Source organism: Molothrus ater, chromosome 7, assembly GCF_012460135.2.
Source record: "Molothrus ater isolate BHLD 08-10-18 breed brown headed cowbird chromosome 7, BPBGC_Mater_1.1, whole genome shotgun sequence".
Classification (NCBI taxonomy): Eukaryota; Metazoa; Chordata; class Aves; order Passeriformes; family Icteridae; genus Molothrus; species Molothrus ater.
In genome coordinates, this window is record NC_050484.2 from 26,848,746 (window position 1) to 26,976,212 (window position 127,467).

Genomic DNA, 127,467 nt, shown 5'->3' on the forward strand with positions numbered 1-127,467 from the left:
TGCCAGCAGCAGCCTGACACACAGAATGGCCTTCCCACCATTCCAGCAGCACCCTGGGCTGGTCCCCAGCACATCTCTGGCTAAGAACTGCAGATTATTGCTGCCTAGAGTTAGACATTTCAACAATCTGGGAGTTAGATGGAAAAGTCAGGAGAAAAGGACGTATTTGAACAGCATCTTGGACAATGAAGTAGTCTGGTCCAAGAGGATTTGCAGATATTCCTGGAAAACATATAATGGAGATCACATTCCCTGTACTCCTGTTACCTGCTCGCCCAGCTTTCAGCTGCAGCACCCTGCCCAGGGCAGGGATATGCACAGCACCTCACACAGCACAGCCCACCCCAGCTGGCTGCATCACACTGCAAAGTGGGAGCCAAACTCCTCAGCACTCAACACAGGAATTTGCTGGAGCTCCCCTCTGCCTCACTGGTTAGTTGGAGAGGACAGCATGTCACCCCTCAGAGCCATGCCTAAATCTTCCCTTGCACCATGAGCCATTTGCAGACAGGTTTTAACCTCCTGCTCCCCAGGGCTGCAGCCATTTCCAAAGCCAGGTATGCAAGCAAACAGGCTTGGTACTGGCAAGAGCAAGTGTCACTTGCCCAGCCTGCTCTCCTCCTTCACCTGGTTCATGAGCAAGTACCTGCACTTGGACTGTGATGGCAGCACACTCCTTATGCAGCCTGGGCATCCCACAGCACATCCGACAGGCACAATAAGTAGCAGGAAAACATAAAACTGCATCTTTAATTTTGAGCAGCCTAACCTTGCCACATTCACCAGTATCTTTGCCTTGAGAGGTGAGCATTGCCTGCATCATTCCTTCCTTCCTTCCCTCTGTCTTGCAGCCAATTCCGCTTTTCTCCCTCACCCTCCCTACCCCCCATTCTTCTTTTACTTCCAGTATTTCTTGTGCTAGGAAATTGTGAACACTCTTAAACCCTGTTCCCTCCTCCAAAACAGAGAAATTGTAATAAATGAGTGTAAATTAGCAGGCTTGGCTAGCACCTAAGTTTCTCAAAAGAGTAATACATACATGAGTGTTCAGCAAACCAGCTCCACAAAGTCACTCATAACTGAAAGGCAGAGCACTTGCAAGTCATGCCTTGAAACCACAGCCCAAACACTCCCAGCATCCCTGTAAAAACAGCTTGGAGCCTATCCTAAAACCAGTGGCCAGGAGGTTTGTGTTTGTCCAAGATGAACAAACAAATTACTGGAGAAATGAGAAATAAAAATCAGTGCAGGGACTGGGGCATAACTCATGACACAGCACATCTGTCCACTTGCTACGGAAACTATGTTTGGCAAGTATCAGGTGTCTGAATTTCTGCTTACGTACATCTCCCTGGACAGCAGTGTATTAATAACACAGGCAGCCTAAAAACAGAAGCTATCACCAAGAAAAGCTGCCTTCTGCTAAGAGCTCCTTGCTGTAGCCTGGGTATTGTTGTGTTTTCCTCAAACAACGCAGAATTTTGCTTCCTTGCTGTTCAGAGTTGCCATCTAAGCTGATCTCAATTGAAGGAAGATGAACAAACAAAAGGAAGGGAAAGGAAAATTACAGCAGGAAGCAACCCTTATTGTGAGCAGTTTTCTTGAACGTCTTCCCATCAAGGCTCACACTGCTATGTGACTCTGGAGAGCCAGCAGCAGCCAGGGGTTTAGCTTAAAGGCACAAACCTTTCCAAGAGACCTCCAGAAGCCAAAATCTCTCATGCAGGGGACATGCAGGAGCTCATGCAGCCAGACAGGACAGCCCTGGCACTGCAAGCAGCATGAGAAGCTGAGTGAAACATGGAAGAAAGCAGCAAGTGAACACAGGCAGGGGCAGAACACTGGGCACAGAGAGGAGCACAGCAACAGAAGCAGAGTGGGAAGAAACCAACTCCACGTTCAAAATGCAGGCCAAGGCATTGGAATGGGAAGCACAGGAATGGAGATGCTCAGGCTTTAGGGAATGTGGAACTGCACCAGAGAAGTTAGTCTGGATAAACTAAGTTTTCTAAAGAGCAGCTTTAACTCGGCAGCCTAGGAAGAAGCACTTGTGGCAGCAACACAGAAATGGGCATTTTTGGTTAAGATCAGTATCAGGCTTCTCATGTATCCTCAAGCCGTGTTAGAGACGAGAGTCACACCAGTGCAGGCACTCACTGGCGGGAGAGGCTTTCCTCACACGCGTTGTTTCCCAGGAAGCCTCGTGCTGCGGCACGGCCACACAGCTGAGCCGTGCTGCCCCCCGGTGTCAGCAGATTCAGCTCCCAGCAGGAGGAACGCAGCCACATTTCTAGCTCATCCTGACTCAACAGCCATCTTTATGTGCCCGACACAAAGTCAGGAACAGGGATTTCAAAAGAAAACCGTCTATTCTGGGCAGATGCATTTTGCTTCTTTTCTGCTGCTCTCTGCTGTATGATGTCAAGGTAGAAGTTTTTCAGAGGTGCACATCAGATACAGATAAGCAATTTCTGCTAACCACTGTGGTGGTCATGTATCTCAAACCTCAACTCAGTGCCTATTTCTCACAGGTTTGGGGTACAAGCATTACCTGTTTCCCATCAAACAAGGCACAGGGAAGGAAGCCTGAAGATGTTCCATTGAAAGGCAAGGAACACTTCCATTGAAAGGCAAGGACTGTCCGTGAGCACTGGGCTGGTGAAGAGATTCCCGTGGCCTGCCCAAGGTGACAAGCATTTGATACAAAGACGCAGTCATCTAAGTGGCTTCCTCAAGAAAGGAGAATGATCTAATCAGAGTCATCTAGACAATGTCATTATGATCTCAGGATTATTCCAGTGATCAGGCCAGATAGATCAGAATCAGCAAGGCCAATGGTTTAGATTAATCTTTCTCTGCCAGGACTTCAATTAAAGTAGCTAAGAAATTAGTGCCAGACACCTACCTAGCTGGTTATTATCACCTGGGCTTTCCTCTAAAATCACCTGCTAAGCCTGACCAGAAGCCAACAGCATTAGAGTGTTTAAGACAACAAAAGATGAAGGCTAAATATCTGTACAGAACCCAATCTGGGATTTCTACGCATCTCAGACTTGCATTAAAATCCAAATTCTAACTGCACAAACTGCCTGTTCAAGCAGGACTAGATATCTGCTATCTGCAATGACAAGCTAGTTGGAACAAGAATGAATCTTAATGCATTACAAAAAGCTACACTCAATTCTCTGAACTCATATGACTGCTGACAAAAACATGCCTTTACACTCCTGGTTATTACGATATTTCAATGTGCTTATCACCTCCTGAAGCAGAAGACACTGTTGGTTTCATGCAAGCAGTGAAACTAAAATGCAGTGACAAAGGACAACAGAACTGCCAGTAGAACTCAGACTGCTCTGATTATTGGTGCATCTTCTCGAGAGCCTCCATCGGTGCAAATACATGAGAACTTTCACAAAACACAGACATTCAGTTAAACAGAAAAACCATTACCAAGACCAAAGAAAGTTGAAAAATGGTAATTTCTTTAATAACCTATAATTAATTATAAATTTAAGACACAGTTGCTTGCATTAGCAAACTCTGAATGGACAGCCTCACATTTTCTTTCCAAACAGTGAGCTCTAGACACAAGAGTTATAAAATTAACTGAAGATTCTGGACTACTGTTGCTGTGTCACAGCACGGGCACTTGTGAGCACAAAGTCAAGGATATCTTCATATGTCCCTTGATGGCTAAACCACAGGGACAGGATTTGTGAACAGAGTCCTTGCCTAAGAAAGCCTGAAACAGTCTAGGCAGGATGAACCAAGCCAGGGCAGGAGACCCAGTAGAAGCTCCACCTCGAAAGTTTTTAAAGTTGAGAAAAATATGGCTACAGGCATAAAAATTTTAAGTCTGTTTCTGTTTCTTCAGGTTTGGCCTTTGCCTTGGCTGCTTCTTTGGTCTCTGCACAGCGTTCTTACCGCTGGCAGAGGGAAGCCTGAGAGTTACTTCATCGTCCTCTGTGTCATCATCCATCCGAGCAGCTTTCCGGCGCTCGAGCACTGCTGGAGTACACACTGGAGTAGGATCCTGAAGAGATCAGAAAAAATGGATTCACAGCAAAGCCATCTGCCAGAAAAAGCTGTCCCTGCCCCTGTGGTACCACAAGACACCTCAGTCCAGCTCTCCTTCAGAAAATTGTTTACATTTTATAACTAGCTACTTTTGTAGACATTATTTCTTTGGACACAAGCGTCACCTTCAAAGAAGTGTATGTGAAAGGCAAATGGAAATTAATTCACATTTTTTAACATGTTGTTATGCACATTTGCTTTCTAAACTTGGTATTTCCTGACTCAAAGCATCACTAAAGTCAAGTGGAACATAATCAGGACAACGAGGCAGGGGTTAAGGGAGTATATTTGAGACTGGCATACAGAAATGCCACATTCAACTTAACAACAGAGCTGAAACATCCCGACTTTATTACATCAGTTATCCCTCAGAACTCAGTTGACAGAATGTATTAGTTATCCTGTCTTCCTCACAACCAGCCATGCCCCAATTATCACAAGTAAATCCAGTAATAATAAAAATCCCCAAACAAACACTCACTCCCCCAGCTCACAACAATGATGAAACAGAACAGAAATGTTAACGTCTTACAGACTTTTTAGACTGCCAATATCCCAAATCTCAGTCCTGATGACCTGAACTTCCCTTTCATCCTACTGCTACTTTTACCTGGCATTTGTTTCCAAAACACCAAATACTGTGCCTGGAGAGCACAGGGTAGGAGGGACAGTGCAGACGGAAATGGGGACAGACAGCACTAGACTGTATCAACAATTCAACTCCCTTTTTATCAAAACAGGCAGGCATTGAAACATGGTCCAACAGAAGGACTCCACCAAGGAGATCATGTCATCCCAGGGTAAAGCACAGGTGCAGGGGGTGTACAGGTGCCCCAGCACCCTGCAGTACCACAGCCTCAAGGGAGTGCTGAACAGCAGAGGCTGACAGCACTGAGGGACAGGCACTGCTGGTTACAGCGTGCTGAGCAGAAGCCTTTGCTGCTCAATACTCTCACAGGAAAAGGAACCATGAAGATTCTGTCATGCTCCTCAGTTCAAGAGTGTAAACACATCTCAAAGGAGCTACTTCTAGCACAAACATCTCTCAGGCAAACAATGTTATGGGTTTTTGTGTGTTGAAATCAGTATTAAGGTGCTAGCAGAAGACTTCAAACATCTGCTCCAATGTGAATGGTGGTACTGGTCAGCACCAGGACTGGTCTGTCTTACCTGGCTACTCAAAGAAACGTTCAGTTTTGACTTCTTGGATGTTTTAACTTTCTTTCTCTTTTTGGAAAGCGCCTGTGCAGCCTAGGAAGAAAGACAGATCAGGTGGATCACTACGCATTTGTGTGAAGACACAGTCACTTAACAGTTCATAGATTTGTTTGATAACGACAAAGTCTTTGTTACAGCAAATAGGTTTAGAATAATAAACTGACTGACACAGAGGCGATCTGGTTTGAACAAAACCACCAAAAGCAATACAAGAAAATGTGCTACTCTGCATTTTTAGAACATTCCATGTTAAACAGCATTAACTGCTCACAAGTCAAGTACTTGACGGAAGCACTCTGCAGAGGAGGAACATACAAGGGCTGTGGATGGAAGTTCTGGCCTTGGGACCTGCCTTCAAGCCCCCACTCTGCCAAAGCCCCTCTGCTCTTTGGTGATCTGTGCTCCAGTATTAAACCACAGAATATCCAACTGCTTGTACCAACAGAACAAAAGGAACATCTGCCCTTTGCTGTTACCTATTACTTCTCTACAAGTACACACGCAGGCACATGGAGTGCAGCCCAGCAACAGCACTGAATTCCTGGCGCTTCCATACAGTTCCTAACACAAGTGAGCCTCCCTGGGGCTCCGTCTCTTTTGCCAGTTCCACATAAAACACATCATTTCCATGCATTCAGCACAATCTAGAAACACATCTTGCTTAACAACCTCACTGAAGCAATGCCAAACTTACAAATCCTGGGAAGTCATAGTCCAGCCCCTTCTCAGCCAGCTTCTTCCGTAAGAGCCTCTCCTTCCGCAGCAGGCGCTGGGTCATCCTGGCCTTCTCCAGCAGGGAGCGGACGCGGTTGTAGCGCCGCACGGCCGGCTGGGAGGGCTGCCGAAAGATCCTGTCACAGCCTTTGAACAGGCTCTCATGGACCTTCTCGGGAGGCACGAACTGACCTGCACCAAGCACAGCACATGGGTTACAGCAGGGCTCCCCTTCCTGCCAAGGGCACTCACACAGCACAGCCCACGGCCACAACACCGCGCTGCTCAGCGAGTCAGGAACAAGAAACAGTCACTACACCCTCAGCCAGCCAGAGAAATGGGTGGGTGTGTAGGGGGATACAATATAAGAAAATAAAGATAGTGTAATAGTAATCTCACCCCTAAGGAGTTGCAGCTGGGCCAATTATTAAAGATTAGGAACAGGCCTGACTTTAACAGGCCACAGCTGTAACCAATGAGAAGAAGATGCTATAGAAGAGTGGGGAGGCTGGTTGAGAAGGGAACTGGAGTCAGTTGGCTACTTTGGGAAGAAGAAGAGTCAGTGCTCTGAGGAGCTGCCCATGAGAAACACCAGGAAGGTATGAAACTTTTATGATAAGGAGACAGCAATACGGAACTCTTGTGATAAGATGACAACGTGGGTGGGTGGATGGATAAAATGCTTTAACAGTTTCATCCAAAAAGAGCAGACAAAATTGTTTTACAACATGTCAACTTATAATCCTTTACAAACAAAGTTTTACTGTTACCATGACTGAGAAACTCCGAGATTTCAACAATCTTTTACTCAAAACCTCCTTTTGTCCAACCTTACAGACACAACTGCAGCAGTTACAAATGCCAAGGAGTTTCCATGTGAAAGGAACTATCCCTACAGCAACCCCAACTTTGTCCTGAGATTTCATGTTACACAATCACTAGGAGCAACATCAGCCCAGAGGAAAAACCAGCACTAGTGACCAAAAGCCTGCTGAGCATGTTCTTTACATGTAATGAAAATCTTTACAGATGATGAAAAGGCCAGCCCCATAGAAAATACTTCTGGGACAAAACTTCATTAAAAAACCCCTAAGAGTCTATGCTTGGTTGAAAATAATAACTGAAATAACCACAAGTTTCCTTTGCATGCTAGAGGACATAAAACTGCACCTTATACTTACACTTCAGCAGTCTCTCAGAGAACAGGTAGTTATTCATTGTGTCTGCAACAATCTTGGCCACATCATCAGACTCAAACTCCATAAATGCGTAGCCTTTGCTGGCTCCAGTCTGTGAGTGACAAGTGAGAAACATCAAACAGTGCTTTGGTACCTGAAGGGCTCTATTAAAATTATTTTATTCTCGAAAGTCATAGCCCGTTCTCAGCAAATGATAACCAATGTCACAAAGGTCACTAAAATTGTGAAAAACACAATTTAGACCTAAAAGACAAATTTAGTGCTAAATTGGCATGACGTTATTTGTAAAATACATATTTGCACACAAAATAAACTGCTCACAGGTATCTACTTGCTAAAAAACCCAGAGCTGGCCTGCACTGCTACTGTTCCATGCTTATACAGTAATCTTAAAATGTAACAGCAAACCCAGAAGTGAGAAAAAAACAGATTTATCAAACACAACAAGTAAGTTAAAACAGAATTGTGGCACTTCAGTTGTACCTTGAACTGGTGCATTCTGGTATTTCCCACTGGAGTGAATTTACTCACGGAAAAAAGGACCACAGGAGCCGTGTGCCAGCCGCCGCCTCGCAGTCGGGGACAGACCCGGGCCCTGCCGCTCCCACGAGGGGCTCCCGAGGGCCCCAGGGCGCAGCGGCCTCTGCGCGTTCCGAGGGCCATCGCTGGGCACGGGGGGAGCTCCAGCGGTCACGGAGACCGCCGGCCCGGCCTCAGGCGCTCGGCCACATCACGGCACGCCGGGCCGCTACTCACCTTCTTACTCCGGGAGAGCCGCAGCCGCGTCACCGTGCCGAACTGCCCGAAGTACTCGCGGAGCTGCGGCTCGCAGAGGCCCCGCGGGAGATGCCCCACGAACACCACGCCGGGCGTCAGCTCCTCCTGCGAGCACAGAGACCGCGTCAGCCCGGGCCGGGACTCGCCAGGCACGGGCCCCCTGCCCCGCCGGGCCGCCCCGCTCACCTTGGCCGTCCGCTTGGTGCGGGCCCGCTGCACTTTCTGCTGGAACTGGCGCTGCAGCCGCGGCTCCAGCGCCAGGAGCGGCGCCGCCTTCACGGCCGTGGCAGACGCGGGCACCTCCGCCGCCATGCTGCCTCCGCGCGGCCGCCGGAAGTGCGTCACTGCCCTCGCGCCGGCGCCGCGCGGCCAGACGCCGTCTCCCGGCAACGGGGCGGACGGGCCCTAGCGCGGCCACACCAGGGCCCGGCCCCGCCGCACCGGGAGGGCGGCCTGGGACACGGACGCCGCTGGGGGGGGCAATCTTCCGCCCTGGGAGCGGCCAGCTGCCCCCCCGGAGCGATCAGCACTCTCTGGGTGCCCTCCTAGTCGCTACCGGGCCATTCCTGGCTGCTCCGGCGGCTCAGGCGGTGCGCGGGGCAGGCCGGGGAGGCGCTGCAGGCGGTGCGGGGGCAGGCGCGCGCCGGCGGCGCGGAAGGCCCCGTGGGCGGGAAGCGGCGGCACCATGTCGGTGAGCGAGATGTTCGCGGCGCTGCAGGGAGCGCTCGGCCAGGACCAGGACATCCGAGAGGTGCCGGGGCGGGCGGGACGGGACGGGGTGGTGCCGGTGCTGGTGCCGTGGCCGTGGCTCGGCTGACGGCGCGCTGTGCCCGCAGGAGATCCGGAAGGTGGTGCAGGCGCTGGAGCAGACGGCGCGGGAGATCCTGACGCTGCTGCAGGGCGTGCACCAGGGGCCCGGCTTCCAGCACAGTGAGTCCCGCGTCGCCGCCCCGGGCAGCGGAGAACAGCCGGGGGCGGGAGTGCCCCTCGGAGCACGCAGGTGCCCTGTCCCGGGGCCCCTTCTGCAGGGTCCAGTCTTTCCCGGGCCTTCACCGTGGGTTTCCCGGAGGCTGCGGGAAGAGGAGAGCGCAGCTGGGAGGTTTCAAGCCAGACAAGCAGTAAAGCTGCCGTTCAGCGTTATGGACAGCGTTCTGTCCCTTTCTCCCCTCCCTAGTGGGGTGCTTTTCTGTCTCGGTGCAGAGCAGTGTGTTCTTTTCCGGGTGATCATGTCCTGGGCCGCTGAGTTGGCTCTTAGGTCTCCCTGTTTGCACATAGATTGTGTTATCATCACTTGTTGGGCCCTTGATCAGTCTCATCTCTTCATCCCACACCCCAAAAAGCTGTGGTCCTGAGCACTGAAAGGGTATTCAGGATGGGCTGGGATGAGGGGAACACACTTCCATCTGGTTTGTACAAACACATTCTCTCTGTGTGTATAAAATCCCCTAACTCAGCAAAATGTAAAAAGAATTTCCAAGGGCTGAAAGAGCAGGACCTGCCCTTGTTGTCTGCTTGAGTGACAGCAGGAACTGTTCTGCAGTTTTGGAGGTTTGGGTTGTCATCAGCCTGGTTCCAGGCTTCTCAGGTGTTGGACAGAATGTTTCTGGGCCAGCCCATTTCCTCCAGGCCACAAGAGCAGCTCTGCAGGCCTAGGTGTCAGATCTGCTCTTTCTGCCCCCTCATTTCTCAGCTTACTGGTGACACTACTGGAATAAGCTTAAATGTGTCCCTTAAGAGCTGGATTCTTGCCAGTCAGTTAATGTCTTGTAAGAAGAAGCAACCATTCTGACTTTGCTGGAAACTTGAGAGGAATTTGTGCAGGCCACCCTGTGAAGGGAAACAGAACCAGCCTCCCCAGGTGCTGAGTTACTCCCTTGCAGAGCTGACAGGTTGTTTTCAGCCTGATGAGGTTCCCCAGCACGCTGGGGGCTGGGGCTGGAGGCCTGGGCTTCCTCTGGCCTCAGAGAGGGTCTGTGCTCAGCAATGAGCACCACCTGAGGTTTGAGCTGTGCAGGCAAGTGCAAGTTCCATCTGCTGGGAAACTGGCAGTGCTGGAAATCAGAGCTGCTGAGTGGTTATTTGCACAAGCTCAGTTCGCTAACCTGAGAAAATCCATGGTCATTCTGGGGGGAACAACTTCAGAATTGTTGTCAAGCATTTAATTGTAGAGGCCCATGTTCAACTCAGTGTATTTTCACTTGATGTTTAATTCCTGGAGAGAGCTGGTCCTGGAACTTGAGGAGTCTGAGAAGAGATTTGGAATAGTTAAAGAAAAAAAAAAGGACAAAACCAACTAAAAAATGGAAAACTAAAAAAAAAATCAAACAAAAAAACCCACAAACAAATAAACAATCAGACAAAAAACCCAAAGCCTCATCTTATAATTCTTGCACAAATAATGCTTAATAGGTCAAGAGTTAACCTGTGATAGCAGACCTGTGAATTTGTCATTAAAATTCAGCTCTGTTAGTAAAACCTTGGGATAGTTGGGAGTTTGATGGAGGACAGCTTCCCATACCAGCCAGTGGCTTTTAAAATGTCATCTCCCAGAGGCTTCCTTGGCTGCTTGTCCCAGCTGGAGCTGGAGAGCTGCTGGGAAGGCTGGGCAGGGCAGTGTGTGCTGTATCTGCTGTGGCCTGGTGGCAGGCAGGGTGACAGGCAGGGCCAACACAGCCCCAGAGACAACTCTGTCCTTGCTCTTGCAGCTGCAGAACATCAGTTTGAATCTGGGGTAGTGTGTGTGTGTCACTGGGCATTGTCTGAGCCTTTACAGTAAGGATTGTTTCTTTTTGTCACAGGTGCCTCTGCAGAACCCAAACCTGAATGTGTTCCTTACTCTTCCCCCATCCGCACGATGCTCACATGACTGAGGCAGCCCTGTAGCTCTCAGTGAGCTTCACACAGCTCTTTCATCCTGGCTGCCACATGGAGCACTCCCACATTCTGCTTCCTGAAGCTTTCATTTTTTCCATGTCATTCTTGTCTCTTTTATTTTTTTAAACAGAAACAATGTGTAATTAACAGAAGTTTTATGATCACATTTGAGTGACTCCTCGTAGGTGTTGTTTGCTAAAAACCATCACAGCTTTCAGATGCAGCTTTTGTGAATAATCCTGGCTTCTGCACATGAAGATGCAGGAGGACCTGTCAGGTTGATTTTGTCCTTCCTTGGGCTGTGACCCGGCTGTATGAGGGGGCTGCAGGGAGGCCGCTGGCACTGCAGGCACAGCGGGGCTGTAACTCTGTCAGCGAACGGGAGGTGGCAGTGGCTGCTGCAGGAACAGGAGATCATTCCTCTGCAGAGCTGTAACACACACTGGGTAGGCTGCAACCCAGGCTCTGCAAATACATCGTAAAAAGCAGGAAATGCAGTTTCCTGAAGGGATGTTGCACTTCATGTAGCCAAATTCTGATGGATTAGAAAAAAAATTAGGATAAGATTTTAATATAGAGAAAGAAAAGTTTCTTTTCCTTTGACTGTGAGAGTTGCCTGGCAGCAGTGCTTGGTATGTGCTTCCTTTGAGGCCAGCTGCTGTGTGCAGTGCTGTTCCACTGCTTGGGATCTGGCTGTTGCTGGGACATCTTGGCTCAAGTTCAAAACAAAGGCCCAGAGCAGATCAGAAAGCCTGGAATTCCAGAGTCTTTCTGCTTTACCTCTATGGCTCATGGTGTCACCAGGAATACTTCTCAGACTGATTCCAAGTGTCCGTAGCCTATCTTGAACAAGAAAGAAGTGTAAACAGTGCTGTCTACACAGGGAAACTGTTTACAAACCTCTGCTGCCTGTCAAATACCCATTTCCTGAGTGTATTCATTCCCCAAATGCTGTGCTGTTTCTTTTTCAGTTCCAAAGAAGTGTCAGAAGGCTCGTGAGCACTTTGGTACAGTGAGGACACAGATGGAGTCTCTGAAGACCAAGTTTCCTGCTGATCAGTATTACAGGTGTGCAGGATCACACACAGCCAGACACAGATATATATGGGAATTGCTTGGCATTTGGCATCAGGGCTTTGGAATAATAATGTAAAGGTTGATGGGCTGAATGCTTCTTTCTCTTTGAAAAGTAAATCGTGGTAGACAAGTGTGAGGTTTTTATCAGCATAGATAAAAAATGCTTTTGCTCAACTTTAACTTTTCACCAAAAATGCTCAGTATTGAATTATTTTTCTAGGAATCTTCTTTAAAAAGAAAAAGGGAAGCTTAAGAAGTTGGAGCTGCCCTTGTATCTGGGAGCAGGGCATTTGCTGCTCCATTAATTTCAGTTAAGTTGTTCAGTTTGGGGCGTTCCTGGAAGCAGAGCTCTAAATCTGTCATGAAATGGCTGTTTGGTTCTGCAGACACTAAATGAAGTTGTCACCTCTGTGTTCTGTTGCTGCCAGAAGGGGACAGTGCCTGGCAAGAACATTTCAAAGAACAAGAATCTTGTCAGCTCAGATCTGCTGAGGGAAAGCTCTGGCTGTCTGTGGGCAACACAGCCTGGAAAAGTGTGGGAGCTGAGGAGGTGTGTGAGAGGGGTGAGCAAATGCCAGTATCTGGTGTGGTAACCTGGGTGAGGAGTTCTGGAGTACCAAGGAGATGTCTTTTAGCTGGTGTCATTTTGATAAACCAAAAATACTGCAAAGTGCTTGTGTTAAGGCAGAAAACACAACACACAGAGAATGTGTGCTTGTTGCCTAACACTCCAGTAATAAACATTAATTATTTTTACCTGGACCTGGTGTTACTCCTGCAGGTTTCATGAGCACTGGAGGTTTGTGCTGCAGCGGCTGGTGTTCCTGGCAGCATTTGTAGTCTACTTGGAGTCAGAAACATTAGTGACCCGGGAAGCTGTTGCAGAAATACTTGGGAGTAAGTTAATGCTGTAACTGAAGAGAAAAAGCTTGTGGCCTTAGACACTGTAGCTTTCAGAGGTACAGGGAAACAGCAGAACTTAATTTCTTCCTGAGAAATCAGTTCCAGAGTTTATCTGGTATTTGATTTCATTATATCAACAACAAATTCTCAGAAGACGGAAATTGGCAAACCTAATGTTAACCAAAGTACTTAGTTATTAATAAGTTCTTCATCAATGAAAGTCATTCATTCAAAGTGTGTAAATGCACCAAAAGCATAACACAAAAATGAGAGCTTGTTTCTCTAACTTCTTGCTTTTGGTATTGAAAAAGTGTGTAAAACAGATTAAATTCTTGCCATAAAAGAACTGTATCTTCACAGAGCAAAAGATTTGGAAAAAATAAGGAAAATACATCCTGTATATAGATGTAAATCTAGTTACTCTGTTGGATGTACAAGATGCTGAATCAAGAACAGAGGGGCTGTAATTACATCACATACAGGAAAAGGCTGACTTTTATTTTGTAATAGTATTTCATAAATTTGATATTTCAAATTAGCACCAGTAAACAAATGCAATTTAAGGTGGCTGGGTTTGCTCATGCTCAGCACCACCTCATCACTGCTCTGTTTTTGTCTCAGTTGAAGCTGATCGAGAACGGGGCTTTCACCTGGACATTGAAGATTATCTTTCTGGTGTATTAACTCTGGCCAGTGAGCTGGTAAGAAAGATATGCATGCATGTGTTTGGTTTGAAACTGACCTTGAAAACAGTAGTAATGTGTTTTTTAGCTTTATCGAGTTGGTCCTGGCAGTTATGATACACAATACCTTGATCTGAACTTATTCAGAGGCAAGATGCTTCTCTGCGTGTTCCTCAGTGATACTTCTAAGATTTAAACTTAAATTTTGATTTGATTGAAAATCCAGAACAATGCTCAACAGAAAGGTAGATCTAAGTACAAATAAGCTGACTGCCAGGACCACAAGTGCATCGTTTGGTACAGTAACTGGTGGGGACTGTGATGTGATGTGATGTGGGTGCTGTGCTCTCTGGTGTCTCCTCTGGCAGGCCAGGCTGGCAGTGAACAGTGTCACAGCTGGGGACTATTCTCGCCCTCTCCGCATCTCAACCTTTATCAACGAGCTGGATTCTGGCTTCCGCCTCCTCAACCTGAAGAACGACTCCCTGAGGAAGCGCTACGATGGCCTGAAATATGATGTCAAGAAAATTGAGGAAGTGGTTTATGACTTGTCCATCAGAGGACTCAATAAGGAGGCGACAGTTGGTGCAGGTGGAGAGAAGTGAAGGATGCTCCTGGAACAGCATCATCGATTACCTCAGATGGTTGCCAATTTAGGAAGTACCTAGAGAAACCTTCCTACAGTAGTTTAGAAGAACTGCAGCTCAAAGCTGCTCTCTATTTTCTTACAAAAGGTGTAGTACAGGTGTTAGATGTTTTGTAAAATCATGTCTAGATTAGGACAGGAGACTGTTTCCAGTGGAATTCCTCTGTCAAACACACGGTGCTGTTCTCTGCACAGCAGCAATAGCAGTCAGTAACTCCTATGAGCTGAGATTCCCATTACTTCTGTAGTGTTGCTTCCCTGCTGTCAGGGAAGTGCTGTGGCTATCTCTGCTCACACAGCACTCAGCTCAGTGCAGACACGTGGGATCTTTAAAGAAACACAGTGTGTAAATACTGACTTTTTTTTTTAAGACACTTTTTTTTTCTTTTTGTTTCTTAAATTTTCACCTATGTAAGTTGAACAAATTTGTATAACTGTTTATGAACCAGATCTCTTTTTTTTAATGGTTTCTCATAATGTACACCCTGTAATTGAGAAATTAGTGAAAATACTCCTGAGAATTCCTCTATTGGAACTGGTGTCTTGCACCCCAGTATCTCTGTCTCTCTCTCTCTGTCTCATATGTTTTTTCTTTCCAGCATCATTTCAGTTACCAGGGAGAGCAAGGTTTTCTTAGATACCTGCTTTCTCTGTCTGGTATTTGTTTTATTGGCATGAGTAAATGCAGAGTTTTAATGATGATTTGCCTTGAGAACTCAGTGTAACCAATTTGTATGTTTAATTTCCAAGTTTTCTGAATAGAGAAGTGTAAACTGACAAACTGCAGCTGGTGTCTGAGTTCTAACAACCTGTACAGGCCACAACTGTACCTGTATCCTGGGATTAAAAACAAAAAACACCACAAGACTCTAGTTTGTGTAGTAAAATGTTTGTACCTATCTCCAGAAATTAGGAGGTTACTGCTTTCAGGTAAGTATGTGATGTTTGCAAACACCAACAGCCTCTTTCACATGTGTAAGTGGACAGACTCATGCCTCCCCATGTGTTTGTTCTCTTGTCCTAAATGACTTTGAGTTTTGCCTTTCTCCTACTTCTAGTGGTGCAGGAGGGTTAAGGAGAACAGCTGACTTAGGAGGAGGAGGAATACTTCAGAGGATGAATGGGAATGGTCAAGTTTATGCAGAGTTTGTTTGCATTTCGGTTTCTTAGTGAAGATTTTCCACTGAGTTAGGGGGTTGTTTTGTTTTTTGGAAGAAAATCGTTTCTTGGTTATTTTGGCCAATAAAAGCTGTTCTTTGATTATGGCCACTTGGTACCTCTGCCTGTCTGTTCATCTGCTGTTATTTGCTTCCCTTGCTGGGAACCTGTTCTGGAATACCAGCATTTCAGTTCATCCTTCAGCTGTCCTTGGACAATAATGGAGTTCCTCCCCTTGGCTGTAGTTGTTCAGTAGCACACTTCTAAACACTGCCAAGTGCAAAGTCAAGCTGCAAACAGGTTTCATAGGCTTTTTAATTTTTTTTTTTTAACTTTGAGCAATTTCACCAAGTAAAACAGGAGAGCTGTGGAGTTTATCCTTACCCACCCAAGAGGCAGTAAGACTATTTTAAGTGCATCTCATAATCTTTCATGTTTGTCCTCATCCTTTGTATCTTGTCACTTAACACAGGGAGATGGCAATATTCTCCCTTTCACAGCTGAAGAAAATGAGGGTGTAACTTCCTGAGCCCTGTGGCAATGTAACAGCTTTCACAGTATTTGTTTTTGCCCTGTGCCAGTGTTTGCTCATTTCCTGACTTAACGCTGTGGCAGTGGGAGGGAGGAAGGAGCTTAAGCCAGTTTTACTGCCCAAACCAGAGATGGGGGGTGAACCAACACCCTAAGGCTGTGCAGACACAGCTGTGCACTTCAAGGTCACACAGGAAATTTGTGGGAGCAGGAGAATAGAGAAGGGTTACCTGAGCATCAGTTTGGTGTGCCTTTGGTTAGAGGACTCCTGGCATGTGGGACTGGGATGTGAGGCCATGTGGCAGGGCAGCTGCTGGTTAAGGCTTTGCACTGACTTGCGTCCCAGGTGCTCCAGTTGCCTTTGGTCATGTAGCAGGTCTGCTTCCTGACACAGGATGCTGTGTGCCTAACAGAGCTGTTCACTAGATCCCACATCTGCCAGCTCTTGCTGCTGGGCTCTGAGAGCTGGTGGAGATTAAGCAGTGCTGTGCCACACGTGCAGGTGCCATGGGAGGGACAACTGGAAGAGCAAGGTAATTACTTGGGGCTTACAGAGGTGCAAGGTGTGGGATCCTTCTGTCTAAGGCTCTGTGAAGAGCAAGTGCCCAAGAAAGAAACACTCAGTGATGTCTTCTTGGAGGGTGTTTAGCAAACAGCTCCTTCTTTCCTGTTTTTAAGTCTTGGGGAGAGCCTGCCATCATCCTCTGGAAAAGCACTGTTTGCAAGAAGCAGGCTACACAGCTCATTCCCAGCGTGGGTCTGGAGAAGGAAAAAAAAACCACTAACTTTCCCTAGGCAGCAGCAGGGGAAGATGGGGATGCTTTTGTAGCTTCCTCTGCACTGCCGTAGCCTGTAGGACCTTGTGACCTTGACAAGGAATCTGCACATTTCTCTGATCCTAAATGATAAGTTGTATTCCTGTCCCAGAGCTGGGAGTAGAGGGAAGAAGGGAAAACCCAGAAGGACTTGAGTAGGGAAGGGGGAGCAGGGAATGGCAGTGGACTGCAGAAGCTTGATGGCTCACGGTGAATCAGATGCACTTGAACTCTGAGCAAGTGACTCCTGTTGGTACTGAATGGACTGTGCAGCGTGTGCTGGCAGCTGGGAGGGGAGTGAGTCAGCGCAGGAGCACTGGAGAGGCTGACTCAACACCCAGCACGGCTGTTCCCTGAGCCACTTCAGCCTCAAGTGTGTCCCTGGGAGTGCTTTCTTGGATCGTCTTTGTATTCGCTAACTTGTTTGTTTGGATTTTTCACAACTTGATGTCATTTCTGTGGGCTTTCTTTATTTCAGTAAAAAGGGTACTTAAATAGTTGATTAATGGCTCTTTATTTATAGCCCTGCCTGTTGAAGCCCAGCAGATCAATGAGAGTGCTGACCTGAAACAGTCTGGGAAGCAGGGGTGAGCAGGATGCACAAGAGACCTTGAGGCTGGCTCTTGAACTGGGCTCTGTCTGCTGGAATTGATTAACTGCAGCCAGCCCAGCCACCTCTTTAAACTGGCAGAGGACACGTTATCACCTCCGGGCTGCCCTCTCCTGGTGCCAGCAAACCAGGTGTCTGTGCAGTGAGCTGGATCAAGGAACTGATTTAGCTGGAACAATCTTTCAGCAGTGTTTGCTCCTGACCTGGTGCATCACACAGTACCCCTCCATGCTGTGCCAGTATGTTGGAAGGAGGCTTCTTCCTGCCTGCGGTGCCAGCTTTCAGTATTCTCTGAGCTGTAACATTGTGTGTAAATTGTTAGATTTTTCTTGAAGTAATTTAACTGCTTCCCGTTTTGAGAGGATGGCTAAGGATTTTCTCTCTGAACAAATAATTTGCCTTCATTTCACTGCAAAGTGAGTGAGCTGCAGAGCCTCACCCAGGTTTTTCAGCCAGCAAGTTCATTACACACCAAGACAATTAAGGGGAGCAGAAAGTGAGCATGGATGATGCTGGGAGTTTGTGTGTGGATCCTGACCCGTCATCTGCAGTCCATCTTCTCTTGTTCAAGTACTGTCACAGGATGCAGCTCTACTAAGGAGATCTGCACTGGATGCAGGGTGCAGCTCTACTAAAGAGTGTAGGGGTTGTTCAGAGTCTCCTCTCTGCTGAATTCATGGAGTGCTGTGAATTGAGTGTTTGGATTTCAAAAGGAAGACTCCTACCTGTTTTGTATCTCCTGTCTGTGTGTTGTGGGTCAGGCAAGACATGGGTATGTCCTCGCAGGTTTCACTGCCTATTTATTGTCACTTCAAACTGGCACTTCTGGTTTGCATTGGTTGGTCAGCACTGGGGGCTTGCCCTGCCCAAGGAGAACGTGGCTGTTCGAAAACCAGCCCTTTCTTGAAAGGAGGAATACATTCCTCGTCTGAGTGCTTGTTCACCTGCACATTCACACTCTGGGTGTACAAGCATCTAACCTGGGGAAAATGTAAGAGCCTGCTCTGCTCCCCTCGAAGTCTTCCCAGGGATGTGGCTCTGGCACTGCAAGGGAGGTTCCTGTCCTAGGAGGGAAGGGTTCAAGCCACCTGGGCCTCCACTGCAAACAAATCCTTTGCCTGATTCCATGCAGAGAACCTTCCCTGAGAGGGCTGTGGGCAGGCTGGGTCTTCGCAATTGCAGCTGAGAAGATCTGAGGGATGCAAAGGCTGCACTGGTGGAGATCACACTGGGGCAGGATTTGAGCTGGAAATTATTATTATGTTAATCCTTGCTAATGGATCTAGAGCCTAATGCCATCTTCTAATCATCTTCTAATGCCATCAACTCTTTCCAGCTGTGTAACTGCTCCCAGTCAAGCCTGGGCAGAGACCAGTGCTGGAGGATGCTCTGCCTGTGTTCTGATTTCCCCAAAGTGTTTCATCTCTGCTGAGGAACAGGAACTCTGTTCCTATCACTCAACCTTTCCATCATGTTGTAGAAAGGTTTCCCGCAGGGGATCACCTTCAACTTCCCAGGGGAGGTGTATTCTTTTCTAATGAGTGCCCTTAGGGCTTGCCTGGAGTATTTAGACTGAACAGTGTTACTGTCAAGACTTCCTTTTTTCTTCTTTGCTTGTACCTATGTCTGGTCAGATTGCTCCTCTGCAGCAGCATGTGAAAAATAAGGCAGTTCCCTCATCTGCCTGATCAGTAAGACATCTTGCTCCTTCATACTCCACTGTAGTGACAGGTCACTCGATGACAGTGAGAGCTTTGAATATTTATCTGATCTCTGGGAGGACAGTTTCCTCTGTTGCTTTCAGTTCCAGGTTTTTCCAGTTTCAAGTCAGAAAATGTCAGCCTAGTTCCAGCTAAATCTTACCCAATTCCCCAGCACACACATAAGAGGAGACATCACAAAGTGAGAGTTACTATAGCTGCCTCATCCATGAGCCCTGAAGGGATCTCTGACATGGTGCTAGAAGATTTAATTTTTTTTTTCTCTTTGAACAAATCAGGGACAAGCAAGACAGTGCAATATTCACCAGAATCTCCTGCTGGGAAAAAAAAAATCTGGGACTTCTGTTGCATTATAAATTCACATGCAGCAAGTCAGGAGATCTGAGATGATCTCAGAGCTTTTTTCAGGATTTGCTGTATGCTGAGGTCGATCTCAGTATCCAATGACAACTCCTTGCTGAAAGACCAAAGCTGGTCTCAGATGTCTCTCAGATGTGTTCTTGATCAAATAGTGAGATCCACACTGAGCACCCCTTCCCCCTCTGCACTTCCTTTAATGACAACCAGGAAAGTATGAGAACACCATAAAGGAGAGGATCTCTATTCACTAAAGCAGAGGTGTCTGCTCTCTGAAGTATTTGCTCTTCATCTCCACACGTCTTCTTCAGACTTTCCCACCCAGCCTCGTGACTCATAAAGGAGCTTTTCTTTCTTTCCTTGGGACCTGAGCTCATAGAGGGCTCTTAGTCCAGTGTTCTGTCATCTTGTGTGTCTGCCTTCAGAACTCAAAACTGCATGGACTCTAAAAATAAAGACTGGCTTTTGTTGTTTTCTTTGTAAATGACCAGTAAGGCTTATACAAAATTATTTCTAAAGGTCATTTATGAGTTCTGGTAAATCAAGGGAGTAACCAACTTTTTCTTTTTCCCCCTGACAAGGGGTACTTCCAGAAAGGTTTGCTTGTACTTCTTGTGTAAGTTTGGTGAGCAGGAGTCTTGAAAAGTAATCTTAATATTGTCAGTCATGACAATGAAAGGCATAAAAATATTACAGAGACCTAGGAGGACAGCCAGCTTGGAACGAATAATTGCTTTCTTGGCTTGCAGACAACCCTGTTCCAAGTACCCAGGGTTATAATAGCATTTTGTCAGTTTGTTAATCAGAAATGGAAAAATACAGCACAACCAATCTCCATGGCTGCCAAGTAAGATGTGTACATGTGATACTGAAAGACCTGGAACTTCCCAGGAGAGGGATCATCTAGTTCAGAAGGGTGCCTGAGGAGTATGGAAATCTACTGCCTTGTCAGTGTACTGACACTCTTGCCCTTCCTGTGCTGCCTCACCCCACACCACAGGCACTCACAGGGCCACAGGGATTGTTCCCTGCTCGTGTCCCCTTTCAACACCTGTAATTTACAGGCAGGTGAGCAGCTGCACACACCAGGTACATAAAAGTAGCCTGTGTTGGAAGCACAACCTCGGTCCAGTCTGACAGGTTCAGCAACCCCACTGTCGCTTCCCAAAGCTCTCCCAGATCAAAGGGCTTGTACTCACTGTTCCTTGGCCACAGTTCTTTAGAACAGGGCTACAGCACCACGTACACGTCCTGCTCATAACTCAATACCCGGTGATTATTCATGGACCTTCTTCTGGGGAGAGTTTGGTTCAGAGGAAATAGGCCATGATTACAGGAGCCTGGCAGGCAGGTGCTTCCTGTGATACTTAGAAAAATCCTGAATCTGACAAATTGAACAATCAGCCAAACATAAGATTGATGCTAAATATCAGATCCTTTATGTACTTATTGTTCCCTAACCTTTTTGAACAGCCAGGCTGGCTGAAGGTATCTTGATTTAAAGATATGACTGTACAAACAGTCCACTAGTGGTTTCAAGCATGAATTGAGGTGGAGAAAATCACTGTGCTGGAAAGTAATTGAAAACTTTCCAGCAAGCAGAGCTTTGTGGCTGTGAAAGCCACTCACTGTTTGGATAAATTGGGCTGTTACTGTACTTATGCCTTCTCTTGTCAGAATTGCCCCAGAGAAATGAAGAGAAAGTGATTGTGCCATTGTGGTCTTGGGAGAGAAGACAAAGGTGCTACAAGCTGTTGCTTTTTGCATGTGAGGTGAATGGGGCTTGAAGGCTCATAAATGAGATCTGTCACAACAGCTTAGAAAAATCTTCCTCCAGCAGCTGCTCTGCTCAAGCATCCGTCTCTGTGAAAAACAAATGGCAAACTAAAAGCAATGCCTCGTGCTCTTCACTGGCTGCTAGTGCATATTTTGGGGGAACAGCTTATTGTCTAGTGATTAGAAGGAGCTGGAGGGAATTCCAGCTCACTGAGGGAGGCAGGCTGCTGCCCTGCCAATCACTTTGACAGCTATTGCTCGCTACAGAGCTCTGCTGTGTGCAGCCACGCTCATGACTTGGGTACCCTCCAGATGATGCAAATCTTCCCATTTCCTCAAGGACAAGATGAAGCACTAAAGTGCTGGATGGTGCAGAATGAGAGAGAATACAGCCGGTAGGCACGCACCAGTGGTGTCTGCCACAGTGCCCGGAGCAGTGCAACAAGCCCTGGCAGCTGTGGTCAGAGGACAAAGCATGGCACAGTCTGAGGCTTGCTCAGATGCTGGGTCAGTGGTGACTTTACAAGACTAGGGATACCTTTGTGAAGATGTCTTCTGTCTGCCTTTAGTGGTGACCTTTGATACTGGTTGATCTCTGGAGAAATACATAAATGTGCTTGTGTGAATCCTCCTGTGAAATAAATGCCTGTAACAAAAATATTTTGTTGGTAGTGAATAATACTGATTGGCTTTGTCTTTACCCTGTGGGCCTCAAAGAGCATTTACAGGCTGTCCTCCCAGATCCATGGACCAAAATTTAGGCTCCTTTAGTTTAGCCTCCAGGCTGAAATCTGGCCTTTGCTGTGTAAGTCACAGCGTGACATTTTGCAAAGCAGCGGTCAGTGTTAATGTCAGGCTGAAAAGGTTAAACCCTGTTTGCTTTTTTACCATTGTTCAGCTTTGAGTCATTTCCCTGCTGAGCAACTGAGAGAGGTTGGACCCTATGGGGCAGTTATTTGTGGCCTCAGTTTTGGCTCCAGAGCAAAAGGGTTTGTGCCAATCTGTTGTTGTCTAGTGAGGACTTGAGTAGCAGGTTTGTACCATTCACCCAGTCTCATTTGGAGTAGCCCTGAGTTCTGTTCAGGGGATCCACAGAGGAGATGTAGGCACATTGCTCATCTGAATGCCACCCATATGAAGTGAAACACATACTCCATAATACAAATATTAAAAATATACCCACTTAAAGTAATTGAAACATAATTATTAAAACATTTTATGTTACTCTACAGTACAATGTAAATTGTTCCTTTCAATTAAATTTTGAAATACACTAGATTACATAATTTAAATAATTGCAAACTCTTAAATTCACTATCAGTGGTAGCAGAGCTGTATTTACATATACTTCTGAGATATTTCTTTCAGATGCAGCATTATGTTCCAGTCCCTAAGTCAGTTAAGTAACAGACTCTCACTGGGAGTGTGCTGCTCTTCCACAGGTTCTACACATATGTGGGGTTTATGTGTTTGCTCTTTTTTTTCTCTTTTTTTTTTTTTTTTCTGCTGTGTGCATGCAGCTGAATTTGAGCAAATTGATACTTACTTGATTTGGATTAAAGATGAAAGGCCTTTCTTTTTAAACAAGTGTTTTGACCAAATATACAGAGGTGAATAATGAAACACAGTCCTTAGGAGTAGTGGTGGAAAACAATTTTTTCCAGCTTTTATCCTCAGTTGCATAATACTGCACCTAATTTTGCTGAATACCCAGACTTTACCTAATGCTGATGAAATAAAGTCAATAGTGGAAACCTCTCTCATTGTCAAGACTGGCTTTCAACACGATCCATGCAATGGCAAGCATCATACATCATTCTCCTGCAGTGCAACATTAACAAGTTAAATTATTATCCTTGGGTGATCTCCTCGAGTGGAGCCCATCTCTGTATGTACATGAGCCACTCACTATTGTGAGTCCAGGGGTTGGAGTTCAGCACCAGGCTGTGGCGTTTGTTTCCAGTGCCAGTCAGAGTCTTTGGGGACCAGGCTCCTCCCTGTGTTGTCCATGGAGCACGTTCAGGCCACTGGGGCTCTTGATGGTCTTTGCATGCGGCACTGGCCAAGCCAAGCCTGCAGGACTCAGGGCCTGGTGTGAGGAGTGCTGATCATGATGTTGGGCAGCGCGTTGCGCCGCTTCTTCCAGGAGCCCAGCTCCCTGGAGTAGCGCCTGATCTGCCTGAACCAGTGGTGAGTCCGTGCCCGGTCGCTGTCCCGGAACACAAACGCCTCCCGCCTGATCTCAATGAGTTCGAAGGTGTCGTCGCAGTCAGGATCAGTGGAGACGATGCAATTACTCAGCCTCAAGGGCTCCCTGAGCAAATGGAACTTCCCGTTATTTTTGTCCCTGATGAGAACCAGGACTGCGTCCTTCACAGGCCCTGGCTCAGCTGATTCCAGGCTGGACTCGGATACGCGCTTCATGTTCACCAGGAGGAGGACCTGCATGTTCTGGAACTTTAGGGTCTTGCTGCCTTTCTTCACCCACTGGCCGTCGGGGGGCTGGGCCAGCTGCAGAGACCCCTCCATCACAAACCGTGTTTCCTCCCGCAGCCACCCGACAGTTTTGAGGGCGGTTTCTCTCATCTCGATGTTGATGACTTCCCTCTTCTTCTTGCTGTCCTGGCGAAAGGATCGGAGGGTCCACGTGTTCCCCTCCTGCTTGGTTTTCATGTTGATGTGCTCCAGGTGGGACTCAATGCGGCTCTTGGCCTCCCGCAGGCTGCCGTGGTCTGGGTGGTACTCGGTGGTGGCCTTGATGATTCTGCTGAGCAGCAGGGGGTACTTGGTGACCCTTTGCAAAGGGGCCATCAGGAAGGACCTCAGGTTCATCCGCCGCAGTGCTGTGTTGTCATTCTGGGAGACATTGAGAAATATTCTGCAGGGATTTAAGAAGACAGGATGAAATGGTGGTTGCTCTGCCAGCAGATGCTGCAATGCTAAATGCAAATGAACAGCATGGTGCTGACAGCTGCTGGGCACTGCAGCCCCCCCCCATTTTTAGCAACCTTGTGAATTCTGTCTTATTAAAGACTAACAACCATTTCTGCAGCTGTGTTTAGCTGCAGAATCCCGATGAGGTGCCTGGGACACTTGGACATAACATTCTAACAGTCTTCTATTAAATCATAAAATAGCAAGGGTGTGATCTTTCTCTGGTACCTACTGACGTAAACATGAGGCGGATCCATCAGTTTATATCAGATTGCATTAACTTGTAATGCCTTTCATCATTAGATTACAAAACATATTAAACAAGAATTTGGCTGAGCAGTGGAAAGAGAAATTACTTGCCTGACATTGCCCAATAGACCATAGGAATGGGAACCAAATTCCAGTCGTGTGCCACAAAGTGGCTTTCTGCAGTGGAAATCCAACCTGGGCTCCAGCACAGGGACTGAGAGCTGATCTCAGCTGAGTATTATTTGGTGACAGTTCAGTGCAGTGGGCAGATACTGCTAGCACAAAACACAGAGTACAGCTGGGGACCAACTGGTTGATACCAGTGGAGATACCCAGGATTGAATATTTTTTGAGAATAAATGACTATCCTCACCCTAAGAGGAAGCAGCGATAACTGAAGAACACTAGCTTCAGACTTTGATCTAGATGGGCTGGCAAAGGCTTCACCCTCAGCCTGCTGCCCTTCTGTCCCCAAAGTCTGGATGAATATGCTCATCCCCCTTCTCACCTGAGCAACTCCTTCTCCTTCTCCAGGGCATTGAGCATGTTCACAGAGGAGGACTGCTGAAGACAGTACGTCTGAAAGGCTGGCAGCATGTTCACAAACTCCAGGAATATTTCTCCGATGCACACGGTCATCAGGTCATCATCCCCCTGCAAGTATGCAATAGGGCCCTGCTCAGTTAGCTCAGTTAGGAGAGGCAAAGCCAAGAGCCTGCCTTCAGTCCTATCAGCGTGAACTGCTGCAGGATCAGCTGAGCACCAGCCCAAAGGTGGAGCTGGGCTCACCCTTCCCAGTCAAAAGGCAGTTCCTGCAGGTCTGGGGGGAGTCAGTGCCTGGGGAGGGGAAGGAAAGCTGGTCTAACTGCTTGCTTTTCCACATGCAAAGAGCTGGCTGCTCTCCTCCTGTGGGCTCAGCCAGCTCATCAGAGCAAGGGCTTGAAGGCCATAGTGAGCTTCTTAGTCAAGAGGGTGTATTGTGCCCATGCTGGTGGGGAAGGAAAGCTCCTTGTGCAAGGCAGGGTGCATCAGTAGAAGTGGCCATACACAGCTGTAGAGCAGGGAGCAGCCTGCACTGCCTGGCCCCACAGACAGTCTAGAGGCAAGCTGCAGTAAACTGCAAGCCAAGGCAAACACAGCCAAGCCAGCATGAAGCCAGCCTGCTCAGGGCTGCAAGAGCACAGCCTGAGAGACAGAGCAAGCTGAGCTCTGTGCCCCCATGGTCACATTCTTGCCAGCATCCAGGCCAACTGGCCTAAAACTAACTTTGATAATGGGACCATTAATACCTGTTAATGGGATAAATAAGCAAGACTGCTGATGTCAGTGGCATCACCACAGCACAGTGAGTCTAACATCTGCAACCTGGCACAGAGCTCCTGAAATATGCAGGAATAGCTGAGAGAGTAAGGAACTAGATAGCTGACAGCTGACCAAAACCCAGGAGTCCTACCTCCTGTTCCTCTGCTCCAACTACACTGCCCCCCTAATACAAAACCTATTCCAGTCTGCCTGGTCCAGACCCTTTAGAGGGCAGAGGCAGCATCATACCTGATCAAAGGCCTGATCAATCTCTTCTTGAAGTATCTCCAGGAAGTTTTCATTGAGGTCAATGAGCTCCTGGATGTTGCTGAAGATGCCCTGGAGCTGCTCCTGGCTGAGCAGGCCAGCTGCCTGCATGGGCAGGTAGAACTCCTCTTTGATGATGCGCAGGTCCTCTCCATAGCTGGCCTCCGTGTTGACAAACTCCAGCACAGACTCCTTGCGCTCCGTCCTGCGCTTGCGGCACTTCTCGCAGAGATCAGCCCGCCTCTGGTTGCAGTTCTGGACATCTGTCTCCACAGGGAGGTCCCTTTCTCCACAGTCGGTGCAGGGACGGTGGGCTTCCCAGGCCTGCAGGGAGCTCAGCGTTTCAGAGGCCCTGTTCCTCCACTTCCTGGCTGGCATCTGGCCAATGCCACTATCTGCCCTCTCCACATCCGCTGACTTGGTGCGGGTGGCCGCAGTGGGATCCAGATCATCCCGGGCATCATTCACACCGACAATCCCGCTGTCCGTGCTCAGGCTGCTGACGTTGCTCCAGTGACGTCTGGAGCGGAGGGAGCCCCGTGGGGTGCGTCGGGTCTCATCAAAGCTGCCACCATGGCCAAGGTTGGCCTTTGCTACCACAGGACCTGAGAACAGACACAAATGGTTACAGGCACTACCAGCTGCACAGAGCTCACCCGAGGAACTCGTGCTAGCACAGCCATGAATGGCAGGAACCCTGGGGAGACAGGCTGGTTCTGGGGAAGCAGGGCTGTGAGCTGCCTCCCCTGTTTTGCTGCTGAGACTGGTGGGAGTCAGAAGGAAACAGCTCCCAGGTAAAGTCTGGGATCTGTCATCTCTGTACTGCCCATACCTGTGAACTCATTTAGGCTGCCTCTTCCCCTGCCATCTACCAGTCAGGGACAGAGCAGAGCAGATCCTGATTTCCTGCACACCTGGGTACAACCCAGGGTGCTTCCCTCCCCTATTTTTATAGAGTTACTCCACATTTACAGCGGCACAGCAGGGCGCAGCATCTGGCCCTAAGCCCCCGAGTGTGCAGTGTGAGTACCACAGTCCCGCTCCTGCCGGCGCTTCTGCGCGTGCTGCCGCGCTGCAGCCGCGATCTTCAGCTCCAGCTGCTTCCTCTTCACCGAGTCTGTCGGCATCGGGTCACTGAAGTGCGGCCGCAGCCGGCACTCCCGCTGGGCCTTGGCACCATCCGCGCTCTCATGGACAATGTCGGAGCTGGATCGGCGACAGGCAGGACTGGGGCTCTGCAAGAAAGGCAGGAAAGGCTTTGGAGCAAGGCTGAGCTCAAAGCAGCACCTGGTTTTGCAGACATTGGACTTCAGTTGCCAAAGGAGGGAAAAGGAAACTCATCAGTAAAGGGATGGTAAATGTAGCTCTGCTACATGATGATTAAGAGATCTGCCCCCCTGAGTCCCTCTGTCTTGCTCAGCCCTAACAAGAAAAGACCTCTCTCCCTTTGCTGTTGTATAGCTCTGAGTACAGCAGCTCCAAGGTGGTTGGATCACGGCTGTCAAATAACCATGGAAAAGTCAACAGCACAGCTCTGGCTATGGGTATATGCTCAGGGACCTGAGCTCACTTGCAGCTGCTCTGTGAAGGTTTCAGTACTGCAGGGTCAGAAGTTCAGCCTCTGTGCCCCATCTGCACCAGGAGCTTGCCCAAGGGGGCACTAGGAGGGAATCTGTCTGAACCCCCAGACACAGTGGAAGCCATGAAATGCAGTGGCACAGACTGAGGCAAAAAACTCACTCCTGTTTTACTGAGTGTAATAAAAAAGCTTCTAATGCTTCTAACAGCATTTAATCACTCATGGGAATCTTCCAGATTGCCATCTCCCAGCCTGCTCAGTTCCTACAATGAAGGGATCCTTCAGAGCTTCTAACAAGGAAAAAATCCTGAACACATGCATGAGAGGGGAATTCCTCTCTCTTACATTCCCTGCAGGTGGAGTGTCACTGGATGTCTCATTGCTTGGCTTGTCCTCCCAAGTCTCTGTTGCCATGGACATCGCTGTGGGCTGCTGGCTGTCTTCCAGAGGTGGGAGATCAGCTTCCCTCAGATCACACTGCCCCTTGGAGGGGGATTTGGCAGCAGTTTCGGCATTGCAGCTGCAAGGGAAGAAGCAGACTCCATTGAACGTCATGGATGCTGTTCCTGACACAGATGAGACTGAGCAGAGAGCACAGGTTCAAACAATGATCTGCAACAGTTCAGGAAAAGTGCAGGCAGGGTTCGTGACTGGTCAGCATGGACGGCTGTGCTTGTGTTTCAGCAGCTCCAAGCACTGCTCAGTTAAGAATTGCAAACTGGGTAACTACACTCATGCCAACATCAGTCTGGGTTATCAAGTCTTGGCTGTTCACAGGGCATTTTTGCCCTGTCATAAAACATGAGGTGCTCCACAGGGAGACCAGAAACACTCCTTTCTAAGTAGGCCACATCCATATTTGCTGCTATTTAAGGAGATGCTGCCAACACAAAAACCATATTGCTCATCTGGAAGAAAATCACCTGCTATAAACCATAATACTTTGAAGGGATTAGAGGATTAAAAGGGTATTCCCTCTGTTTTTCATCTCATATGATCCCAAGCCCACTGAAGTCACTGGAAAAATACTATCTGTTTTCAGTGAACTCATGATCAGGCCTTTTGGAGCACTTGAGACCTGAAAAGCCTGGCAGTGTCTGTTGCTCTCACTCGGCAGCTCTGGGATGCCCTCACTCACAGCTGTCCAGTGCTAACAAGGGCCTGGCCTGGCTGATACAGGCAGCCTGTCCAACCCCACATTCCCCCCTCTGTAGACAGCATTACTCTCCAGACAGACTCAGTCTGGTGCAAAACCACTGACTTGACAGAGTAGTTGACAGGCTGTTGTTTGTGATACTATTTGTGATACATTTTTTTTAACAGGCTTTCTAAGACATCTTATTTCCATGCATAATGAAGCCTGTTGGGAAGAATTTTTTTTTGTTGTTGTTTACTTAATTTTTATGGACTTGGATTCCTTAAAAAGGAAGGTTGTGAGGACTGAATATGGATGCTTGTATATACAGGAAGCCAGTGTCTGGAACATATTTCAGGTTCTGCATGTATTTTATGCTTAACAATAATCTCCTATGAGAAAAATTTGCTTCTTCTTAAAGGCTTCACTTGTGAACTTATGCTGGTAGGTCACACTGCTAATGTGCAATTCCAACAGTGTCAACTACAAGCAAACACATGAGACAGATGGGCATTCTCCTTGCAGTGAATGACACTTGGCTCCAATAACAAACCATCAGCCAATACTAAAATGACTGAAGAGGGAACAAATCTCCCAGAACACAAACTGGCTCTGTTGTCAGGCCAGAAAAGTTGGTTTGCATCTCTTCAGCTGATGCTTTTTCATCTTCCTCCATTTATGTTTCCAGGTCTCTGCTGACACAACCAGTTAAAAAGAGTTGAGCTATGGCTACGTGACAATGGCAACAGTGCCAACAGCAGGCTCCTGGCATTTGCGTTTTTGCTGTCCCTCTCCAGGTCTCTACTCCCCAGCCTGCAGAAAGGGGATACCAACATCTCTGCTGGCACAGAGCAGTCTGTGGCACTTACAAGGCAGCAGTAAGAGCAGCACAGGCTCACAGCAAGGCTGCAGCTCCCCTGTGGTACTGGCCTGGCTTGTTTGGCTTGAGAGGCTCCTGTCTCCTTCCTCCTCACTGTCCCCAACCATGCTTGGGGTGCCACTCCTTAAGTGTGTGTAACTGTCTGTGTGGCCATGATCTAAAATCAGTCTTGAAATTATATGGGTTTAAAACCCCTCCCTCATGCATTCTCAGACAGTTAATTTCATCTGTGTTTCATTGAGTTGTGTCAAGTATGAACAGGTCAGCTGGGCAAACCCATGCGAGGGAAGACACAGGTTAAGAAGCAAGAAAACTCTTGAAGAGGATGTGCCACTGCTGAAAACCACCCTTTCCAAAAGCTGCTCCTGCTCAAAAGCTCCTGGTTAAATAACACAGAAAAGGGACCATGCTGGGGCACAGAGAGGCAACGGGATGCACCCAAGGTTAGTAGCAGAGCTCATAATTGGAATATTATCTTCTTGATCACACCAGCTCCCACTGTACAGAACATACTCTCATGAGAGATGCTGAGCTTTCATTTGTCGTTTTCACAGTGCTTCAAGATCATCCACTTAAATATGGGAAGCACTCCAAAGTATTGCTGCTCCTCTAAGTGAAGCTGACAGCAGCTCTCTGCTGATAGAGTCTATAGACCAGATGCCACCACTTATTGCAGTTTCCATAGCTCAAAAGGGATATTTAAAAAAAATCTCCAGACATGATCTTCAGTGGGAATAAGAGCCAATATTTCCCAGAGAGCTGAGCTAAGGAAACATGACTGAAGATTGAGAAATTCAACCCACCCATGGCTGATCAGCTGGAGGTAAGAAAGGCAGATATGCAGAGCCCACATTGTGTGAAAGGAGGCTTCTTCATCCCTGGTTTGACTGCTCTACTTTTTGTCATGATAAGATCCCTCCTGCTTGATGTACTGGCCACGTGGTCTTGGGGCAAGTGCTGCTCCACACACCACTAGATTAGTGTGTGATCAGAGGCATGTGGGCAAACCAGGGAGGATAGAAGCATTTTTGTGGAACAACATCTTAGGGCTGCTACTTTAACATTTGCCTCTGGCTTAGGAGGAAGAGGGGACATTGCCAAGAAAATAGCATATTGCTCCTTTCTCTAGTCCCCTCCTCCTGGCAGAGATCTGTGCTGCCAACAGGTTCACACCATTGCCTGCTCAAGCAAGTCAAATCCCCTCACAGAGGGGTGTAGAAGGGGGGACTCCAGCAGCGTTCCTTCTGTTGGACCAAATCACTTGTTGGGACAGGAGTTTATGCCTGGCGTTGGTATCAGTTTTTCCTGCTCTCCCCAAGAGAGGTGATGCACTTGAGCCAACATAGAGAGGACCAATTATTTTTGAATGTGTTTTTAAACCTCTGGCCATCAACTCTAAATTTCATGGAAGTAGAGGTACTGGGGATGGCATACAACTGGAAATGCCCCTACTTTCCTTCACTGTCTCTATGGGCCTCTTCATGGTTTTATCATTGTCCAAGCCAGCGCTTCTCAGCCCTTCCCAAACGTTCCTGACTCTTTCTGACTAATGGAAACATTTTTGTGCATGCCTTCCCTGCTGCCTTCCTGACTTGGTGTCAGTCCTCTGCTAGGGGAAGCTGGTATTGTACCCACTGTCCTGTTGTCACCCCACATACAGCCCATCACTCTTTTCAGGAAGCCTTTTCTTAGTCATGTCCTTGGCTAAATAGTGCAGCCTTCTGTTGTCACCATGTCCCTCATTTCATAGACACAAACCTGAGGTATTTGCATGTCCTTATCCCGAACAATTCCCCACTTAAGCAATTTCAGAAAATGGACTGTGTACTGAAAAGCTTACAGGATTTCCACCTAGAGAGCAACACCCCTTCCCAGCCAGGACTACAACCTAAGTTAAGGGTATCCAGTGACCCATGAGGGGGCTAAAGCCACCATAATTATGAGATTGACAATCAAATCTTCACTGACAAAATATTAAGTTAATTGACTGAATCTTAAGTAATTAAAAATTACTGTAGAGACTGCTAACTTACAGACAAAACTGCTTTGTAAAAACTGACACACAGAAGCACTAGAAAGAGATGACAGTTTTAGCTATTTTACTCTGTGATGCTCCATCACAACATCTCTATCAGAGACTTGCTGAGCTGAGTATCTGTGGAAACAGGACCAAATCAGCAAATGAGCTTTCAGCTAATTTCATTTGAGACTTAGAAAGAATGTGGTCTGGATGGCAGTGATCATAATTTAGCACCCAAAATGCTAAATTATAAAAATCTCCCATCTCTGCAGTGAAAATCAGCTGAAGTAGTGAATATTCAGGGACATTACGGTCTCAGGTGAAAATGATAGAAAACTGATAAAATTCAAAACAAAGGAACCCGGAGTTTCCCAATAACTAGTGCTTTGGCAATATCAATTACCATTAATTGTTATTATTCTGAAAAAAATAAGGCCAGGGTGGTTCCTTCACATATAAAACTACCTCTCTAATACTGGAACCACTGTCATTCACATTTTTAGATCAACTGTCATTTTGGTGTTAATGAAAAATTGCTTCATAGATTTTAACAAATCCAACTGGGGAGACTGAATCCATTCACAGAAACAAAAACCACTGTGGATATTAAAAGCACAGAAAACACACATAAAGGCCTTGGGCAGGAAGTGTTTGGAGGCTGGGAGAGTAGTGGGAAGGAAGATCATATGCACTCCTCATTTCCTGTACTTTGCTCTGCATGCAGCTTGGGCTCCAGATACCAGTACAATCATTGATCTGCAAAGAGACAGCTGTTCTTACACCCTTACTGCTTGTGCCATTCTGCGTATTTCATTTCACATTCATGACAAAAATAGCCTAATCCATTAAAATGGTTGCATGCCATAACTCTCATCTACCTCTTTATTGGGTTTTCATTCTATAGAAGAAAAGCACTAAGGCTGGGCTGGACAGATGAGAGCAGCACTGAGGGCTCTGACACCTCCGACTTCCCTTTGGATGTAAAGTTGCAGAATTATTTCTGCTGTCACTCTGGCTTCAGCCCCACTTAAGTTCTTTCGGACGACTCTAATTCCTGTGCAGAAGTCACTATCATCTCCCCCAAAACCAGAGTCCAGTCTCAGACCAGCCATTCCAGAAATAAAAAGACAGCATACAAGGTTGATGCCCTGTCATTTCACAGACCCATCTGTGGATTGCAGAAGCAGCCAGGAACCAAGTCTAATGCAATTCTTGGCAAATCCAACCATGAAAGCCAAGTGCATGGAAACAAACCACTCCACCAACACTTACTCCTCCTTTTCCTACCAACATCATCTCATGATAAGACAGTGATAACTGCTCCAAATTCATAGCTTCTAGAACTTGGCTGATTGCTAATGTGCCACCCTGCACAGAAAGGGATTCCCACTTCTTAGGCAGGAGGAAGGTAACAGGACTGCAGTCTCCAAAACCAGGATAGAGAAAGCAGTTGTTGTAAACATCTTACCCAGAGAAGGGGAAAAACCTTGCATGGAGAAGGAGGAAGGCTCTACAGAAGTATTTTCTCTGGCTGCCTACACAGAGATGGCAAAAGGACAGTGTCTACAAGTACTTTCATTCACTGCCTGTGCAGGTCTCCAGGAGGGGGTTAAAGACCAGCAGCCATCTTACCCTTGTGTGCCTGCTCACTACATTCAGGCAGCAAGTGAAAGCACTTGCTTTGTCATTCTATCTAAATTCATGTCCTGCAGTGGTGGGACAGACTCTACATCTTTATTCAAAGGAATCATATCAGCACTTTGTATCCTTTTGTTGTCTTCTACTTTCAACAGATGCTAAAAACAAAAAAAAAGACATTCTGACAATACTGAAATAAAATGGGTGGGGAAACTGAGTGTCAGAACTACTAATGGCTGTTGTCTTTACAGAATTAAGGTGCACAAAAAGGCAAAGTCTAGATGAAAATGCTTTTTGATGTTTAATCCCCCACAAGGTGGAATTTAAGCTGAACAGCTTTAAAGACACGTCCATGTGGCTGAGACTCCAAGATGAAAGACTCTGCCAACAGCACATTCATGCTACAGGAATTAAATATACCTATCAGGAGAAAGACCAGATCATTAACAAGGGAACTGCTTTCAGGTGACCCCATGGAGCATGTTACCTTTTCTTAATAAGTTCCAAGGCCGAACCTATGAATTCATCCTTCATTTTTTGTAGCTTAGCTCCATAGCTGGATAAGTCTGTGGCTTCTAACAGCAGCGATGAACAGCAAGAGGACTGGGCTTCAGAAGCCAGTGACTGCCCTGCCAGGTGGGGAACATCATTTAATTGTCTTGTCTCTCCTTTCTGCTGCTCAGCACTGAAGATCTCCTGCCCAGCACTGTGTATTGCTCCTGCCTGTAGAGGTGATCGTGGAATAGGACTGGAGCAAATAGGGACTGGTGATGAATCTGGGATGGAGCTCTGGAAGGTTCTGTCCTTCTCCTCAAGACTGCTCATCTTGAAACCATCCCATGTGGCTCGGTTTTGGGAAAAGCCAGCAGAGGTGTGGTTTTCATGAAATACATCATCATCCTCCTCTGCAGTGACAGCAGGTTCATTCACAGCTTTGGTCTCTAAAGCTTCTGGACAGACATTCTTACTGTTTTCCTCCTCCAGTGTCTGGTTTGCAGGCAGACCCTTTTTCAAGCAATCTGCTGGCCTACTGCTGCTGTCAGATGAATTTCCCTCCTTACTTCTCATTTGCTTGAACTCCTCAAAGGTGGGTATGTAGAGCCTCCCTTTGCAGCGGCCTTTCTTGCTCTGTCCCAATGAGACTTTGCCATCTGTTTCCCCAGTGCACTGTTCTACGGTCTCTGCTGTTCTAGATTTGCTCATCTCATGGCTTTCCCCAGCATGCTGAAGGGGCAAATTCGGGGAGCTATTCTGCCTTCGGAGCTGAAGCCTCCTCTGAGCTTCCTGCTTGATGTCTTCTGGACTGATGATCCTGTGTGCCAAGCACAGTCCCTGCCCCGCTGTGAGGCTGTGCCTGAGAGCAGTGTGTTCCACCAGAACCGTGCAGCAGTTCACAGCACAGCCGTTCCTGCACTGCCGGCATACCTGGCACCCAAAGCACTCCTGGGCCAGCAGCTCAGGCAGGGCCACCTGTGGGCGCAGTGGCTTACAGGACTCTGCCACCTTACTGCTATGCAGCCTCAGCTTCTCCTTCAGCTCTTTTCTGGCATCCCCGTGAAGGGCTCTTTCCTGTGTGGAAGGGAAGAGCCACTGGGGCACTTTGGCAAAGGGAGGGAGGAGCACATCCTGTGTGGATCGAGATGTCTGTTTAGCACGGAGAGAAAGGTTCCTCAGAGAGTCTGACGCACTCTGTACTGGGGCCACATCCACACAGCCTTCTGTCCACTGACTGGTGCCTCTATAGTGAAAGATGATCTCGTTATCCAGGCTCCGGCAGTGAGAATACAGCCCACAGTCAGCAACTGCTGCCCAGTGCAGGTTTTCCACACTCCGATACATCCGGTTTTCCACAGGACTGGCCAAACATGCCTTGCCTGTGTGGCAGGCAAGAGTGTGGAAGTCCCCAGAAAAAATATGAGTGTCTAGGTTCTTTAGTGGATGCATGCTGCTAACTGAAAAATCCTTTAAGCCATGTTGCGCACAGAGCTGATTGTTTTGGCAGCTCGAGATCACCCGGCAGTGTTCCTGTCTCTCATCAACACTGATGTATGTCATAGCAAATGCACATGGAGGCTCTAGGACAGTGGCGTCTAGGGGGACAGGAGGGAGCTGGGGTGTTGCTTAGATGCCAGTCAATATCCACAGCCCACAGACAGCAAAGTGTGCTGCTGCGCACTCACGTAAGAGAGCTCTCACATGGGTGGAGTCGCCATGCGTAGAAGACCTGTGAATGGAAGGAAAGATGAGTTACTGAAGCAGCCGGGTGCTGGCTCGCAGGATGCAGCAGCAGGTCTGCTTCCAGGCTATGCAGAATCCAACACCAACAGCTTGGGAGGAGCAGAGCAGAATAACTGGGTGATGAGCTGTGGGGCTTGAGGCAGGGAAGCTTCTTCTTCTCCAGCCAAGCCAACAGTGGCCTTACACTACCTGTCTGAATTTGGAGAAGTTTATCCTACCTACCCTCAGCAACTCCCTCACAATAACAATGCTCAGCTCTAGAGACAAATGCTCAGAAGTGCTTGCTGCAGGCTCACATTACTCACTATGGAGATGGCAGGTTTATAAGAGATAGTGAGGTCCTTTCCCTCAAATGGGGTGCAGACAAGAGTGTATAAGTTAAGGGGAATGCTGGGGCTGGGAAAGGATGACATAACTGTGGTCTCCTTGAAGACTCAAGTAGCAAGGAGGAAGAAGAAGGCTGACAGCTGGTGGTTTTGTGCTTGACAGTCACATTGCAGCCCCTTTTTGCTCGATTCACCCTTCACAAGGAAGATGCATATGGTTTATTGACTGCATATGGAAGCCAAGGATTGCCAAGGCCTTTCCAGTGCAGAGACAAAGGTCTCTTACAGACTTTGACAAATGCACCCTCCTGACTCCTTAGCCACAGGCTCAAATGATCATCCTCCCACGACAGCTCAGTGGAGGCCCCAAAAGAGAAAGCTGTGCTTTTCAAGGCTCCTCCTATGAGCTGTGTTCAGCACTGTAAGGCCCAGGAAATCTAAGTGACTGAATCACATGTTCAGAGCGGAGAATTTAATCCCTAAAATCCAGTTTGGGCCAGCAGGATGAAGGCTGAGTGGCTAAGTCCTTGCTGGAAGTGGACAGAGCCTCCTTACACTGAATGGAGACACTCTAGATTTCTTTTAGGGATTTAGGCCTCATGGACTTTCCAGCAGTCACACAAGACATCAGTGTCTGTCACAATCTAGTCTACTCCCTTCCTTGGCTATCAGAGGCAAAGGGAATGAGTAAGTGCCATATGTAAAATGGAGTGAGATTGGGCAGGGGATGTGGGGTTAGCCTGAGATTTGTAAGGGCAAGATAGAGCTGGGATGGTGGGGCATGAGTCTTTAATAATAAGCCAGGCAAGAACCAACCAGGTTGAACACACAGGAAGAGGTCTTGATAAATCAAGACAGAACCAGTTACAGCGCAGGCTGTTCTGTAGTGCAGCTGGATTCCCCACATGTGGCCAACTATTCAGGCGGCACAGCCACCTTGATCAGGAGGGGAATGAAGAGGCTTGTTACTCCCTGAAGGCACCACAGGCACCTAGCCATGTGATGCACCAACAGACATCTATCTGAGGGGAACTCTGAGGTACTCTATTGCCTGGAAGATAATCTTGAAGTTGATTCATCCCTTGCTTAGAGTGGCTCAAATTAGCATTTTTCCCTGCATTAATGAAATTATGTCTAATCTCATCCCAGAGAGGGAAGGCAGAACTGCTCCTGTAGTTCACCACTGAATGCAGAGCATAATTTGCATCCTTCATAACTGCTAAAAATAAAAATTAAAACTAGCTCTCAAAGTGTGCTGTTCCCCAAAACGTCACAGGCACTTCTCACCCGGTCTTCTCATGGTGGGGCTGGAGCTCCCCCTTCTTCACGGCTCTGGAGGAGCCCACAGGTGACAGCAGAGAAACGTGAGGATCAGGACTTTCTGTGCTCATAGGTTATAACATAATCTGTCAAGAAAGAAAGAATGATATGATGTGAAAGCCAGTCACTGAGCAGAGAGCATGGCTCCTGGTAGTGCCGGAGGGCTCCTGTGAGGAAGTGCTGTTAATAAAGGATGCCATGCCCTGTCAGTTTGGTCTGTGATCAGGTCACAGCCACAGGATTAAAAGCCACCACATACTTCTGGCACTATGCTTTCAGAACAAGAAGAAAGAGAAAACAGCCCTGGCTCCAGTGAGAGCAGAGGATAAAGCTGTCCTTGGCCAAGGCAGGGAGTTACACAGAGTAAGGCCTGAAGAGAAAGCAAGGCCCATGTGAGGCAGGATCCTGGGCTGGACATTGGCTCAGCAGGCACTGCATGTGTGCATGTGACAGCAAGGGGGCCAGAGGAGAAAGGGCACAGGCAGGGGCAGAAGCAGTCAGGAGAAGAGCAAGGAAGCAGAGGCACAGAAACAACAGGGTGGGATCTGTCTGTGGGTGCTCCATTCACCCAGAGATGGGCAGCATTGAGAAGACAATTGATTTTTGTCCTCCTTCAGGTGGAAGCTCACTGTCTGGGCTCATAGAGCTGACCCCTCTGTGACCTGCAGGTCAGCTACAGAGATGCCAGGCATGGGAGGTCAGGGGCCACTCTGTCCCTGCCCACTCAAGTGCACAGCACAGGTCATGCAGGGAGGTTTACACCCCTCCATTTCTCAGGGGAATGCCTCAAACCCTCCAGCAGGTGAGGGCACCCCTCTGCACTGCAGAACAGCACAGGCCTGTTTCCCCAGCAGCCATGGAGGGTGCCACTGCTCTCAAGCACTGCCAGGCAGAAGGGACCTGCTGCTGCTTAGTCAGGGCAGGATTTTCCAGAAAATGTGCATGAGATGGCAAAAGTCAATTTCAGGGAAGCAGAAGCTGGAAGAAACCTCCTGTGTGCACAGTGGGGTAGGCAGAGTGAGGGACAGAGTGGGAGACAGAGAAAGGTTTGCGAAGCAGAAGAGCCAGAGAAGGCAGAGAACAGCCAGAGCTGGCTGTGAGACAGCAGGGGACAGAGACTTTCCAGAGGAGGCTGCACAAAGTTTGCTGACATGTAGACAAGAACCAAAATTTACTGCATTAGGTGCAGAAAGATGGGAATTTTGTTCCTAAATAATTAATTTTAATATTTGTCACCCTTCAAGGATGAATTTTCTTTCTCTGAACAGTGATTTTTTTGGTTTAAACACTTCTGACACAGGAAGTTCCTCTGATACTTCCAGGAGAGCTCAGAGCAAAGGTGCACATGGATGTAGCTCACAGGTGGGTTGGAAAGGGGGTCTGGTGCCCTGGCTGGAGTGAGAGGGAGTCTCAGAAATCAGTGAGTTCTGTTCCCCCTAACACCTGCAGGGCAGCTGTGGAGTTCTTGTAACAGCCAGCTCAGGCAGCAGCACCTTTGTTCCCTGTCACTCCACTCTTGGAAGGACCATCTCTTTCCAGCTGAACTCTTATGATCTTGCCTGTTCCTCCATGTCACCGCCCTGAGGGCTCTGCACAGCATGTCAGGCAGCTAAGCTTAATTTCACTGAGCACCCAAGGCAGCTGCTGCCCGAGTCATGACCTGGACAGGGGACTGGCTGAGGCACAGCCTCCTTCCCCCCCTGCTCAGGGATGCTTGGAGCAGGAGAAAAACAGTGGTCTCTCTAAAACACTAGGTAATTTTCCCCTGGCTTGTAACCAGGAAACACTGAGTGCTTCTCCCTCCTTCCCCTGTTCTTGTGCTCCATGGCATACAGCAACTGCATCATAGTTTCTGCTCAGATGCCTGCATTGGTCAGGTCATGGACACCCCATGATATAAAACATGTGCCTACACACTCAGCTCCCAAGGACCATGGCCACAAGCCTGTTGTAGGCAGTCTCCTGGAGGTGAGCACAAGATGGAGACAGAAAAAACCCAAACCAAGTTAATATGCTTCTGGTTGATAAGCTAGAGATGACCTCTGAGCACATACTTGCGGGCCCATGGCACACACAGAGTATTTAGCTGCAGTCTTATATGGTCACCAACAAAGAAACATTGGGAACCACAGCAATTTCCAAGTTTGTCCTCCCATCACCTCAGAGCTGTAAGTACATGCCATAGCTACAGCAGGTGATTCCAGGCATTGACCAGCAAAGGTCAATGAAGTGTGAGGCAACGGAAGAAAGGAAGAAAATGCTGATTTCTTACATGGTGACCCAACTCTGGGTCCTAATTTACCCTCTCCTAAAGGTGCACAACAGCCCTAATGTATCCTCTGCTCTCCTCCAGTTAGACCAAGCACTGAGTTGCCCATCCTTTGTCACTCTCCAGTGTGTGTGAGCACTGTGGATTGATGCTCCTTTGTTTACCCCCCTGGGTACTTCCAGGCAGTCCTGTCCACACTTACCCAAAGCTCAGGCTTTATTCTAGAGCAGCAATCCTCCAGGCCAATGGTCCCTTATTCCAGGCCAAATAGCAAAGCAGAGTTTAGTGTCGGCTGCTGCTGCAGCACATCATTGCTCCTCAATCACATTGTCTGTGAAACATCTTCCTGTTCCCTGGCTCAAGGACTGAAAAGTTTCTAGTGGTTATGAGCCTCATGCCTTAAGTGAGCATAAGACTAAGGGCAGTGTGTGCTCAGCTTATTTTCTACCATGTGATTCTGTTTAATCAACTTCTCCACTACTCTGATAAGTGCCTGCTTGGAGACTTGCCATTAACCTTAATTTTCCTGTAAAATCCCCCCCAAGAACTTATTTCTCAAGGATTAAAGCTTGAAGGATAAATTATTTCTTCCCAAACACATCAGAACCGTTCTGCCTGGCTGACCTTCCCAGCAAAGCACGAGACAAAGTGTCAGGAGGATGAAGCAGGCACACACTGGGTAAGTAGCTCATTGCTGATGAAAAACACTGTGGAGAATACCAGATATGTTCAAGGACTCCAGGAATACGAGGACGAGGGATCACACAGCCTCACAAGGCCGTCAGGAAGAGAAGCCACCAAATCTGGCAGGGCTGAGTAGGTTTACTGGTGCTGCTTTGCAGAGTTCACTGCAGCAAGATTTACTCTATAGACTTCTCAAACATGGACATTTGTTCCATGAAATGGTGGAGAGCAGCTTGCATCTGTCTGGCATCTCCTGCTTGATCAGAGACATCAAATGAGTCTGGTACATTTTCCATTTTCCACATTTACAACATTTCAGTCACAAGCAAATGAGCTTCTGAGTCATGGCCATCACACCAAACTCCTGCTTCCAACGGAGGGGAATAGCTGCAGATCCTTACTCCATCTTGAAATAAGAGATTACACTAACCTTCAGGTTTTATTCTAATGTCTCTGCATTAGGCTTTGCAAATTGCAGCACTGAACAGAGGTTGGTTTATTCTGGACTACAATCTCCCTTTTATTTCAGAGATCCAGCCAGCTAGAGGGATGTGAACAGCACATTTCAAAGAGCTAGCTAAAGGATTTCAGCAAGCTATTTTACTGCTGTGAGCTTTGTGCTATCTGATACAGCAAACCTCATGGTCACAGCATGATCTGTTTACTGACACGTCATGCACATCACTTCAGCTGCCTAGCAGAGCACCAGCAGTCTCAAGGGAAAGAATGCCAGATGTTTTATTTTTTTAATATTAAAGGTTAACAAGAAAAAGAAAGGTGCCTTGGCTGTATTTGCTTTCTTAGCTGTTCTCTTAACCAGTGCTGTGCTGCAGGAACTGGTTGATGAAGATAAGGTGACCGTAGTTAAATTTCTTGGGGTTTTTTTGTCTGTTGTAGAAGCTGAAACAGGAACACAGCTTATATAGTGCCTATTAATCGGAGCAGGAGAGGTACAGCAACACTACAATTTCCTGGGTTTCTTTCTCCTTCCTAGGGTAAACATAACTTTCCCTGAGTTTACAGTATTATCACTGCTTTCATTGTCCTCTGCATGGCATAAATCAGGATTGCTAACAAGAGGAACAACTGCCAGATTGATTTCAAAACCAGGTAATAATGGGAAAACAATAACCTTTACAGTCTGCTCACTGATTTATAGTCCCTCTGTTCTCACCTTGAGCATAAGAAAGAACCACAAAGTCTGAGAGACAGCTTGGCATGGGAAACCCCTGAAGACAGAGTACAGTCCAGGGTCAAGAGGGTGCTGAGAGCACAGGCAATGGCATTAAATTCTGCTGTGTTATGAGCTGCTTGCTTCACCACGTGATATTGTCTAGTCATTTTCTCCTTTCACATCTCCTTTCCTAATCCTTTTATGGATTTTTTCATGCTTCTCCAAGTCTTCCTCCATCCCACTGCATTCAATACAACACAACTTGTTGTTAACAACTTGTCCAGAAAAACTGGTCTTGGCCACAGTGAGGGCTGGCTGGTCAGAGCAGCCCAAAGGGCACACATGTGCCAGGCAGATGTGTCACAGGAGAATCTGGCCACGGTATCTGTTGATCACCATAGGAACATCCTGCTATGGATCAGCTCGGTTCCAACAGGGAGAGTGTAGGAATCACCATATCTTCATGTGAGTTTCTATTTGGGCCAGATTGGCTCTGAAATAGTCTCAAGGCAGCGCAAAAGCTACTCCCAAAATTTTATCAACTCACTTGAGTATTCTTGGTTCCTTTTCTGTAGGATTTTTAAGCTGTTTGGGAACTATTTTTATTGACATAAAAGGCTTCATCTGAGAAGCCCTACTGTTCCACACACCTGTGCACTTGGCAGCAGTGCCTTTGATGAATTTTTCTGGCTGCTCTCTTAGTCTGAGCAGCCTCTCCTTCTTGACACCCATCATGGTTTTCCCCTTGTTCCTCTTTCAAAAAGGCTATGATGAGATGATGCTTCCAGCCTACCTCCAAGGGCAGGCATTCCAGCACACTGATTTCAGGTAGCATACTTCCAAGGTGACTTATGTTTCCTCTTGATTCCCTGCTTTGGGAAAGGATACCTCCTTTTGTCTCACCAATGCACCACTCAATCTCTTGGATAATATTGCTCCAACAGTCCTGCTGATGATGCAGCAGAAGGACTGGAGCTTCAGAGGATTGACATTTATCTTGCAACAAAGGAAGGCTGAATAGGTCAATTTTGTAGCAAATGCTCCAGGAGACATCAGTGTGACACCCCCATCAAGTGTCCCAGCTGGAGTTGCTTGTCATCATCAGCTGTGAAGCATCCCAAGAGATGACAGCATCCACCATCTGCCGAGCCTTAAGTGATTCAACACCCTGGCAGACCACAAAGCTCCTTTGGATGACTCCCTCTCACGAGAAGCATGTTCCATTTGCAATGAAGTCTTCTCAAGGGAAGATCACCCACAGCACCTATGAGCCTGCAGGTACATCTGACTGACAGATGCTGCCTGTGCCTGTAGCACTGTGAGCCACTCTGCTCCCCTCTTACAGATGGAGGGGGAGTCCACAGGGTTATAACCTGCAGAGACAATGCTCAGGCTTGAGTTAGCTGATGTTCAGGACCCAGGTGGTTTCCCCTGACCTGTGCAGACACCATGAACCAAGCATTCCCAGGCCTTTGGGTCAGGCAGAGCAGATCTTGCCCACCACCCCCCTTGGTCTTGGCACACACACACATCACTCACTATTGGCCTTACGAGGAACAGGATCTGAGCACAGGCTCTGACCTTGCTCCATACCTGGCAAAGACACACGCAGTTCTCAGAAGTAAACCTGAGCCAGGAAAACCTACCCATCCCCCTGTGAGATCTGGGAATTATAAAGCCATATGTCAGCTCACTTTACAAGCTCGCACCTCCACTTCTCCTTCAAATTCCCACTCTGCATAGGTGTAACATCAGCACTAACTGCAGAAAATGGTTCCAATATGGCTACAAGTGAATTTGTTATTCTTGGGAAAAGGGGAGAAGAAAAGGTTAAGGCTTTGACTTGAAGCTCAGTCCCAGCAAAGGGTCCAGCATCAGTTGTGACCTCCCAGTGCCAGCTCCAGACCATTCTCCTCTGGCTCCCTGCCAGAGGTGTGCCCCAGCCCAGCCCTGATATGCTCAGTCAGTGACTCAGACGCTTTTGTGAGGCAGCCCAGTACTGCCAGCCCAGTGCTCTGCCTCCAGCTGTGGTCAGCAGCACATCCTTCTGGAAAGAGCAACACAGATGGAGCACGTCTGCAGCTGAAAAATGATGAGGTGGGGAACTACACCTCAGATCATCTAAAATTGTCTTGATCCTCTCTGCATGTGTTTGAGGAAGGCAGAAGGGACAGTGCAAAAAAAGCAGGGCACAAGGGGTCAGCTGAGTATGAGAACTGACAGGGAGAAGTAAAACAAGCCAGTAGCAGGAAAGGGCTGTCTGCTCCCTTCCCCTTGCAGCATGTGAGGAGGATTAACAGAGCCTTCACCTCAGCTGAGTGTTGTCATCTTTTGTGCACTGAAAACTGGCATTTCAACTCACCATTTTCATTCACTTTCTGGCAAGAAGTAAAATGCCAAATCACACTTACTGGGAAAAATAAAATCAAGTCCTTTTTCAATATTGTCATTTAACTAATGATTTAACATCATGATTTGCAGGGCCTGAGTCACGATGCTGGATTTCTTTCAGGGTAGAAATACCCCTGGCTGAACTAGCAATACAAGACCATCATGGCACACAGAAACAGCACTTCCCATGCCCTATTACATTGCTTCCACCAGTTCAAGGACAACACAAAACCAGTCCTATGCAGTTGGCTCCCTCAGGGTTGCTGAAGGTATTCCTTCTTCCTTGTTCTACAATTGTCCCAAGAGTCTCAGCCTAATCCTTACAATGCATAGGGCACAGGAAAGAAATCACACCCTAATTCTAAGAATAAGCTGTACGTCCAAAGCTCCTACTCCCTTCCTTGTACCAGGAAAACGTTTTTTGCAGCACAGCCACAAATGTTAAACATTGAATGCACCACTGGCTTACTGCATCAGTCTTTCCAACCAGACAATATGAACCTTGGCTCCCATCTCACTAGTGGGGAAAGAAGCCCCACAACTTAATTCTGTTGATCCCAGTTTGCTAACTTTGCACTGAAAGCCACTCCAGCAGTCCCCAAAGCTTTGGGTAGGTGGATGAGCAGAGGTCTTCCATGCCAGCACATGTGAGATCAGAAAGAGATCTGGGGGGAGGAAGAGGGTGTTGAGGATGGTGAGGGACATGTATGATCTCATCCTACACCCTGCTTGGTTACATCCCAAAGCTGTCAGGCACTGTGTCATACTGCTGGCAGGGAGGTTTGCCATGAGGAAATGTGGATGACAGCAGTGCCAGTAGTCCTGGCTGGGCATGGATGGCCACGGGCAGTAACACTTCTTGCTCCATTGGCTCTGGAGGCACTCGGCAGTGCCTCTACAGAAAACCAGGCAGGACTGTGCCCACCACCTGTCTCAGCTGAGGGATGTATCCTCAGATGGTCCAGCACAGCATGTTGCCCACTATGAGGCAGTGGGAATCCTGACAGGGAGCTGGTGCAGCTGGCCAGGCTCCACCTCTGCATCAGTCCCAAGGAACATCACAAGCGCTTCCCTACCTACCAAAAAGAATTTATTTTCTTCTTTTTCACAGATTTTCAACTTCTCCCATGGGCCTCTCTAAACAACCCCCTCCCTTTCAGATGCTGATGCTTTTCAGCTGATTAAACTGTGGACCAGACCATGAGCTGTGTGTAAATCAGTATTGCTTGTCAATGCTAATTTACACCTGCTGAGACTGTCCCTTCCTTCACCATTTAGCAGAATTATATGACATGTCTTTTATCTCCTCTCACAGTTTAGCCTGCCATTCCCCTTTCCTGGCCCCCAAGCCTCCCGCTTTGCTCTGAACTCCCTGGAGGTTTACAGGATAAGTTGCTTATTTGCAATGTAAAGTGTCTCTCAGAACCACAGCCCCGTGCAAACAAACCCAAGAGAGCCAAATTTATCCCTACTTGTGCAACAAATCCAGCCCCATCTTTTCCTGGCAGCAGTTCCCTAAGCACACACAGCAGAGAACTTGCTAAGGGAAGAAATATGTCCCTTATTGCCATTACACAATGCAGGAGTTCTCTGGGGAGATGCAGAGGATGGAGAATGAAAGGATTGATTCCACAGAGACCCTGAGCTCTTTCCTTTCTCATTGAAACTGATGGTGATGGCTTACCACCCAGATCAGCACCCTGTAGATTCTGACTGTCAATAGGCAGGATACCATTAATGACTTCTCGTTGCTATGGTGATATTGATGGATACTCTGTGGTGGTGGTGGGAATCCTGTGAAAGCTAGCAAAAAATAAAAAAAAGTGGGTCAACAAAACAGTGAGTTTGCCTACAAATGGGCAGTTATGTGACATAATTGATGAACTCAGTAGCACTTCACACCTCTTGCCTCCTCCTGCCTCCTACAAGAACAGTGTGGTGTTCTCCAGAGTCAGTGCAAACACTCCTGCTCGCAGCAGGGCTCTGGTGCAGAGGTGCAGTGCTGCAAGTGGATTTCATTACTCGGCATTACTTTTGCAGCTTCACCCTGGCAATTCATTTCACATACAGAATAAAAATCTTGGCTCCAGTGAAATCACTTGGACCTGTGCCAGTGGGCACAGAGCCAGGATTCCCCCCAGCTCTCAGGATGCCTTATCGCAAGTGACAATTTCATTCAGCTGCCTGGATAGCCACTGGGAACCCCCTGCCTCTCCAGAGCTGTTTCAAGCGTGGAAAAGCCACTGTTGCAGTTTTTTGCTCTATTTCGTTGAGGTTCAGTACTGTGATCTCTATGAAGGTGGTGTCATGGGCTCTCTCTTGGTTTCCTGCTTTGCAATGTGCAGTTTAGAGCAACCTTTCACCTTTCATCCCAACCGAGTGACCACTGAAAATGACAGGCTGGGCTCCAGTCACAATTGGGTCTTTGCACAAGTGTTCTTGGGATTTGGGGCACAGGAGCCATCTTCCTAAAATAACACTTCTCTCTGGGAAAATCATTCCTAACTCATGTTGGTGGCACATTAATGAAGAAGTGATAAAGCTCCAGTGGAACTCCTTATTTCTCTACAGATGCTATTTATCTATGCCCAACAAGGAGTGCACGAACTGCAAGATGCCTTGTTTTGATGGAGATTTTAGTATGATTAGCAAATTTTAGACTATGCTTTTTGTCTAGCAAAGACTCTCGTCTTTTCTGCTTTATGTCTAGGAGTACATACAAATTTACTAAAGAACCTTTTATTCCTAACAGTAGTACCACTCCAGGTATCACACCATCACCTGATCACTCTTAATCCAGAAAGTTTTTATTCATTTGGATCTGTTATTACAGAAGAATTATATCCACAGGGGAGCATTATCTATAGCAATACCATTACATGGATAGTTTTGCCAGTACTGCCCCAGGGCAGATCAGATTCAATGGATGTGTCAGTGTGTTCAGATCCTTTGCCTCCATATGAACTCAGGAACTGGAATCAAAATTACCCTGCCCCTCTCCTTTGCATCTTTTGATATCCCTAGTTCTAATGGCCTACAGAGTCTGAAAGCACTTTACATCAGGAACGGATCCCAAGAGGAAAATTCAGTTTCTTTCTCTAAATTACATGTAGCTGTTCATCAAATTTCCCAGGCAAGGTTCCTAAGCACACGGAGGCTGGACCAGCACTGACAGAGTGTCTCTCTTGTATAGCAACCCTTTGATCAGACTGACAGCATCATTTATTTACTTTTGTTTCATATTCTTCAATGCTCCAGTAAGTTATTTTTCCCAGTTGATTATCAAAGGCAAAAGCTGCCCTTTCAAGTAGGATTTGCAGCTCTTCCCTTCCCCTCCATTTCAATTAGCTATGGAAATTACTTGGATTTTCTATCTCCTCTTGCCTGCCTGTCTATACAAGAGGCTTTAGGAACACTGATGGCTGGAGAAAACTCCAGCTGATGTGTTCCCTGTAGGAAATGTTGTGACTTGCAATTAGCACATCTAAGTGCTCTGTTTGACCTACTGCTGGCAGGGTGGAGAGCACAGACCCAGCTGCAGTGTCCTGCCTTTTCCCCAGCTAAGGGCAAGGGGATAGAGAGCTGTGAGTGCTGTGGATGGAAGAAAGGAGGTATCACCACAAACCAGTAGGGACAGGCAAGGACAGGAACTGGTTTACTACACTGGAAGACAGAAGGTGATAGGAACGTAAAAGCTTCTTGAAATGGGATCTCTACCTGTGGGGAGCTGCTGTTCTGCTGCGTTTGCAGCTATTACTTTTCTGCAAACAGTTCTGTGACTGCAGAGAAACAAGAGCAGTGAACTGCCCAGAGCAGCTTAGGGCTGAGCAGAAATGGCATTTGGACTGGCTGGAGCTCTGGGTTCCTCCACCTGGAGGTACATGGATAAATGGCTTCAGGCACAAATCCTAGCATGCTGAGAGGAGCACACATTCCACAGGGCAGCTTTCCAAGTGTCATTTGCCCTAAACAGCTGGTCACCAAAGGTTTCTGAGATCACAATATCAAGACTTAAAAACACAACAGATATGTTCAGGATAGGAGAATCACTCTAGGCTGATTTGACACCAGCTGGGCATTAACACCCAGGTGACCCCACAGGAACAGCATTTGGAGAGATCAGACTGGAGGCAGTACAGATCCATGGGATTTCTCACCACACACATCTCCCGTAGACACATCATGTCATGGTTTACTGGAGATGTTTTAAAGTCATCATTAAGAAACAAATTCTAAGACCGATTAATACCAACACATATACTCTTGGGATGTTCCTCACCACATCTATATATTCTAACTTATCAACATTGCCATGGGACTCTTCCTTTTTGGTTTTCTGCCAGACCCTACGCTATAGTGAAAGGTGATGGAAGAGGAGGCCAGACATGCCCCTTGTTTAAAGCCAGCTGTAAGAAAATGTTTTTATCTGCTCAGATGTACTAGACACTTTGTGCAAGCTGCATCTTCACACAGTGCAGTCCATAGTGCAGGTTTGCAAATGTAACATGGTGAAGAAAAGAATAAATGCAGCAATTTTGCAGCTCTTTCTAAGAGAGTGAGGGAGAAGGATAGTGAATCAGATTCCTTTTTCATGTGCTGCTGGTGTTAAATATTTCTACATCATATAGACTGCATGACATTAAGTGTGATGAAGACCCACCCTGGAACCAGAATCACAAGACTTCACGTCACTTCTTATGCCAGTAACTTGCTGCAGGGTCTAAAGCTGGCAGTTCCCAATCAGCTCTGGGTTCTTACAGCCTAAGTTTGGTATCATTACTTCCATGCTATTTTGCAAAATATTCCAAGAGCCTAATGAAGGTCACTACGTTCTTGTTAACCTTTATTTTTTTCACAACTGGGAAAAAATAATACATAGATGATAGTAGCTGATTAGAGTTCTTGCATGCACATTTATTTTACCAAAGTAGTGCTAAAAACTAAACCAAGAGCATCAAGGCAGAGTTGCAGGCAACCAGCCAGGTTTTTTTAAATAATACAGCACTCAGTGTTTGCAGCCTTTGTGGTTGTCACAAAGTACACACACCTACCCAAAGCTGCATGGCAAGGAGGCAAAACCACACTACTGATACAACCTCACAATACCAACCAAAAGAAAGGAAACACTGTCCATGCAGACATCTAATCCCTCATGGAAAACAGGCAGGAGTCCCTTGTAAACACCTTTTTAAGGAGTACTCTGAGAAGATACAGTGAAGATGCTGCAGCCAACATTGTGGTAAGAGTCTCATGCAACACAGCATCTCAGAAAAGAATTTAATCTCAACCTCATAAGTACTGTCCATCAACAATTCCTGCATGTATCTATCACACCTCAGAAAGTTTAATTACCACTTAAGAAATGGAAGACTAAATGAGCCATGTGACATTTCCCACCCCAGACCCTGTAGGTCAGCATTATTTAAGACAACTGGGAGCTTGAAAAGCTAAACATTAGGATTGGCAGATGAACAGATGGATGGATTGCTGCCAACATAATCCATCTTCCCACTTGCCTCCATAGGAATGGGTGACATTCAAAGCTAACTACTTCCCTATGCAAAGAGAAATGCATGTGCTGCAATGAGTAGGCTTTAAAAAGGACATATCAGCTGGCAGGACCAGTGGCAAAATGCTTTGTGGCTGCTGTTTAATGTGCAGGTGAGGCTGTAAAAAAGAGGCATCAGGCTGTGACAGAAGAGGGGACTGTAGTGACCAGAGTGGATTAGCTGTAAGACAACATCTGAGCAAGCTCCTAAAATCTGCCAGGATGCTGTCATTTTTTCTTTGTGCATAAGAGGTCTAAATCTAATTAACCTTTTAATCAGAGCAGATAAAATTGTGGTATTATCATCAAAGGGGATGCCTTATCTACAGCTTCATGAAAATTTCCATCTCTGCTCAACTTAGAATTTTTTTTTTTTTGCTTGAGGCTCTATGAGTAAATTCCCCAAACACTGAAAAATAAAAAAGAGTAAAGTAGGAGATGGTTTAACACAGCCAGTTACTATGCAGATACCAGCTCATCTGATGCCAGATGGGTCTCAGTTCAGAACTTTCAGATCCAGCTCAAATACCTGTTCCTGAGCACAGGGGAAGTTCCTGCTCCCTGGCTGGGGCAGGCACAACAGGAGCAGTGACACACTGTGCCAGTATGAATCGTGCCACCCTCTCTGACCGGGGACACCGAAGCCCACAAACTCCCACACACCCAGGACTTTCTGGTTTTCTGCAAGGATTCAAACAAAAGTAAAACAATCTCCTACATCTACTAGCTATAGCAGGCTGCTCTGTCAGCTACTAAACTACAACATAACTTTTCTAAATTGATGCAAATAACTCTGACATGTACCTTTGTACCTACAGGACCCCAAAGAATAAAGGTTGCTGTCTCTGACTGGCCTATAGTATAACCCAGATCAGACTGTATGTTGTGGGATTTTTCTTACAATGGCTGAAGTCTTCAAGATTTTCTACATCTGCTGCCAAACATCAGTACTGTTGACAAAGTCAGCCAGCACAAGCAGGTGCAGAAAAAACCCCAATCAAGATCTGAACCTAGGACTCCAGATAATGAAGCTTCCTGAGTAACATACTGGTGCATCTGCTTCACTGAACTTGCCTGTGTAATCTGAACCAAAAACCTCACTCATTTCCATTTACTACTGCCCATATGTCACCTCTAAATATACTTGCATACTAGCATTTATGCAATGTTCAGTACAAAATCCATATGGCCCCTTTCAGCAAGCAGCAACAAGGATACTTGCAAATGGAGTCTGGAGATGGAGCTTCTAAAGATTTCTTTCTAAGCACCATACAACATTTGCTGTAGATAGACAGAGGTGGAAGAGTTGTTACAAACTGCTCCAGATGGACCACGTTCTCTTTCTTGCATAAAGCTAAAATGGATTTATTTTCTATGAAATGTCTCCTAGTGATCCCTCTGGAACAGATTTCGGGTATCAGGGCAGATCCAAGCTTAGGCCGAGGAGTGTTGTACAGCTGCCACTAATGACTTTGACCAGTCTCATCTGGCACCTTCACCCTTGCTCCTGCCCCCCACTGGCCTGGGAGCTGCATTTAAGCCCTTGCCCTGGCCCTTACTTGGCTTGCACTTGTTCTGACCTGCTTAGCTTTACTTCTTTGGTGACATCAGAGCTGTGCTGGAACTACAGGTTTCTCTGAGGCCTTTTGGATGAAAAAGATCCAATCATGGGACCCACTCTACCTTTCCTGTTTAGGTGCAGTGGGATTGTGCCCCTTTTCCAAGGTTCCTATCTCAACCTGCTCTATTGTCTGGCTTCCACCTCACCTTCCTTCCTGGAAGGAAGATGTCCATCCTTATTTGGTTCCTGACAAGGAGTTTTCCAAGTCCTTGAAATTGGTGAGTATAATCCACAGTTAAACAGAAGAAACAAATGTTCCCATGGAATGAGTGAGCAGAAAATCAAGAGTTTTTGAAGCTCCCCTGCAGCGACCACTGCTGGGTGACCTTCCAGGATGTAGGAGCAAAGCAATTCAAGCCTGTCCCACTTGGCTTTCTGACTGTCAAAGAGAGCCTCTTGAATGTTAACAACTTGCTGCAACAGATAAAGGGTAAATATAGGTTGGCTGTCACTGCCTGAATCACAGGAATAAAATGTGGCAGCCAATGAATTTCTTCTACTTAAACCATCAAGACTCTAAGACCATTGAAATTTCCCATGCACTGAAAGAAAAAGGTTTCATGTCCCTAAGAGACTGCAGTCAGAGCAGTAAGTCAGGGGCCTTGTGCTGCTGTTGCTCTTAGTCTTTTAGATGATGGGTTCTTAACTCCACAAATTGTTGTATCCCTTATGGACACATGCTGTGTTAGACTTAATCTTGACAGATAGCAAGGAATTGATCACAGAAATAAAACATAACTGGTTGCTTAGTTACCAATGATCACTACACAGTTACATTTGCTGTGTGCAAACAGAGCCCTGTGCAAACCAATTACCCTTCATTACAACTCTAAAATGTCAGCTTCAGAGAGCTGAGAACAACTGAGCCAGGTAATGAAGGGAAATTTTAGTAGAAAAATACAAATGATGATTGGGAACTTTTCCCCCCCCACTAAATGTTCAAATAGGCACAATCCTGTGGCTGAGGAAAGTAAATATATTGGTTTGAAAAAAATAGGATTCTTTATTGGAAAAGTGAAAACTAGAATGTTATGTGTGTAAACACTGGGAAAGTAGAAAGTAGTAAATAAAAATGACCATCTAAGAATTGCACAAAACTGACTGGGGGAAAAAGACATAGGGAGAATTAAAGAGCTTCAGGATTAATGATGGTTTCAAGGAGCTGAAATATTTTGGGTCCAAAAACCAGCATGGTGTAACTCCATAAATGAAGTGAGGGGTGTGGTGATTAGGGGTAATGGCTTAGGCATAGGAAACAGCCCTATGTCTTTGTGAGGCAGACTTGAAGAGGCAGCAGATGCAATGGTTGCAGGATCTGCAAACATCCTTCCCACTTCTTAAAACACAGATATATGACTATTGCTATTTAATACACTGCAAGGAACCACCCTCATACTTCTCACAATTAGATGCTATTCTTCTATGGTTCATCCCCAAAGACCAAATCAATAAATCTCTCATAACTGTGACCTTCCATTAGCAAGGTCTGTCTTTCATCCATCAATCAAACAGAGCTTTGGTGCCAGCTCTGTGGATAAACTGCTTTGCTTGGATGCCTCATCAGAAGCACATTCATGAGAGGATGCACCACAGAGATGCTGCAGGTTAGATACTCATGGACTAATCCATGCACTGAATTTATCACCAGGACTATAAACAATACATTCTTAGCATTGCTTGTGTCCAGCCTCTCGCCTCCTCAGCAGTTCATCTTCCCTCTCCTAAAATACATGATAATAAAAGCACCTATGGAGATTTCTGCCTTCCTTGCATGTGCTGTAAAGTGCAGCCATCTGACTGTGTCCTCATGACAATTTAAGTTCTCTGAATACAGAGCTGGATGCAGCCATAGTAGAAATGGGTTTAGTCTGAATGCTCTGTTCCTCTCCAGTAAAACCTGCATGTCTTGTGTACAGGAGGGACCATAAGTGCTAAATCCTCTACAGGATCTGGGCTGGAGAAATACCCTATCTTGGGTAACCTGCATTTTACAGAGGAGAAGAAATAGACCCATTTCTTCCTTTCTTACCTCTTTATGCAGTGCAGCACAATGTAATAAAAATAAATTCTACAGGGAATGAAGAGCACCTTTTTGCCTTTGACTCCATTATGAAATTGGTTCCTATGTGGCCAGAAGAGAAGCAAAAAACAAAATGAGCAATATTGAGGTTGATAGTGAATAGAGAGAAGTGTGTTCCTGTCTATTCAAGAGATGTACAGAAAGTGCTACAAGCACTTCAGTGTCAGGAAGCATTTTCTGTTGTTGAGTTTGAGCAGGAGTTCAAGGAAAGACACTTTACAACAGCCACCAGCTCAGCTCAGTGTTGGCTGTGGAACTGTTGCTCTGTGAAGAAGTTTATCAGCAGCCTGGATGGGATGTCTGCAGTGTAGGAGAGGTGCTGCTTGTGTTTACATTAATAGTTGTGTGGGGCAATGTGTGCATGTGTTACATTGATGGCTGATCCACAGAGGTGCTTCCTAAATGGGATTGGTTCATAAACATCACAGTGTGCCTTTCCTCTGTAGAAACATTAGAGATGTAGGAACAATGCCATGAGAGTGAGTCCATGTGAAAGATGGGAAGTGCCCCTCAGCTGCTGTGGTGTCCAGGCCATCTGCCTGAAGGGTGACACTGCTCTGGGGGTCAGCATGTAGCAGCTGAGTCTGTTTCTGTAGAAGCAAAGCCACCTTCCCTGTGGAAAGACAGAGCTTTGTGATCTCCTGAGAGATGGGGAGTTCTGTTGTCTCTTCTGCTCCCTGTAGATCTGCCCCAAGTTAGCACTGTCTGCTGCTAATCCCTTGGTTATTACCAAGGCCCTCAGGTATGTAAACGTGGACCAAATGAAAAAGGCCTCAAGAAATAATGGGCTTACCTCATCACATCCCAGCTGGCAGCACTGCTGAGGACACGGTGGAAAACTTGATTTATTAAAATTGATGAAGGAACTGGCTAGTCCTGAATAATTCATTACATATCAGCTGCTGCTGAGGTAATAGGAGCTCAGGAGATCAGCAAGATCCTCTTTAGCACTGCACAGTGCCTAAAATCTTTAAATAAGATGAAGTCAAAGATTGGTTAGTTAAAGATTGAAGGGCTTTCTCCATGTGAAGTGAGAGCCCCTGGCTCCTGGTGCTGAGGTCATCCAGCTGCGAAAATCACCTACGTCTCTCAAATGGAAGCCAGCCTGCTAATGTCACTGATATTTGCCAGGGCATGAAACATTCTGCCTCAGCCATCAACTTCTGCAGAATATAATAGCTCCATTTTTCCCAATTCTTACTGGAATCAGGTTTAGTTTTCAATATTCACCACAAGCTAGGGATGTCTGAGGGTGTTGTGAGCATTATGCTTGAAAATAAATCAGCCTGGTACACTAAGAAGTAAGCACTACTATTTGAGTACTCAGCTCTTGAGGTGCAATCTCTGCTGCTGCTCAGGGCTTTTGTCAGCACCAGCAGAATCAAATTACCCATAGCCTGGGCAGTGGCCGGACTGGGTTTTGGAAGCATGTCAGAAGCCCTGGAACAGAATCCTGCTAACTTAATCTGGTCCCACTTAACAAACCAAGAGCTCCTTTTAACTCCACTGATGTCAATGGTAAAACCTTTGAACATGTAAAGCAGCAGCAAAATAAGGCACTGTAATAAGATGGCTGGTATGCCTCTTCCTGTATGTCCTCCTGCAGAGGTCAGAGGAATTGTAGTCAATAAACAAAGAGGAAAAACCAATTGATGTAATGGACATATTCCTGCTTCCCTTCCATACAGCTGCTGGTATGGGGTCTCCACTATCCACAGTTACGGACCCTCCCTGAAGTCCATCACTTTCTCTCTTTGCAGCTGGTGATGATGGAAACTGCCCTCACAGCCAGTACTGCTGTCAGCTCCAGCTCTGGCTTGCATTGCCTTCCTTTGTCCCCAACCAGGCACTTAGGAATTTGTGAGGTGCTGATGGTACAGCACCTCTAGATCCTTAAGACAGCTGAACACAAGACAGCCTTTGACTTAAGATCCTAATGAATACAGAGATTGTGATGCCTTGTTGATTTCCTCATGCCAGATTTTACTTCCAGATGCCATTCCTGCTTCAGCCAGAGCAGATGATTCTAGCCAGTGTCTGAAGTATGTTGGTAAAGGTACTCTGATGTACCACTGGCATCATAAGGCATTTGACACAGCACCAGAAGACTGTCATTTTCCTCTCCTCTCCAAAAATACTGCTGCATTAATCACTTGTGAAAGTGTTTTAAAAATTAAAGCCAACTCACCCTTGCCTTGAAATGCAGGCAGCACTTTCTCTTCCTGCTGTTAACAGCCTTTCTGCAGGAGGTCACACAACACTGATTTACACTCCTGAGCTTTTTGTGGACATAGGTTAAGATCATTTGGAGAAGCCACAAACTGAAGTTGTGACTTCTCACCCTGAAGTGTGTGAATGAAGCAAATACTGTAACTCTCACAGCTGCGGAGTGGGAGATGCTGAGAACAAACTGTAACTTGGTAACACATGAGACTGGTATCTGCTCCCCCATCTCCTGAGACAAGACACTCCAACTCCTGTGTTTCAGCTCCATTACCTGTAAGAGGCCAAAATAAAACTACCTTCCAGAATCTGCAAGAACTCTCCTGGCAGTCTCTGAGAACCAAGGAAGGTCAGGTAAGGTTTCCTAAAACTGAAGTGTAATCACTTGAAATTAACTTAATTCTGAGACCTGTGCTCAGCTGTAAGAGCTCCAAGCCACTGTCTGAGCACAAGCTGGCATGGCCCAGGGACATATGCCCTGAGAGACACTGTGCCTTCCCCTCTGACGTGGCAAGGACAGAACTATGGTTTCAGAAGAACAGCCCATGACCCACACATGCCTCTCTTTACCCACCACCAGCATAACTCTGTGTGCAGTTCTGTCTTTGAAGCTGCTTTTGATCTTTCAACACTGTTTTCTTCTTATTTTCCTTCTTTCTTGCCTTTTTTTTTTCTTTTTTAAGAGCCATCTGTTCTCTCCTGGAAAGGGCACCTGACTAGGCACAATTCCCTTGGGAGCTGGTTTAGGAGGCACAGTGCCCTCTGACCTGCCAGACAACAGCAGTTGCTATGTGGTTTCCTTTGCTTTATTCCTGCAGGAGACCAGCTGGTATTTATAGCATTTTTTCTAAGCAAGGCATCATCCCTGAGGTACACTCAGGTGAGAGTACTTTGGGGAATTCCCACTGGGAGGTAGGAGTAAAGGACTTTATTATTAAAAAACCCAAACCAACAACAAAAACCACAAAATCACAAATCCTGGAGGAAATGCCATTTCCTTTCAAGTGATTCTGTGAGGTAGGGACTGCAAGAGAAGTAGGGAAGCAAGAGTTTTACCAGCTCCAACACAATCCCTTTTTTTTCAGAAAGATAGTAAAAGCCATTTCAATGCAAACCCTTCTGGGGAAGGGTGGAAGCTGAAGCCTGTTCAAATATACGCCTGATTTTAGCTGGGTTAGAGTTCATTTCCCAGCCTAAACAGAGGAAAAAAGGGCACAAAGCAACCTACTTCTTACTCCAGACAGAAAGGAAGGCAAATGGTATAAATCAAGAGCAGGAAAACTTAGACGTTTTTCTTAAAGTTTGTTTGTTGTTTTGTTTTTTTTTTTAACCTAAGAGATATAAAATAGATTAAATTGAGTCGGCTAGAAATCTGGGGACACTGGAGTGGCTGGGTTCACAAAAGAGTTTGTAAGTTGCCTGAAGAGACACATTTGTTTCTCTGGGGTACAAGTGAGGGAGTAAAAGGGCCTTTCTCCCAGTTCTGTCCTTGGTGCTGGTGTGCTGAAGGTACACTCAGTGCCACTGATGGCCCAGCTAAGTGAGAAACCTGGCTTTGTCTATACAGCAAAAAGAAAAAGAAATGTTAAATGCTTTTCTATTTCCTCTAAGGATATGGTGGAACTAAGCCAAAAACCTGTATTTGTACTGGTCTGCCTAAGGCAGCATAAGAACCTTCTCTGGTGAATCACTAGGCCCCAAAGCTTTTACTCCTCCTAAATGAATGCCAAGCATCCTGGGGAAGTGCTGCCAGGTACAAGGACATAATGACACTGCTGGGCTAATGCGTGATGGGTGTCCATGGCTGAGGGTCTGCAGGATTCAGCCCCAAACTCCCTAGGATGATGAGGTTTGGGATCTAATCCTCTGTATCTGACTTTTCACCGTGCCCCAATTCACCTCAGTTTTTCTGCTTAATGCTATTTTCCGATCTTCTATAATGCATTTTCCAAATATTTTGCCCAGTATCTTCCATGAAGCTGGTGAGAGACGTTCCTCACTGTTCAGGGGCCCACATATGCAGGATGTTGGCAGGTGGATGCACAGGGTATCTTTGGAGATCAAGGAAAACAGAAGATTGCTGCCACCATGCTTCTATGGACAAAGTACACACAGAAAAGTTTGGAAATGCATCTTCTGCAAGATGGAGATAAAGGGTGCAAGGGCAAACTCACTGAGAGAAATTTGAGGCTTCCTCTGCAGCTTCAACAGCCATATTGACATGCACGAGGTTAAGACCAGACTCAACAATTTGATTTAATTGCCTGGCTGCTTTAACTGGATATAGGTTCTAAGTCCTGGAGTCAGCTGTGCGACACAACCAACTGATATTTACGTCTACGCTGTCAGATCTTGCGCAGGGCTGCAGGGTCAGTGCACATCTTCCTGTGCATTAGAGCTGTCCACAGAACTGGTGGATTATTTTGCAAGAGAAGCAAGTAACATTTCACATCTGAAGGGACTGTTCAGACTTTAATTTCAGGCAAAGCTACTCTGGCCTAGGTTCAGTTTCTGCTCCAAGGAATGGCTCCAAGGCACTGATAACCATCATCAGCAACCAGACAATAATCACTGACCTGTTGGGCTACTCACTGGCAGTGCAATGACTGCATGTGGACACCCAGTGGCCTCTGACTGGTGATGTGACACTCAGGCAATGCAGTCAGTGTCCCTCTGGACTCACTGAGGGGCACAGAGGTCTCATGCTCTAAGGACACACAGAGTTAGAATACCACAGAGTGGTGGTTTGAGCATGGCTGTGTATAAGGAAGCTTTTTAAGATGACCTTTGAACACCAGGATTCCTGCTGCAGTCTGTGCCAATGGGCTGGCATGTGGAGGGATGTAGGACTGCTGAGTCCAACTTCTGTCTTTCTTTTTGAATCTCTCCCATCCAAGATGATGTAGGATAGGAATACCCTGGGGGACAGAAGACACCCCTACTGCTTCCAAGCACTGCAGTGCCCTGTGAGCTGACTCAATTAGGTGGAGCACCAGGTCTGCAGCCATGCCCAGAAAACCACCAGGAGCTGGGAGCAGCAGGTTGTGTGGTGCAGAGATAGCAGGTGGTTCATGGCTGGGGCTGGTCATGCACTTGCACCAGTGCATTGGCATGCCCAGCCTGGCTCCACTGAGCCAGGGGTGTCACTGAGCCTGTGGAGCAAATTCCTGATAATGAGACTGCAGATCATCTTGTAGTGATCCCTGTTACAAGCAGCAAGACACTGTCTCAGCCTCCTGATCTCAACCTCTGTGAGGGTTTTGTATTAAGAGAATACTGACTCAATTTCTCATCTCCATTATAACTTCAGTGATGTAAGAGTAGAGGAAAAAAGACTTTAAATACCCTGCATCAAGGCGTGCTGGGTCTTTTTCCAAATAAAGTGGAGGATGATCCCTGTGTAGGGTGTAGTCCCACACAAGCAGCTTTGATGACCACTCATCTGTCCTCACAGTCAGTACATCACACAGAAAGGCAGCTGGGAGACCCAGACTATTGCATACAGAGAAGCAGTACCACAGGCTAGTGCTTGCCTTCATTTGCATGGATGTAAACAACCTGCTTGGAAGCAAGCAAGGATACTTGATTTTTGCTACTGCAAGTGTGAGGAGGACACTGCATGGGGTACAGAGCTACCAGGATAAGCTACAGTGAAATCAGCCCAGCCCTCTTCAAGCCATTTACTGCAACATGAGGCAGAATGAATCAATAATATGTATCGAGCTGGGAAAGTTAATCTGCATCCAGAGCATCATAACAAATTAAAAGGAAATAAAAGCAGTACAATTCCACTGGCTCCCATTACTATCACAGTGGAGAGTAATTAAAATCTATGGGGCGAATTCAACACTGTAGGAACTCTCCTGAAGCCAAAAGCACTGTACAAGGGCATTGCTTTTTCCAGATGCTATGTATTTCCAACAGCAGCAGGAATGGAAAAATGGGCAAAGTGGATAGGGTAGAGTAAGAGCCCAACCTCTTTAGGAGCCAGGCATTCTGCTGCTTGCTCTTCCTCATGTGGAGTCATGCTGCACAGCTGCTGCTTTGGTGCTTGATGTGCTGACTTTCAAAAGCTCCAGGCATTTGTATGTGGGGCTCCCATTCAAGGACTTCCCAAGCCAACACACAACTCCCATTCATCAGCTCTGGCTGTCACCTCATCCTGCCTGTTCCCTGCTCTCCTGTGTTATCCCACTGCCTTTGCACTCCTCTCTCCTCCCCACTCCTAAGCCACCCATGCTACACACACTCTCTTAGGTGCTAAAGAAATGCCTTTTCCTGCCACAGAGCACCTTCTGCTATCCTGTTGCCTGATAAGACTCTCAACCCATCTTTCTGTGCTTTCCTACAAACTCCTTATCCTTTGACCCACACACATCCCTGATGAAGAAGCTGAAGGAGGAGTATCACCTTCCCCAAAGCCACAGCCACCTGCACTTCCATTACAGCTCTGCTCCAGTCCTGTGTCAATTATGATCTGGAGCTGTGCTATAAGGTGGGAATTCAACCTGAAGCAGCATTCACTGCCCAAACTGATACCTTGACTCTGTGAGAGGCCCTGCTGCCCCACAGGTGAGGCACTGTCATGACTCAGTGGAGCACCTGATTCCCACTGAGCGGAAGGAGATGTGTGAAGCACAGGCAGCACGTTCCTCATCACTGCACACAGCACTGTGTCCAACTACCCAGCACTGCAGCGTGAAGCAGCGGCGCAGCTGCCACACTGGCACCCAGAGGCAACTGATGGTGACAGCCAGTGGCATGGGGCTGTACATGCAGTTTGGTTCAGCTGGAAACTGCCATTAAAAGAGAGCGGCACTGGATGGAACAAATCAATCTGGGGAAGTCCTACAGATGATGTGTAGCAAAAGATTTCATCTCAGCATGCTTGTCCAGCTTTCACCTTTATGAACCTCTTATCTCCTGTCACCCCACCCTGTGTGTGGCTTCCACCTACGGAAGCCATGCCAATGTCAGCAGGATGATGCAGCTACCAAATACCATGTGTGGCAAACACCAGTCTGCACACACATAGTGCTGCTGAGGGCTCTTCCACATGGACATGTTTACCATATAATAATTATGGTAATCTACAGAGATAATAATCCAAAGTGGTTTGTTAATGCTGTTTTACAAATTGGTGTACTGTGGTCCTGCAGGTGGAACCATGGACTAAGAGTTGTATTTCCAGATATACCATGATCTTATTCACTGTCTGCAAAAGTGGAGGTCTCACTTGACCTGGCCTTACCCCAGTATGCCTTTCAGAAGTTCAACCACTTTATTACCACATATCCACATCAGTAACCATGTTCAGATTCACCAATGAACAGCACAAAAGCCTCATTCTTAAAAGTCTTCAGCACCTTAAAAGTCACAGCCATATTATCACAGAATGTGCTTCAACATTTCACCAAAAACAGGTGCTTGCATCTTTCAAAACAATCCAGCAAGGAAAACAAACAGAAATCTGCCCCTTAATAAGTACCTATCTAGTGGCCAATCTCTCCCTCATTTTTCTAATTTCCATCTGAAAATAGCAGACCTTCTCTCCAGATATATAAATCTCATCTGCCTTTCCTATTACAACAACTTTGAGCTGATTTGTATGATATTTATATATTCTTCAAAGGGATTGCTCTTTAAGGTAGTGTTAGCTTGAGGTACAACTGGAGTTTTGATATGAATATTACTTCACTCAAAAGGGACTGTGCTCTGACACTCTTTATAGGAGGTGAGATACAGGTAGAAGAATGGCTTTTAGGCAAAGAGGAAATAAAGTTTCTGAGTCTCATCCCTTTGTACAGGCTGGGGGGAGTAGGGATCTTCTTCCTATGAAGGTCAAAAGCCATCCTAAATGAAAAAAAATATCTAAGGTATGCATTAATGCATGCTGCACTCTTGTAAGCATGAACAGGATTGCTGATGTGGTTGTGGGCTATGCTAATGCCTGCAGCTGCTTCTGCCCGGGTTAGCTCTGTTTAATGGATTTACTTCATGCTACTGCTGTAATGAAGAATAGCCTGAGGAGTGTGCTGAGAGCCAGAATAAAAAGTGTTGCAGAGTTATGGTTCCACTGTCTGCATATGACCAGAAGTATCACAGCACTGTGTAGACAAGCAATGACTGCCACCCTTGGGAACATGGCTCTGTGGTACCCAGCTAAGAACAGAACGCAGAATAAAGGGCAGAAGATCCTCACTGAGGACAGGACTGGCTGTTGAGTTGGCAGACCTGGTTCTCAGAGCCAGGAATGAGACATCGACTCTTTTTGTTGGAAGGTGCTCCAAAACTCCAGTGGCAGATCAAACAAGCAAGCTGTGCACCTTAATCTGAAAAAGCTGATCAGCTCAGAGGCTGCTTATCAAAAGGAGTCCATGGCCTACCCATTCCTCTTTCAAAAACAGATTTTCTTTTTCTTTCTTTTTTCCTCCTGTGACTTAGGTTGATGCTTCTTTTCAGTGATACCAAGCTTTTAGGGAAGCTGAAGTACTGTGTTGTGAGGTCTACCCACTGCAGGTAATATGGCTTCTGCAATCATAAATCACCAATTTCCAAAGCTGTATCTAGCCCTTAAATAGGAGGAGAAGTGCCACACTGGGGCTTACTGACAGCTTATCTTGTGTTGTGGAAACCTGAGCCCTGACTGTCCACAGAGAACAGAGCTGTTGCAACAGCTGTGGTAAAAAAAGGGGCACATCAGTGCAAAACAGTTAAGCACCACAAACCAGGACTCCTGAGGGAGTGCTCTCATCTGCTTGTAACTGAGACGTCTCAGTTCAGGCCTGAGGGGCTTTTTTCAGGTTAAACTACCACAGCACAGATTGATAGTGAAACTCTATTGATCCTTTATGAGAAGCAGTTACCTCCCAGGTTCTTACAAGGCACTTTCTTGGAAAGGCTCTTTCAAGACAGACCTCCTCTTGGAAGGGGCTGCTTCTGTCTACTCCTAGAAGCAGGCTGGAAGGATCAGCCACACCACCACAAACAACAGCAGTATTTCAGCACATGGCTGATTGATATCTCCAGGCACTGAAACCCTTTTGGTCAAGGGGCCTCAACTTCAATCCAGTACCAGCCATGGCTAGTGCTAATTCCACTCCAGCCAAACCCTGACCCACTGCTCTGTCTCTAGACCTCTCTGCAAGGTGTGTTTATTGAGAAAGATGCTTGAGATGTAATGATCCTTAAGATAAGCAAGGACTCGAGTAGAGGGAATGGTAGGGAAGTTGTCCTTTCAACAAGCTAGGAAGCCAGCAAATAAATCTGACACAACAGCTCCAACAGGCTGTGATGCTAGAAATTAATGTGTATCACTTCTGTGCTAGGTCTGAATGGAGCTGTCTCTGCTCAGTGTCTGAGGGTCTTTAATTCCCTTTTTCCTCGGAGAAGAACCTTGCATGAAAAGTTCAGCTGTGTGTACTCTGAGTCTTGTGAATCACTTGATTGTGGTCAAAGCCACTGTCATCTTTCAGTTGCTAACTGGCTTCCTAAACATGCCTACAGAAACAGTAGGATTGCTGTGTGGTAAACAAATTACTTTTGACAGGAGACTGCCAGCACTGCTCCCAGACGCCAGGGAAGCCACAAGATGGGCTGCACAGTGTCTGACTGGAGCAGCTCTAGCACTGCATCCACAGCTAGTGCAGTGTCAGGCTGCTTCTGCAAGCACTGACAAAGAACCGAGCCTGCAAACTCCCACCACCATCTGCTGAAGCTTCATATCCCAGAGGAAAAATGGATTTCTGCTTACACATATCTTTAAGCATTTCAACAGCAGAAAAGGCAAGGGCGTAGACACTCTCTCTAGCTAAAAACCAAACAAAGCCATGTTTTTTCTTTGTAAGAAAAAATTTACTGCTGCTCCTTGATTTCCCATCTAGGGCAGGGTTTATTTCAAAAGCTTTAGAACCTTTAGTCCCTTTCTGGAGAGAAATCCTTAGAACAGGTACCACTGAGTTCCCAAAAAAGTTATTTCTAGAATGTGAAAATAAGCAAAGGTTTCAAAAGGGCTGCAAAGGGCCCTGAGATGTTACATGGCAAAAGGAATATCAGCAGGCAGTGGAGATTTTGTTTTCCCCTTGTGCTTCACCTTGAAGCAGCTGTTAGCAAAGCCAGAAAACTCCTCTGCCCCTTGGTGTATTTAATACAGCCTTGGCAAAGGGACTGCAGTCAGCTCATGAATATGGGAATTGCCTAATTCTCCAGCTATTCTTATTACCTCAGCCCGAGGATCCCAGCTTTTCATAACTAATTCCTGAAATCACAGACTTTCCACTGTCCTTTCTGTCCTTGAGCAGCAAATCACTCCTCCTCATGTAACAGATGCTGGTGCCTGCTGTGGTGCCACCCGTTTTCCCAGGGCCCTTCCCTAGCAGGGACGGCGCTGTGGACAAGGTTACTGACCCCCGCACAGTTCCCAGAGATACTCACCCTTTGTTGCTGTAACTTACAGGAGCATGTCTGGAAAATAACCAATGCTGCACAGCCCTGTGCAGTGGCTCAGGCTGGCTGAACATTCTGAAGCCTGGGCAGGGGCTGGCAGCTGTAATGCAATCTGTCTCTGGCAGCAGAGATCTCTCACCCTGTTCCTACAAGCCGACTCCCTCCACATCCCACTTTGTCTGCGCTCCCACAAAGACCCAGGATTTGCAGTGCCTCCCACGTTGTCACTTCATTTTGCCCTCATTGTCATATACATTCTCAGCCCACCTTCCCTCTCTGTGCCCATGTACCTGTTTTCTATCTCTGTTATTTTTCCTTATCTCACTGATCCTGACAGCCCCGTCCATCCTCCCAAGACTCAGAGCTAAAGCTGTTCCTGTGCTGGAAGGTGATAATGGCTGCCAGGAACCAGCTGTGAGGGCCACTGCAAACTGAAAAGCAGATGGAAGCTGAGACTGGGCTAATTATGAAGCAGGGACTGCAAAACTTGTGGAGATGTTGGCCAGAGGTGCCCATTTCATTCCCAGACACAAACGGGTGCATCCGTGCATCCCTTGAATGCTGGCAGGTAACATGGGAACAGAAAACTCATCAAGCTGTGGACAGCTTTCCAATCCTGGCTATGGAGCACTGCATGTGATGCCCCCTCATCTCACTAACACCCACAACTGCTGCTGCCAAGCTGCTCTGGACAAGGAGAATGTGCTCACTGCAGTGGCAGCTGAGGAAATCTCCAGGCTGGTTCCAAGGGCTACACTCCTGCAGGGCACAGGCAGGTCAGATCTTTTGTTGCAGGCCAAGAAAACAGCTACAGCAGCACAGGTTATACTGCAACAGGATCTTGGCAAGGTGGAAAAAAACTGTTAAGATCTTCCTGTTTCTTTTATGATAGAGGATTTTTTTTCCCCAAGAGCTTGCCAAAAGGGTAACTTCATCAATGGAAAATAAAATCTGGGTTATGTCCTCTAGTAGTTTATTTCTTAGTTCCAAACTGGCCCAATCAAAAGCTGCAGAAGAAATCACCTCTGAAGTCCATGGTTTTGTAATCAGAACCTCCCTTTCAATTAGTCATGTTATAGGGCTGTAAACACAATAATTCCATCAATACTATGGAACAGTCATGTTGCATCTGTATTAACATAAATGTGTGCTGATGTGCCATAGGGCTAATCTGATATGACAGTAATTGGCTGATGCCCAGCCATGGAGGCCCTGGAGCTATGCTTGCTGTCTCTCCTCTAAAAGAACTGTCCTCGGAAACACTGGAAAGGAAACCAACTGTGATGCTATATCTTGCCTGCCATCAATCAGCAATGCTTCTTGCACCTGCATCACTGAGGTGTTTGAAGTTGGATGGTAACTGTGTAGTTGGGGAAGCTGTATTTGAAGTGCAACTTGATCTCCTACAAACTTAAATATTAAGAAATCAGGATTTCCAGACTATCTTGTTAGAGTAAATCAGACTCAGCAAGCTCGCAATGGATAATAAACTCAGAAAATCCATAAAAGCATTCCTTTCCCTTTTCTCCGTGACTACTGGGAGGTGTGCATCGTCACCCAGTGTGCAGTAGGCTTTTCTTACACAGATGAAGCTTAAGGAGCTTAAAACTTTATAAGTGCTTTGGGGCTACTGTTGTTATCTTGTACAGTGCTCTACAGACAGAGGCAAGCCTTAAATCTGAGACCGCAGCTGGGGTTCTCTGGCTAAAGGCCTTAAAGAAGATCAATATAAACAATGCCTAAGGATGTGAACCTGATCTCAGACAGTCCATCTCCTGTCTGGGCCATGCAAGCAAGTGGACAAACTCAAAAACCAGGCTAGGATCAGGAGTCTTTGCAGTTGCAGGCACAACAGGAATCACTTATTTTGCTTTTGGCAATATACCCTTCAAAGAGCCTTAGTGAGGAGAGACCATGTCTCTTTTTGAGGGATTCTGCCAAAGAAACCACAGCAGACACCCAGGCTTTCTGTATCTGGCTCATCAGCTCTGTGTAAGCTTTGCTGTCTGGATGCACAATGCCTTGCCTAATGCATCCTTGTTCACGACAGAGCTCTTGGGTTCTACCTCAGCACAAACCAAATAAGAGAGACTTGTTTTACTCAGAAACCATTATTCTCAACAGTATGGCACTAAAGGTGCATCACTTTTGGCAATATGCAAAAGCAGTATCTCAAAATCCCAGAGAGTATGTGGCTGACAGCGCCCAAAACATCTCATGGAGCAGCCAGTGAAATTAGGAGGAAAATTTTTAAAGTAAGGTGGGGAACAGCACCCTAAATAGGGAATTTTGAATCTGTGCTTAGGTTCTGGATTTGACTTACATCTTTCTAGGACTCTTATCTGCTCCTTCATCTGTAAAATGAGATCAATAAAACCTCCTCAGATTTACAGCAGTGCTCCCAGTCTTATTTGATGTCTGTGAAGCATTTTGAGAACCATGACTGAAAGAAACCACTACCAAGCCCTCAGGTCTTACTATAATACCAACAAACAAGCAGAGTTGTTTACAATGCTTTTCAGTGCCATAATTACTAGGAAATGAGGAAAGGTTAAAGTGTAGATGCACCCAGTGCTGCCTCGCTGCTGTGTAAATGGTAGGAGCAGATTTTAGAGATTTTCCTCCAGGGAATTCTGTTTTCAATAATGCAGTAAAACTTCTACCTCTCTGGATTCAAACAGATGCTCCTGCTAACACCTCAGGTATCAGAACCTATTATGAATTTGGGAGAATGCGTCTTGGAGCTGAAATCACACGGAAATTAATTAAGAAATGACTCACTGGGACCTCGAAGATTTAAAGAGCCAGGTGCTGCCCAGCCACCCTTTCCCAACGATTGAGCTCAGCCTAGTACCGTACCAGCACAAAACATCCCACCTTGCACGGGACAAAAAGCCCCCAGGCCCCTCCAAGGCTCTATCCTGCCGCCTGCAAAGCTCTCTGTCCCTGCGGGTGCAGTTTCAGGAGCCGAGAGCAGCGGCCGGCCTCGCCCGGACCAGCTCCTGGGCAGAGCAGAGCGCTCCGTGCCGCGCCGCGCCAGCGGAGCCCCCGCTGCTGGGGCGAGCAGCGAGCGAGTGCGGGGTGCGGGCACATGCGGGGCCCCGGCAGCGAGCAGGTGTCAGCCGGGGCAGGTGTGCAAGGGCTTGGGAAGCGCGTGTATCCCCCGCTCCCGTCCCCGCGCTGGGCGCCGAGCTGCCGGTGGGACCCGAGGGGCCCCGCTAGACCGGGGAACGAGACCCAGCGCACAGATAAATCACAGAGCGCTCCACGAGCGGTCCCGCAGCCCTCCCCGCCACGCAGCCATTTGCCTTTGTTGCAGCCCCGCGCCCGCAAGGTGCGGCGGGGCCGGGGCTGAGGCTGAAGAAGGAGCTCGCTCCCCGGTCGCTCTCCCCTCACAGCAGGGCGGTGGGGACACGTTCTGCGGGACTGGCTGCCGAGAGGGACCCGCCCGCCCGTCGCCCGCACCTGCCTACCTGCGGAGCCCGCCCGGGACGCGTCGCCCGCCGCCTTTGTTGTGCATGCCCGCCCGGCAGCGCCGAGCCGCGGGTCGGCTCCGGCCCGGCCCCTCGGCGCCCGCCGCTCGCAGGCCCGGCTTAGCCCGTCACCACGGCAACGGCGGGCGCGGCTCGGGCGAGGTACCGGCCTCAGCGCCCCGCCCCGACAGGGCCGAGGGGCCAGAGCGGGCGGTCCTGAGGGGAAGGAGCGGGGGCACCCCGGAGGGCCCCGCCCCGAGCGGGGCTGAGGGGAGAGCGCGGGGCGTCCCCCGGGGCCGGGAGCGGGCGGTGCTAAGGAGACGGGGCAGGGCAGGGGTCCCCGCGGGGCTGGGAGCAGACGGCCCTGCAGCCTCGGCTTCAGGCGCTCGCCTATCGCCCCCCGCCTTTCTCCCCAGCCCTGCGCCCCTCCTTCCCCACAGTGCCGGGCAGTTCCGAGCGCGGCTTAGATTAGCCCTCGGCTTCCTCTTACGGTGCTTGGGATCCCTCATTTTCCATATCCGGTAGCTGTTCTTTAGACTGGCCACCTCGGGAGTCCCTATCTCCGGTCACAGATCGCACGTTCTTTTGTCCTACAGCAAGCACGGCTCTGGTGACTCTCCTGACTATCTTCCTGCATCAGCCGCCACAGGCTCTACACGTGACGGGCAGCCTCTCTGGAAAGAGGGGAGCTGCTGTGAGAGTAAAGCCAAGGCAGTGGTAACGCCTTCGTTTATCCCTGTTCTGGGCGAGGAACTAATTGTATCCTGCGTTTACAAGTATTTTAATTGATCATTCATTTTAGGCATAACCATGACAGCTTGAGCCTCTTCCCTTTCAGTCAGTAAGGACTTGGCAAGTTAATAGTTATGTTGATTGTTTCTAGGATCAAGTACCGCAGTTCATTGGCTCTATCATGTAATGCTAGACTGAGCTGGGTCTTGTTACTGGACTTATACACGTGTGCCTGTGTTCATCTCGTTGTGAACAGGCAGGCTCTGGAATGGTGAGACATGTTAAAAGGAAGGTCCCTGATCAGAATTGCTCACATTCATGAGTTTTGTTAAGTGATCCAGACTAAGTAAAGGCATTGTTTCTGTTTGAAGACAATTAGAAAAAAACCTAAATTCTGCAGAGAAAAGTTGATTGTGGAGAGAAATAAATAGCATAGCAACCCTGAACTCTTTCTATGTGTTCAACACCTGATTATACATTTTTTTCTTTCTGAGGTCTGTCAAACTCCTATTTAACATTAGTAGAAGGGATTTCAGTAGCACTGGGCTCACAGCATCCTCCACTGAAGGCTCTTGAATTACAAATAAAACATATGAAACCTCTTCAGTAAGCCTCATGTGTCAGAGGAAAAGACAGAGACAGAATGTGCTCAAGGTTACAGAGATGTTCTCTGGCAAAACTGGGAAAAACTGCCAGAGCTGTGGTGTCCTGTCCCTGGTCTTCATCTGCCAGACTTTGCCATTCTGTCCCAAGAAGGCACCTGGGGTAAACCCAGCCCTGCCTTCAGGGAGATCAGGGGAGAGGGGACAGGAGGCAGCTGTCCTTTAGTTCCCCTTGCTCATGTCAGTAAACAATCTCCTTCTTAAGGGGTTTTTCACTGGACACAAGGACGCTTGGAGATGACCTGGTGTTATTGTGCTGTAAAGGATGATAAGGAGAACTTGGAGATCTATTGCGATGGTCTTTGCAGCTCCCCCTGCAATGAGCTGCCTCCTTTTCCGTTGCATGCTAATTTATAAATAGACCAGATTCCGCTACTCAGAGAAAGCCTTTGTCTCTCCTTGTACTCGATATATGTGATACTCTGCAGTGGAGAGCAGATGTTTGTACCAGATTCTGCTCCCATGGAAATGGGCAGTAGAAGACTCAGAGGCAAGGGGTGAAATAGCATCAGGGTTATCTCTTGTCCTCAGCTCAGAGCTCCTGTTACAGCCAGTCTGAAAGGCCAGAAGACGCCCTTGGATTTAGCAGCACAGTCTCGAGTGTATGCCTGTGTCTCTGCAGGAGATGGACATCCTGTTGTTTGCAGACTCCAGTTACAGTTAAAGCTAAAAAAAAAGCAGCTGTCCGCATAAACAGGAATTTTCCTCAATTGCAGGAGCTAGCAGAGGACACTACTTTGTCTCTGTCTCTGAAAGGGCTGAGTAATGTTTTGTTTGTTTGTTTTGTTCTTTTTGCTGCCTTCTTCCAGCTCCATGACTTTGGTGGCACCTTTGGCAGAAGAACAGTTGCCTTTGCTTCCATTTTATCCATATCCACCAGAGGATTTTGTTTTCCAGATTGTTTGCTGCTGCTGAAGCCATAGCAATAATGTTCTTGTATAGCTTTACTTAAGGGAGGGAAGAAACAAAACCACATGACAAATTGGTCCAATTTATCACAGCAACAGAAACCTGCAATTCAGCTCAATCGCCCCCACAGGCCAGCTTAGACAGCATCAATATTTAATTACCTGAGCGCCACTGCTTTCACAGGTTGGGCTCTACCTCTGCCCTTGCCTTGCTGCAGGTACCCCCCAGGAATGTCACCCCACCAGTGTGGAGAGCACCCCCAGAACTCCTCTGGGTGAGCAGGGTCTGTCTTCAGCCTGCCAAGTCAAGCCTGCTTGCTACCCAAAGGGGCACAATCCAGACCTGTTGGGTATGACTAAACTCCCTTTTTCCTGCCTGGCTGAACGACCCATGCCGTAGGTTAATGCCCAAGCCACATCTCCATGCTTTCTGGGCATGCCTGTGGTCTGTGGCAAACAGGAAAGCAGGAGTAGGACTGGACCATCACAGCTCATGGCCTTTCCTACAGTCTTTTTTTGGGTAATTGTTTAAACCAGACAGAACTGTTTACTTGGTAGCAAGCTGGAGGAGACTTCTGTTCAGCTGTCAATATCTGTTCCCATTATTAAGACAAGAGTATTTTATTCCAGAAGGGGCTGCAATGAAATAAAATGCCAGTAACTTGTCCAGCATGCGGTGCAGGAAGATTTGAAAAGAGAAGGAGTCAAATCCCTCCCACTGTGAGCCAAGCAGGGCATCAGAGGAGGTTGGGAATCTCTTTTACTGGGCCCAGGCTCTGAACTGGCCACAGTAATTGGCATCCAGAACATCTCCCAGCTCCATCAAAGAATGTGGTCCCTTTCTGGCTTGCTCTGCCTTTCTGCAAAGCCCTTTTGTGACCATCTCCCTGCACCAAGGACCTGTTAGAATAAGGGTGATTAGGAATAAATGGAAGAGCAGAGGTTTCTGTATCAAAATAGTTTGGGCCAGAGGCTGCATGGCCAAGGGGACGATGATGTGCACAGAGGACTCAGGCATTTAGAAGGGAAAAGCTGGCTTGCTGCAGTTCATCCAGAGATGCTGGGCCATTTCCAGTGCCAGAGCTTGGCTGTTGAGGGATATCTTCCATCCCCTGGAGCACTTGGTGACTGCACCCTCTCCTCTTGTAGTTGTAGGGTACCTGTCTTGTTATGGGCATGGCTCAAAACTAACACAGCAGAACTGTGCAGCTCAACAGACACCTGCAAGTGCGCTACAAAATACTTAATGGATTGTTCCATTAATTAACTGTCCAAGAAAGGAATTGTGAGCCAATTCACTGCATTCCAAATCACAGTTCTGTGAAAAAAGTTAACACAGAGCACAGCTCTTCCCCCTGGCAGCCATCCAGTTATTAATTTCCATGTATCAGCTGTATCTGAATGGGCTTGGTCTTCCGCCCACTGTTTCTATTTATTTGTTTTCCATTCATCTCCACTAAAATTAAAACTCAAAGCCTTCCAGAGAGAATGGAAAACAAACATGCTGAACCAATACTGCTGCCCACATACAACCAGCAGAAACCCCTGCACTTTTTCCTCCTTTGCAGTGAGGTAAGATCTAATTTTTAAGACTCTGGCCTTTCACACCTAAAAAATAGCACAGGTAGCTATGCCAGTAGCACAATCTCAAATTCTTGTTTCAGACACATCAGTAACTGAAAAGCCAAAGGTTATGAACTTACTTTTAAAGTGATACAAATTACAAAATATGTTCATTTAAAATTACAGTATTTAAATCCTATTTGCAACAGCACAATCAATAGGATCCAACTCTTGATGTACAGGAAGGGATTCTTATTAAGTAAAATGTGCTAAAATAAGGCTTTTGTCTTTTTCAGTCTTTTTCAAATGTTTTCCTTCCTTAAAAACATACACAAGTGAGTGCATAGTGCTAGATATGAGTCTCATTGAATATGAAATTCTTCTGCTTGTTACCTAAAAGGATTTCCTTCCTCCAATAAACAGAGTTTCCAGTTCTGTGTTTATAGCATCATCAGGAATTGCATCATCCTCCATAAACTCATCTCCAAGCTTCTTCCACCATGGCCAACGAGTGTATCTTAGCATAGTGTTGTGTGCTTGTCTTGCCTTGGTAGCTACAGGGATTGATCGACTCATAAAGGCACCAAAATCTTTTTCTGTGGTCTCTGCTAAACCTGGAGCATCTGCAAGAACAGGAAGAAGAGTTTTCTGTATTTTGTTTGTGGTTTTATAAGTATTAAAAAAAAAAAAAGAACACTACCCTCCCACTTCTCACTGTCCTAGGCCACTCCTTTCTTTGTGATGGCATTGCAATTTTATGACTACCTGATAAATCATAAATCTGATTGGAGTGGAAATCCAAATAAAGGCTAATCTGACAAAAGAAATACATAATGGGGTAGAAAGAAGAAAGGGGAAACATGGACTACTTCTTTCAGGTGCAGTGGTGGTATCCACCAAAATGACTTCTTGTAAAAGTATAATTTCAGAGGATCTCCTGGTCACTACTGTGGATCAGTGCTCCTGGTGCAGGGTGACATCAGCTTGGTGTTTCCACTGCTCTGGTGCAGCAGCCTTGTGGTTTCCCTGCTTGGGGGACCCAGTACAGTGTGTGTTGCTGATTTGCCTGCTCAGGGAATGATGAGCTGCAGTGACACAGCACGTGACAGACTAATGGAATTCAGTAACTTGCTGAATTCTGCCCAGCTTGGGTGCTCTCTGGTGGCTGCAGTTTGCTACTCTTGCTTTTTCATGCAGCCACTTGTCTGGAATTAAGATAGCACAGTAGTGAATTCTGTTTCACTTATAGCCAGGCCAGAGAAAATGAAAACATGGAAATTGCAGCTCAGAGATTTCCCTTGTCATCTAGAAGGGGTGAGAGTGTTTTAACCAGCAGCTTACTCACAACATGAGAAAACAAACCAAAGCAAAACAAATGTGGGTGAATAGGTTGTGTGAGACCCCCTTTTTAAGAAATTCTAATGCCTGTTACAGGGCTATTGCTTTTCTTGTGAACATATCAGACAGAGACTTCCAGCAGAAGAATAAGATGCTCCTTGAAAAACAGGTGTTTATCTTGAACCTACAGCAGCACTTGGATAATCTCTAACAAAGCCTGGATCTCAAGACAAGGCACATGGCAAAGAAAGAAAGATATTTCAGTTTTGAAATGAGGCTTTACCACTGCTCACTCTAATTTTCCCTCTAAATTGGTTTAATCCAAATGGTAATCAAAGCCATGAGCAGAGCAGTCACATACTCATTAGCAGCTCCACATCGGTGTTGACCTGAGCCAGCAAAGCCTCTCTCCGCTGCGCCGCTCTCTGATCCAGCCTGTTCCTCAACAGGAACTGTGCCAGCTTTGCCTGAGCCTGCACATGCAATTCTTTACTCCTTTCTTCTGACATTTGGGAAGCCTGGAGGAAAATAAGTTTGTTACCATTAGGAGCTGGTTATTTTAAAACTTCTAGGGGTAGAATAATGCCTAAACAAGGAATGCAAATGCTGTTCCTAATTGTTAACTTTGTAATTTTGCTTCCTCTGCAACTCTCTTCAAAATTATCCATCATCATGTATATAAATTTTCCAATTACCGTTTGCTTTGACACTTTTTATTAGATTAATGGTTAAAATCCCCAGTATCCTAGTGCCTTGCTGCCAAAAAAGCAGGGTTAATACATACATACCTCAAATGGATTATCTTGATCATAATTTATGAAGATGAATATATTTCATCCCTACAGTATTTTATGTTGCATCATTAATGCAAATTATGAAATGACTAAGAAACAGACCGGATGCAATTTGATGTAGTCATCCACCTTCTGCTGCAAAGCCAGTCTCTGCTCATCAGTCAGTCCCTTGGGTTCTTTCCAAGGAGAGAGAGGTCTCCTCCTCCTTCGTTTCTCCAAGAATTTACAAGCCTTTGTAAGGAACATATGAGAATATAACAATCACAGAGAGGAAATTTGTCTTCCTGTTTTGTTTATAAACAATCAGTGAAAGTGTTTCAGTACTGCATCTGTTAAAGCCTAAATGCAGCCATGATGTTGAAAAGACAACATACAAGGTCAGCATGAACACTGCTGTTCAAATAGTAACACCACTCATAATGAGTTAGTGACTCATCTGTAGTATGGTGACATTCCAATCCTGGGTTTCAAAGAAGCAGCTTTTATATTTTAGTTGCAAGACTGTATTAGGCTTTGTAGCCTATACAAGCTTTAACCCTTTAAAGCAACTTGTGGCTCTAGACTATCACACCCGAGTAATTTTTTAATAAATTATGGCTACATTAACAGTAAGAAAATAAACAGTTTTATGAGGCTTCACAACAATCTGCTCAGTCCTATCTACTGTTAGACCAAAGTATAAATACTTACTGCTCTTTGAATGATGACAGCTGCCTTATATTCCTTAAGAGACTGTTTCTGCTGATGAAAAATTCTTCTTGCTCTATACCCTCGCCAGAATCTCTGGATAGTTAATGCTGATTTCTCCTCCATTTCCTGCATGTATTTATTCAACTGACCTACAAAGGTAACAAAAATCCACAGTTAGAAGACTGCGGGTTATGTTCTCTTAACAATTTACATTGTTAATCCTCAAGCTAGAGAGCACCAAAAAAACTTGGGTGCTCTCAGTTAAAAGCCCCTCTTTCTCCAAGGTGTCCTGGCTGTGGGTCAGGTCTTGCAGATCATAGCTGCAATGGAGCTTTGTAACACAAGAAAACTCTCTCTCCCTTTCTCCTGCACCATTTCTAAGGCACCAGATCTTGATCAGTAGTTACTGAGCCCTGGGGGAATTAGCACATTCTCTTTCAGATAATTGGGTCAGGAGAAGAGACAGTAAGACTACAGTGCAAATAGACATGCAAGATTGGGAAACAGATTTGGGGAAATTGTTCCTAAGGACACCCAGACACTTTAATCTTCTGCTATAGTTTAATATAAATCATACTGGCATGGACAACTTCCAGTAAGGCCAGCTGTCGTTCATGGAAGAGTCTCATGGCCCTCTGTCTCTGAAGTTGCATTTGCAGTTTTAGAGCTTCATCTTCCTTCTGTTTTGTTAAATGCTGCAGCTCCTGTTCCCGTTTAGCTCTGCAATACACAAGTACATTAACAATTACCTAAAGTTGTACATTTCTTTAAAGTACATCTCCTTTTCTTTGTGTTAAGTGGTGCAGCACTGAGAAAGAAAATCCACAAAACAATCTGCTATGCCAGCTGTTGGCTGCAGAATGACACGAAGCAATGAGAAGTCTTCTGCAAACTAACACATTACCACACTATCTATAGCCACGAAAAACTCTGAACCACTCTACAAAATCAGAGTGTAAATCTTTACTAAGGATAAAGTTCTAAAGGCTCTGAAGGGAATGATGCTTCATGTGGGACAGTCACAGCCAGAATGAACTGGAACAACAATTTTGATTCCATCATCTGCTGAAGAGGTAAAGCAGCATTAGCCATCTGCTCCAGTACCCACCTTTTCTAGTCCATCCATCAGCATGCATGGCACATGCTTCCCACAACACAAACAATTATTTTTGTACTGACTGCGAAAGGAGATCAGGATATTGGCTGCCAAGCCTCACTTCTTAATTTTGGAGGGATTTTTTTTCTCCAGAAATACAGACTGACACATTTGGTCCATCAACTTTGTTAGAGAACACTAGAATTTTAAATATATAATAAATATAATAAAGAATTTTCTTGCAAATTCTTTCTGATGTTTTCTAGATTTGATGTTAGGGTGTTGCCCTGCTGTGCGCTGGAAAACCTGCAGCACAAGTTTCACAGATGAGACAGTTGAAAACTCTGTAACTGGCCCTGGAGTGTTCAAGCTACTAACAACATGTACATCAATGAAATACACAGCAACACATCAATATAGAGACTAACATAAAATACCTAATATACTGATGTATTGATACTAATAATTACTGAGACCACTAGGCCATGGTCTCAGTGAATTATGAGGAGGTGTGAGCTAGAGCTCCCCCTCCCTTCACCGCTCCTTCTCATCCCAATGGACCCAACCTAGCAGCTTAAGACCTGAGAATGTACAACTTTACCCCACAACAAGGTAACAATGGGATTTCTCTGCTCCTACTGCAGCAAAATCACTTCCCCACTCAGGACCTGAGTACCCTCACTGGGTCCACAGCCCAGGGTTCTGCTCTCCTCTAGCCCTTTTCTGGGGACAATGAAAGAAGTGCTTTAAGCACCAGGGAAGAAAACCGACCAATGGACAGAGCAGAGGTATAAGGCATGCCAGAGGAGGAAAATGTCCACAGACTAGACCTAATGTCCAGGTAATTTTGCTATTGCTGCATGGCACATACCTTTAGACTCACAGTACTAATGAGCTATCTGTGTTTCCCATCACTAGTATAAATTGAACTATAATTTTCCCACCAACCATACCTTCTCTTTAGTCTCTAAAACTGGGAGAAATTGGGATGGAAACTGTTGTGTGAAAGAGATGCTTTGGATTTAAAGATCTGACCTCAACAGATCTCCATCACAATCTGACAGACCATAATCCTTTTACAACTGTAATGCAGACTTGAGGTGTGCCCACACACCGACCTACTGAGACAGATCATGATACATGTTATTATATCAGAATGGTTTCAAGGAAACGAAAGGTTTTCAGCCCACACATTTCTACAAATTAGAGCTGTAAATTTCTACATTTTTAATTTAGGTAATTAATATTTTAGTCCAAATATTATATTTTTAAGACAAATGAAGTCACAGAATCAAACAGGACAATTGTTCACATTTTCTTGATAAAACTTTTAATATTTTGCCCATCAATTTTTATCAGCTTCACTAGGTTGAAAACTACAAAAATGTTTCATGAACTTCTCAGATGCACATCTGTGAAACCAAGAGTGTCTGTCAGGTATTTAAATGATTCTTTAATACTGATTATTTCCTATGTAGTCTGCAAAACACATTTGTCCTCTGTTTCTCCCAATGATAAGATATATTTGCTTGCACAAGACCACACTGTGATAGGGAACTGCCTCTGAACTAAAGTAAAACATACACAGAGTAAGATCCAAGCTTCCTTCTGTAGTTCATGGCACAGAGCAGCCTCCCTCTGGTCATCTCTTTAGAAATGTAAAATGGTTTCATTTTTGATGTATTATTAATAAAAAATATTGCCATTTAAAATGTCCTACAATTAGCTATGTAATAGTGAACTAGCTTCAAGGAGAGACCACAGGCTTTAACATTCACTGAGGAGATATTTCTGAAACCACAGTTTCAAAAGTTTATAACTTGAAGAGTTTAAGATCTTCCTCTGCAGCTGCAGGTGAGCAAAGTTTGGAGTTTCAATCTTAGCACTATTTAACCACACTTGTTCTAAAATAAATCTGTGAACATAACCAGGACCTGACTGCTAAAAATTAAAAAGTACTCTTAAAAGCTCTTCTAAAGTCATGTTTACAGGATTCCCAACACTATTTTTCAGTGTAATGTTTTGAGGTAGACAGAAGAAAACCAACACTGGCACTGTACAGTTACTGTATTTGCTCAGTACACTGGGACTGAGTGAGCCATGAACACACACAGCTGTAAGGACATTAATAAGTTTCCATTCCTCTCAATATTAAACAAACACCTTTCAAAAGTCCATTTAAATTACTTGAGGGCTACTTAAAAGGCACACATAATGCTTACAATATTGAAAATATGACACGAGGGAGTCAAGCAGCTTGGTGATGGCTGATAGTCTCACCATCCTTTCCCTGCTGCTTTTCCATGTTACACCTTAGCCCATCATCCAAAATTTCTGGGCTATAAGTTTAGCTTGCAGGCTTGCAAGGTGCCTTAGAGGGAATATTGGCTTCAAGTGCATGGTGGAGTAAAAGGGAGTGACAAGGATGTCTGACTCCATCACAAAAGTGCAGTGACCAGTGGCCCTCAACAGACACACTGCTTGCCCCTGCAAATCTTTCAGAATTTAAAAACTACACCTTAGATAGTCCAATATCCTCTTAAGGCTAGTCTAGACAATAAAGCATAGTTGTTTGCTTTGTATTACTTTGGTCACAATGCAATGTGATTTGACAGTGATTTATAAGATCTACTTTTGACACAGTAATGATCAATGTGCAAAAAAAGTTTGAAAAAACTTGCTGTGGAGCCTACGGTTGATTTTAATCCCTTAACCCATGTTAAATTCAAACTAAATTTCTCAAAACAGTTAGCCTAACACATGCTAACATTACTGCTGCAGTGTTATTCAAGTGAGACAAGCATTATTTACATAGCTCCCTTCTTCTCTGCTGCTCCAAGGCAGAGGATACTATTTCTAGGTCACTGAAGTAACTCTACTTCTGAGAGACAAAGATTTAAAAATTAATGAAGAACAAGGTCTTGCAAGCACTACACTGGCACTATGGGCCAAGCACTATGGGCCTTGGTTTCTGCAGCACTCTGGCATGTGCAAGCTCCACTGTAGCGCCCATGTAATTTACAGAGCAACTTTGTGTCAAGTTAACTGTTAACCAGTTATCTGTCCTACCACCAGCACATCATCTTCTAGTGCTGTTTAGTGCAATGGGAGGGATAGAGACCGTCCAAACAGAGACAATCAGGGCCATGGAATGTGGGATGTATAAGGACAGGCAAGGTGTGTTTAGCCTAAAGGAAGGCAAACCTGTCTCTCACTACCTAAAGAAGTGTTAGAAAGCAGACACAGCCAGACTCATGGGGGTGCTCAGAAAAAGGACAAGAGGTAGTGATAAAGAGTGCAACAAGGAAATTCCCACTGCCTGTAATGAAAGAATTCTTCACAAGGCAAATCATCCAGCACAAGGAAAGGGATCAAGTGAGATGGTAGGATCTGCATCCTTGGAGACCTCTAAAACTGGATGTGGCCCTGAGCACCCAGATCCCATTTTGAGGCAGGGCCTACTTCAAACAGGACACTGAATTAGATGATCTGAATTCTTCCTCTTCCTCTGTGACTTGAGAAAACCCAGCCCAACTCAAACCTTCGTACTAGATCCTGTTCTTTACTGTTTTTCACAAAGTCATACTGTTTACCTGAAGCTTCTCTGTAAAGTGACCACTGCTTGGGGTAGCTTCTTCAGCCTTTTCCTTGTCTGAAATCCCCGCCACGCTGCCTGGATTACACAAGCTGCTTCATGCCGCTTCTGAAATTAATAAAACAGTTGGTAGAATATTGTCTATGCATATAATAACACTATTACTGCTTGCATAATTGGACAATCTCAACATTTGGCCAAACCCCATCAGTTTCCAAATGCATCAAATTGGAGAATTTAAGGTTTTATGAGACAGTTCTTATCATGAACTCCATACTTGCCCCAAAAGCAGCGAATCTGACCACCTGTATTGATGCTGTCTGTGATAGACAAACAAATCTACAGCACAAATATATATATATATATATATATATATATATATATATATATATATAAAATCAAGATGAGAAATTTGTATTTAAAACACCTGATGCACTTGATATTTCGAATGGTGATTCAATCAAAGTACCTACACTAGAGAGGACAGAAAGACAACTTTGAAGAAAGAGCAGCAGGAAAAATGTTAGATTTGCAGGATGATCAGAAGTCACTGAAATGCAAACATGAAAAAATCTATTCTATTCTTAAATGGATTTTTCATAAAAAACCACAAACAAACTGCATCAAAAAACACCCTGCTCTGTTGAAGATGAAAGCAGGTCTCTGCAAACATAACTGATTTTCATTGAAGTATTGTCTCTGAGAAACCTGCATGCAATTTTTTTTAAGATGCTCCTGAAACACACATTGTCTCTTTCACTGGGAACACAGTCCAGGTGGTGTTCTTACTGCACATTTTCTGTATATGACTTAGTTCTATGTAAATGCCGCCTAGAATTCAGAGATCTAAATTTGTAACACCGCTGTGAGAAAAGCAGATTCAGTTATTTTAATCTGATAATTAGCAAAAAAATTAATTATTTTTCCCCCATGGTTATATTGAAACCTATGGTGAATCTGCACAGAAAGCCAATCTCTTGAGTCATAGTCCCATAATTTTAATGGCTGAGCAATTTCTTGATGTTTTAAAAAACTACAATGAAATAATTTCAAAAATGCAATTAAAAATTAATTAACATAGTGAAATAATAACACAGGTTTGAAAAGTTTCTACAAAGTGATATAGTAAATCTGTTCTAAACATACACAAATGACATGTAAATAGGATTTCACATCTAAATAGGATTTCACATCTGAAAGTCACATTAAACTTAATCACCTGCATTTCTCCTTTTCCACTGGATTGTTCCAAATACATCAGGTCCAAGAGTTGATTGACCTCCCTGTCAAATCCTTTGCCAGTCCACTGTTTACTTAAGAGCCCTTTTAATCCTAAGAGAAAGAGAAGATGCTAATTCAGTATCGTGAATTTATCCTTTCAGGCTCTCAAAGTAACAAACTGTGAACCAACAAATTAAATCTGATTCTATGTGCAAAGAAGTGTGAGAGCTGAAGACCATCAGCCATCTTTGAGTGTCAATGCATAATCTTATCAAAGAATGTTTGGTGCTCCAACTATCACAAAGAAGTATTATCCAGTGATTTTCTATGTCCGAGTCAGTATTGTGTTTATGTCACTGACAGTCAAATTACCAATCTACTTTCAGTGCCTTATCAGTAAGTCATTGTAAGGTGCTAAAAAGAATTCAAAGCACCACATAAGTGCTGGGTGTTGTTAACACTCTTTTCATATTTTTCGTAATAAAATTTATTTCTTTCCAACTGGAATTGTTTGATGTCTGCACAGCATCATTTAACTGTGAGTGTATGTGCATCCAATCCACGAGACAAAAGAGCTTTTTGGGTTTGCAGTAGCTAAAAAGCACCCTTGTGCTCCCTCCACAACACACACACACTCCCTATGCAAGTAGACAGTAACATGTGGTAAAATGTTTGTATCAGACAAATCCCAGAGCCTAAGGGCTCTGCAGGGAGTTGGAGGGAAGAGGAGGGAGGGCAGGAAGTATGTGCATGTTTGCCTCCTGAAGAACTGCAGATTCAAGTAACTTTTCCATCTTCAAATTATTGCCCATAAACATATTCATACACTGGGCAACTCCAACACAACACTCACATGTACTTACAGGATCTGGAGCACACAGAAATGGCACCTCTGTGGCACCATGTGCACCATTTTAGAAAAACAGTAACAGGTAAACACTTCAGGAGAGACAGGCAGGACTCCAAATGGGTGTCCCTGAGCCCTGCAAAAGCAGGGAGCCAGGCTACACAAGACAGCTCCCTCACACAAGTGCTGTGGGTCTCACACAACCACTTGCCAGTCTCTGTGCAGACTACACAGCCATATGCTCCTTCTGGCTACTGGCAGGGAGTACCTCCAGTGTGCCTCACAGATGTGTCAACCCATGCAGGACAAAAGGCCAGGCCCTCCAGGGAACCTGACACAGGGGCTGTGCTGGTCCTGGAGGTGCCCTCACCTCCAGCAGGCGGCCTTCACTGGCAAAGCTCACACCAAAACACCTCACACTGCCACTGTGAAGCCAAGGGACTTCAGTGAGATGGCCAGATGGTGGAAATGCTGTAATGCTTTCTCTGTTGCTTTTATTCCTCAAAGTCTCTAAAGGATTCCAAAGCCCAAATTAAAACTAACAGAAGGATTCTAACTTAAAAAAAAAAAAAGTAGAGAAAAAAAGCAATTTATTTTTCTTAGTGGAAAGAGGAAACATGTACAGTTCTAAATGACTGTGGCGTAATTCTAGAGCAAAATAAAGCATCCTTTGATGGAGATCTACACAACTTAAAATAAGCCAGCATTCTACAGCTGGGATGATCAGACCATCAAGGCAGCTTCCCAAGAATCCACAATGTGATAGCAGCCTTAGGCACACTATACTTAATTCCTCAATACAAGGAATCCCTCCTCTCAGTCCTGTAGGCAAAAGGGTGGCAAAGCTGTTCATCTGGTCCAGAAATTTATCTAGCTGTTACTCTATAATAAGTAGTCAGCACAAGTGAAAAAAATGGAAATTGGACATTTTGCCTTGCATTTCTTCTTTTTACTGTCTTTGTCCTCTAAGGACTGAGGCTGCTCACAAGTAGTTTTGACCCACAGTAACATCCAGAACATAAAAAGACATGGCAGATATTATGCCTGTTCCTTAGTCTCCATGGGCATGATAGAGTACAAAGGGGTTTCCTGGAGCTTCCTGCTATGCTAGAGACAGAAACATTAAATGGGACACCTCATTAAGGAATGAATAACATAGAACAAATTATACACAAACTCAGCCTTATCATATGAAGGCATCGAGACAAAACAATAAATTAATCTCATGAATTCTTGGAAAGAGCTCATTCCAATTACTTGGATATCAAAAGACAGCCAGCTCCTGGATAGCTAAACAGCCCCCATCAGATGAGGAGACTTGCAACAGCCAGGGTCAGCAGGTCACTAAGTAAAACTTTCCTGCTCTGGATTAGTGAGCCTTAGCACTGTGGCAGATGTGACACAGGGCTCTCTGACTGTGGCAGTACAGGCACCCTGCCAGTGGATCCCTCAATAACCAACCTGCACAGGGAAACAGAAAGAAGCAAAAGCCCATCAGGCTGGAAATCACAATCAACAACTTTAAAAGACTGGTTGCTACATGCAGAGTGCTCAGTACACAGAAGAAAATAAATCTAGGGAACAGAAAGAGGTGCAGTACCTGCAACTGCAATGAAAATGAACAGAGGGGGAAAAACCCACAAAGCAACGTGGCCTTGCAGTTTCCACCTGTACTGGAGAGTTATTGAACCACAATGGGAAACCTCTGTCTTTTTATTTCCACAGGGAATGCAAGAGGAGGCTCAGTGATTGGTTCCCATGCATGTTTACAAACCTTTGTAGTGAGCTGTGAGTAACTGCACAAGCTGTTTGCAAGATTTTGCCACTAATAACAGCAGTTTTGTGGCAGCACTTCCAACAGCAGGATTGGTGGTAGAGGACAGCTTATAAACAAGTTCATCCAAGACAGAGTGAAGGGTCTCTTCTTCAACTTGAAGCAAGACAGAACTTTAAAAAGAATAAAGAAAAAAAAGGGGGAATGGGACAGAAGTGTTAATTGAAAAACATGAGCTTTTAAACAGTGACTTATTTAGCTATGTCAGGCTATATACAGCAAGCCAAGATGCCCAGCTAGCTGGACCAGGAATATGATCCAAACAGTGCTACTGTTTCAATCAACCAATTACCATTCCCTCAATTTAAGAAGATTAAAATTCCAGCTTTTTAATGTTTTTAATTTCTACTACAAAGACTAGGGGGGAAAAAGCCCCCAAACAGTAAAACACAATGCTTGCAAATGAAAAGATTTTATTTTACCAAGCAGTAATGAGCTACCTTTTATATTTATTATTAAGAAAAATAATGATACAAAAACAACCAACCTATTGATCTTCAAAATATTGTGTAACACAGACATCATGACAATTGCTGTTTCAACATCATCTGTTATTAACAACTGCAGGAAGCGATCATTTTGTAGTACTGCAAAGAAAACCAAAAACAAGCAAACAAGAAATCATGAAATCAGAACCAGACTTGAAAATACCATAAACCAAATAAACTTCCTCATAAGTCATAGCAAGTAAACCCAGACACTGTTTCTGGAACAAACTCCCTCATTTATAATTCTTACACTGAAACTTACTGAGATAACTAAACTACTTCAACCTCCAAAAAACATGGTGAATCCTGTTTTTTCTGCCTTTGGACATCCCTCAGGCATTGATGTTGCAAGGGAATGAAGGCTTTAAACCTCTTTATGTTACAATAGTGCCCTTTTCTTACAACAACAGTGAAATTAACACTGGGGAAACAAAATCTGAAAAAGTTAAGGACCTCAAACTTGACAGTTTGTTACCCCAGATTATTTAATGCAAGTACACTGATGTCATTAAAGCACCATCTTTTTTATTCCAGTGTATCACTGCCTATGTATCAGTAATTTTTCTGACCATTTGTGGTTTTAGTTATATATATCTTATGATCCTTTTGGTTTTTGTCCAATACTAGAAACAAAACCAAATTCTGCTGAACCAGTGCGATTAACATCAGTTTAAATGAAAGCTTATTTTGGTCAGAAATATATCGTGAAGTTTGTTAGGTATTTCTAAAATTTCTTGTCATGTAAAAAACTTCAGAAATCTGTCTCCAAATCTATCTACTTAAAGGGCTAACAATGTATTCTGGTCAAATTTCTGCATATTTTAATCACATACAGGAAAATATCAATTGTCCCTTATTGGAAAGAAAAACCCCAACAACCTGATTTTTAAGAGGTATAGACTTACAAAGATAAATTACAGGATGACACTTTTAAATGTTTGTCTCTGAAAGACTAGAAGAGGGAACTCTTGAGTATTTCCCTTTAGTGGGTATTTACCATTTCAGATATTGCTGTTGAGCTGACTACTTAAAAAGACTGATTTAACATCTACTCAAGTTTAGCAGACTAGGTGGAGATTAGCTTAAGAATGAATTTTGAAACTCCTAGTTGCCATAAATAAATGTTCAGGTGTTCTGTGGGTTGACATTTCCCTTACCATGTGCTGCTAGTTGGATATGCCCACCGAACAGCCAGCAGATGGCATCAGTTACTATTTGGAACCAGTGTAAAAAGTCTTGTTTTTCTTTATCCTAAACAAGAGAGAAGTAGGTAAAAACATGTGTATGTATATTCATTAAGGACCTCATCTTGATGTCTTGGGAAGGTTTGTATGCCTTAGTAATTTGGAGACCAAACTCTACCAAATTTCCAAATGAAGTTGGTGAAACTGTAGGAACTAGTAAAAAAAAAAAAAACCACCCCCACCTCTGAGACCTTTGAGGTCAGAGATCAATCAAGAAGATCTGAAGATACTAAAAAAATAAAAGTATGCATTTGGGAAAAACAGTCACAACCACAGGAGAGAAATCTTGTTTATGCCTCAAAAATATTTGATAGCATTGGAGAGATAAGACAAATGTTGGCTCAGCAAATATGCATCACAGATTTAATGCACTAAGTGGGAAATATATTACTTTAAAGAAGAGGGGGAAAATAAAAAAAGGTATTGTGGCCAAGGACACAGTGAAAATGGAAAAGGTTCCTGATAGCTGGTTTGGTGAAGCTTCAGAAGCACCTTCTAGCTGGAGGTGTGGGAGCAAACACCAAACCTCTACAAAGCTGAAATTTGATCTGTTTGCCAAACAGACTACATCATGTGCTTGCCTGTGATAGCACTGGACTGGAAAAAAACATAGAATCAATCATAGAATGGTAGGAAAGGACCTAAAGTCCATCTTGTTCCAGTCCCACTGCCATGGGCTGGGACACTTAACAGTAGACCAGATTTCTCAGAGCTTCATGGAACCTGGCCTCAAATGCTTCCACAGATGGAGCAGCCACAGCTTCTCTAGGCAGCCTGTCCCAGTATTTTGCCACCCTGACAGCAGAGAATTTCCTCCCTAATTTAAACCTCCCTCTTTCAGTGTCAAGCTCCCTGCTTCAGTGTCACCCCTTATTCTGTCACTACGTGCCCTTGTAAAAAGTCCCTCTTCATCTTTCTTGTAGCCCCTTTAGGTACTGGGAGGTGATACAGGTTCTCCTCAGAGACTTCTCCACGCTAAGCAACCCCATCTCTCTCAGCCTTTCTTCACTGCAGAGGTGCTCCAGTGCTCCCCTATGACCAGCAGGAATTCAGGTTTTAACACCTGAATGCACATACAGATGCACATTCCAGTCTGTATTCCAAGTGTGAGCCACAGACTACTGGAAATCTGGAATCTTGGTGTGTGGAACAGCAAAAGGGTTTTTCACAGTACTTCACTGCTTACAAATGTTGCTACAAAGCACATGGTCATACATCCCACATTAATTCAGCCTCCACAAATGAAACCCTGGGAAGCCTAGTCCTAGATCCCAGCTGGAGCCACGGCTCTCAGTCAAGCTTTAACTTTGTATTTGGTCCAGACTGACGAGGAGAAATACAATAACAATACAAAATAACAATAATATGTTAAGCTGTAATATTATCTTTTCTGTGTTTTGGCAACATGTCTTTTTCTGAAAACCGTTTCACTACTTCACTTGACTTCGAAAACTTGTACACAAAGCAAAAGAGAGTAGAATAAACTTTAAATCTCTACTGGTAGAGTGGGATTTCCAAAATTCCACTGAGCAAGCATCAAGTCTGGGTGCCCAGTCACCTCTGAGACCACGAAGTTTAAAAGCCAAAGTACTAATTATAATGTAGACTGCATTTGCATTCAAAAGAAATCTTTGCCCACAAGCGTGACTCAAGTAGCATGTAGGCTGAGACATAATAAGAAAGTATGGGAGAAATTACATATTGTGGATAAGAGTCTTCTGGGATGTCATTTAGGAAGCTTCCTTGTCAAGCACAAAATGCACTTTTCAAGTACTCCACTAACAGAAACTATGTCATTGCACTGATGCTTTCTGAGAATTGATTGTCTGTGGTGTCTATCACAATACTTTGTAAGAAAACTTTGGCTAAGTGCTAGAAGCCAGTGAGCCAAGAAATGAGATAGTATGGAGAAGTGGGGTTATTAAAAGAAACTGTCAGAATCCATGAAGATGGAAATTTAAATTACTTGTAGGTTTTTGTTTGCTGGGTTTTTTTTTCCTTCTGATTCTAGAACTCAGAATACTCCAGAAGCATAAGGGAACCTCGCTGAGCAAAACCCTTCTTCATTGCAAAAAAGAAGGAAAATGTGAGAAAGTGTTTAGATCTATAAATTCATGAAGTCTGCCTTTGGCATTCTCCATTTGCAAGTTCAGAAATAGTGAGCATTCTTGGAATTTTTTTGCCAATTATGCAGCAGAAATTGAATGATAAAACAAACTTCAACAAATCTGATTTAAAATCTTAGGGCTCCCTAAATTGTTTTTTGTATAGCTGAATAAAATGAGTGAGAACTAAGTCATTATGAAGGCTGAACTAATGATATGCAAAGTTAAGACACTACTGTGACTGGGATGCTGTCTTTTGTAGGGCTTTGTGCAGTGGCTTTGCACAAGTCATGGAGCAAATGCTGCACAATTACAGATTTCAGCTTCAGAGCTTGGAGGCATAAGAAAAACCACTGCAATTTCTAGAAAATAAATTTTCCTAATACCATATCCCTAGAATAATATCCTACTTATCCAATATGCAGAAGTTTGCAGGCGTTCTCTGCTCTTTTAGCCATGAAACATAAATACCTTGATTGCTCGGATAAATCGTGCTTGCAAGCGTTTCCCCAAAACCAGCAGGCTGTCTATAACTGAAGGAAGAAACTTCCTGTAAAATTCCTCAGGATCTTCTTTCACCTCTAGCCCTACACAACAATGACTGAAACGGAGCAAAACAAAACAAAACAAAAAAAGAAAGAAAAAAGGGAAAAAAGTCAACCTGAATAGTCAAAGGCCTGTTTGAACAACTTTGAATGAACGTCACGTCATCAGAGAAATGCTTCAATGGCATGGAACAATTCCCCCTGAACAACAGCTCACTGCTGTGACTGGCTCCAAGGTGGCTGCCTCCAAGGAAGAGCAACCACTCGCAGGTTGGAGACCATATTACTACTTATTATGGCATTTCTCAGTTAAAAACATATCCAACACACTTCCTCCTTTAGCTTCATAGAATCTGTTCAAGCTTTTTCTATATTCTAGGGAAGGGCTCTGATGGTCATAAAGAAAAACAAAAAGGCAAAATAGAAAGGTAGGAAAAAAACTGATAAAGGAAGCTCGATGATGAAGGGGGTGCACATTTGTCAGTAAAAATATGTATAAAAAATATACCACAAAACCTTCAGCGAGCCTGGCTACAACTTTTCTCAAACTGAGGAAGGCATGTGGGCTAGAAATCAGTTCCTCAGATCTCAGCTCTCTTATTTTACTCACCACAATACGTCAGCTGTTTCTGGAAGACTTTTTACAAGAAACTGCATGTTTTACAACTGATAAGTTGTTTCAATTCTGCACTCGGTACTGATACCAGTGCAACAAAAGAGTCTTCCTGACTTTTTATGAATTTTGCTTTCTGATATCTTATCTAGGCTATATTAACATTTTGGGAATGCACACACATAAAACTGTCTACCAAAGCCCTTGGAAAACAAATTCTAGGCATGAAGCTGAGAATCATCTAGCTACAAAAGGACATTTTTAGAGCTAAAATAAATTTCAGTATTCTCTGCAACAGAAACAGCTTTTAGGGGATGATTTAAGCATCACACTACTCTGGTGATAACTCTTGCTTCCCTTACTGAAATTCCTTGCATTAAAAATTCATACTGCAGATATGGCATAAATAAGAGATGGTCACATAATTACTTCATGCCTTAGAATTTTACTCCTTAATTAAGCCAAAACTAAACCTGAGGAAAATTTAAAATGTATTATTTTTCTGACATTTAAAATTGAGATTGGATCACTGGGGGTTTGAGTTTAAAGTTTTCTTATTTACAATGCCATTCTCACAATATTCCTACATCAGGTTATCTAGTCTATATGAACTGTGTCATCTATTATATTTAAAAATGTAAGTAGATACTTCAAATTGGTATATTAAATAAATATTTAAATACAGTCAGGCTAAGCAGTGAGTCAATCAGATTGGAGATCTTTGCAAGATGAAATCTAAGCAAACAAAATAAAAATTTTTAAATAGCTACAATTCAAAATTATATAATCACTGGATAAAAACTGCTGCACTAGTGAGTACTGTCCACAAAAAAAGGTAAAGTGAACACAAACCCTGTTCCCACCATATAGCTCCCCCAGCTCAATAAAACACAATGCAAATGAATTAAACAGGACCAATTAGGCTATGCCTGACCCCTCTGCTCTTGACTGCTTCCCTGCACTTTAACCCTGGCCTTTCCTGAACAACAAGCCTTGTTCTGGATGGGAGCCAATGTATTACAGCTTGAAAAGAGAAAGAGCAAGATGAAAGGACAGAAAGAAAACTGGAAGCTCTCTTCTTAGCTTTTTTTTTTTTTTTTTTTTACCTTAGTATCTCTGCTAGCTGGGCAGCAGTAGCCCAGGCTCCATGCAGCTGAGAGTGGTCTTGCTTAAGGACCAGCAGGCAGTACTGAGTAAGACCATAATCGTATATATCTTGCTTAATTTTATTTGATTCTTCACATCCTAAGGAAGGACTGCTTAAAATTCCTGTGGGAAGAAAGTGGGAGAGAGACAAAAAGAAATATAAGATTCCGATATGCAGGGTTTTTTTTTCTTTTTCTAAAATGTAAGAAGAGTATATGTACACAGAACCAGGATCCGGGATTAAAGTAATTGTAAAAGTGCTAACAACACCATTAAATATTTTGTCAGCAATTTCTGCTGCTACAGCTACAACTTATTTGAAAAATTATATGACAATTGGGAAAGGATAGCTAAACTTAGGTTTCCATTTTCTCTCTACGTATTTAGTAGCAAAACATAGATTATCTGGGATATGAACCATTTGTATGAATTTCCTAGGCTAGATAAAACCACAACCACTGGGAAACATATAGCTTCCTTATAATTACATCCCAATTTAGAACAGGACCTGACTTGTTTCAACCATTCCTATGAGCAGTGGCTGTATAGCAGAAGGAAAGACAGGGAAGTCACACAGGAGATCACACATATGATCTTGTTTCTGTGTTAAGATTTAAAAACTGAATATGGACAACCACCCTCGCTCTTTGCCCAAAGAGCACTGGGAGAAATGATTTGACCAAGTGTAAGATCCTTGTCTGTATCAGCAGGGAAAGGGCCCACATTATCAGCATGACAGCTGAAAAGCAGAAAAAAATTCTGTCCATTTGCTCCTCAGCTCCTCCTCTTTATTTTTGCCAAGTCAGACGCCACTCTCAGGAAAAGCTGCCGTATCAACCATCCTTACAGAGTTTCAGAAAAACTTTCTGTATTTAAGGAGGTTGACGGAAGAATGACTGACCATAGTTCACCAGCTCATAATTTTATTTTACGAACGGCACTAATTACCCTTTAACTTCAGCAGCAGCAGGGGGATGTCCTGTTCTCTGCTCTCAGTGATCTGAGCAGCCAAGGCCAGGACCTGGGGGTCCGTGGCTGCCATAGCAAACAGCCAGGAGCGCACACCACCATCGATTCCACCGTCTTTCCTTTTTATGTTAAGGCGCGGGGTCCTCAGGCCACTACTTCATCCCAGCTCCTGCAGCACAGCTGGAAGCCTCGGGCTGCAGGACTCCCCCTGAGAAAGGAAACAAACATGGAGGAAGCCCCACTCGCGCTCCCTCCCGAGGCCGCGGGCCGCCAGACCGGCTCTGCCGGCAGGGCGCACCTCCGGCCAGGCAGCCTAAGCGCGGCCCCACGGGGCGGGCAGCAGGAGCGGCCTCATCTCACCCAGGGCCGGGGAAAGGGCAGAGGGAGCGGTGCCCTCTCCCAGAGGCGCCACTGTCCCCGGGAGCGGCGGCGCCGGTGCCGCGCAGGCCCCAGGCCGCGGGGCCCCTCGGGGCGCTCTGAGGGGACCCGCACGCACCCCCGGCCCCTCTCACCGCCGCGCGGGGGCTCCCCCACTGCGGGGGAAGGGAGGGGGGTTGGAACTCCGAGCCCGCCGTCTCCAACGCGACGGCTCCCCCACGCCTCCCTCCCCTCACAGCTGTGTGGTCGCGGCCTCTCTCCGCCAACCAGCGCTCTCCCCTGCGGGAGGAGGGTGTATTTGCATATCCGCGTGCGGACTGGCGCCTCCGCCACCCCATTGGCGGAAATCTACATGGGGACGCGCCCGCTGACCAATCCGGCCCGGGGCAGGCGGGGCTCTGCCCCTCCCGGCCTATCGGAGCCCGCGTGGGCGGGTCCCGCCGGCCCGGGCGGCGTGAGGGATGCTCGGTGCGGGCGGCGGTGGCGGCCCCGGGGCCCGCCATGGTGTGAGGCGCTGCCGCGATGAACGGAGCGGTCCCGTCGCTCTACGACCCCAAGGCGCGGGTGCTAAAGCTGGGGGAGAGCTTCGAGAAGCAGCCGCGCTGCGCCTTCCACACCGTCCGCTGTGAGTGCTGAGGTTGGGGCAGCTCTCGGGGGTTGCGGGGGTCGGGGAGGGGTTCGGCGGCCCCCGGTGCCCGCAGTCCCCTGGAGGGCGGGGGTGGCTGCGGCCGCTCTCGGCGGCTGCCTCTGTCCCGGGATTCTGGCGCTGAGTGCCGTGGGGTGCTGGTCCGGGATTTCGGGAGCCGTGCAGGTTTCAGTCGGTGCTGGGAGCACGTACGGCCATTGTATCCTAGAGCTGCCCCTCGCTGTCCGCTGGGCACTAACTTCCCTTTTTATGCCTTTTCCATAGCGTCTCCCTGCGGTTCTGCTGGAAACCGAGCTAAGCTGAACCTGTGGCTCTGTCTTCTTTGCTTGCGCTCAGTTTTTAGAAGTTCCGTGTAATTCAGCAACCAAAGGTTAAAGGCAGGCGGTGGTAATCACGGAGCCAGTACGCCCTCCCTGAGTACATAATTACTATCTAGAGAGGTGTGTGCTCAAAGATTCTGAGGGTAGCTAGGAAACAAATGCTCCCAGGATTATAGTCCTTGGTAATTTAGGACTGCAGCTTCTGGTTTTGTTGTCCGGTTATTTATAGAATGAAATCCCCAAGATTCAGAGAACGTATGTTCTCTGGAGACTGTCCGGTGTGCAGGATGGGTAATGTGCTCTCTGTGAGCAAAGGGAATGGCATTTAGATTGTCTCCAACTGTAGAAACGGAGGAGAGGGGGAAAAAAGCTATAGATGGATTTAAACAAATGCTGCAGTTTGATATTTACCCTAATTTTAAAGAGGACTAACAACCCTGTCTGGTACCTCCTACCCTTAGAGTTTCATGCTGACTCTTCTAATGTGATGATTTATTCTGAAATCTGTTTTGAAATCTCTCTTCCTTTCCAACAAATGAGACATAGAAACTGGCACGTTCATCAGTTCTATCAAATGCACAAGCAGAAAAAATATCCTCCACCACCTTTTTTAAACAGTTGAGCAAAAGGGACAACAGCTGTTAGTTAGAAGTTAAGATTGGCAGTATCAATATCTTAATTTTCAGCTCAGTGGCCATATATAAAAGCAAATATTCTCTGATTTGATGAGAAACTTTGGAACTGTTGTATGCTTGTTCCTGCAGGACGGCGTTCAGGGGTTTGCCCAAACAAGGTTAGCAGGGGCTGTCACCGGTGTCTGAGCTGCGAGCCTCCTCCTGCGCGGCCCTGCCCAGCAGCTCCTGCAGCCTGGTTTTCCTGCCCGGTTGGTGTGCTGGCTGGAGCCGTGCTTCCAGCTGCGGTCTGTGCGCCTGGCCCGTGGCTGCAGGCCGAGTTAGGGAACTGGGAAGCTCCCCAGCTGCAGGAATGCCGCCGTCAGTGACCAGCAGAGTGTGAGATGGGGCTGGCAGCGAGGCGAGGAGCGTGTGCCGGCCGATGGGTCCCCTCCGCGCCTCCTCCGGCGTGCGAGGCAGGGCACCGGCATCCTGCTGTACCTGAGCCGCGGGCTCAACCCCACATATGTTATCACAGGCCTTCAAGAACCTCTTGATGCTATCCTGTCTCCCTACACTGGCACAGGCAGAGTTTTGGCTGTAGCCTTCCCCAATTTATTTGTGGTGGAAATAATGCTTTTTAGGTAATGGTATGTGACAGAGCTGCCATGCTGATGCCTGAACATATGCTCATTTGCAATGTCTCAGAGTTTTGAAAAGGATCAGAAATCAATACCCTCTTTTGCTCAAAACTTATTTTAACGAGTCCTTTAGATGCTGAAAAAACCCCCGAAAATGTAAATCAATGTTAAATTGGGAAGGAATTTCACTTTCAACAGAAATAACTAAACTGAAACACCAAGTTTTTGTCAGGTTCTGACGTGCTTGTTACAGTAAAGTTAGAAACAGAAAGAGAAATGCATATTGGGGGTTGATGTTGTTCTTTGCATTTTCTGTTACTTGTCTATATCTCTCATGTTTGGGATCAGCATTTTCAGGAACTGTTTATTGGTACTTCTGAAAATAATTACATGAGAGTGTACCTTTTGAAATACAACATAACTTGTTTGGCTTTCTTATCCATTAAAACCTAAGGGTGTTTTTCCAATTTTAACTGAAAGATTTAAACATTTATAATGGATCCTGAGAAAAGCATCTTGACTTTGAATTCTATTAACTTATGGAATGATCTGCTCAGGGGAATGCTAGATGATACACTAGCAACAAAGGCTTTTACTTAATAGCCTCCAACTGCAATTAAGTGGTGCCTGCATTTATAAGATTCCTGAAAAGCCTGTAAATAATCTAGTTTGTTTTTATATTTAGATGACTTTAAGCCTGCATCTATTGATATGTCCTGTGAAGGAGACCTTGAAGTTGGCAAAGGTGAACAGGTGACAATAACACTGCCAAATATTGAGGTGAGTTGATGTGGCTGAAGAGTGGCAGGCTTAAAAGAATTATTTATTTTGTGGTCCTAAGTATATACCCTGACTATGGAAGGGTATAAAGTTTTAGTGCTGTTTCAGAGCTCCTGAGTGATTTTTAGAGTAGAAAAACAACTGCTCTAAGACTGTAAGATTACAAAAGACCCAAAGGTTAAATAGCTGCACTGTAACTTTAAGTGTATTTGCTGCACTGGAAATATGCTGTAGGATGACCCAGAAGTGTTGCGTACACAGAAAAGCTTCATGTGTATGTTGGCAGTGCAAGCTTCCCCTTGGTATTTATTGCTCTAGTGCAGCTCTAAAGCAGGAAAGACTGGAAAGGGAAAATTTACTACCTGCCATGCTTTACTGCTCTGCTGATATGAGAACTGAAACCCCTTTTGGTGAGATGAGTCCTAGAGAGAAATAAGGAAATATTGGGAAATAAGTATTTAATGAGTTTCAAACTAAGCTAAGTGAGTAAAACCCCATTCCAGTCAGACACCAGCTGCTTTTTGACATGGCAACTGTGAATCTAATTTGAATTAACCAGTAACATTTTTAATGGCTAGAAATGATCGCTTGTAGTGAACTTGTCACCACTGAAGGATTGCTGTTCCTATGAAAAATGACTACAGGAGTAACACTTACTGGACTTCTGATTTAATAGGGCTCAACTCCACCAGTGACTGTGTTCAAGGGCTCAAAGAAGCCTTACCTTAAAGAATGTATCTTAATTATCAACCATGACACTGGAGAATGTCGCCTAGAGAAACTTAGTAGCAACATCACTGTGAAAAAAACCAGGTGGGTGATTTACAGGAGAGACAACTGTGCTTTAGTCATTTTGAAAATCAATGTTAATGAGTCTAAATTGAGATATATAACTACATATCACTATTTTTAGGAAAACATAATTTTAGAAAGTACTTGGCCTTGCTCAGAGGAGTGAAAAGTCTGCTTTCTCAGCAAATTGACTTCACATCTTTTGAGTTGTGACTGCAGAAGAAATCAAAATGTATTTTTTTATTATCCAAAACATGTTATAGTATTGAAAGAAATAGTTACTATTTTCTGGTGGTTTTAAAGGGAGGAAAAAAAGATCTGTTTGGCTAGTAGCTTGCCTACTGTCTTCTGGCTTGTAAATGAGGAAATTAAAAAAAAAAAGAATTTTGTGACAGGTCTCAGTAATTGTAATGGCTTGTTTTTCTCATTCCAAGTTTTTTGAATTTTTTTTTTTTTTTTTTTTTTTTTGCTGCTGAGTCCATACAAGTAACTTCCAGCAGAATTATTATTAAATGATCCTGGGTAGCAAGGTATAAAAACAAATCAACTGACAAAATATTATAAAGTTAATAGCACTGTATAAAAATAATTTTAAACACATATACAATATTAATAGTATATATTAATGTATTATGTGTATTAGTATAATAACTTACCAGTATAATAACTTACCTAAGAATCAAATGATGCTATTTAGAAAGGCATGAGAAAGAAATCCATGGTACCATATTCCCTGTGTTCTTGCCTTTTTCCTTGCCTCTTGCCTTCTAGCAATTTAAAATCTTTCCCTCTTACACACAGAGCTGAAGGAAGTAGTAAAGTCCAGTCTCGCATTGAGCAGCAACAGCAGCAAATGCGAAATGCAACAAAGGTTCCAAATAATGTTAAAAGCTCTCCATCAAAGGAAAAAACCTTTCCATCTTCTCCTATGGATGATATTGAACGGGGTAAGCTCCACTGGTACATACATTTCAGAAATTTTGCTGTTAACAAGCCATTAGTTTTTAAGAGGTTTTGGGGTGTGTAGGTTGTTTTTGTTTTGTTTTGTGGTATTTGAGTTTCACACTAGAAGCTGATTATGTGAGCAACTTCACTCTGAAATGGAAATTGTCGGGTTCGGCTGTCTGTCTCTGCCCCGACACCACTGTGGCTCAAGTGGGTTTAAAAAGCAGCATTTGTAGCTTGCTACAGTAAAAAAAACAGGTAACCCATCAGGTTTAATAATGCCAGGGGTCCTACTGCTGTCTCCTTGACTCTGTCTTCCACAGCTACTTTAATCAAGTATATCCTTGGTTGTATTGTCATACTGGAACTAAGTCACTTCCATTTTGACATTCCTCCTTTTTCTTTCTGTGCACTCAGCAAATATGGTACAGTACTTCACAACTCAACCTACACCTTAAATTACCAGATAGAGCCTTGTGGAAGATGAGGTTCCAATGAAAAAGACAGCTAAAAACTTGCATAAATCAACCCTTGAGCAGTGCTATGTACTGTTTCCTTGAGAGACTCTGGTTTGGTGTGACACTCATATTTCACTTAATAGAAGGCCTTATTTCCTTTGGGAGGACAAGGAAGATGGCAGGTGGTAATTACTTGCTACAGAAATGCTGACAGGTGGCAGTTTCATTGACTGGAACTGACATCTGCTTCCTAAGTTGCTCTGAATTCCTTTAAACAGATTTTTTTTTAGATGTATCATTATGAAGATTGTTTTTGTTTCCATTTTGGTTTTAAGCTCTGACCAGCAATCTATATTGCAGAACAGTACTAGAATTCGTCTCAGGTTCCAAAGAGGAAGGAAAACTTGAGCTCATTAAATAAAATTATTCCTTTCTAGGTGGTCTGTTCTTCTGGGGGGAGTGGTGTTATCAAATACTGGAAGTCTCCAAAGTGACTGCCAATGTACCAAACTCTTGTGCAGTGCCAGTCCAATTTTGAGTACCATTTAAAATGCTGAAAACATTAAAAGGATGGTAGAGATATTATCAAGTCATCTAGTCCATCCTTCTGTCCTAAAGTCAGATTTCTGATGTAACTTTTCACCTGTTCTTAGAACCTTCCAATGACAGATCCTTGTACTTGCTGGCAAGCCATTCCAGAGCTTTGCTCTGCTTACTGTTTGGGTTGTTTTGTATAGATAGTCTGACAGCAAGCCTCTTAATACTTTCATATTTATCATACAAGTACTGGAGCAGATTACCGTGCTGCTTTTGAGCAGTCCCTCACAGACTCAAACTGCTGTCTTTCCCATTCTTTATGCAAAATTACACCAGTTGGTTCAGTCTTTCCTTAGAAGTTTCCTTTCTAAATCCCTGATTTGTTGTCGATTTCCTTTAGCTTTCTTGCAATGAGTCCAAAAACTTCCTAAAGTATAGTCCCTAAACACATCTACTGAAGTTCTAGCAGTGCTGATGTGAGCAAGAGGGCTGCCTTACAGGCACTATTCATCTTTATACACAAAGAACAAATAGTATCATGCCTGTAGTATCACAAGACCAAACAGTATCAAGTCATTTCCGCACAGCATGGAGTGGCAGAACAGTGTAGGGATCCACTGTAACTCTCAGCCTCTTCAGAAGTGTTGCCTGCTAATCATTCTTCATCCCATGGTTGTGTAACTGACTATTCCTGCTTAAGTACACTACCTGGAACTTGTTACTAACTTTGTTTTCTGGGGTGGAGGGGCAGCTCATTCTGCCATTATCCTCTAGTATATGTACTGCTCTTCCTTCACTGGTTAAAATTACTTAATTTAAATTCTGTCTGATTAAATTACATCAAAATTCAAGGCAGAGATCTTATTTCTTAGCTTTTGGTATTGGCCAGTTACTTAAAATTTTTCTTATATTAGACATTGCTTAGGAGGAAGTGGAATTGAATGCTTAGGATTCGAGTGGTGTCCTTCAGTTAGGTGTCTTACAGCTCCAGATGTGTGGAGGATCATGTTCTCTTATACATGTCCTTAGTGAAAGAAAGATGCTTATATGCTTCCAATTTTTATTTTCTTTCTGCTCCCCTTCTTTTTTTTCCTTATGCTTGAGTAGTTCAGTCTTTCATTTTCTTTCTTTTCTTTCCTAGCACTGGGTTAATTTGTTCCTACAGGCATAGCTGCACTCTTAGGTGCCATTTTTCCTGAACACCATTTTCTTTTAGACAGGCCTTTGATAAAGATGGCCTTTCCTTGAGAGTGGCCTTTGATAACTTAGAGTCTGTTTCATGGAAGTTTGTGTTGAAGATTAATCATTTTATTCCTCCTGCCTTCTTCTCTTAAGCTTTACACCAACTTGCATCTTGGTGACTTTCACCTTCAACCTGTTCTGTATTGGGTAAATTTGAAGAGAGATGAGCTACTCTCCTACTTGCTTTATTGTGTCTGCTATATCAAAGCTCTTCCTGAAGTATTCTAAGAGCTTGTAAGACCATCTTAACAAATGTCTAGGCAGTTACAATCTTCTATAGTGATGAAGTTCTGCACCCTGTATGACTCCTCAAGTCTTCTCCCCACCACTGTTCTGTTTCAGACCTCTCTCAGCACTCATGTTTTGTACAATTATTATGTGCACTCTTCAGCAAAGATTAACTTCCTCTGTGTGTTGGACTTATGTCACAAATACATACCGTGCAGCATTGTTTGCACCTCCAAATCTATAATGAAACAAGGATTTGGAGAAATCTTCCTAATATAAACTTTGGGTGGCTCTTTTGGCTATTCTTCATGCTTAACTTGATTTTGAGCAAAATGTCACATGGTCCAAACAAATGTATTGATTGCAATGCTGAATTGCTGGCAGGCATTTTGGGTGCAACTGCAGACATCTTGCAGTGACTGATCTGTGGATTGTAACTGCAGTTTTTAGTCAGTGAAAGCCATATTTGGGGTGCTAAGGAAAACACAGAACATTTTCTTCTAGTTGCAGAAATTAAAGGCTATGTGGGCTGCATTACCCCATGGAATGTGGGTTTAAGCATTTGGTGTTCACAGTCACCCTTGTTCTAACACTTGGCTTGAAAGGGAGAAAGTGCTCAAGCTATGAGGATAGAAAACCACATGACAGGCTGGATACCATTTGTGCCCTTTTCTTTGTTCTGGAGATCTTTGGTGGGTTTGGTCTGGGGTTTTTTTTAAGTTGCTGTAGTGTGTACCTGATGTCTGTTGATTTTTTTTTTCCTTTTCCTCCTCTTCCTTATATTTCAATTATGATGAATGTAAACTGAGAAACAAATCCTATTGTTTACAGAGCTAAAAGCAGAAGCCAGTATCATGGACCAGCTGAGTAGTTCTGACAGTTCATCTGACTCTAAAAGTTCTTCATCCTCTTCATCAAGTAGTGAAAATAGTTCTAGTGATTCTGAAGATGAGGAAATGAAGCCCTCTCTTCCGATGTCGATGCCGTATTTGCAGCCTCAGCCTACTGGGTCTGCCATGCCACAACAGGCTGTTCCTGACAAAGATGCCAGTCATAACAGATCCCAAGAGAGCAGTGGTCATATGATGAATACACTACGTAAGTACAAAGGCTGTTCTTTTCTTAGTGCACAATTCCAGACATCAAGATTCTGAAAGGAAACCATATTGTTTTTAAGTATGTCTCTGTTATAATTAAAACTGTGGGAAGTGATGCTAGGGTTTGATTGTTCAGCAGCAGGCTGAATTAGACACTGGGCTAGAAGGTTCGTGGTTCTCAGAGATATTAAATTAAAGCTGAAGCAGTTGAAAATATTTCCTAAGTTGTTCTGACTTCCTCCCAGCTCTATACATTGGGACTGGAGAACAGTAATTTTGTATTGAAAATTCTTGAACTAACAGGGCACTCCCTAAACATATACTTTTCATTTCTGGGATAGAATTATGGGAAGGATACTATGGTTGCAATACTCTGAGTTACAGAAATGATGGTGTATTCTTAGCTGTGTCAGTTACAATTATTCATGGCAGTGTTCCACTGGCCAACAGGCAAAACTGTCCTTTGCAGTTTTGGAAGGAGGTGATTTGCTTTCAGGTGATATTATCTTATTCCACACATTCAGGCAACTAAAAAGAGTAATTTGAAGAGTAGCTGTGATGTTCAATAGGAATTGCTGCACAGCCTGGAACTGCATGCTCAATGTATTCAAGAAAAGGAAAATTTCTTGCTTTTCTCACATGAAAAATAAAATCCCATTAGGTAGAGAAACTTAAGTTCACTGCCTAAATAACAGGAGTACTCAGACATAGAAGTGAGTATTCAGCTGTGATAACTCTTCCAGAATGGTTACATTTTTAATTAGCTGCTTAGCTGCCAGATCTTGGTTTGAAGAGATTTCCATCAACCCTGGTTTGCAGCCCAAGATCCTTATGGTTTATCATTTATATGTAAACTTGTTATACTGAAATTTTAGACTCTGGCAGATCTACTTTTATTTCAGCTCTTAGTGAATAACATGAATGACAGTTCTTTTTCTTTTTTCTCTTTTTTTATTAGCTAGTATTTAAATACTTAAATAACCTGCATTGATATTTCATTATGTACTGCATGAACAGATAAGATCAGAGTGAAAAGTCCTGTGACTTTGTGTGCAGAGAACAAAATGCTGCTTTCATTTTGCTGTCACTGCAGAGAACAATGTCTTCATGTTTACAATTTGTGTAACATTAGAGTGCCACTTATTTCAACCCTTACTGACAAATGCAATTTCCCATTCTCCACACTTTAATATAACTGTTATGAAAATTTGATTAAGCTTTATCCCCAGTGACAGAATCTCATGTGGGAAAGCTTCCAGTGGGAAATACAAGTACAGGTGCCAACTCCACCAGCATAGGGAGAAAATGCTGCTTAAACCATGACAACATCATGACTGTTTCAGGGGAAGTTGGCTTGATGTTGCTTGAGAACCATGTTGACAGGTAGAACCTTAGGCCTCTGAGCTTGCCCAGCTCTTCAGTTTACTGCCATTTACTTCTATTATGGTTACAGATACTGCTTAAAACAATTCCATCCCCAACTTCTAGTGCAGTTAACATTCACAAGACACCTCCACTAGTTAAAGATCAAACCAGCTACTTCCAAAATTGCTCTTCTCTAGCTCTGTGCTGAGGGAATTTGGCAGGAGAGTGAAACCTGGAGAAACTAAATGGATAGCACATTGTTCAACTTTGAATGGCAAGAATTCTCAGTCAGATTTTGTACAGTCATTTCTTCCATCTCAAATAAGGTTTTGCAAAAATAAAATACTGAATCAACAAATGTCAGCACAAGCTGCTTGCTTGTCTAATCTTGCTTTGAGGTGTGTGCTTATGTCTGTGACTAGTTTTGTGCACCTCTGTAGAATCAGGGCCATACCAGGTAATTAGTGAAGTTTTTCTTTGACTCTCTTTGTGCAGGGATAAGGTTGGGGGAAGCTTAGACAGCAGAGTTTTATCTTGCATGTAGAAATTATACAGCTGAGATTTTGTAGAACTTGGAAAATGGAGGAGGTGGTGTCTGGAGCATGGCAAGTAAATACTTCTGTCAGATACATAACTACCTCTTCAAGAATCTGGGGCTCAAGACTGCCCCTCACCCCCAAAATACTGCTTCTTCCCTTTCTACCTTGAGAAGCTGATTATATAGGCTCACAACTTGCCTTGTAACAAAGTCTGTAAATGGTAACACTAATGAATCTGTTCTTCATGAATATTTGCTCATATGTTGCTTTATGTCTACTTTCTGTTTAAACAAGGGTTATGTTAAACAAAGTAACTTTCCAAAGAAAACCCAGCATAGATGGGCTGTTCTGTGGCCTTGTGTTAGGTACTTAGTATTCAGCACAACTTTACTTCTTTTGATGCTTGGTACAAACATAGCTGGTTTACTTTGACAAATAATAATTTTCCCTTGTATTAGTTTGGTTTTGGTGTGACCACTAAGATTTGTGAGACAGTGATCACTCCTGAGTTTCCCTGTCCCCTATAACTAGCAAGAATTCAGTTGAATATATTACATTCACTGATTTAAAAACATAAGAAATATAATTTGCAGTGCAATCTATTTCCCCAATTCATATTGTTAATAAGCAGCTGACACCATGAAAACAATTCAGCAATTTTCCCTCGCTTCATTTCTGCCTCATAAGTACAATAGTCTAGATGTTTCTTCAGGGTCCTCATTAAATGAGCTTTCTGTCTTGGCACCAAATCCATCTGAAAGCCATCAGCTCTAGATTGTGCTATTTTGCCCTCTCTCTGAAGGTGTTTTTTTGAGATAGGATTGCAAAAATGAGGCAGAAAGCTTAGCCTGAAGTAAATCCTAACATATTAATTCTGACTCTGGAACTTGGAGTTCTTGCTTTTCCCATCTGCTGGTTTTCACAAGCACTGGTATTTTTGGCTGGTGTTACAGGGTTTGTGTAATTTCTATTAACTGTGTTGAAATAACTTTTGAAGGCTGCAGAAACACCATTTGGAAGGTTATCTTCTTGTTCACACTCCCTGTCCTCCCATAAAGTAGCTAGTGCATAACAGGGCTGGGATTTCTAAGAATTCACTCTAATTCTCCTTTGAGTGATAAATACATGAGTTAAATTTACCAATACCATTCTCTGTCTTGAAAGGTTTTTAGGGTATTATATTGTTCTGAATAATTATTGGCAAATAACTTGATTTTGTTTTTTCTAAAGTGCTTTTAAAATTTATCTTAAAATAATATGGCTGTAATTTTTTTTTATATAGAGGATTGGAAAGAAAAAATGTCTTTAAAGATTTTTGGAAACAACCATTTTCACTATTCTTTTCTTATATAAAGTGTTTGTTGTTGCAGAGAAGCATGTACCACTTTCTAAGCTTTATTGATGACACAGTGGAAAACAAAGCAAGGCTAAATGCAGCCATGTTAAAGACTCCAGTGTTCTGGCAGAGATTATATGCCTGACAGTAAAAGATCCAATCTGAGTCTTGTGGGGTTTTCATGTAAGAATAGAGTATTGACTCAGTTTTCTCAGTTTCAGTGATTTTTGTTTTATTTTTAGGCCATTTCTGCACAGCCTGAGATGATTTTTTCTTTTGTAATGGTTGTTTGGCAAGGGAGGTGTGGGTAAAAACATACCAGTTGGAACAGACTCCTAAAAACGTGTGGGAAGTTGCTAGATGTGATGTAGATTGTGTAGAGCATGCTGCTGTATTTTTGTTAGCTATGTCATCCTGGGAAGATTCCCTCCTCACACCCCTGAGCTTATGGACATCCACAGCAAGCACAGTGTAGCCTTTTTACTTCCTCATTTTGAAATATATAGAGAGAGCCACCAAATTAAAGTGCTTTTTAAATTTCTTTGATGTTTTGTTTGCTCACTTGTTCCAAAACCAGTTTGAAATAGTAGGTCACTGATACATCTTTAAGTGGTATGTCAAAGAGCTGCTCTTCTTGATTGAGACACCACTTTGTTTTCAAGCACAGCTGAGTAGCATTCAGATGTTTCCAAAAAAACCCAACAACTTGTTTTTCATGAAACTGCATTCGCCAGCAGTTTTTCCACTTGTGAAGCATGAAAATGTGGGTGGCAGAGATAGCTAGGTGTTGTCTTTTGTGATCTGGTGATGTTAAATAAATGCCCTTGTGCAAATATGCTAATGGCTTCCTTGCCAAGATTTTAAAATTGTAGAAAAATGATCTCTCTAAGGTTATGTTACTGTGAGTTTGGTTCTACACCCACTTATTCTTTTATCATAAAATAGTTTGGGTTAAAAGAGACTTGAAAGATCATCTAGTCCAGCCCCCCCTTACCTGTTTGCTATTAGCTTTTGTAAGCCATAATTGGGAAAGGGAGTATCATGAATGAAGAAAATTATTTCCTTGAAAATGACTAATACGTTGACTCTTTTTCTTCTAGGAAATGACTTGCAGCTGAGTGAATCTGGAAGTGATAGTGATGACTGAACAACTTTTTGGCCTTAAACGTATCACCTTTTTTGCTAAATATGTCTTAGCATCTGTTTTGCACTAAGATTAGATTACCAGAGACTGGAATGAATGTCCTCAATTTTGATAATAGACATCCTAATTTTCTACTGACACATCATGTCTATAATACAGCAGCATTGATATCCTGTCAGTGCTATGGTTATGTGTTTATCTTTCAAATTACTGTATTTACAGTAAAATTGTGTATGATCTGATTTTGATTATATTTGCCTCAGCCACCTGTTTTACTTGAAACTGATTTGTAACAGCTAGTTACTTTATATAAATAGCTATGGAATGGAGAAATTTCTGATATTTATGGAGGCAAGTTTCCTTCCTATCATTTAAATGCTGATCTCACAACTTTGACTTTGGAGGGGGAGAAAGGGAGAACAACTAAATGAGATCTGCTGTGTCAGCTACACTTTTTGTACAGTTCACAGTTCATACCTTTAAGGAAACTGCTGAATAATGTGGTCCACTAGTGCAGTTACAGTTTACAATTGTTCAACACATTGCTGAATTCTTAATTTCATTATATAATGGGACTTTATATATTTCTGAGCCTCAAGATTCCTAAGGGAACTTGTCTGTTCTCTGCCTGTTTTATGTAACTTGAATAGGGCAGTCTTTTTACAACCTTTTTGTATCTAAATTTAGGTAACTGCAGAGACAGCAATGAATTTCCTTCATTTAATTCTGTAATGGAAATCAGAAAATTTCTTTGTAGAAGTATAAAAGTAATTTAATAAAGCAAATGTTTATCATTTTCATGCATCAGATTCTGTTTTTCCTGGTTAAGAATTCAATTTTCTACCTAAAGTAGTCATGCCAGTGAAGGGGTCAAGCAAAAAAATAAAGCAGTGAAATAGTAGCTAATAAGGACTCTCTATCCTGTCTACAAGACTGAAATGTTTGTTGCTTTTGTTACACTGAGGTGACCGTTAGTAAGAGCTTGCCAAAAGTTTACGGTGATGCAACTGAATGTTTATTACAGATTACATCCAAATGCCAGTGGGAAGTAATACCATATTAGATAAGAAAAGGTCTTTTTCCACATTTGAAATGATACTTGAAGACCTGAAGAACTGAAGATCAGACTCCAAATTTCATCCTGTAATTTACCACTTAAGAGTTTTGTAACAGTAGCAAATGTCTGTAGGGTGAGTTCTGACAAGATAAGTCTGTTCAGTCTTGCACAGAAGTCTCCTTTGCTGGATTGCAGTGGTTGGATCACAGCTCTGTGTCTAAACTGTGAGGATTGAATCCCATATGTCAGCCTGAATGCGCAGACATGGAAAAAACTGCATACTCAGTAAATGTATACAATAGATGGTACTAGAGGAGCTTATTCTTTGAACTCTGCTCTACCAGCCCAGTGAAATATGAGAAATGAAATGAAATATGGGAAATGCTGCTTTCTGATGCTTCCAGACCTTGTGCTCTGCACCAGGTCACCACTTGTTAATCTTCTGGCTTCCTAAAGCTGGAATTGTAAGAAGCAAAATGTTCTTGTGTTTGTACTCGAAGGAAAAAGCTCAAGTTCATAGCCATGCGTGAGCAGGTGTTATTAAAGGGCCAATGCACAACCTTGAGGAAGGATGCTATGTAATAACCCCTGTAAGACAATGGAAACTCTTGAGGGAAAGAGGATTGAGGTCTTTCATAGATCCTAGCTGTTGGTGTGGGAACTCTAGCAGAGTACCTGGCTCTTGGCACATGCTGCTGATAAAGTTGGGCAGTGTGAGGAGCTGTGATGTTGCACGTTAGCACTAAGGAGCAGCCCTGTGTGCTAAAAAAGGGGGTCTATGATAATGCAGTATCCTGAGCTGAAATGTCTTCTCTTTGCCTTCCCTCTGTCCCCAGTGGTTCACTTGCATCAAAGTTTTCCCTTAGGATGATGCTAAATTCTAATTCCAGCCAGAATGCTGCTGTTTTTCCTGAATAACAGGGCATCCAGGGTGTACAGAGTGAGCAGATGTGTGGAAGCACTGACCAGGCCACAATCTATATCATGCAGAGCAAATGTATTCATGGATTATAATCACTCCTTCAGTGATAAAACTGTTGAGTGCAGTGTGTATGTAACTGTGCTCCTCTGTATACAGGTGCTTAAATATAGCTCAGGGAGTAAAGCAGATTTCCAGGTTCCTGGGTCTCAGGACTGTAACTAAGCCTGTGCTATCTTTAGGATTTGATCTTTGGGTTGAAAGCTTTCTAGGAAGGGAAGAATGTTATTGAAGCTTTTGTACAGTATGTAGTACAGAGTGGTTACCTACCAGTCAGGCATTTTGTCAAATGCACAATTGTGATAATGCAGGAAAGCTTCCCTTTAAGTAATGGGAGAGGAGATAAGATTCTCTAACAGTTCTTAGAGAAATAAGGGGAAAAAGATAACATGTAAATGCATTAAAGAATAAAGCTCTACATGCCATTTCCAGCCCAAACATATGTGATTCGCTTCCCCCTTATCCATGTACCTGTCAAACATCAGCAGGTGAGCTAAGGAGCTTGAGCAGCCTCTTCTCACGCAGAGGACTTGGCAAGGGTCTCATTTGTGACTTGCAGGGGGCATTTCCTCCCCTAAGGCTGGGGTTGTGTGCCCCGAGCAGTGCTGAGCCTCCATATCTCCTGCAGGTTGTTCCCAAATGGCATGAGTGAGAAGGGGACCCTTTTTTGACCCTGATTTGGAAATTCTATTCTTCTCCCTTAAAGCCAGTTTTATTCATGTGATATCAATTTAACTAGAAAGTAATAAAATAAGTAACAGCTGCAACTTCCATGACCACTGTTCCTACAACCTCTGAGTTCTTTCAAAATGACTTTAAATATATCTGGCTCTATCTTATTTCTTTTAGTTTTTTTGTCTTTACATCCAGAGATTTAAAGCACTAGTGTGTTTATCTCTAAGCAGCAGGTATATTTGAATAATATTTTGAGACAGTATATATTTTTCTGTGACTTTTAATGAAGCTATTGTGTATGTTTTGGATTTGAAGAACAGCTACTTATCACTTATATTGATAAATCAAAAATACCTTCCTTATGCAGCTGAAAACTTGAGAATTTTTTAGTCTTCAATGCTACAGACCACTGCAGCCACAGTCCACCTGCCCCTTCTCTCTGCATGGCACCTGGTACGAGCACAATTTGTCTGGTAACTACTTCAAAGTTGCAGTATTCACCCTCCATTAATTCCTGAAATAGGGATTATGTGTGTTTACCTATTGTACCTACCTTGCCTGGCAGCTTCTAATATCTTAAGAACTCTGTCCTCTTGTTTTTCATGAATCCTGCCCTGAGGCATGTGGACGGGCCAGGGCCATCTCTTCAGGGTAGCTCTGGCACTGCTGTATTCCATGATAAACACTGGGATTGCCATATACTTGGGGTTTTCTTGACTTTACTAAGTCAAGTAAAGTTCTTTACTTCTTTACAGAAGTAAATAACTTTACTTGACTTAGTAACAGATAGTACATCACCTTAACAACAGAACCACAGTATTTTTAAGAATTATTTGTTGCGTCTTTCTTGACTGATTTCTGGGGAACCAAATATGAACAGATCATCTCAGATAATAGTTTGATTTGGTAATCAAGATGTTGAGCCACAAAAATCATGTAATTTCTGGCCAACAATTTTCATTTTCTTTAGAATTTCTGCAGAAAGGTTTCTGAGCACAGCCAAACAGATGGTTGAATCCTCCTTAAAGAGAAGAGATGAGGGTGCATAAACTGGACAGAAATGAAGACGCTCAGAGGAAGAAAGAGAAGATAACTTGGGTCATAATGGTTGCTAGGCTGAATGCTTGCAGTATATGTGAATTCCTTCTCTCACCACTTTTTGAGGTCATTCAGCCAACCACATAAGGTGCTAAGGACAGTCTTGATATATATGGGTTTCAGACCAGCTTTTTGAGGACATGTAAAAAGAAGAATGAGGAAAAAGAATTTTGAATATTGTTAAAATATATATTCCTGCTGCTTTGATCGATGTAGGGGAAATGCAATAAGAAGGTGAAGATGTGCTGAAATGAGGGGAAAAAAGTGAGAAATGATAAAGTCTTTCACAATTTAGACCTCAAATATGATATAAGTAGTCATCCACATCTAGGGGGGGATAGAAAGACTTCTGTGTCTCAGCTATTACTCTCCCCAGTTCAATGAAACTAGAGTAGCTGCTTTTCCTGGTTGTTGACTGGTTAGCAGTAGCATCACAAGGCAGCGGCTCCTTGCTTACCAGATAGATGCATAGGAGTGGGCTGAAGTAATGGAAGTCCCTAAAGCATCTGTTACTGTGGAGTTTACTTCCCCACTTGCAGATTCTCATGATGGAGAAAAGCTCTTGAAGGGCAGACTCAGAGGTCAAGACTTGTGTTGGCATGGAGAACTACTCAGTTCCAAAACAGAAATCCCAACTTCTCATACAGGGTTTGTGTAAAACCAGTGCCACATCTGCTGGGAACAGCAAAGGCTTGGGCTCTCGTTGTTTCTGTGGTTTTCTGAATCCATAGAAGAAATGAGTATATTCTCAGATTTTCCTTCTCTCTAAAGCAAATCCCTCTGCTGTGGTCAGGAAGGAATGGAGGTTAGAGGCAAAGATGAAGGAGCCTTTCATTCAACAGAGAAGGCTTTGTTGATGTACAACACATACCTGGTGAGTTAGCTGCTGAGACCTCTCTTGACTGGCTTTGAACAGGGGCCCTTGTTACAGAACCTGTTCTCCATCTCTCATCTCCCATGTACTGAGCAGCTTGGCTTGTTCTCGTCAGTGCTTACGCATGACAGAGGATTACTTGCTCCGTCTAAGAGACGAGGCCTTCATGCTGTTTAAGTTTAAAGAAGAGTGGAGTGTCTTAAAAAGTTAATTAAAGACCCAACAGCAACCTAAACTCTTCTTTAATATCTTTAGTTTCACTTCCACATGCTGTGTATCTTGTTCTACCAGTTTCAGTGCTCTTGCAAAACGGTTGCACAATGGCTTCCTTTCAGCAACCAGCAGAATTAAACTTGAGCTCTTCTAACTGAATGTACCTTTTCTAGGATGTGCTGAATTTCCAATAAACTCTACAGAACCCTCTTTCTCCTTGTGTCTTTTCATTGCTACAGCTTTTGGAATAACTACTCATGGACATCCTCATATACAGCTCCCAGAGAGACATGGGAGCAGGTTGCAGCATGAAAATACCAACTCATCCCTTATCCAATTACCTTTTTTACACCTGACTCTCCGCACATTAGCAATTTATGAGAAGATTTAGGCTTTTACCAGAGTTTTGATCCAAGTGTTTATTGTAAGAAATCTACCACTGTGAAGTGTTCCTAAAAGCTAAGGCTGTTTTAAAGGCCAGTGTCTGATTGAGATTCCCCCTACAAATAAAAACACATTTGTACCAGTTTGCTGCAATGAGGGCACAACAAACTATTTTGGAATTATCTGTCCTTCAGAGATTCTGCTGGAAATGTTTGTGTGCCTTATTATGATCCTCTCCCACCACAGTGTAGAATAACTTCCACTCCCATGCTGCATGATGACCTGGGCTTTTGGGTTTTTTTCTGTTTTCTTTATTGTATTTTTTTTCTCCATGTGTGAAAGTTGACATTTAGCTAACATTTTATAGCTACTTTTTGTTAGAAATGCTGGTCATCAAAAATGTGTTTGCCAAATGTGACCTGAATGCAGATGGGGAAAACTCCATGCAGATTATCAGCTACACTTGTGTTACTCCCTTATTTGAGCTCTTTCTCCCCTTACAAGCCAGACTTTTCCTAGTAGCCTTCACCAACATGGCATTTGTCAAGGACAGTGATGATCAGTGGCTGTGGCTATGTTTAACTCAGGATGCAAGACCGTTAAACTATTTAAGAAGTTCTTTCCACAATGACTACATTTTAGAAACTACCACCTGGAAGGAGTGTACCGAGCTTAGTGGGGACTTTTTATCCCCATTAGTTTGTAAAACAAATGGACTACTAAAAGATTAGAACCCATCCCTGCCTTTGTACTTTCCATTTGACTCCCTCCTGGTGATGAAACAACAGCTACTCACAGGTGAATAACTGAGGGCCCCAAGAGAGAAACTTGTTAAAATTTTAATAATGTGTCGCCTATATTTATAATTCTGTAGAGCTGAGCTGAGTGAACCAACGAATCTACCATGTTACATCAGAGCCTCTGATCCAAATCACCTCTACTGTGGAAACAGTACATGCTGATGCTGCACAAATCTCCCTAAACCCAACAAAAATACATGTGAGATTGTCTGTGCTGTACAGGAGAATGATTGCTGCCATGTAACTTCAGCTGCTGCTCAGTGGGAGCAGCTCTGTGATGGGAGGCTGACAAACAGCCAGTGTCCATGGGATGTGTGTGAAGGCAATGTTGGATTGATCTGAAGCTTTCTGGGAATTTGAGAGCAACACCCAAGCAGGTGCATTTGTTGCTGGAAGTGCTGAGGCTACAAACTGTGCTCCCTGCTCTGTGGTAGCTGTGAGTCTCTTGGGTCTTATCAGCAGCTCACACCCCACAGAGACCTCCTGCCTGATAGAGATGCTCAGCTGAGAGAGGCTGCCTCACAGCTGTGTTTTCTTCACCTTGTGCTTCTTTGACAAGAAGGATGGGCTGTACAGATGGTAAATTTGTTTTCCAAGCTAAATGAAAACTGTAATTTCAAGCTTGCTTGCCTTGGCACTTCTCACAGCTTTCCAGTTCACAGGGATACTGGCAGGGTGCTCATCAGGGAGGGAAACAGTTTGGTCATCCCACAATAAGGTGAGGTGACTGTTCCAGGTAGTGCAGTGGCTCAACAGCAGGGATCCTCACTGCTGGACTCTGCTCAGGTGAGAGAGCCACACAGTTTAACACCCAATCAATTTGTTGCGCTACCACAGTGTTCCCAGACTGCCACAAGCCCAGTTCCAGTGAAATCAGGCCCCTTGGCCTCACAAATTTTTTTTCTACCATGCTAGCATGAGCTTCCCTCCTCCCTTCTCATGCAAAAGAGTATTTATGCCACAAGTCTCTCACTCCACTCTTCATGTAGCTATTCTGTATTGTTTGAGTTGATGCAAGAGTATTTTACGTCGTTACTATGTCTCTTCTGACAAAGGAATGAGGCCCAGCCTTCCTAAAAAGATGCCAGTTTCGAAGCATAAAGACCATCTCAGAAGGGAGACAAGCCTTGGGAACCACACCTGGCAGCCCTTTTCCCTCTGGGTCTGAGTTAGTCACACATCCAAGCTCACAGTCCTGTCAGGACATAACCCACCCAGCTGCATGGTCTCCCAGCCTCCAGCACTACTGCCCAGGAGGAAAGAAAAATCATCAAGTGTAAATGTTTGAGTCACAAACAAAGGGTGGGTGAGTAGGACTAGGTGAGGCTGTGTTGACTAACCCACCCCAGCAATAGGCAAGTATCGCTCCCAATTTCTCCTGAAGGAAATGATCTGGCTGTGTTAAAGCTCAAGGTGGTGTTGAAAGGTGCAGAAACATCTTAACTCTGATCATGGGCCACCCTGCCAAAATCCACCCAGGCCTGTATCTGTCTGGATTTAGATAGAGACATCACAAAATCAGTGATAAAAAGCAAACAAGGAATATATCATTGTTGCTATTGCATCTGACAGTCAAATCCCTTGAGGCAGAAACAATTTATATGTGTCCCAAAATGACTCATTAGGAGCTGTTTCAAACAATTGGTGTCTTCGTATTGAAAAGGCAAGTCCTGATGAAACTGGCAAGGACACAGTTTCAGGTTACTTTGTACTCTCTTTTGTAAAGCTGTATGCAGGGTTAATGACAGTTTAGTACTAATTGTGTATCTCTGGCAATTTGCAGAGAGACATCTGTCTAACTAGAACCTTATTCTTGCTTTTAGCATTTCTAGCTCTTGAACAACAAAACAACTGGAAAATAGAGCACTGCTTTCTCAAATGACTTTATCTGGGCTTTCAGGGTATGAGAGAATTAAGTATTTAATTGTGAGGCTCTCTCTGGACAGTGTAAAATTTATGAATCCCCAACCATGGTGCAGCCTCCCTAGAGTGTGATGGCTGTTTACTAGCAGCCAGCAGTGCCAAAATAACTCCTTGGAGTAGCAGGCTGACATGGGGCTGGGAGGAAACGAGACAGTCAGGGCACCTTTAGCAGTAAAGCAGCTTACCTGCTCAGTGACGCTAACAAACAGATGCAGAAATACAAAAGTGTGGCTTCTTATCACAGGCAACACGTGTGAGCGGGCTCTGAGACCTGGCTGCTTTCAACTTCCAGGAATTAGCTGGTAATGCATTAGCTGTGCTAAGATAAACTCCTGTGTCAGCAAGGCCTGCTGTTAACTCTCCTTTGTGTGTGTGTGTGTGTGTGTGTGTGTGCTGAGATACACTCTGAAGAAAGAGCATTTGGTGCTGTAGCTTCTGGTCTCAGCTTCAGCAAGATAAAGACAACTCTTATGCAGCAGTTGTTCAGTGAAGGCCATTTGTTCAGCACAAGGGAGAAATGGTTGATAAGTTTCATTTTTCATTTACAATGGATTTAAATGCCTTTGAGGAACATAGATTTTAAATTCTGATCATTATTTAAATTATTTGTAAAATTCTAACTGACTCTATCTGATTAAAATGACAATTTGAATTTACAAATCTCCAAGTGGTTTTCTTCAGGGCATGGAAAATTAATTTCCAGGAGGATTTAATAAATGCACAATGACGTCCACAGTCCCTGCTCTCAGCTTATTTTGAATGACTGGTGTGTTTTGGTGTTTCTGCACTTCACTCTTCTGCTGATTACCAGCAGGACTGTTGATCCTTATGCACTAGCACAGCTGGACTGTCAGTGGGACGAGAGTAAAGGCTCTGGGAGCATCCTGTCTCCTGGAGGAGACATGGTGCCTGGACATGGGTTGAGCTAGAGCTACTTCTCAGATTTTCTTTTTCTTTTCTAGTTGCAATTAGAGGACACCCAAATTGGTAAACGTTTTTGTATTTCATGTGCTTGTAGGTTTCCAGAAGCCTGAACTTGGCATGCTGAATAGGTCAACCTATTTGACCAGAGTGACACCCAACTTTGATTTGTTTGGGCAAACCTTTACTTAAGCTTCAGTTCCTCCAGATACAGAAATTTCCAGGAGCTTGTCTTTTCCCAAAGAGCTATAGTCAAATACTCGTGACATGCATAAATCACTTTTCCTAAAACTGGTGTTTCAGCACATGGTACTGGGGAGCAGTTTGTGGCATTTGTGTGCAAGACAAGAGATGGTGATGTGTTTGGGAATAGTTTGACTCTCTGGACTTGTGGTTTGCAAGGAAATCTGAAGCTATTTGGTTTGGGGCCTCTTCCCACAATTTTCTGAAATTATGAGAAACGTTATTTTTATATGCTGCATGCTTTTCTTTTTGTGCAGCCACAGCTTGCTGAGGAAGGCAGACCATTTTTCCACAGCCTCAGACTGAGACTGTGACAGAACCTCTGGAGCTTGGGATGGGAAGCAGCCCCATGAGAGGTGGAATTGGTACTGATTAGAACTCAGCTCAGAGGGCTTCCCACAGTTAGCCCGTGGAGCAGTCCAGAGCAAGACCTTTTACTAATGGATGTCTTAATGATTTCCTGGGCGCCCACGAGACTCTCTATCCGAGACACTGAGAATTGGGCACCTAGAAGAGGACTGCTAGCAGTGACAGAAGAAAAGAAAGACAAATAAGAGTGGAGTCTTTTGGAACATGTTTTCCCTGGGGAACTCTGGAAACAGCTGTACAAACACTCAGATGGCAGCTGCATGTGTCCATATGTGCTGGGCTCAATTCCCTGCCAGGTAACACTGAGCCATGACCGTAAGCTTTGCTACCCTACTTCTCCCCAATTCCTACTCAAGGACCTTCCCCTCATTTGCTCCTCCAGTGGGGATAACAAGCCTTGGCACTCAGGACCAGGTGCCAGACTCAGGAGTTGCCCAAGCTTTTGTTGTATTTGAAGAATGCCATGTTTGGGATCTCCAACTCCCTTTTTAAAAGCACTCTTGATGTTTCAGTGCATCTTGTGATGTTGTTTGCCACTGCTGAGAAATTAAACTTTGCTGTTGATCTACATATGTATGTCTACATATGCGTGACATGAGAATAAATCCTTAAGGCAACTATTTCCTTTCTCAGTTCCAGCAGATTGCCATGAGTCCCAAGGACTACCTTTCCAACAGAAGCCTTGAAAGCAAAACATATTCAAAGAAACAGACACGTAAAACCCCCTAACTTTAGCGTGGAGAGAAAGAGGCTCCCAGGGGACCTTCTTGCTCTCTGCAAACAACCTGAAGGAGGTTGTAACCAGGTGGGGGTTGGTTTCTTCTCTCAAGTAAGAAGTGACATGATGAGAGGAAATGACCTTGTATTGATCCAGGGGAGGTTTAGGTTGGATACAGGGGACAATTTCTCCACTGAAAGGTGGTCAGGCATAGGAACAGGCTGCCCAGTAAAGTGGTGAAATCACCATCCCTGGAAGTGTTCAAAAGGCGTATGGATGTGTCATTTTGGGACGTGATTCAGTGCAGCTGGGTTAACAGCTGGACTCAGTGACCTTAGAAGTCCTTCCCAGCCTCAATGGTTCTATGATTTTACTCTGCATTTTTGTTGCTTGTTAGAGGAAAAATATCTCCTGCAATTCCCAAGATCTGCTGCAACCACCTCATCCCACAGTCACCCTCACAGAACTCCTGACCCTGCCTGAGAGCACCAGGTTGGCATTGAAGCTGTTTTGCAATGGCTCAGTGGCCATTTAAAGATTTGAAGGTGGGGACGACTGATGAGAGCGGCAAGGAAAGTGCAGAGAGCCCGGCCCAGAGCAAATATAAACACTCTCCTGGCCGCAGGTCCCGGCACCCGCGGGGGCCCTGGGCTGCTCCCGGCTGCGGCTGCTCCAAAACTTCATCAGCAGCAGCAAATGTCCGCTCTCGTCAGGCCTCGGTTCAACCTGCCCGCTGCAGGCTGCCCTGACAAATCCTGATCTTTCCCTGCCGGGGTGACCCCATTCACTCCCGTTCCCAAGCCCCGTGTTCCCGTGGCTGCTCTGGACGTTCCCTCCCCCAGAGGCCGAAGACAGGCTGGGGACAGGCCGGGGCAGGGCGGATTTCCACGATTTCCATGGCGGGGCGGCCATGGCCGAGGAGCCGGCGCCACCTCCTGGGCACGGCTGAGGGGCCACAGCCGGGCCGGGAAACACCCGCACCGCTGCTGCCAGTGCACAGCCGGGCCGGGAAACACCCGCACCGCGGCTGACCAGGGCACATCCAAGGGCAGTCGGTGATCGAAGAACAACCAGATAGGTTCCCTCAGCCTGGGAGCCCCGCCGGCCTGCCAGCGGCTGGGAGGAGAGGCGGGCGCTCAGAAAACCCTTCAGTGTTATTCTGTGTTTTGTATCTGTGCTCCCTTCCCCTTCCTCGCTTGGTACTGTGGGCTTTTGTCCCTTCCAGACTGGTGTTTCTCAACCCGCTCAGCTCGGGGCAGAGAGCCCAGCGTGGTCCCAGGTGCTTTGCCATCTATGGAAGAACGCGCTGAGGGCCGCCTCCCGGCTCTGGCGTGGGGCGGCTTCGCACGGGCAGCGTGTGCCATGCAGGCCTCGTGGAGCCCTGGGACTTGCTCTGCTCAGCAGAATGCCAACCGTGAGAACACAGGCTTGAAGAAGTACCAATCTCACTGGTGTCGGGAAGGCACGGGCAGGGCGCTTTTCCTGGGCGAAGGCGGAGGGATGTGCTGTGCCGGCACATCACCCCGACAGACACGTCCTGAGGGCTGGGTAAGTACCCGGGCCCTGCCCGAGCGGCAGCCACAGCCGGCCGTGCTGCGCTTCTCCTGCTCCTGCTTCCCGGCGGGATTGGGCTTGTGCCAGGCAGGCCAGGGCTTGGGACTGCTGGGACCTGCGCCTGTCTGTGCAGTCGTGCCCACAGAGTCTCTGGAGGTGTTCAGTAGGGATCTTCTTACTTGCACTTAAGAGCTTCCTGAGTTCAGTGCCTCTCAAGGAGGCTAATCTCATGCTGAGATTTCTCAGAGCTGTAGGAGTTAGCAGGAGGCATGGGGCACTGCGTCCCTGTTCCTTCAGTTTACTCAGGGTCAGCCTCAAGAGGTTTTCATGGTTGTTATCTGATGGATCAAAAAGAAATCTCATCAGTACATCCTTGCCGTGATAACTGCTACTCTGCATGGAAGGAGGTGGTCTTCAATGAGTGAGGTGACCAAATAACCTGTGAGAAATGGGAGATTTACACAAGTGAATTGCATTTCTTGGCTAATATACACTGACGGTGAAATAATAAACTTTGGATATGCTGCTGTGGGAATGCATAATGAATGTCATGGAATCATTGCTGCTGTGCCTTTGGAAGGGACTAGCACTTCCCATCCCACCCTTCTGCCATCTTCCCAGACTGCAAGCCCTCTGCTCCAATGCCTGTCTCTCACTAGGTGAGGGAATGACATCTTGCACAATGCAGTTGTTGTATCTGGTTCTTTTAGGCACCAGAGAGAGTTTCTGCTAATGACCATTCCTGGCAGGAACCCCTGTGGTGGTGCTTCTGTTAAAAAACAGGAAACTGTAGAAATAAATCTCTTCCTCTCTAGGGTGTTTTGTGGTTAAGCAGAGTTGCAATGCAAGGGACCACTTTTGCCTTGCCATTGGCTTGGTGTGACTGTAGGCAAGTAATTTCTTCTCTCTGGAGTAACTTCATGTCTCTGAAAGTCTGAGAAGCCTGTTTCTGACATGAAAAATTGGGTGTTGAATCACTTGTATAGCAGTAGAGGAGTGTTTTGTTCTTGTTCAGTTGCCTTTTATTATTTACCACATCAAAGAAGGAAGTGGTGGAAGTGATTAGCATAGGGAGAAACGCCTTTTGAGGAATATGAATTCACTGAAAAATACAGTTTTGCAGAATAAAATTATTTGTGAGTCTGGGTTGAGTTCAGTGAATTGTTTTGGGCAAAAATGAAGACGGAGAACTTTTTCAAGTAAGGGTTTTTCTGACAGCCTCAGAATAAAATATGACACATTTTGTGGAAAGTGATGTTTGTTTAAATCACTACAATTTCTAGGAAGTAAAATGGGACCTGTAGTGTGGCCTGGAGGAGGGAAGGGCTCAGAGTTGACTGAAAAAGCCTGAAAAAAAGTCATAAACTGTCTAAGGTCAGACTAATTTATGGGTTATGATAATTTCTTTCCTCAGCCATCATTCAAACCTCTGTGTCCTCATCCTGATAAACATGGACTGATGAGAGGACTCCCTGACATTTTTCTTATTGTAGAGTTACAGTTTGATGCTGCTCCTACCTGCAGGAAGAATTTGGCTTGCACCTCAGTGAAGAACACAGTGGAGTGATAGCAATTTCCAAAGAACTATTTGACACTGTTGACTGTATCCTGCAGATGGGCTTTAGGAAAGGGAGTGAGCCCCCAGAAGGGGCTGCCTTCCTTTCCTTATTGAGGAGAAAGTGCTCATCATCATCCTTTACATACCTCTGGCACACAGCTTTGTGTAACTCCAGACCCTGGGAGGGAGCCCTGCTCTCTGAGGCAAACAGTGCCAGACTCTAGCTGTTTTCAGTTGTGTTGTGCCCCCGCTGTGTTCTAATCTGTTTGAACTGCAGATAGATTGTCTTATGGGGAAAAGCTCCCAACAGACAAATCCTGTCTATCTATTAGTTTTGTAACGAGCCCTAAAATCTTGGAGGACGAGGGAAAAACTGCTGCAGCTATGCCCCAAGATTTGGTGGTGACTGTGAGTGTTGGGAAGCACTGTTTTGTTTGGTTTTTTTTTCCTTAAAACTGAGGGACTTGGCTTGGTGACTATAGTTATTTATATTATTTATATTATATTTATTTTATATATTATATTTATATTATTACTATATTATATAGTTATTCATTATGTCTGAATGTGCTGATAGGGAAAGTGAGGGGTCCTTCTGTAAGGACTTGATTACTAAGGATCAGGAGCGATGAAATAGCTGGAAGACATGCGTAGCATCATCTGAAAAGGCTGGCTTATCCATCACATGTGGCTGCCAATGATGAAGCATTCTCTCCTACGTGCTGGATAGCATTCCTGGGTGTCCCTGATGCAGCAGCGACTCGGGATGAGCTCTGCGGGCAGGACAGCCCCGTGAGCGGGCACACGCTGGGCGCACGGAGCGCACGCCAGTCCCCGGGCCGGCCAGGCAGCGGCACTGAAAGCACAGCTAAAGGCCGGCCGCCAGCCCGGCAAGGTGTGTGCTGCTGCACGGGAGGCGCGGGGCGCGCTCTCTGCTGGGAGGCTGGAGCGGGGATTCGGGAGGAGTCAGCTGCAGTTGGCAGAGCACTCTGTCCCTTGGCATTTGGCAGCTTGCTCTGTCAGCCCGAGTGCTCAGAGTGTGCATCTGCATCCCAGCTGGAATCCTGGGGCTGTAATTCACCGGGGCTGTCACCAGAGGAAAGCAAGGGTCTTTGTTGTTTGCTCAGTTTGCCCTGCAGAATGACAGACTTCAGCTTTCCCTTCTGCAAGAGAGGTGTATTTTCAGCCTTCTTTTTCTTCTGCTTCATCTGTCCCCGGGATGAGATGCTGACTTGGCTCTTCAGTGTATCTGCAGACTGCCTGAGTGCAAAGAGAAGCTGGAGGCAGAAGTGTTGTTAAAAGCACATGAAAAAAAGGGAGTGTCTGCATGGCAAAGGTTCTCACTCTATCTAGTGACAAAGGCAAAGATTTCCTATTGATTTTCTAAATTGCAGAGTAGGCACAATGCAACAAATGGTTTTGAGCTGTTGTACTTGAAATGGCTGAAAATATTTTGATGAAATAATTTTGTTCAGAAAATACTTCTCAAAAGGGGGTGGTTTTGATTAAACTCCACTTGGATCGAGGACATAGAGAGAAATGATTGCATGCTCTATTGCAGTGCAGAGCTTTGCAGATCAAACACTGTGAAAACAAACAATCTCTCCAACCTAGTGCCCTGTTTCAGAGCACCATCTGCCTTTTTCTTGTACAATATCTCCCTCACTGGTACTACAGCTATCCCCCTCCCTTGTGTAGGGACGGAAAGGGTGATGGGCCAGTGCAGATTTACTGTGGGTTGCCAGCTGACTCCACTGGTAGATCACTTATTTCCCCAGACTGTCTGAGTTCATGTGCAGTGTTGTTCAGGTTGTTCTTACTGCAACATGAGATTACCATCTACTTGCCCACCTTTGGTTGCCTTTAAGTGCTGTTCTTTCCTCAAGGTGTCTTTAAGGAATGCAGTTACTGCAACTTGACTTCCTCTGGTTTTCTAACCTCTGAACAAGAAATCAGTTTTACCTGGTGTGTTTGGCCTGTAAATGAGCAAAGGAATCACAGGGATTTCAGTTAGCAGTGGTCTGCAGCAGTGAGGGACTGTGGTGTGCAAAAAGACCTTAAAGAAGCCTCTTCTTTGGCCTGTGAGGTCCTGTGGCTTTATGTAAGCAGCTTGTAGACAGTCCCTAAGACAGGAAAGGATGGAACCAAAGGGACTCAGTCTGTCCTAAAACACAAGTCAAACCTGCTTGGGATGCAGAATGCAATTTTTCCTTTACTGCTAGCTCCACGCCTCTTGCCAGGTAGGAGGGTTCAGGCAAAAACCTCAGCTCCTGGCAGTCCCAGCCTGGCTGTCTGTGCCTTACATCAGCATTCCCCTCACCTAACAGGTATATTGCTTTCCTCCTCTGCTGTCTGTCTCTGATTGATGCTGTCATTTGTGTATTGAGACAACCAGAGCTTATAAATCCTTCCAAATACCCTGTTATTAAAAAGGGATCTCACCTTCAGCTTCAGGTGGTGAGAGTGGCTCATTATGCTTCTGTTTGTTAGCTGTGCTTGTGCAGGCAGTGTCTCTTGAGGCTGGAGATGGCGCTTGGGTGTGTGGTGTAACGCAGTCAGCCAGTAGTTGTGTGTGTCAAGAGGCAGCTGGAGGGCAGGCAGGGGTTTCAAAGGCAGCCGCCTGTAAAAATTGAGATATTTGCACCTGCACTGGGAGGGCTGTCAGTGTGGAGACAGGCATTTGTGACTTCTGAGTGGCTGCTCACTCCAGAGCAGTTCAGAGTGATGGCACCATCCCAAGGACCCTTTGTTGTTGTTCCTTTCCTGTGGCTGAGGGTGAAGGTGGGTGTAAAAACCAGAGATCCAACTTAGCAAGTGCAAAGTCTGCCTCACAGAGCCTGTTTGCAGGGCCAGAAACAGCCAGGATGAGCAAGGCAGGCACTGTTATGAACAGATGAGAAGCTCCTCATCCTGCTTCTCCTGTGTTCTAGGAGCTCTGCTAACGTAGGGGAAGGCAGGTGTGGACCAGCCGTGCTCCAAACCTCACTTACAGGCTGATATACAAAGATATTTATGAGAAGAATCCTCCACGTACAGGTTTAGCGGTATTGACTGTCTACTTCATGTCACCTCCAAAAAACCCATAAAACTGAGACAAATGTCTATCTCTGTGCCCAGGTGGATTCAGTTTTCTTGCATTCTGGAGGTTTCTTCCCCATTTTTTATTATGTTGCCTCCGGCAGAAGGTTCTGTTTTAGGGCCAGTGCAATAACTATCATAATTTTGTCAGGCTGACACATCAGTATGGTGCCAATCATGGTTATAGAGACCCTGGGACCACTTCATCACAGCAGCTTCACTCCAAGGTTCCTTTTAATCTTTCCTAATAAAATTTAAATGACAGTAGCTGTTCCAGTCATGAACCAAGAAAAACCTCTTGTATTATTTCCTCTTTTTTTTTTTTTCCTTATGTTTGGTTCTCTGGTTTATATTGACTAATTTATATGAGAGCTTCCAGAGATGGATATGTGAGTCTGAAACAAGTGTCACTTCTTTTTAGTGACTCTCTTCTCAGCAGATAGGATTTTTCCAGAAGGATGTGGAAAATTGTATAGTTGGGCCTTTGCCATCTTCATCATAATCCAGGCTGAGGTTCCTGAGGCTTATGGGTGGTTTTGACCAGGAGCTGTTATTGAGCTTAGATACATATTTGCTGCAGGTTTTTCTAATCAGCCATGAGAGATCTGACCCACTGGTGATGCTGAGGTACCTGTCAGTCCCACATTTAATGAGGTGAGCCAATTCTCCTCATATACTTCTACTTTTCTCTGCTCCCAAGCAGAAGATAGTGGAAGGAGAAGTTTAACAAAACTGCACAACCATTTCTGTTTAAGCATGAGTGGTATTAAATGGCCTGCCCTACTGGGAAATGGGCCTGCCACTTGGAAGGAGAGGTAGAGTGGTTTTTAGCAGATTTTTGGATCTTGCAGGCTGCACAGTCTACAGACTTGGACCAGCCCCTGAGAAAAAGTTTTTGGCACTAAAAGTCAACCCACAGAAGACAGTCTCAGCCTTCCTAAAGTGTGAGGGGTCAGGGAGCTGTTTGGAAATCCTGTGGCTTGAACCTCTGTTTGAGCTGTTTCTAGCACTGAGCACAGTGGGATTGGAGCAATAATTTGGATTGTGCCCATGTCTTTTGCTTATTTTTCATTTAACCTGCTGATGGCCTATGTCTTGTATTGCTTTTCAGATCCACTGAGAGTAACTGCTCATGACTGCATTAGTGGGAATGAATGTTTATGACTGATCCCTTGGTGGTTGCAAAACCCATCATGCTTCATCAAAACATAACACTGCAGTGGTTCAAGTAAGTGTTTTTTTTCTGGTCTGCTCCTCAGTCTGTTTCTAGCAGAAGGCTGGAGAATGACCAGAATCACTGAGGCTGTCAGAGTCCTGGTGGGAAGGAGGAAGGATGCTGGTGTGTGTGTGGGTGTCAGTCTGGTGGGGTGAATGCTGTCCTAGTCCAAACACCCCATGAGTGATGAGTTCATGTGCTGGGGTTGTGTGCTCTGGGAGGGGAAGTGCAGGGTTGCTGGGCCAGATTCCAGGCATTGCTGTGTTCCCTCCATGTCATTCATAGGTCATGAAGCTGGAGGGAAGGCAGGAGACTGAGCTGGTAATGTGAAATCCAAGTGCTGTGGCAAAGAGGTGGGAGATGAGGACTGATGTCATTACTCATTTCTCTTAACCTCTCATCCAGAGAATTTTCACTAGTCTAGTATGGGAAAGACCTGCTGCAGGTCCTTCACCAGCACAGACCCCTTCTTTGACATAAAGAGTTTTTCTTCCTTTCTTTTAGCAATTGGCCTAGTCTCACATGTAAAGAAAATGTCAGTGAATTTAATCAAGGTATCTTCAATCTCCTTTCTGTATGCACATCAAGGAAGGTGATATGTGGGGCCTTATTAATACTGCAGTGGTGAAATGTCACTGACTCTGTGGCACAAGCAGGCCTTGATTTACATGAGTATGATAGAGATCAGACTGGGAGACTCAGACTTCAGCATCAAAGGCCTGCAGAGTTACATTACGCTTCCCTCCCTGGTGATGGAAATGAAGTCCTGGGGGGAAAAGAGTTGTTTGGTCTCATCCGAATTCTTTCTGAAGTAGTGTTGCCTTCAGAAACTCTAACTGGCAGCCAGTGCCTCTCTTCTTGGCAGTCTTAGCAGGAAAAACAAGGAATTAGTGATCTGGGAACAACATTTTTGGCATTTCTCAGCCATCTATGTTATCCTATTTAGCTACAAGAGGGATTGTTACCAAGAACATCTGTGGTGTCTGGGTGGAGGATGAGAGAGCATTTAGGAGACACACTGTGCATCCCAACCTCTGTCACTTTCTGGAGACAATCCCCAACAGGCTGTCTTTGAAGGGGATGATATCTTTTGTTCAAGTTTCCCATCTTTACTCAATATCCATGTCCTTCCATCAGCCTACACCTTTCTGCATGACTGTTTGGCCCATATCCACTGGCATCATTGTCCTTTTGTGCTGATACCTTGCCAGCACGCCTTGCTTGAGATCTGGCCCTTTAGCAACATTGCATGTTCTGGGAGACTTGCCCTTCAAAGACTTCTGGCCAAACTGTGTCTGTCCCAAGAGCTTGGATGTTACAAGGCATCATCAGCTCTTTCTCTCTGAAGTTTCTTCCAGTTGGCTCATTCAGAAAATGCTGCCTAGACTGGTATTTGCTTTCTCAAGTTTTAGAAGTTGTGGGGGAAAGTGAGCTAAGCTCATATGTCTTAGGGATCCTAACATGAAGGTAGGTATCCTGATCCTTTGGCCTAGGGAAATTGATTTTGTAGTAAGATGGGAGCTCTGGCTGTTGCTTTTGCAAGAATGACTGTGAAGACCATACATGTGGGTGTCTGGTGGCTGGACAGGCCTTGGCTGCTTGTTCCCTTTTGTGTCTGTGGTTCTCACCTATTTCCTATTACAATGGTGTTCTTGGGAACCATTTATTATCGTTTCTCTTCTGTAAGAATTTTTAGCAGAAACTAAAAAAATTATGGGAAATTTGGCATAGTTACTATTTTTCCTCTTTCCAGGTGCATGTTCTCCTATGGCATATGTAATTGCCCCATTCTAAACTGAAAATACCCCCCTAAGTGCTGTCTCCCCAGGGATCACCTTGTTCCCATTGAGGCAGAACCAAAGTCACATGTGTCATATGAATTTCTGGTGGCAGTCTGAGTAGTTCAGGGGCTGTTTTCAGGGTAGATGGGGACCTTGATTCTCATTTTCAAGAGACCAAATCCTTTTGAGCTCAGTCTAAACCATATAAAGATTTTACAAGATGCCTAGAGTTTGCCACAGACTAAAGCCATGCAGAGACACTTTCTCGAGTCTATTGCTTTTGGTGGATCTCTAAAGAACATTATAAATGGTCAGTTTTGGAGCCAAACAAACCCCTAGGGGGTAACTGAGGCTCAAAAAGATACAGTAACTCAGGCAACACCTTTTAAACGCCTTTTCTTTTCTCTTAAATTTTAAATCCTGTACCCCTGTGCCTTTTTTTACCAAGTGAAGTTTCTAGCAGAGAGCATGCAGGATTCTGTTTATAGGGGACTTGGATGTGAATTATTACCTGTGAAGCTTGCAGTCAAGGTAGTGGGTTATAATACTAATTAAGGCAAATGTCACAGCAAGAGCATGCTGACGTTGTCAGAATTAATGGCCCAGAGCATTACTACTTAGCACACCTTTTGAAGTTAATGGAATCCTATTAATTGGGATCTTGGAGGGGCTGAGGGACACAGAGTACATCACTCCTGAGCAGCATCTCTGTTATTACATTAGAGCTGGAATAGCATCCAAATTCCTCCTGCTTTTTAGGACCCTTTTGCACAACCATTTCACAAGTGGGTGTCTCTGATAAGCACCAGGGGAAGGTTGTTTGATTCTAGGGTAAGAGGTGGAAAAGTCAGTTCCTGCTGTGGTTGCAGAGAATCACTCTGTCTCCAGAAACCAGTGCTGAGGACTGCCAAAATGCCTCTGGCACAATACTGAGGGGTCAAGGAAATGTGTTCAAAAATACTGTGTACCTTTGTCCCTGAGTCTGATTCTACAAATTCATCTCCCCTCCAGAGCACTTGTTCCAATGGGCACAACCCAGGGTAGTGGTGCAAGACACAGTGTCAGAGCACTAAAACAAAAGTGTCTGTCAGCAATTCCGAGTTCTTTTGGATATTAGCCAGCTGTGGTAGCACTGGAACCAGCACAAGGCATGGTTAGACCTAATGCCAACAAAATTCTAGTTTTGAAATAGACAACAGCAAATCATGGAGGGCATTTGCTTTCTTTGAAAAAAAAAAATCAGCCTGAAAAGCTTATACTTATAGAAAACCAAAGCTCAAAACTTTTAACACAGTGCTGTGAGCAGATGAGGAAAAAGAAAAAAGCCCAAGTTTTCTACTGAGGATTTTGATTCTAAAGCAGAATGTTCTCATTTTCATCCAAGTTTTCCACATGGGGGAAATAATTTTTAAGCATCTCTCATGTAAAGTAATTAACCATAGATGAGAAATGGATGATTTCAGAAGAAAAGGAACACATGCTATCTTTAGATAATGGTATTAAATCCATTGTGCACTGGAATGGAAGTTTTTATGATACTCTAGATTTTCTGTGCCGTTTTATCCTTCTTGAGTTTAGATTTTAAAGAAATTACTTAGCTATGATAAAACCTTTTTTCAGTGTTAACAGGAGTACAATTATTAATTGTCCTTTGCAATGTTACTGTAGGTTTGTGATTACTGTTGACTAAATTTGTAGGGTTTCACATTCTCTCCTGTGTTAGCATAGAGGAAACATACATATTTGCTAGAAACGATGATGATTCGATGTCAGCTCAGTTACCCTGAATAAGTAAGGTAGTAGTAAGTAAGAAAGTAGTACTTTTCTACTGCGTGAAAGTAGAAACAACAGCATGGATGAGCCAGTGCTGCCCACATGGGAAGATCCCTCTCAGCTCCAACCTCAGAGACTTGACTGCAGTATCTATCCAGAGCTCATCCCATATGGTGCTGGTCAGCTGAGCAGAGGCTGTAATATATGAGCCCTAAATCTGTTGCAGGCTTCCTGCATGATGTTAGACACACCTCAGCCTCACTGCTGGGTCTGCTGTGCAGCCTGTAACTGGCTGCAAGGGAGGGCAGGGCTTTCCAGCAAAAGTCCTTCTGCTTAGGGCAGTTTCTCTCAGGGCTTGTTACCCTGACCTGAGGCTGCAGAACTGCTTTGCTCTCAAGCAAGCGCAAAGCGCTCCTGGCTGTTTAAATCTGTCACAGTTCTGTTTGAACTGAAAGATTCCTCTGTTCCTCAGAGGAGTGTGTTGTAAAACAGTAACATTTGTTAAATGGAGAACACGTAGGGCAAGGACTCCATCAGCTTCAGGAGACAGTGAGTAATGATCCCTTAATATCTGAGAGCTTTAAAGCTACTATAATATTCTTCAAAGTCAGGGTAGTGTGGTGGGGCCCCACAGAGCTATCTTGTGTTCAGGAGCAGGTCAGTGCTGAGCACACAGCCAGACACTGTTCTTCAGCATCATCTCTGCAGAAGGAAGCATTAGTTGCTGTGCAATGTGCATCCCAGCCCAGACAGATTTATGATTTACTTCTGAGCGTTCCTGTAGCACCCATCACTCAGCTGGTTACCTGTGCCTGCCAGACACTGCTTTGCACTTGGGTTGGTGTCTGCTCTGCCCTCTTCCTGACACAAATCAATGTGCTAAGCCTCAGTGCATTTGGGAAGGAGGTAAAAGTTACACAGTTGTCACCACAAAAGGAGGAATGGAGGGGAAGGTCATGTCTGTGATTGAATAGGAACCTGTGGTACAGTTGGATGTGGGTCTTGATGTTTTGGATCCCTCAGATTTGTGATACCAGGGATCTCTATGCGGTGCCATGGCTTCGTGTTACCCTTTGGGCAAGGTCCTGGCTTTGCAGAGCTCAGGAGCAAAGACAGGGCAATAACTCCATTCAGGCTGTCTCTTCCCCTCTTGTGTCAATGTCTTGAGCTGTCCTGGGCACATGGCAGAATTTGCAAAGGCTTCCTTACAGCCACCATGACCTCTGCTGCCATGCAGAGCACAAGACTAAGCTGATCCTCGTCTGTCACATGAAGATGTACATTTATGCTATTTGAAACTTGGCCGAATAACAACTAAGTGGTAATGAACTGTGGGTTTTTTGCTTCAGAGTCTCTGGGACAGAGGGATGGAAGCAGAGAGATGATTTATATCCTCAAGTCTGTTATTTACAAGCAGTCATGCTCCTCATCTTTCTGTAGACAAATGGAAGGAGTTGTAAATTTGCCATATACAGTCCCTTGAGCTAATGCTTATGGGAAATATAATTTAAAACATTCATTTGTCCTGAAGAAGTGAGCCTGAACCACACTGCCATGGAGATAGGTATAAGACCCAGGAATAGGTGGATGCACTTCCATACCATCCTTAGTATAAAGAATTTGCTATCCATACAGACACAGCTGAAGAAGCAGGAGAGAAATTAGGTCTCCTGAGTTGCAATTCACCTAATTAATCAGTGCAACAGATGACTAGTTAAGGACTAATTAAGGGCTAGCTGTGGGTCAGGAGAAGTGAAGCAGCTACCAAATAGGCATGACAGCATTGGACATTCATTCCCTAACAGATCACATAAACCTGAAAGGGTACCCCCTACTTTTAGTAGGCATGGGACTACTCACATTTTAGAATTAATCTGAAAAACAGTTATGTCTTCTTGCTTGTGTGTATGTCTGGGGGGATACAAGCATTATGTGAGATAAAGTGTGCGTGTCAGGATCAGGCCTTAGAATTTTTGCATTTCTTCCTTTCTGGACACTTTTATGAGGACAGTGTTGTTCTGTAGAACTCACCCTATGCAGAAGCATTTGTTAGAGTAGGGGTGGTGAGTTTTGTTTGCAAATAGTCTGGTGTTTTAATATCATCACTCCTCCATGCCTGTGCTTACCACCCACATCAGGATTTTAAGGAAGAGGTGAAATATAGCTATTTTGTGCACTTTATCTGTTTTCCTTGTAAATCTTCTTTCCATCTGAAATGAGGATTTTTGAGGGCTAATGTTAAAGTCAATAGATCCAACTAAATGGATTAGATTCCGTTTTAATTCTAGTAATTGTACTGGCTTGACTGGAGTTGTTACTGATTTATAAGGAATTGTGATTTGTGCCATGGACTTCTTTAGTGAAGGACAAAGCCCAGCCTCTGTAATACTTTATGTCTCAGTTTCCTCTCTTCCACCTCCACAGTCTTGTTCCTTGGTGTGAGTGGACCCAAGTACAGAGAATACCCAGTGTCTGCTCTGGCTCGTGGGCAGAGCTAATGACAGGTTCTCAGAGTCCCAGCTGGGCAATGGTAAGAGCCTTCTGGCTGTCCTGCTTAAGGCTTCCACTCATATCTGAAGCACATCATTTTTTCATGCTAGAATGTTATAATGAATTATGGGGATAAGACTTTGCCTGTTTGTCTGGGACTACATCAAAGTAGTGTTACAAGCAGATTGCCAAATTCCTTTGTGCTCTGGATCTGCCGTTCTTCTGGTGTGTACATGGATCAGGCATGCCTTGGAGCTCTGCAGGGCATGATCAAATGGGGCTTCAGAGGTAGCTGCAGCAAACTCGTAGTCCTGGGGTTGTCATGGTTCTGCTTGCCTTCCTGCTTGGGTATCTCAGTGCTGTGCTAATACACTGAGTTCCTTTGCTAGCACTGTTAGCTTCCATAGATCTGATGCTCTCTGGCTGTGATCTCCATTTCCCACACAGCTGTTAAGTGCATTTTCTCTTTTAACTGGGTGTTTCATGTATCTGGCAATGGTGACTGCCCTATATTTTCCAGCACCACTTTTGTGGCTATCTGCACTTATTTATTTCTCTCCCTCCCAGATATATAGTTTCTGTCATGCCATTGGGTCCTCCCTCACTGCAAAGAGGCAGAAAGAAAAAAAAATCTCTTCATAAATTCCCCCATTTCATCACCTGCTGACTCCAGTTCACCCCTAACATTTTTACTGGAGTAATTGTCTTGTTTACTCTCTGTCTGGTACAGGCTTGTCCACAGTGCATTGTGCTTCCCGGGAACCTCTCTGTAAGTCTGGTACTCAATATCTCTTTCTGGTTCCTTAATAATCCTCCTAACTCACTTTGCCTTGTTTTTATAGGTCTTCTAGTCCCCTTGCAGGTAGTTCATATCTTTAATACAATTCTCTTTATTGCTTCTACTCTTTTTTACCTTCTGGCCTAAAAACTAAAAACATTGCCCTCTAATGCCTCGGGTTTTGCTCCTAGTCTAGAGTCCTGTAATTAGTACTGAGCTCACAAAAGGTAAAATAGTAATTTTAGAGAGCTGCCCATGAACCTGTGCATGTGAGAGAGCATCCAGGGGCACAGCTTGGGTTTCTCTGCCGCCCGAACTCTCTGCCCTCCAAACTGTCTGCCCTGGATGCTCCAAAGGCCATGTTGTTCCTTGCCTTTTCTGTGGTCTATTGTTTTTTTTCAAGTAGTAACTTTGGCTCTTATTAGACCTGTTTGGCATTTATCACAGTGGAGCTTGGCCTGCAGGTGTCTCCTGCTTGCAGATAAGAAAGATGCTTCTCTGCTAGTACTAGGAGGGTTGTTATCTCTCATTTTTAGGCTGATATCTGCAGAAAGTCCAGTGCCAGGTCAGTGGATGAAGAGGGGTGGATTTGACTGGGTGG

The 127,467-nt window shown here is 44.8% G+C and overlaps 5 protein-coding genes across 11 annotated transcripts; 2 read left to right on the forward strand and 3 right to left on the reverse strand.

Moving 5' to 3' along the window:
- Positions 1–3,463: 3,463 nt before the first annotated feature.
- On the reverse strand, positions 3,464–8,315 carry NIFK (nucleolar protein interacting with the FHA domain of MKI67). Its single transcript, XM_036386356.2, is given in 7 exon segments — positions 3,464–3,889; positions 3,892–4,036; positions 5,251–5,331; positions 5,993–6,204; positions 7,194–7,302; positions 7,968–8,093; positions 8,175–8,315. Coding segments are annotated over 7 exon segments (852 nt in total). The 5' UTR covers positions 8,301–8,315; the 3' UTR covers positions 3,464–3,836.
- Positions 8,316–8,424: 109 nt separating this feature from the next.
- Positions 8,425–15,436, forward strand: TSN (translin). Its single transcript, XM_036386357.2, has 6 exons — positions 8,425–8,739; positions 8,825–8,918; positions 11,834–11,930; positions 12,721–12,836; positions 13,464–13,543; positions 13,894–15,436. Exons 1-6 carry the CDS (start codon positions 8,674–8,676, stop codon positions 14,128–14,130), a joined length of 690 nt encoding a protein of 229 aa, XP_036242250.1. The 5' UTR covers positions 8,425–8,673; the 3' UTR covers positions 14,131–15,436.
- Positions 15,437–22,322: 6,886 nt separating this feature from the next.
- LOC118688654 (rho guanine nucleotide exchange factor 17-like) lies at positions 22,323–67,446 on the reverse strand. Of its 4 annotated transcripts, XM_036386352.2 has the most exons (8): positions 66,936–67,099; positions 36,995–37,113; positions 33,631–35,367; positions 27,816–27,990; positions 26,922–27,126; positions 25,874–26,496; positions 24,831–24,976; positions 22,323–24,017 (listed from the first exon to the last, which is right to left on the reverse strand). In XM_036386352.2, exons 3-8 carry the CDS (start codon positions 35,196–35,198, stop codon positions 23,222–23,224), a joined length of 3,513 nt encoding a protein of 1,170 aa, XP_036242245.1. In that variant the 5' UTR covers positions 35,199–35,367; positions 36,995–37,113; positions 66,936–67,099; the 3' UTR covers positions 22,323–23,221. The 4 variants fall into 4 exon arrangements, with proteins under 4 accessions (XP_036242245.1, XP_054371322.1, XP_036242247.1 ...); XM_054515347.1 differs by lacking the exons at positions 36,995–37,113; positions 66,936–67,099 and adding an exon at positions 67,426–67,446; XM_036386354.2 differs by lacking the exon at positions 36,995–37,113.
- Positions 67,447–70,868: 3,422 nt separating this feature from the next.
- Positions 70,869–89,928, reverse strand: IQCB1 (IQ motif containing B1). 3 transcript variants are annotated; one of them, XM_036387178.2, is made up of 14 exons: positions 89,686–89,928; positions 89,305–89,533; positions 88,317–88,479; positions 86,524–86,653; positions 83,861–83,954; positions 82,703–82,802; positions 82,156–82,328; positions 79,533–79,645; positions 78,312–78,421; positions 74,200–74,342; positions 73,623–73,771; positions 73,035–73,163; positions 72,500–72,656; positions 70,869–71,423 (listed from the first exon to the last, which is right to left on the reverse strand). In XM_036387178.2, the coding sequence occupies exons 2-14, from the start codon at positions 89,396–89,398 to the stop codon at positions 71,194–71,196; spliced, it is 1,785 nt and encodes a 594-aa protein (XP_036243071.1). In that variant the 5' UTR covers positions 89,399–89,533; positions 89,686–89,928; the 3' UTR covers positions 70,869–71,193. The 3 variants fall into 3 exon arrangements, with proteins under 3 accessions (XP_036243071.1, XP_036243070.1, XP_036243072.1); XM_036387177.2 differs by having other exon boundaries at positions 89,624–89,928; XM_036387179.2 differs by having other exon boundaries at positions 89,838–89,909.
- Positions 89,929–90,172: 244 nt separating this feature from the next.
- EAF2 (ELL associated factor 2) lies at positions 90,173–103,180 on the forward strand. 2 transcript variants are annotated; one of them, XM_036387108.2, is made up of 6 exons: positions 90,173–90,328; positions 92,607–92,701; positions 93,378–93,514; positions 94,295–94,440; positions 97,735–98,001; positions 102,341–103,180. In XM_036387108.2, the coding sequence occupies exons 1-6, from the start codon at positions 90,226–90,228 to the stop codon at positions 102,385–102,387; spliced, it is 795 nt and encodes a 264-aa protein (XP_036243001.1). In that variant the 5' UTR covers positions 90,173–90,225; the 3' UTR covers positions 102,388–103,180. The 2 variants fall into 2 exon arrangements, with proteins under 2 accessions (XP_036243001.1, XP_054371465.1); XM_054515490.1 differs by lacking the exon at positions 90,173–90,328 and adding an exon at positions 90,490–90,789.
- Positions 103,181–127,467: the final 24,287 nt, after the last annotated feature.

Coding starts and splice junctions, on each gene's coding strand:
- TSN (XM_036386357.2), top strand. CDS start 8,674: ATGTCGGTGAGCGAGATGTTCGCGGCGCTGCAGGGAGCGCTCGGCCAG. Junction 12,837..13,463: donor TGTTGCAGAAATACTTGGGA/GTAAGTTAATGC, acceptor TTTTTGTCTCAG/TTGAAGCTGATCGAGAACGG. Junction 13,544..13,893: donor TAACTCTGGCCAGTGAGCTG/GTAAGAAAGATA, acceptor CTCCTCTGGCAG/GCCAGGCTGGCAGTGAACAG.
- IQCB1 (XM_036387178.2), bottom strand. CDS start 89,398: ATGGCAGCCACGGACCCCCAGGTCCTGGCCTTGGCTGCTCAGATCACT. Junction 73,164..73,622: donor CTGTCATCATTCAAAGAGCA/GTAAGTATTTAT, acceptor TTCCTTACAAAG/GCTTGTAAATTCTTGGAGAA. Junction 71,424..72,499: donor CGATGTGGAGCTGCTAATGA/GTATGTGACTGC, acceptor CTGTTCTTGCAG/ATGCTCCAGGTTTAGCAGAG.
- LOC118688654 (XM_054515347.1), bottom strand. CDS start 35,198: ATGACATACATCAGTGTTGATGAGAGACAGGAACACTGCCGGGTGATC. Junction 27,127..27,815: donor ACACTCCACCTGCAGGGAAT/GTAAGAGAGAGG, acceptor CCTTTCTTGCAG/AGCCCCAGTCCTGCCTGTCG. Junction 24,018..24,830: donor AAGGAGAAGGAGTTGCTCAG/GTGAGAAGGGGG, acceptor AAATCCCTGCAG/AATATTTCTCAATGTCTCCC.
- EAF2 (XM_036387108.2), top strand. CDS start 90,226: ATGAACGGAGCGGTCCCGTCGCTCTACGACCCCAAGGCGCGGGTGCTA. Junction 90,329..92,606: donor CGCCTTCCACACCGTCCGCT/GTGAGTGCTGAG, acceptor TTTTATATTTAG/ATGACTTTAAGCCTGCATCT. Junction 98,002..102,340: donor TCATATGATGAATACACTAC/GTAAGTACAAAG, acceptor TTTTTCTTCTAG/GAAATGACTTGCAGCTGAGT.